The sequence below is a fragment of the Scomber scombrus genome, chromosome 11 (assembly GCF_963691925.1).
Source record: "Scomber scombrus chromosome 11, fScoSco1.1, whole genome shotgun sequence".
NCBI classification, from domain to species: domain Eukaryota; kingdom Metazoa; phylum Chordata; class Actinopteri; order Scombriformes; family Scombridae; genus Scomber; species Scomber scombrus.
Genome location: NC_084980.1, coordinates 15443451 through 15572626, shown reverse-complemented (window position 1 = coordinate 15572626; position 129176 = coordinate 15443451). Strand labels below are relative to the sequence as shown.

The 129176-nt window shown below is 40.3% G+C and overlaps 9 protein-coding genes, 1 long non-coding RNA gene and 1 other non-coding gene across 17 annotated transcripts; 2 read left to right on the top strand and 9 right to left on the bottom strand.

Moving 5' to 3' along the window:
• Positions 1-7830: 7830 nt before the first annotated feature.
• On the bottom strand, positions 7831-18197 carry LOC133990023 (solute carrier family 12 member 9-like). The gene is made up of 15 exons (XM_062428202.1): positions 18111-18197; positions 16196-16415; positions 15503-15637; positions 15153-15290; positions 14957-15063; positions 14112-14313; positions 13773-13880; positions 12633-12744; positions 12149-12306; positions 11513-11595; positions 10537-10661; positions 10223-10415; positions 9962-10136; positions 8867-9013; positions 7831-8765 (listed from the first exon to the last, which is right to left on the bottom strand). The coding sequence occupies exons 1-15, from the start codon at positions 18195-18197 to the stop codon at positions 7831-7833; spliced, it is 2925 nt and encodes a 974-aa protein (XP_062284186.1).
• On the bottom strand, positions 17341-20193 carry thpo (thrombopoietin). 3 transcript variants are annotated; one of them, XM_062428984.1, is made up of 5 exons: positions 19879-20193; positions 19662-19812; positions 19379-19465; positions 19088-19252; positions 17341-18433 (listed from the first exon to the last, which is right to left on the bottom strand). In XM_062428984.1, the coding sequence occupies exons 2-5, from the start codon at positions 19767-19769 to the stop codon at positions 18287-18289; spliced, it is 507 nt and encodes a 168-aa protein (XP_062284968.1). In that variant the 5' UTR covers positions 19770-19812; positions 19879-20193; the 3' UTR covers positions 17341-18286. The 3 variants fall into 3 exon arrangements, with proteins under 3 accessions (XP_062284968.1, XP_062284966.1, XP_062284967.1); XM_062428982.1 differs by having other exon boundaries at positions 19662-19786; XM_062428983.1 differs by having other exon boundaries at positions 17341-18430; positions 19662-19786.
• An 859-nt stretch (positions 20194-21052) lies between these two features.
• Positions 21053-63188, top strand: clcn2a (chloride channel, voltage-sensitive 2a). 2 transcript variants are annotated; one of them, XM_062429771.1, is made up of 25 exons: positions 21053-21938; positions 37893-38061; positions 42897-43028; positions 44239-44367; positions 44743-44876; positions 45209-45289; positions 46847-46870; positions 47488-47566; positions 49845-49970; positions 50276-50360; positions 50775-50876; positions 51223-51307; positions 52115-52270; positions 52351-52420; positions 52517-52627; positions 53268-53481; positions 53703-53836; positions 54621-54856; positions 55262-55373; positions 55499-55545; positions 56981-57049; positions 58091-58129; positions 58238-58342; positions 58999-59085; positions 59216-63188. In XM_062429771.1, exons 2-25 carry the CDS (start codon positions 37893-37895, stop codon positions 59729-59731), a joined length of 3042 nt encoding a protein of 1013 aa, XP_062285755.1. In that variant the 5' UTR covers positions 21053-21938; the 3' UTR covers positions 59732-63188. The 2 variants fall into 2 exon arrangements, with proteins under 2 accessions (XP_062285755.1, XP_062285754.1); XM_062429770.1 differs by lacking the exons at positions 21053-21938; positions 37893-38061; positions 42897-43028; ... (2 more) ...; positions 45209-45289; positions 46847-46870 and having other exon boundaries at positions 47382-47566; positions 51205-51307.
• Positions 35094-37381, bottom strand: LOC133991263 (zona pellucida sperm-binding protein 4-like). The gene is made up of 8 exons (XM_062429772.1): positions 37096-37381; positions 36821-37008; positions 36393-36490; positions 36157-36314; positions 35884-36076; positions 35638-35785; positions 35481-35556; positions 35094-35245 (listed from the first exon to the last, which is right to left on the bottom strand). The coding sequence occupies exons 1-8, from the start codon at positions 37379-37381 to the stop codon at positions 35094-35096; spliced, it is 1299 nt and encodes a 432-aa protein (XP_062285756.1).
• A 664-nt stretch (positions 63189-63852) lies between the features above and the next one.
• On the bottom strand, positions 63853-66636 carry fam131aa (family with sequence similarity 131 member Aa). The gene is made up of 5 exons (XM_062429547.1): positions 66574-66636; positions 66165-66276; positions 65880-66062; positions 64580-64714; positions 63853-64442 (listed from the first exon to the last, which is right to left on the bottom strand). The coding sequence occupies exons 1-5, from the start codon at positions 66634-66636 to the stop codon at positions 63853-63855; spliced, it is 1083 nt and encodes a 360-aa protein (XP_062285531.1).
• A 3514-nt stretch (positions 66637-70150) lies between these two features.
• Positions 70151-91187, bottom strand: eif4g1a (eukaryotic translation initiation factor 4 gamma, 1a). 4 transcript variants are annotated; one of them, XM_062428453.1, is made up of 31 exons: positions 90750-91187; positions 88737-88863; positions 88548-88634; positions 88295-88327; positions 87106-87285; positions 85629-85731; positions 83186-83340; positions 82848-82940; positions 81358-81430; positions 80378-81262; positions 80198-80286; positions 79891-80080; positions 79090-79223; positions 78639-78758; positions 78105-78494; positions 77716-77862; positions 77391-77627; positions 77129-77233; positions 76613-76924; positions 76373-76490; positions 76183-76285; positions 75740-76062; positions 75429-75553; positions 75129-75301; positions 74886-75011; positions 74191-74272; positions 73948-74046; positions 73689-73829; positions 73485-73566; positions 73095-73235; positions 70151-71625 (listed from the first exon to the last, which is right to left on the bottom strand). In XM_062428453.1, exons 2-31 carry the CDS (start codon positions 88809-88811, stop codon positions 71444-71446), a joined length of 5103 nt encoding a protein of 1700 aa, XP_062284437.1. In that variant the 5' UTR covers positions 88812-88863; positions 90750-91187; the 3' UTR covers positions 70151-71443. The 4 variants fall into 4 exon arrangements, with proteins under 4 accessions (XP_062284437.1, XP_062284438.1, XP_062284439.1 ...); XM_062428454.1 differs by having other exon boundaries at positions 83189-83340; XM_062428455.1 differs by lacking the exon at positions 88295-88327.
• LOC133991287 (small nucleolar RNA SNORD66) lies at positions 77981-78053 on the bottom strand. The gene has a single exon (XR_009926991.1). It is a non-coding gene; the product is annotated as a small nucleolar RNA SNORD66 (small nucleolar RNA).
• A 3431-nt stretch (positions 91188-94618) lies between the features above and the next one.
• On the bottom strand, positions 94619-102888 carry tfa (transferrin-a). The gene is made up of 17 exons (XM_062428451.1): positions 102772-102888; positions 102530-102678; positions 101608-101710; positions 101095-101286; positions 100100-100229; positions 99870-99925; positions 98980-99143; positions 98600-98753; positions 98340-98506; positions 98142-98238; positions 98030-98056; positions 97305-97463; positions 96547-96697; positions 96018-96085; positions 95728-95909; positions 95074-95266; positions 94619-94952 (listed from the first exon to the last, which is right to left on the bottom strand). Exons 1-17 carry the CDS (start codon positions 102818-102820, stop codon positions 94906-94908), a joined length of 2088 nt encoding a protein of 695 aa, XP_062284435.1. The 5' UTR covers positions 102821-102888; the 3' UTR covers positions 94619-94905.
• Positions 102889-104081: 1193 nt separating this feature from the next.
• Positions 104082-112363, top strand: LOC133990229 (uncharacterized). The gene is made up of 3 exons (XR_009926955.1): positions 104082-104326; positions 104424-104477; positions 112230-112363. It is a non-coding gene; the product is annotated as an uncharacterized LOC133990229 (long non-coding RNA).
• Positions 111120-119995, bottom strand: ubxn7 (UBX domain protein 7). The gene is made up of 11 exons (XM_062428452.1): positions 119900-119995; positions 117168-117321; positions 115796-115860; positions 115637-115702; positions 114892-115004; positions 114285-114431; positions 113702-113792; positions 113270-113400; positions 112254-112758; positions 111418-111497; positions 111120-111281 (listed from the first exon to the last, which is right to left on the bottom strand). Exons 1-11 carry the CDS (start codon positions 119967-119969, stop codon positions 111120-111122), a joined length of 1584 nt encoding a protein of 527 aa, XP_062284436.1. The 5' UTR covers positions 119970-119995.
• A 728-nt stretch (positions 119996-120723) lies between these two features.
• Positions 120724-128090, bottom strand: ppp1r7 (protein phosphatase 1, regulatory (inhibitor) subunit 7). Its single transcript, XM_062428450.1, has 10 exons — positions 128049-128090; positions 127222-127317; positions 126905-126960; positions 126380-126445; positions 126041-126171; positions 125580-125742; positions 125287-125403; positions 125078-125182; positions 124854-124940; positions 120724-123112 (listed from the first exon to the last, which is right to left on the bottom strand). Exons 1-10 carry the CDS (start codon positions 128086-128088, stop codon positions 122936-122938), a joined length of 1038 nt encoding a protein of 345 aa, XP_062284434.1. The 5' UTR covers positions 128089-128090; the 3' UTR covers positions 120724-122935.
• Positions 128091-129176: the final 1086 nt, after the last annotated feature.

Sequence of the window (129176 nt, the reverse complement as noted above, 5' to 3'; positions counted from 1 at the left end):
TAAACGGTTATACAAGTGTGTGTGTGTGGCCAATGTGGGTGAATTGTTAATGCTCAATCATTCGCGTAAGCAAAAAAGTTCCTTGACTTGTGATATAACACAAGACGTATTTTGATCTGGGCTGTTATCTGTCTTTTTTGTCATCTTAAGATACAAATCTGAGTGCGTTGTTGTGCTGTGTTGTTGCAGGCAAGTTGTGTCTTACATGGCAGTTTTGGTATGGTACGTCCCAAAGCATGCGGAGTTACGGCCCCCATGCCAGAGATGTAAGCCAATGCAATTTTATTTAAAGATATGCTATACATTATATTCACACATTGAGTTTTCTTTTACATTACTGATTTTTCTTTTTTTCTGTCAAAATTGAACAAATAAAGTATCTTTAAACATCACTTTGCATATTAATTAGCCAAGTTCAAATTTTCTATTCACAACAAATTTATTACCACAACTGAAGGATCGTTTTTTCATTTTTCTGCCCTCCTGAAGAGTCTGTCTTTTTTGTCCCCCTAGTGGCTGGAGACCGTGTGTGTGTGTGTGTGTGTGTGTGTGTGTGTGTGTGTGTGTGTGTGTGTGTGTGTGTGTGTGTGTGTGTGTGTGTGTGTGTGTGTGTGTGTGTGTGTGTTAAAAATAACTACTCCTGATGTGGCAATCTTCATAATAATGCTGTACTGTGAGACCTTATTTGAGCAATGCACTTCATCCACAGCAGTTTAAAAATATATACTAATTGTATATTGTACGCCTGAGGAAGACAACTAAACCTGTTTTCACCCAGTTTTATGTGTACAGGAGAATCTCTGATACTCAAATCTGATACTGGATGGAATATGACTTTAACAGTGATTGCTAAATCATGTACATCAATGATAACCTCTGCTGCCTGCATCTCTGTGTTATAGTGATTACTCAGCATCAGTACTGATATTGTGTCTTAAAAGAATGTGAGTGCACTAAAATTAAAGCAGCAAATAGCTTATTTCCTTTTCATTCATACCTCCATCAATCATGTTTCAATAAGGCCCAGTCATCCAGTTCAGAGTTATGACAGGGCTGAATTGGCTATTCCAGCATGCTTTAGGGGAGAGGAGGTGAACACCCTAGACAGGTCACCAGATCATAGGGCCAACAAATTCATTCTCACACCCACAGGCAATTTGGAGTCTCCAATTAAACTGTATTCCTGGACTACATGAGAAAATCGGCCCAGGGTGACACATGACCACGTACAGTAGAATGCTCCAGCCAGCTGGCAGATTCAAATCTAGGAGGTCCTAGGTCCTAATACTAAACACTTAGCCACCATGCTTCCCTCCGTCATATAGCTCCATCAAGAGTTACAATGTGTTTCACAGACACGAAAGAAGAAAAAACTGTGCATACTGCTGGAGGTATAAAGCATGACCCAAAAATAAAAATGTATCTCGCTTTCAATCAGCCATACTTGTTTCTAGCCTGACACACTGGTGTGAAATTAGCATATCACACTATACTGACCTGCCATCACACATTCAGAGTGCTTCGGTGACACTGGTTTACCATCTGCTTGAAACGGAGACGCCATGTATTAACTGAACGCCAAGACAAGGTGGTAATTAATGGAAAAGAGGCAGCTGTAAGAAATTATCACTTCACAATGATCATACAATGCAAATTTTGTTTCATTTGCATGGATCTGTAAATATAATGATTTCTGATGTTTCATGCTGCTATAACTGGAAAAAATCCAGAGCCGAATTTTCTGAAAATGTATGATTGGTATGATTAGGTCGTCCACAAATGTATGAAATTGACTTATCTGTTGGCCGCTCGAAAACCATAATCAAGCAACATACAGAAAGCAAAAACTTGTCTTCTTTCCCTTTTGTTTTGCTCAACGTTATCTGGGACCACAGATGGAGCAGAGTCTGTAGTGTGATCTATTTGCACAGAAAAGCAAGTCTCCACATAAGGAACGAGGCACCAGATGGCAAAATGAACCAAAAAGACTTGACAGGTGCCGGTTGCCTTGTGCTCTACGTCAGACTGAGCAGGTCCAAAGACAAAAATGTGAGAAACCAGGTGAGGATGCCAAGCATGTGTACGCCCAAAAACAGGTAGGATGCACATATGTTTACACTCCCATATCTTAGTCACATCCCAACGGAAGAGGATTAGGGTGTCACATGAAAAGTTTATTTGAGTTGGGACGTTAAAGTCAGAATTCTGGAGCCTTAGATCAAAATAAGGTAATGGAATATATTCAGCGCCTCATTTAGATTTTTTCATTACTTGACAAATTCAGCCAAGTGAAAGTGAGGACATGTCTTAGTCCTGCAGAGACAAAGGGCATATGTGAGGAAATGGCTTTTTTGGACCTTGCTTTTGTGTTATATTTAGTGATATTTATTAAAAGTGACAAAATAATGCTGAACTCTTCGGCAAACACAAAATCGATAACAAAACTCAGTGTTGCAAGTAGTTCCGCATTTCACTGGTGTCATGAAATCTTATAGAAATAGAAATACTTTACATACTGATGTATGAAAAAGGTTTTAATGGTAAATATAAATGAACAATGTGGTACTGTATCAAACAGCATGGAAAATTACTCATGGTATCAGTACAGATGTACTTTGAAACATGGCTTCTGGATAGAGTCAACAACTACAAAATCCTGAATTTAAAATGACCCTCAGCATTAGCAAACTCATCCATTTAACATAAAGTGGAATAAATTAGTCAAACATTTCCAGTAGCACAGGAAAGCATCAGACCCCTACAGCTAACCCACTTTTACGCAGTCAGTGACGTAGACAATGTAATATGTTGTTATATGAGGGTTAATAATATCCTGAGAGCCTTTGATGGTTGGAAAACGTGATGAGACATGGTGATGCATCATATACTGTATGCTTTCCTTGTTTGGTGTCTGAAAGTAAAAGTGTGTGAGAATGATGCATATCAGCTGAGCAGATCAATCGGCTCAGTTATTATTAAAGCCTCTTTGAAGAGAGGGGCATCCCCAGTATGAGGTGGTGGAGAGGTAGTTACCATATATGACCATTAGTATCACTAGTATCACTCAGTCCTTGACGAAACCGACATAATGTAAATGTTAAGACAAATTATATGGTTAGTGGTGAAATCTGTATCTTATCATTGGTCCACAAATAACTTGAAATATTGAGGTTGTGCATGTAGTAGGAGAAAGAAGCGTCAGTCCCACATGACAGAAAAGTCTGTATTCTTCCTCCCACTCTGACATGAAGAGGTTCTATTTCCACAACAACAGAAGTTTGAACGACGTCACACATGGCACTCCAGAGAGAATAGGCAGAGGACGTGGGATAGTTTCACTTCAGGCTACAGATATTAGCAGCTCGATGAGATAGACTGCTGCCAGCTCCCACTCTTTCTGTTTTACATTTCAATTGGACTCAACAGTGTATCAGAAACTGTATTTGTCTTAAACACAGACAGATAATGGTTAATAACCTTCTCAGCAATCTTCAGCAGATCTTCAAATACTTTTGGACATGAATCAATGACAGATAGCACATTTTGACTTCTCTCAATGTAGCAAATGTTGTTTGAGCCACATACTGTTGTTCAGACAAAAAATACAAGTCTGGCACATGACTGTATCTCACACACACACCAAGTCACACTGTAGCATCCTCCAGCAATACTAAACATTATACGATCACTTGAAGGATTTTATCCAGAACTACTCAAATGCTGTCACTCATTAATTATACAGAAGAGACAACACACATATAGTAAATCACTTCTGGCTGTAAAATGAGAACAGGAAAGTTTTGAATGTGAAAAAACTCAACAAATGAAGCCAAAAGGGAGATGAGCAAACCATCTCAAATCAAAGCACAAGAGGGCCAAAAACAGATTTTTAGAACAGAAAAACGTCAAAAGATCTCGTCATACTAGCAGCTTTCAACGTGTTTGATTCACACAAACTTTTTTGCTCTCGACGATTTTTTTCCATAAGAATCTTTTTAATGACAGGTCTCCAAACTGGCACTGTGGTTACTTAGTACTTTTAATTTTCTTTAAAGGACACAGGTCATTAGCGTTCTTGTTCTCAAATCTATAATTTGTCAGAGAATGTACAAACATGTAACTGTTGGATGGTGTCCACGTGAAAATAAAAAAAATGGCATAAAATCTCTTTCCATCTCCTCTCAGCTTATATTTTATTTGGGTTTTTAGAATCTCCAAGTGTGTAGGTGTCTGTGTTTCGTGAACAAGTGTGGCAAAGTTGAGGTATTCCTAGTTTAAAAAAAAAAAAAAAGTAAAAACAAGTCTCCATATGTTATATTTGATACTGTCAATATGATATAATTCAGTTGAGCTAATGGAGCCTTTTGGATGTTTGCCAACAGAGCTGCTCTTGAGTTTTGAATTTTCACAGACAAATTGCCTATTTTATGTGCCCACTCTCTGTCAAGTGGGCACGAATCTATCCCACATTCGACAAAAAAATCGATACTGCTTTTTGCTTCTTTACGGTTTTCATACATCAGCAATTCTTCCTCCCACAAGCAATCAGTCCGAAGTGATTCAGTTGCTTCATGTTGTGGGCATGCAGGGATCACCCTAAAACTGACACCCATGACTGTGGAGAAAATATGGGTGGATTTCTTTATGATTGGAGCAAAATTCTGTTTTGTGTAAGACTGTTGCTGTATTCTGTCCATTATATTTGAACAGGAGTCCGGGTTACTGCCTCACGATGGTATCCCTTAACAGTACTTGGAGACCAGCCTCCATCTGTGAAAACACACTCTCTCCCACATGCAGTTTGTCAGTGAAGTGTAGGCGGGTGTCAATACTCCTATATGAAAACCAATGAAATTCTGCAAAACATGATGACCTCAAAATCAGACTGCCAACGATAAAATGCATTCGCCAGGTTACTTTTCATGCACAGTAAACCAGATGACAGACGATGTACTAGACTGTAGAACATTGACTGTGGAAGAATGAAGTTTCCTGCTTGCTAACATTTTGTGAGTTGTGAAGCCATAAAGATTAGAAACCCAGATTAGTAGAATGGTTTGTATTTCAGAAAAAAAAGAAGCAGGTCACAGCAGTGCTTTAGTATTCCTTTTTGTCTTAGAGGGATGTTGCAAGGGACTAAACAGCTGTCTGCACACCTAGGATCAACATCCCTGTACACAACTCCTTTTTCTAGTGTGGGGCTGAGGCCTGAATCTTATGGAACAAGTATGATTAAAGGAAACTATCAATATAATAGATAATGTACACGCCTTTCTCATATTGCTCATACTGCTTAGAATTTAGCTTCTCAAAAGGTCACATTTAGTGCAAGATCCCAACTCAAATATGCTTGCATGATCCTGGGTGCAGACAACATGACATCCATGCCTCTTATGGCTCTTACAGTTCTTTCTGTTGATTTGAGGATGTTTCAAGATAACATGCAGATCAGATTTATTTCCATGTCTATATGCTGTAAGGATCCCACTCTAAATATGGTAAATGGAAACAAAAGATATTAGTCAGCAGGCTACAACAAGCGCCACTTCACACCTTAAACCGAACTCCGGATATTCCATTACTGATGACGATGATACATGTATGCAGTGTTTTTGTTTTTCTGTTTTCAACACAATAAAAAAAAGGAAATAAGGTCTTTATCTCCCACCTCCACAATCATTAATATGCAAGAGCCTACCTAGATTAAAAATGAATGCTCCATTTATGTATATTCAATATATTGTATTATCCCTTTGATTGTAGATTTTTCTGAAGAGCCCCGGTCTCCTCTTGTTTCCTTGCTGCATCTTCATTGCCTACTGTCCAATAAAGGCTAAAATGCAACAAAAAAAAAAAATCTTAAAAACCCCAACCAAACATACAAAAATAGTTTTTTAATATTCATTGTCATTGTGCTTTTCCTACATCAGCAACTCTCCTTCTCACAGCCTATCGCTGGTCGGAAGTGACTCAGTGTTTCTATATTTCCGTTTGTTGGCTGAGGCAGAAAATTAGGCTCACCCTCTTTCTGACACCTGAGACTGTTCTGACAATTTAAATGTACAGGTGCATTGGCACCACTGATTCTGTTTGCAACCAAATAAAAAGTTTCCTAAAAATGTGTAGGTTGTTTAAAGGATTCAGTCCATTATATATACATATTATAGCCATCTCTTTATTTCTATACTGTCAATGTGGTATTCTCTTAATAGTACTTTGAACTCAATCTGCCTCTATCTGTGAACACACTCCATCCCACATGCGTTTTGTCAGTCATATGTAGGCGGGTGTCAATACATCCCTCAACAAATTTTATCCAACCAAACGTGACATATGCCACAGATGGTGTTTGCTTTACGTCAGAAGTTAAAGTCTCGCCATTGCCCACCACACAAACTGCCACCACTGCAGTTTTCAATGCATCATAACTAATACTGTACCTCTAATAATGCAACAACCCAGATGAGAGGTTGCTTTATTTGAATTACCAGCTCATGTGGATAACAGATATATATAGATAACTTTACATCATTTATTCTCCTTGTAAAAATTAAAAAGCAGAAATGCTGAGCGGCTTACTTTATTAGTTTTAGAGATATAATTAAAGATATCCCTTTCATAATGTATTTTATGTGCTGCATATCTTCTTGTTTGGAACATGAAAGTGTACATCAAATACTGACCTAATCCCAATGTGCACTCAAAAACACAAGCACACCAAATTTTAGCCCAGCCCTGCCATCAATTTTTGGTGATAGACAATCACACAGTCATTACTGGTCCTGTGGGGAGGGAACAAGAAGCCCCTTCACACACAAATTAACAATGTAAGAAACTGAAAATTATTATTTTGCCATCTAGGACACATGCAAATATTATTCTGAGATAGAAATGTTATTTCCAGCATGACAGCAAAAAAGCAAATGGCCAACATGAAGATCAGTGATGCTTTGTGCTCAGTCAGTGATGATAAGGCTACACAGATTAGTTTATATGTACCCAAAGTACAACATATCTCATATAGACTTCAGCATTAGCACTACTACTACACTGAACCAACTTGTGAGGGCTGAGTTGAGCTTCATTCAGATTTACCTCCTACCATCACCAGTCATGTAACTAGGCATACATCGCCCTCTGCAGGCAAGATTCACGTATGGCTCAGCAAGCTCTAAATAAACAAAATTGAATAGATGGATTTAACCATTGCCTTTGCTGTAAAATCAGTGACTATTAATGAATAGTTATTTATTGGTTGTAGATCTTTCCTGCTCAATTATCATAAAATCATAAGAAAGAAACTTGAGGTAATATAACAATTTTTTAATTATTGTTCCATTAAAAGTACAAAAAGAAAATTCAATACACATGTGGAAACTATTTTAAGCAAAGGTATGAAAAGTTAAGCAAAAGCACTGGCCTAAAAACCTCCTCTTACTTTACTAAGAAGGAACTGTGAGGGACTTTCTCTCCTTTCACCCAACAACATGTGCAAATATTTCATTATAACTTATCTCCAAGTGATGATTTAACAGCCTAAAACATTCATAATTTGACCCATTTTAAACATCTAACATTAGTATACTCTGTGTCATTAAGTCAACTTACAACCCTAAGTGTCTTAACATATTGAAAGGGAAATGTGTACTGTGTATATACCAAATTTGGGTTTGTAAAACTGGATTGCTACAGTATCAGTCCCTGATCATATACTGTTAAATATCAAGTGAATTAAAAAAAGAATAAAAAAAATAGGAGCCATTGGTGGCGACAGGCACAGTCCTAACAATGCACGATTAGGTTTGTTGATTAAAATTTGATTGTAAAAGTCTAAAGGTCAGTCGTGACCACAGGAGTGACTCCATGAATAAGCAATGTTGGGCCCAGGTCCTGACTCAACAAGTCCAGCTGGTGCAGGTAGGCACGGTAACGGCTTGTGTCTGCTGGTGGGCGTGGCAAATACAGGAAACGCACAGCAGGCTGCGGGGCTCCATGTTGGCGTATCAGATTGTTGACTGCACAAATATATTCATCTGTCAGCTGAGCAACATTGTTGGGGAACTTTTGTGTATCTTCTTCCTTTTCAGCATCCTCCACATCTTGTTTCTCCCTACTCTCTTCATCCTGTGCAGACCGTTCATCCCTCTCCCTTCCTTGTCTCCGCCAGTGCAGCGCCACCACCTTGTCCCAAAGTACCATCTGCACCTGAGCTGAGATCCTCAGCTCCTTTAACATCACCCGGAGCTTCGTCTGCTCCTCTTCTTGCAGACTGCAACCAGCCTCCACACACAGGAACAGGCGTAGTCTTGCCTGGTTCCAGGCCCTGGTTTCATGAAGCACACAGGTCAGCTGCAGCAGGAACAGTGAACAGACGTCGACATAGCCATGGTTGTCTGGTTGAAGCAGATTCAGAAGCCACACATCAACAAATGGCCCAGTCCTGCTTCGATGGGCCCAAATCTTTCTTCCTGAACCTAGGGCCTCTTCCCGGTTGAACTGGTTGAAGTAACGGGCCAGTGCCACATTCTTCCCCATTTTTACAGCATCAGCAATTACTGACACATATTCCTCTGCTTGAAAGTCTCTGGCTTCCCCAACATCCCGCACACTGGGGAAAAAGGGGTACTGTTGTTCACTGGGGTCTGTGGTTGGACAGACTGCATCCAAGCCATGACCTGAAGATGACAGAATTTTGCCTTGTAGGTGGTCTTGAGGGGTGCAGTCATCATAGAAACCCAAAACTAGAGTATTTGGCCTCATTCCGCCTACATACAAACAAATGTGGCAAGTGGTTTAGTCAAGAATGTCCTTATTTACAGACTCAGTTCAATGACTGAAAGTAACAGCACGAGGGAAACTTGCCTACCAAAGCCTGTGATGAAAAGCAGATTTTGAACTCCGTGACGCACAGAGGCGGCCAGGGTAAGGTTAACAAAAGACTTTATATTTAGATGGTCCACCAAAGAAAGCCAGGAGTTATAATGGCTCTGCAAAGGATCAGATGGCAACCCATCTGCAGAATCAAACAGACACAAAAAATCAAATGTGTAATGACAGACATTAGGGCCTGAATTCATCAAGCATCTCAGATTAGGATATCACTGCTCACTGGCCTTAAATTCTCTGAGTGACGTACATTTGGTCTTACTTTAAGGTGTAGGAGGAAAAGCATTTGAACAATTTTCTCATTTTAGTAAATCACTCCTGGCACTGTGGTCCAGTCTATGATAGATAGCATTTGTAAATATTACTTTGAATTAAATTACATAAAGTTCTAATTTGCCATTGACTTATTCAATTTATATCCTAATAAATAAAAAACATAGTGCCATTTTCTGTTATTCAAATTCAAGTCTAACATTTCAAACCATGTGAAAACTAATACATCATCATAATTTCTACTGTACTGCTGTGAGTGTCGTAAAACAGCATCATCATACTTTTCTTTGGGGAGTAGTTATTCTCCTTCCTGAAATTGAGTGCTGGAAACTTCATAAATAACTCTCATCCTTTTCTGAGGCTGTGTGTCTTTAATCCTTGGTTCAATGTCAGCGCAATCCCTGGGAGTGATTCTGAATATGAGCCCAGACGTTCATTTGGAAAAGAGAACCATCTCATGCCTTCAAGGGAAGCATGTGCTTGTTTGATGTTTGTTGTTAGATACAAATGTAAGCAGCTCCCTGTAAGGAACAAACGTCAGCAGTGTATCTCTCTGTCTTCTGGTGAAAATATAACTGTTTGCAATACACTGAGCATACACAGTTGGACAGCAGAGATGTGGCTTATGCTGCAAGAAGTGTTTAAAACATTTATTCCACTGTAAAAAATAAAATCACTTTTGGAATCTATTGTAACACGAATTAAAGCGGACCATGGCAGCTGTTCAACTGCAATTAAAGCAAAGACTCTTACAGAGAGTGAGTTTAATTTAAATATTCAAATTTTGGGTAGAGTCTCTTACCTAGTAAACCAAGTTTTACATGTCCCAGTACATAAAGGCCACTCTTCTTCAGGTCATTAATGAAAGTCATTAGACCTACACAGCTGCGAGGGTTTGCCACCATCAGCAGCACCTGGGGCCTCCAGAACTTTACATGGTCCTTACGTACATCCAACATCAAGAGGTACTTCCGTACCTGAGTGAAAAGACAATTGACAATGAAGTCATTAATTCATACTTATGTCACACTGATGATTAATGTGAGAAAAACTGTGTGTGTACCTGATGGAAGATGAGAGCCTGGCTGATGTAGCCCCAGTTGCTAATGGGACCAAGGTAGTGGATTAACATCAAGAGTAGCAACATAAATGCTATGCTGGCAAAAGCATATATGGCATTGATCAGGAACATCATGACCAGACAGCCAAGAATGCCGAGGGTGCAGGTGTGCCATGTAAAACAACGAAATGAGGGTCTAAATAAGACAAAAAAGAAAACGATGACAGAATATTGAAATAAAATTACCCTGAGAACCATGATTGTGCAAATAAATTAAAAACAGTAAACATAACTCACTGCAACATGCTGTACTGTACCTGAAGTTTGGTGCTGAGGCCCATTCCAGAGCCAAGCAGGCCAGGTTTACAGCAGCATAGACCATCAAGAAGAAGATAGTTACAATACCAGCAATGGTGTTCAATTTCCCAGTAAAGAGCACCACCTAGTGGCAGAAGGAAAGAACATTAATTGGACCCTACATACAAAATTTAAAAAAACAAATTTTAAAGATCAGCTGATTAGAGTCTCAAACCCTTGGCTGCAGGATTTTTGCAAAGATCTCCTAGATCTTTATTTTTGTTGCTGTAAATATAGTTTTACTACAGAAAGAGAAACCTGTTACTTATGTTGCAAAATATTATTTGTGTAAAATGTATAATCTCATTAAGATAACTAATAACTTAGTGTAACTAAAAACAATATATTTAAAAACCTAAAGCTCCCCATATGTAGACTGGATGAATAGGTTTGGACCCATTAGTAGGTTTATCATGATTGTTCGTAATGTGGTTCGGTTACACTACCAAACTACATTACGAACAATCATGATAAACACTTAACTGTATATACTGGGAATTAAAGCTACAGTCCACGATTTCACTAAAACATTTAAGAAAAACAGAGTAATAAACCTTGATGATGCAATTTTTTCCATTTGTGAATAAGTTAAAGCAGCAAGGCTCAGACTACAGCTTGTTTCCCTTCATTTACATTACTACTGGTCCCCCTCAAATTAGATGCCAACAACAGAACAAAAAGCACACAAAAAAACCCATCAATGAGGATGCAGAGGCTCATACCTTTTATTCTTTTGTTGGTTAACATCCAGTAAAATGTTGCTCTGGGTAGATGTCAATGTGCAATGGACACGAGGCTAAAAGTCACTTCACAGAGCTAAATTTTGACCTCTCTGATGTTACATGTGAAAGAATGATATAAATGGGAAAGGCAAAAGTTTAGGGTAAAGGGAAGGTTTTGGGATGCAGCTAAAGCGTTGCTACTGTAATGTTGTACCTGCACAAACAACCAGGAGATGAGCACTGAGGCCCAGGGGTTCCCACTATGAGATGTTTTCCTCGCCAGAGCCAGGACACCACCTGTAGAGGTTTAAAACATTATCAAAGTCAGTCTCTTGTCTGTCACTGCTCATGGTCTTAAATCAGATAAACAACTGAGTCATTCTACCCTGGCAAACACATGAGGACTTTTTTCCCCCCTTCTGAGAAAATAAAGACTACGAGCCATCTGTTGTCAAATGATGCTTTCCAAATTACCATGCCATCACTAGAAAAACGAGATATGATGAAATAAAAAACAAGAGTCACTTTCTTACATTTGAGATGGAGGCCTATTTCAACAGATGGCTGATTATTAAAATGTTGACTCAGCTTTATTGAAGACCAGCTGGAGTTGGATATGCTTTCATATACTCTGGATTAACTATTTAGCAGTGATAATCACCTAAACAATCGGTAGTAAATCCTTCTCTATACAATAATGGTCAGACGCCACATCAGCTAAAACTCCACTCTGCCAATAAACATTTAGTAATTTGACTTCTACGCATGTCCTTGTATGCAATTCTAAAACTTTACAGGCAAAACAAATTGTAAACATTGGACAGCAAGACACGTTTTTCAGGAATCTCACCAAACAGGTCATCTTTGGACAGGGCATACAGGATCCTGGAGGCTCCTATCAGGTTACTCATGGCAGCAGACACGGTAGAGGAGTAAATGCCGATTGTCACCATGGGCGGCCATATATTGATATCTCGCAGGAAACCGTAGTCTCTTTGGAGAAGGTGACTGAGGATGATGTAAGTATGAAGTAAGTCATGAATGTCAACAATAACAAATGATTCTGCTTTTTTTTTTTTTTTTAAATAACTTGACATATGCACAAACCAAAATAAAAATAAAAATAAATAAATACCGAAAAGCAAAACTTCTTTAATGCAACAACTTGTTCAAAAATCAGACTGATCTGAAAAGTTAATATGCAAGCAATATGGGTATTATGGGCAGTTTGGTACAGAAGTTTAGGTACGTTTGACTGAGCCTGTGTGTATATACACACACATACATACATACATATGTATGCGTGTGTGTGTGTGTGTGTGTGTGTCTCTAACCGTTCACAGGACGACGCAACCAGCAGACTTAGCAGATTGTACGTGACAAAGGTTATAAGAACAGCTGCCAGGGTTCCTCTTGGTATGGAATAGCTGGGGTTTTTCAGGTCACCTGGAGAGCACATAACAGATGTTTCTGCTTACGTACAATCGCATACATTAACACCTTACTGAAGTTCTGTCAAAGTTCAGCCTTCCCCAGATGTTTACAAATGCAGTATTTCTTAAAATCTGGGGCTGGATCTACCAAAGTCCACATTTCTAGACTAGTCTTAATCTGTGGTCACAAGTCACTGTTAAATATAATGGCACAAGGTAGGAAAAAAAATCACAACCACAAGGTGTAAAGGTGCAACATCCAGTTTGTCCATAATGTGTTGAAGTTAAACATCTTAATGTCAACTTCAGTTTAATATTAGGACTGAAACTAACAATTACTTTCATTATCAATTAATCTATACTTTAGTTATTTCCTCTATTAATCAAATAGTTGTTTGGTCTGTAAAACATCTAAAAATATCAATTACTGTTTCTCAAAGCCCAAGAAGACATTCTAAAATGTCCTCTTTTATCCTGAGCCAGTCCATAATCCAAAGATTGTCAGTTTGCTAACACAGAAGACTAGAGAAACCAGAAAATAAATCACATTTAAGTATCTGGAATTAGAGGGTGTGGAGCGTTTTTTCTTTTTAAAAAGTGACTCAAAACAATTAAATTATTATCAAAAACAATTACTGATTAATTTAAGTTGGCAACTAATTGATGAACAAACTAATCATAGCAGTTCTAGTCATTATGAAACATGTACCAGTTTGCAGCTGGTGGGTCAGCTGTTTGAGGTCAACTTATTGGTGATAAACTTGGAAATGTTCTTACTTTGCATGAATGCACACTAGAGTTTGGACTCTATGAGGCTAAACTATCCGATTTGGCGAGAAGGTGCAGAACTAGGTAGGCCTTTGGGTCCCCTGAGGGTACGCCTTCATGAGCTTCATATTTTGTGAGTGTTGTGAGATCCAGCCCCTGAAGAGGGACAAAGCTACCGGGTATTCCCATCATCAAGTGACACATAACTAGAAATAAAGACCCTTTGTTTACCTTTCAAATGTATTTATTCAAGTTACTCTAAAACCATCTTACCTGACATGTTGGAGCCTGCCATGATTCCGGTGCAACCATTGAACATGACAGCAAAAACTGTGGCAAAACTCATCATGGCATGAGTGGTGTAGTCTACTGTGTAATTGGCTAGGAAGAATAACAGGATGCATTATTCGTACAGGTCAGGGATCTCTTATACAATCAACAGGGATATACAGCACATGGGACCAATACTTCATTTTTTTTCCTTTCTTGCTTGCACAGATCAAATTCCTGAACGAACAATTAAGAGCCAATATTACAATGTTTTTTACTGCAGGTCTAACACTGTTTAAATTGATTTTAGTTCATTAAAGCCTGTGGCACTGTAACACTTACGCAAGAGGTTGCCCTCCAGGGTATGGAGTCGGAGGCCAGTATAGCTGGCATTGGTCAGGCCAGTACTATTGAGAACAGAAGTACCTGACAGAGTCACCACCATTGGCCCCGTAATAAAGAAACTGATGAAAATGGAAGCCAGGACAGTTGTGACTATGATGATGATGATAAAAGTGGCTTTGGCATAGATACTGGCTCCTACCTGTAATTATAAATAATTTGAATAGAGAATTACTTACAGATAATACGCAAGTTTGTTTTATTCTCACATTAGCAACAGGCTACCAAGACAGTGCTTTCAGTAAGTCCATGGTGAGTGTATACATCCATCCAATGTCTTGGTCCAGAGCAAGACATAAAAACAACCTTGCGGCTATATTGGCAAAAGATGTTTTGAATATGTATGGACCTCAGAGGCTGATTAATGATGATGGACATGTCCCCTATAGCATACCTGTCAAATGCAAATTTCTCGTTTGTCAATTTGGCACAAGAAAAGACATCCTGAAAACTAGATGTCATTAAATTTGCTTGCGGATATTAATGGTTCAGAGTGGATGAATTTTAATGTTTATAGTAACCCCTTTTCCATTAGCAGCATTATCAGGCCAAACGTTACTCTTGTATACATAATAGTTGAACAGCTACATTAACTTCTTCCTCTTGTGGCACACTGAAGCAAAAAATGCAATTGTGTACTGATGATCTCTCTTAAAATTAAATTTGCTAAGGCCAATCATGCTCTGAAGAGGGTCAACTTTTAATCACCCCATGGGCCTTTCCTTAGTGAATATATTGGCTGACTGAGTGTATCATAATTTAAACAAAGTGTTGTTGAGTCTCACCAAGCAGACAGTAAAACACAGGAGGAGCAGGCCGGTGCCATAAAGCAGAGACCACCAGTATCCTGAAGGCAACACCTGATAGGGACCTGCAACCACTGCTGCACCCTCTGTAGATGGGCACACTAAGAGAGTTAGTTCATATATCGACACAAACATACGTCCTGAAACCTCACAGTATCTTGCTATTACAACCTACCTTCTGGAACACCAAAGGTAGACATGATAGCTTCAACCAGGCCCAAAACATAGAGCGCACTGCCGCACACATTGGCCAAGAAAAACATGATGCCAATGCTACCACCAAACTCTGGACCCAGGGCTCGACTGATCATATCTAAGTGTTCAAGATGAGAAATTTCTGACTCCAGATTTTTAAATATAAACTAACTGGACAGCTATCCCAGATCAACCACGGCTCAGGTTCAGAACAAGAGTGGATCTGTGCCATTGGTGAATAAATCAAATAAGGAGAGTGGTCGAGAATATGGAAACACCAATCCATGGCTTTCGGTGACAGCTTAACTCTGCTTCAAATCTGAAGGATACAGTAGGCCCCTCCAGCGTCTAAAGCACCATTGGTGGAAATGGCACACACAGAAAGGACGGTCATGGTGATGATTAAGTAGGCCACCAGGAACATGGCGATGGACTCGTAGAACCCTGCTTGACCCACAACAAATCCTGCAAGAAATAAGATAAAATCATTATGTATCCTAGTAATTACCTCAGGGATGTAATTTAAAAACGACCAAATAAAAACACTGTTCAACAACATAGACAAAAATCATGTAAAAGTAAGAGCTGAAACAATAAATTGATCAGTCCAACAGAACAAGTTTTTGAAAATCCTTTAACAATTCAGTAATTTCTCCAAAAAAATCGTCAAACAATCTAAATATAGGAGCTTCCAGCTTCTACTGTGTTTCTCTGTTTTTACACCATTGTCATATCTAGGTTTTGGACTATTGGTCAGACCAAACAAGTGATTTGAAGATGTCCTCTTAAGCTCTGGAAAACTGTGGTGGCAATTTTTCACACTTTTGCCACATTTTACTGATTGATTAATTAATTAAATCAATCAAGAAGGGACATAATTGTTGGAAGCAGGCCTTGGAGAGGGAAAAGTTCAAACCTCAGACAAATTAACTAAAATGACCGGTTCTCTCCATATTTATAGCCTTCCTTGTTTGTGTAGGCTATTTGTGTATTTTAAGCTCACCATGACTCCCTTCTACTCACCGATTCGCAGGAACACAACGACGCTAAACATGGACAGTAAAGTTGGGATAACCACTCCAAAAACCACTCCGAGCTTTCGGGTGGTTTTGCCGTCTCTGCCCCCCTTAGCTCGGCTGGGTTTGGGTACATCTTTCGGCTGTGAACCAGTGCTTGTGGAGAGTCGATAATTTAAGAGAGGAGACTTTTCTGTCATGGCGGTTCGGTTGACGGTGATTAACGACTGCTGGTACCAGCAGAAAAGCACCAATTTACCACGCACGTGCTCAACTATGACGTCAGCGTCAGTCTCTGTAACTATGGTGACGTGTGTGCTGCAGTGTTTTCAGAGGCCAGTTCACCTGCTGCTGAAAGCATGGATGGTTTGATAATGAACAGGGTTGGGAGGGCTACTTTGGAAATGTAATAGGTTACAGATGACTAGTTACCCTGTTTAAAATGTAGTAAGTAATATAACTATTTCAATTACAGTTATAGTTATATTACTTATTACATTAATATATATTACAACTTTTCAAAATGTCTAACGACTGTTTTCAACCAAGATATAAGTTCATGTGTTTTGCATGGATACCGACGGGATTTATAAGGGAGATGAGTTCTTATAAAGTAAGATGTATCTCTCATTTGAAAATGTATTCCTTAGTTCATGTAGATTTTGGAAAATGAAATAAAGATATTTTATGAAAAAAGTCAAAAGTATGGCACGGGCTTAATACTGTGAGTGTGACACCAATTAAGACCATGTGTGCTCCAAATAAGCCCACACCATGATTTATTTACAAAATATAAAAAAATATTTTTTTTCAAAGAATTAAAAACAGCAATATATGTATTCAGTAATATGTTAAAAAAAAATGTAAAAATGAGCAAAATCTTAAAGGTCTGACTTCAGATGTAACCTTCTTTGTAATCATCATCATTTTCATAAGTAACTGTAATTGAATTGGTAATTAGTATTATTAATCGGTTCGTCCAATCAGTTACAGATTCACTTTGATTAATTCACCGTCTAGTTTAAAAATTATTTGTCGACCATGCATGCAAAGTTGTTGACAAACAGCAGCAAAAAATTACATAATTAAAAAACTATATAAACCAATTAGTAAATAAATAAATACCTTTAAGAAACCAGCCAGTTTGTTGAATATTATATTGGATGATATTAATTGAATAAGTATTTTATATCATACACAGCATTCTTATTAATATAAGGCTAAAGTTTAACAACATTGATGCAAAATCTGAATATTTACATCAGAAATTCACAAAGAAATGTGAAATAAAATGTTCATATATAGACAAAAAGGCAACACAGAGGAACATGAGCATATTTACAGCAAATTAATAACCTTTAAAGTAAAAATGTAAACAGAAATTAGAAGTGCAATGAGAATAAACTCTCCTTAAATATTTAACCCATACCAAAAAGGTCTAGCAATACTTTCCGGTTTCCATTCAGTCAGCTTAAGTGTATTTTAAAAGCAGATATAAATTGTAAATTTAGCAGACTGTCTGGCTAATATTGGTAATCGGAGCAGAGCAAAAGAGCAAAAGTAAGTCCGGCATAAAAACATGATTCCAGAAAACCCAGAGGACATTTCTTGTTTTGGTCAGGTGATCAGTGCTGTGCAACAACCTCTGAGGGTATTTACAACAATTCAGGACAAAGCAGAAAGGTTTATATCCAGTCACAGAGGGTACACAAAGAAGCTGCCTGTAGGCTACAAAAAAGAAAATTACCTGCCTGACTTTTTAGTACATTGTAGGCTTGTATTTGTTCTATAGACTAAGTGCTTAATTCAAAGCATCGCTTGTTCTATGTATCTTGATATGAAACTGCATGCCTATTATCTACATTCATTTATCCATAATGTTCATCGCTGCAAACATATTGATTTCTTTCATTTCCCTCTACTTCTTCAGCTGTAGTTGCACCAGCAGAGAAGGTTGAAGACGAGAAAATCCTGATCACTCCTGCTGTTTTGCTCTTGTGGACTTTCATTTCTCCTTTTATTGACCTAGGGCTCCTGCAGCGTTGAACTTGTCCCTCCGTAAGTGAAGACCATCTGGTCCACTGAAGTTGTCCTTTTGTCACTGGGGAGTGCATCTGTCTTCCAGGTTAATCATGAACCGCTCCAGTTTGCCTGAGATCAGACGGTTGTAGTTCAACAGGACTGTGCTGAGACTCTTGGTGCTTCCAGGAACACAAGACAATTCTGAGCTCTCAACTGGCCCCTGCTGGTCCACACAGGAAATACAACATTGAAAGGGGTTTTTAAAACAAATCACAGACTGGAAATTCAACCAATTTCTGAGAAAAACAGAAAGAAATTATTCTTGCCAACAGAATCCACAAATTAACCAATTTGAGGATATTATGTAAGACACAGATCAGAGGACATCCATCTTGCACTTGTGTGACTTTCAAGAACAACTGTCTCATTTGGAAAGTATGCGCGCCTATCTTCTTCTTGTCCTGAGGAAGGAAGGCTCGGGGTCACACAACGTAACCTCATCACTCCCCGAGCACAGATATTCCCGAAAGGCACAGATTTATGAGAAACCAGGATATTTCAACAGGAAAGTGATAAAGCTTCATGCATCAACATTCTGATTAGTTTGTTGTGAAGTGTTTGATGTGTGTTTGTGTGAGTGATAGACTGAACCCAGTTAGTGCTGATTTAGTGAATTGCAGGTCAAAAGGCATCTAGATGCTTAGATTTTTTTTAAATGAAAGTTTAGGTTGCATATTAAATCAGTGACATAGTTCAGTGATATAAACTGTAATATGTAACCTCTACGTGTCTTTTGACCAACAAATCACAGCATAAGTGCTTGTTATTTGTTTGTGCGGTGGTTTGCGTGCAGTATGTCACAGTGATGGCCTCTTACACTCAGCTGAAGGTGTGTGAGAATGAGCAGGTAGTTGTTGATGTTGTGCTCCAGTCTCTGCAGCAGCAAAGCACCACATCCTGCCTGGCCGAGAGCCCTCATAACCTTCACACCTTCGATAAGAAGCCTCAAGGATGCACCTATGTCTCCTCTTCTCTCCTGGTGCTGTAGTAACACACAAAGACACGCACAAAAAGAAATCATTAAACACATAATAAATTAGTATAATCGACATAATGCAAGAAAGCTTCTGTGGTTGAGGATTTTGGATTCATACATGTACCAACATACAGATTTGTTTTCCCAAGATGCTACGTGAAGCTCGGTGCAGGGTAGCTGAACTGGTGTGGAGAGGGTCATTGAGTCATTGCAGTCTTTCTGCCAGGGTGAAGATATCGAAGATGCAGGTGAAATCAAACAGTTGGACAGCATAGAGACAGACTGATGGGTGAGGACAGGCAACAACAAACAGGTGGGGGAAGGATGAGATATATCGCCCCAGCAGGAAGAAGAGAGAAACAGAAATGTGGAGAAAATGTATTTATCCACTGCTCAGAGAAAGTCATGTCCTCACCAGTGCACTCTGCAACTCTGCCACAACATTCATAGCCCTCCTGGCGGCTCTATTACACACAAAGTCTATGGGCTTGGTCTCGGCATCCCACATCTCAGAGGCTACCATACAGAGCAGCAGCAGTCCTGGACAGACACATAAACAAGCCAACCTGTTCAGCTTATAACAAGTGCATTAAAATCACCAGGAGTTAAAAGTTTTTAGGCTCACTACTCACTGCTTAAAGCCATGCCCCGCTTGGCCGCTCCTGATGAGTCCACATTTGTTCCATTAAGAGATGTGCCAGGTGGAAAATGCCCTATGTCCACTGTGTCTCACGAAAGAAGAGCTGCGTATCCTTTTGTGTCTTCTCACCACTCGATTTCCCACCTTCTCATTCAGCAGTGGGAAGTGCAAGTGTTATCTAGCCTGAGAGCAGGATGCACCCCAACTTCCCTGCTGCGCAACATAACAAAATGCTATAGAGTGAAAATGACATTTCATTGATATTTACAGAGCTTTTTTTTTGCGTTTCGTTTTGGCCAGAGTTGGCTTTCGGAGCGTTAAAGGGACATCATGCTTGCTGACTAAAAGGTTAATGATTTATTATTGTGTAAGACTTAATTTACACAGCCTACATGTAATCCAGTCACTACTGCTGGCGGCTGTTTGCTTTTTGACAAGGTTTCTTCTGGCCAGTAGCAGCTTGGGTTCATCTAATTCTCAAAATTGGTGTCAGAGGGAGATACACAACCCACATACAGCATGTGGGTGTATGTGTGTTTAAGCTTTGTGTAGCCTGTGTGTGACTGTCTGATAATGCACATACTGTTTTTGTCCTTTTTATGATTTCAAACACCTGATGGTTCTGTGTTAAAGGTTATAAATGTACCATATAAGACAAGACAGATTACTGTCCAGTCTATGTATTTTTATTTATTTTTTATTTTGTAACTTTATGATTAGGCTAAGCTGCTTTATTTGTCAGGGCTGTGTTTTTTTTCTGGCCAGGGGAAATCACAGCCAACGTGATTATCTGTCCCAGCATTGTTTAATAGCCTTATTAGTTGTAGTATCAGTCAGGAGGAGAAGTGAACAAGCGGTCTTCAACCGGATATATGCAATCATCCATCGGGTTGTAATACCTGGGGGTGCAGCTGGAAGACGCGGTGTCTCCAATTCAATTGCCATAGGGGGTTGAGGACATAGGCTATTATATGTCAAAAGCACGGGTAAGAGAAAACATGGGGGAATGCACCATCCATCCTTATTTAAGACACATGTGCTCACCCCATCACGTCAGACTGGACATTGACTGAGCTCCTGCCCTCTTTTATTTGCGCCCGCATGCTCTTTATGCGTGCCTTGATTAGGACGCATGACGCCTAAAATTAGACCCTAAAGTGTGCGCGCGTGTGTGTTGTCACATACAAGGGTAGTGAGAGAGAGAGGGGGAGAGAGAGAGAGAAAGGTAGAGAGAGAGAGAGATAGAGAGAGAGAGAGAGAGAGAGAGAGAGAGAGAGAGAGAGAGAGAGAGAGAGAGAGAGAGAGAGAGAGAGAGAGAGAGAGAGAGAGAGAGGAATGCAGAGAAAGAAAGGGAGCAAGATCATGAAACGCATGTTGTCCTTTTCTCTCTCCAAGACTGCTCCTCTCTCTGCAGACAATCCCGACCGCCGTTAATTAAGACAAATGTGCGCCGCGGCTCCGCAGATAATGACCGGAGCGCTTGGATTTCTGCACACGAGGAAGAAACTGCGGGCCATGGCACTGTCAGTACCCGCATTGCATCACGGACACGACACCAGGTACCCCGCTGTCTCCCTCCCACCTCAACTGGAGCCGAAGAGGAGACTGTAGCATCTTATCATAGAGTTGTCTTGCCTCACAACCCCATGCAGCTGCGCTCTCAGGCGGCTGGCTGTTGTCTCTCCTGGTCTCCAAAGCCAGCCAGTAGCCGCCTGCGCCGCTGTGCGCTGCTGTGGAGGCGCAAAACCGGCAATTACGCGCCGTGTTGACAACTTTGGCGCGGAGCTGTATGGATTGCGCATCAGCAACAGGCCAGTCTATGGGATCTACGGAGATTTTCCTCCGTTGGTCTTAAGTCTGATTCTCCAGGATTCATCCGCTGCCCGACCACATCAACCATTAGGTGTGCGCTGCAACCTGTAGCTGTGCGCCCTTTTATTTAAGTCATCGTTCCGCCAAGGCGCAATGGAGGGACACAGCTGACGCTTTTGAATCATTAGCCCGAGGAGGAGACAAGAAAAAAAGAAGAGGAAAGCGGCCCCTGGGGAAAACGTAAGTATGCTGCGCACTGACACTGTCTCTTTTCTCTCTTCAAAGTGTTAAATGCATATGTGTCTGTAACTTTGTCAATCTCTGGCTCAAGGACAAATGGCAATTGAAGGTCTGATTAGGTTATGGTATTATTTCTGGTATTCTGGTTTTATTTTGTCATTATTTCCCGACAGCTTGAATATATTCTACTAGGTCTATCCAACAAGAATGTCTAACAATTGAGAAACTTGCCACAAAAAACAGAAAGAGGCACAGGTGGTTGTACAACCTGATGTTGCGCATCAAGGACTCAAGGTCCCTGTAATACTGTACATGTAATGCAGTAAAATGAATGTGTAAGAAACGCACATACTTCTGTCTAATGTGTCAATTGGCCCATGATTTAAAAAGAAGTATGAATGAAAAAAATAGTCTCAAATTACTAACCCTATGACCCTTCTAAATGTAACAAATGCACAATCTCGTTCATTTGTTTCTTCAGCAATATAACACAGTAAATCAATGTTTGAGTTACTTCTAATCAGAACCAAGATAAAAAATAATGTTTAGACTGAGGACCAATTTTATCATGCTTTCTCTACATGTGGAAGTTAAGCTCTCTTAAGATAGGGAAACTTTTTCTTCACTTTCACACACACACAGGTAGGACAGGAGACATTAGAGCTGCAAGGATTAGCCTTTTAATTGATTAGTCAAAAATAAATCTGCCACCATTTTGATACCCAAATAATCTTTTGTAATTTTTGAAATGAATGTTAAAAAATTGAATATCTTTTAGATTATGTATTGTTTATCAGACAAAACAAGACATTTGAAGGTGTCACCAATGAAAATAATCTTAAATTGCAGCCCTGGGGGACATGTTATTTTTCCTCGTATGCTGGTACTCAACTGGCCTCCGTGCAGAGGTGGTTAGTGTATTTCTAAAGAATCCTGTAGAGATGGAGATGTGGGTCAGTGTGCTGGTGCTCGGGGCTGCAGAGCACCCAGTTCCTTTGCTGTCGGGGCGACACTACGTCTGCCTGTGTGTGGCTTCCAGCTCTCTGATAAAATGAAGTCTGTGACATCCTTTTACCCTCAGTTATGAGATGACGTGTCCACAAGCTCTATGCCCAACATGCATATGAACCTGAAGTGCATGAATAATTAGATTGAAATTTACATAGTGAGTGTGTTCATGTGTTTTTGGGTGAAATCCACCCCATCACTCAGTGGTCTCAGGGGCCCTGTTTCATTCCGGTGCCTGTGGTCCAGTGCTTTGAACTGGTTGCCTTTCTTAACAGCCAATCAGCTGCAGTCCTATGCAGGACTGTTTTATCTGTCAGCCAGTCAGAGGCTGTGACTCCCAGGGGAATTTTGGTCTTTTAACCTGTAAAAGATCAGAGAGTTTGATATTCAAACCCAGGCTGGCCTGCATGTGACCAATTAAATTGTTTAATGCTGTGCCATCCGTTTAAAGCTTGAATTCATTAGTGTCCTGCAGTTGTGCATTTTTAAAACAATTCTCAGAACGAGAAAGGTAACACATTTGCTTTTGGAATGCTCCCAGTGAATTGAACATTTTACATTTCCATTCGACTGCAGAGACATTGGTAAACATGAAGGATGTTTGGCTCCTGAAAAGGTAGCAGTGAATCCTTGGAACAGTGGTTATCTTTCAGGTATGAGTCTCACTTGGCGCCACATCTCTCAGTGCAATAGATTTCACTGCCAGTAAGTAGCACCGTTCAAGAGCCTTCAGTGAAAGATGCGCTCGCAGTATTATAATACATGTGTCATCAGAGGAAAGGAAATGATCTGAAAGTGCAACAAGCCCTCATGCGAGAGCTTTTAGTATTGGATACAAACTCCCCTGAGGAGAGCTTCTGCAAGACCGCACGTACTAACATAGGCATGAACCAACAATTCAGTTTATGGCATACGAAAGGAGCTATGAACAAGTAACACACTCAAGTGATTGTTGTGGTGCCCATGAGCAAGGTACTTCACTGTGAAATGCTCCTAATGGCAGCCAAACATTAGATGACTGTGTAAAATATATTTGAATATGAGGCATTGCATAGATTCTTACTACAGTATTAATATCTATTTTACAAATGTCTGAGCACACATTTGTGCAGAAATAGTCCCTCATTTGGTGTTTTAGATGGAGAGTGCTGTCTAATAAGTTGGTCCAAACTCTATCAAATAGTGCCTGTGATCTGCTGACTGCACAGCTCATATATGACACAAATGTTCATATTCTCAGGCTCGTTTCTATTTAATTTTTTTCTAAATAAATTGACAGTAAATGTTGTTGTACTCTTCAGTGGTGGAAGATTGAAAAAGGTGAGAGACAGTAAATGGGAAACATTTGAAGTCTTCTCATATTTCTGTTGTGTTGTTGCTGTTCTTTGTGATATCCTACATCACAACAACACATCATTCAGTAATCACTTAAAATTCCCCCTCAAGGCACGAGTGCTTATTGCTTCCATGCTTCAACATGATGAAAGCCTGTCAGAATGTTACTGTTTTCTCCGTTCAGATTGCATCAACATGAGAATGTTAAAAAATGTTTTTAAAGGGGCACTGCACCGGTTTAAGACATGTAGTTCAGTTCAATATTTCACAGGGAGTCCTGAGAAAACAGTTGTAAGTCTTGTTTGGCTCTGTAAGTAACTGGAGGCATGGAGTTTGAAAGATGCAGATGTTTACCTGGCAGGTAAGAGACTTGAGCTGCATTAGGGGAAATACCGGATCCAGTTTTTGGAGCTTCAGATGTAAAGGAGCCTTATATCAAGTGTGGGTTTACTTGTATTAAAACTAAACTAGTCATGAAATAGTTAAAATGATGATATAAATATGATGATGATACATAAAGTATTTTAAAATATGGCCTGGGCAACATTTAGTATAATCTCTGTTTTCTTATATAAACATGTGAGAAGGTTGCACTAATGACAGCCAAAGATGTCATAAATTAGCACATGCATGGCCGAAGGCATTAATGATAATAATATTTTTAAAGGTTTTTTATGGCATTGATGGAGCCATACCTTAACCCATCACTAGCCTCACCCTTGTGAATTACTCATCACACTTCAGCAATCCAGTGATGACTCAAATCGGGAGCAAAGGACAGCTGCGTTTTGCAGAAGAATTTTAAAAAAAGGTGGGGGACACGACATGCGCTACAAATTATAATTTATCTATTTATTATACCCGCACCTGCTCGCACAACCCCCGCACAAAAAGCTCCGAACATCATCAAGTCCAGCAACTCCAGAGAGAGACGGCAGCACAGTGAGTGGAGGAGGGAGGCGGTGTTTTGCAGTCAAACCACAGCCAGCGCTGCTGCGAGGCGACAGCCGGCTGTACTCTCCTCTGACACACACACACACACACACACACACACACACACACACGCACACGCACACGCACACACACACACATCGGTGGCTTTGCATCGTATAGGGGGGCTCATGATAAGAAACCTGTTACACACCACACATGCGATGGCAGGCAGCCGTGCCGAGTCCTCCTCCACAGACTAATTAGCGACCTACCCTCGGATCGGGTGTCTTAATGAGGATATTGCGGCAATGGTGAAGGACAAGGCCGAAAACCGGACGCTTCAGTACCAGCAAACTTTGGTGAGTTTCGAGATTAGGTCATAGATGATGCGTTAAGTCATGTGTCGGCCATGTACAGCTCTGAAGGATGCTTGCTCGGTCAGAGGATGGAGGCACAGCTGCTGGTTGCTCGCTGTTGTCCCGCAGGATGAGACTGAGTGCAGCTTTAATAAACAGTCCTTTAAAAAATGTTCCACAAAATAGTCTTTATCAGCCGTCAGGGTCTTTTTGTCCGATTTCCTTCAGTTGTAGCTGCTGTTTGTGTAATCACTATCCATCCCTGTTCCCTCTCCATTCATTCACCTTGATCCACAGGTGCAGCATCACTCTCAGCCTCTGTCTGCGTCCACCTTCATAATTAATTCTTATCTATTTAGATTTCACCTAACCACGTCAGATGAATTTGTTCAGCTTGAAAAAATGTATGTAGTGCTATCTCTGATCACTTTATGGATGGCCTAATGGGCCATTACGAAGATGTTAATATTCCTGAAACATAAGATTAGAGGCTGACTCTGCCCACTGAGCATTAATGTATTTCGCTCACGTCCTGTGTATTCCTTATCTCCTCCATTTCTCCTGCAGATCTTGTCCCTCCTCATGCCCCTCATCTATCTTCCCCCCAGCCCCTTCCTGTTTGCTAGAGCGGCCCCTTCTTCTTATCAACTAAAATTGGAGTGTTTCTGAATATTAATTGGCTCATGCACCAGTTTTCCCCACTCATTTCATAGTAGGACTGACAGTGATACCCTGGAGCACTTCGCACAGGGATGTCTATATCTGCAGAGGGAGACAGACAGATTGACAGGCAGTCATGCAAACCGGTGGCTCAAAGTGTCCTCACAGCCTGATTTGTGTGACTGCACAGAGTTTTCTTTCCTCTTCTTTTTCCCATTTGTTTTTGCGTATGGGCACATGTGTGTTTGCATGATGAGAGTTCTGTCAGTCAGTCTGTCTTTGCATGGCTGTCGTGGTCCCAAGAGGTGCAGAGGTGCTTTTTCTGTTTGTGTGAAGATCAATACCGTGCTGTGTGTCTCAGAGTAAAGATCAATAGTAATGTAAAATGGCAGTCGTAGTCACTGTGGCTTGGAACGTGCTGTCTGCCCGCTCCTTCTCCTCTGACCACAACACTCCGATCAATGGCTTTATCATTCACTCCTTGCATCCCAGTCCATTACCCAAAAATAGATGAATGTGTGTTTCTGCACATGCAGGCAATTGTGCATCTTGTGTCCCGATCCTTTCGAAGTACAGAGTGGCAGCATTATTCATCAAACAGCCCCCCTCAGGTGAAACAAAGCGTCTGTGTTCTCCTCTTGGAAAACTGACTGACACATAGAGATAGATAACTACAAATTTTGATCAGATAAGTGCAAGCTCACAGAGTTTCTTCCAAGTGTATTTGCAGTTTAAAATTGGACTGTAATGTTGACAAAGGATCTTCTGTGTGTTATTGTCTGCCATCAGTAAGATTCAGAGGATTTTCAGTCACACGTTTGCTTGAATTTTGGCAGCACAGGAACATTCGTACTGTAGCAGGACAGAGCAGATGACATGGAGCAGATAAAGACAATAGAGATCTGTCTGATAAGTTCTCCAGGAGGAAGCAGCACAGAAATGTCACCTTCTCCTTCACAGCTATTGTGCTAAAGAATGACATTTCCCCATTTAAACATTTTTCACAAAAACTTTTTATAGAATCAGCAGCTGTTAGACTTCAGTGTTTACCAAAAACAACCCTTTAATTCATGCCCACAGTTGGTATGTTAGTTTCACTATCAGTGAGCATTGCTGTGATATTCTATTTAGATATAATGTGGGTGTCATAAACCTATCATATAAGCGAGCTTACAACTGAGGAAGTTATATTATTGTAACTGGAACTGTATGGAGATGCGGGTGAGATCTTGTGAGAGGTGGCTGACAGTTGGAAAGCAACCAGGGTTGGGGCACATGGGTCACTGGCTGCTACAACTGCTGCTGTCAGGTGCAGTGCATTCTGGGACAACAGGCAGTGGCTGTCTGCTTCCTCGCCGTCTCATGGGATAGAGGGAGGAAGCAGGTGGATCTGAGAAGAGGCAGACCAGAGACTGATAAGAAAAGAGAATGAGAGACATACAGAGTTGTGGCGACTTGGTGTCAAAGTGTTGCAGCCTTCCACCTGAAGCCTTTTTAAAAGCTTTTTTCAGAGATGTGGGAGGTCTGGATGTGTCATAGGGATTTTGTGTGTGCATGTGTTGTCTTCCAGAAGCGTAGGCAAGTTTGCAGGAGGGTATGCTCTCTACCCACGCACACGTGCCCACCTATGTGTCTAAACGAGCGTGTGGTAAGTCCCTGTCGGAGCAGATGTTATAGACAGCATGCTCGTGTCCTTCCAGCAGCAGGAGGCTCAGGATTTGGCTGCTGCAGGGAAGTCATGATCCACCTGAAGAGAAAAAGCCGCCATCCCCCCACCACACACACACACACACACACACACACACACACACACACACACACTTACCCACCCCCACTACACGGCACTGCAGCACCTGTGAAAGAATATACAGTACACATGCTGTCAATCCTTGTGAATGTATGCAAGTGTGTGCCGACTACCACGACACAGCACTGAGAAGATCCAATTTTTTCACTATTTTCCTATCTCTTTCTATATGTCTATAGGGTGGATAAATATTTAAAAACCACACTACTGCAATGTTTTCATGTAAAAATACACAGCATTAAGTGGTGCAGGATAAGACGAGTTTGAAATTCCTTCACTGAGACAAAATATTGGCATCTGGCCTGCTCAATTAAAATTCTGCTATTGATTATAGACACATCTCCAGCTGCAGGGAAGGAAAACACAAAACATTTGTGACTGAATCATTTTTACATACTGAATTTAAGTGTATATCTTTCAGCCTGTAGGATGGATAAAATTGTGCTTACTGTGCACACACATTGATATTCCCCGCTGTTACTATGTACAATGCAGCATTCGGACACAGTTTGCCCCTGAACAGCAGTGTGCAATCACTCACTCTCTGAGATGTGTTGCCTCACTGTTTCTCTTTTGTTTTGTTTGCTGTAAAGTGTCACAGACCAGTTGGGTTGGTAAATATGAGCATGCTGTTGGCAGTTTACTTCCATTGCTTTAAAGGATTAGCGGGTTTTGGAATTAAACAGTGTTGCAGTCTACTGTAGCTATCGTGAGATGTTTCCATGGGCTTTATAAAGAAAACTCACATAGTGTCATATAGATTGAATACCATATACAGTATATACAGTATATCCTCCTAGTATTGCTGCATCTTTCTCTCCCTTTGTCTCTTTTGTACACACAAACACACACACAGACGCACACACATAAAAGTGCTGTCTCTTCTGGGGGGTCCAGTTCCTCATAGTCAGCATTCTGTCCTCTCTCCAACACAGAAACTGGCTTCAGTCCATTTTAGGTCCTGTCACTTCCAAATAGTGCTGTTACCTGCACACAATAGACCAGGCCACTGCAGAGACTGCAGACAGAACAAATCTATCTCAATTCATTTGACTCTAAAAATAGAGCACAGTCCTTGTACTTTATGGTGTGTTGACAAACTTAAGTGTTTCATTATAAAATGGAATAACTGCCATCTGAAAAACATTGTGTACTTATATAACCTGACCGCCAGATGGTTTTTTACACAGAACCATCGGAGAAATCGTGCTTGGAAACTGTTTGGAAAAGGGAGGTTACTTTAAGAAAAAAAAACTTGGCAGATGATTGGATGAACCATCTGTCTATCACCGTCTTTCCTTGTGAGGCAGCTGGATTCATGACGCTGATTGGTCCGAACCACCAGTGGTGGTGTTGTGACACTGGTTTCTTGATCCCATGAATCCAGCTACCAATTACAAACAATTAAACTAGTGCAAAACTTGAAGCCTGACAAGACGGATTCTTGCGTGATCTCCGGATTTCGTGATCTCGTGAATCCAGCTGCCTCGCAGGGTAAACTCTTACTCACTCTGTTAGGAAACAGAGGCTTCAGGGCCTCACAATTTGAATCTTTTTAAAATGAGTAGCAGTGGAAATATTCAGAGTAGAGTTGCAAAACCACAATGCACAAATACTCCACTCAGTTCAAGTCCTGCATTAAAAATGTTACTACAGGCAACCCACACAGGTGTTTACACTCATGTTGCCTGATTGGACCTCCTATCAGTTACTCTGTGGGTGTCTTTAATCGACATCTCTATCACTCTCCTTTTGTCTTGTTGCATCTTTTAGGGAGGGATGTCTTGCACCTTTTTTGTTATTCATATGTTCACTTCATTATTGTTTTTATTTATGAAAAAAATAATGTTTTTTAATTTGTTTAAGTAGAAGTACAGGAGGAGCATTATCAGCAACATGTATCAAATGTAAAATTATTGCATATGTATGGCCTTTTTTATGTGTTATTGTTATTATGTCTAATTTATTAACATGTAAGCAGTACTTGAATGTTGGAGCTATTGCTTTATATTTGGTAACAGTTTGGTGGTTTAATATATGACAATGTGTCTTACTTTACTAGATGACATTTTACTTGTGTATGAAAAATATTAGATTACATATTAACTACTTCATCTATATCTGTCAGATGATTATGAAAAGTACACCATTGTCCTCTTAAATGTAGTGGAGTGGATGCGTAACATAGTGGCATAAAATGGAAATATTTGGGTTCAAGTACCTCAAATTTCTGTTCAAAGCTGTAGGTAATTAATATTGATTTCTGGCCACTTGGAGGCAGTGTAACAAGCATAGTGTAAACACATGATCGACATAGTATTACCTAATAAAGCTGACATGAAGAAGTGTTTGCAAAAAGGTGCTTATTTGCATATCCAGCAGATATATGGAGTCATGTTTCTGTCCACCTGATAAAATGTAAGTCCAGTATTCATTCTACTTTTAGCTCTGTTTCGGTCTCCACCACCTCTTGAGGTGAATATCGGTCACGTTAGCTGCTAAATGCTTCATTATGTTCACCAGCTAGTTGCTGACCTTGTCTCCTGTGTGATGCTGGGTAGGTGATGTACAGTGGATTTGTCAGAGCTTTTTCGCTGAAAACAGCTGCAACTGTAAACATCGTCAATGAGAACCAAACAGTAAAATAGTGGGACGTAAAAAATACAACAAGGAGCTGAAAGATGCTTTAAAGCTTCATAGAGCTGAGGGGAGCTGTAGGGTCAGACTATATTCTCTTAGGGGTCATCACACCTTTTATATTACACATTGTCATTTGATCCTTTCTTAATCGAAAACTATTAATTACTGCAATTTATATGTACTTAGTTACTTTCCAACAATGACAGTCAAGCTCTTTAGTCTCTGTGATTCAAATTTTGCCATTTCTTCAGATGTTGGCACATGGTTTATCTTCACAAAATTCAACATTTTAATTTGTTTTTTGGTGTATTTTCCTGCTCTGACTCCAGATAATATTAGTTTTGAACCTGTTGCAAACGTCATCTCTGTGGATGAGTGTCATGGTGTATTCAAAACAACCAGCTTCCTCCCTCGAGTCTTTTTTCTGACGAGATGTCACTGTCTCAGCTTGATCCTTCATTCTCTCTGACATCACCCGCCAACCCCTCCCCAATCCTTTGTGCTGCTTTCTACTAATATGAGAGGAGTGTGTGTTGGTGTATTTTCACTTGTCTGGGTGTCGCGCGCGTGCACACACGTCTGCTCGACAGCATCAAGGTTCTCCATGTTTACCTCAGTATGTGTGTGTGTGAGCTGTGACTCAGAGGTAACTATTCTAAAAGCAGCCTCCACTACCTATATTAATGAAAATGTAGACAGCGTGATGATACAAATTTGTCACTTCCTCCTTTAATTCAATTTTCAGTCTTGTCCCTGGTGGCCACAGGGCCCAGATTAGCCAGAGTGCTTCATTCCTCCTGTTGTTCCCCTGGTGTCATCAATACACACTCAGCATGCATATAAGTAATCACACTGCAACGGTATGTAGTGTCTCAGTAGCTATTTGCTGCCACTCTTACATGCCACAGAAAAAAGAGGAGATTAAAATTATCTCATGAATATGTATTAATAGAAAAGGTTTAGCAAGGACACAAGATTTCGTCATTATAATGTAAAATATTTGTCCTTGCTGTCTCCTCGCAATGAATACATTATCTGGCAGTGCCTTGGGAATAGCTGAATACTAAAGAACTTTTATCTCATCTGTTGTGCGAGGCTTGCACATGGTCTGACTTGAAAAGGTGGCAAAATAAAGTGATGTAGCAGGCGCGGCAGTCAAGTGGGGGGTCTTACGCAATAGAAAGTTGGCGGACATGTTAGGACTCTCTCTATTACTATTAGTTACTGGAAAGTTTTCATCTGGTGGGTGAAACTGTGCAGCAAGTAGTACTGAAGAGTAAGTTGCAGGAGGGCAGCTGGAGAGGTGCAAATAGTAGACTACATACAGATAACATCTTTCATGGTACTGTATGTAATTTTTTTGTAATAATTGGAAAAACTAATTGGAATAAACTGTGATATACTTAATTTTCTAGCAACTCAATTGAGAAAGATAAAATAACCAGAGAAATAACCAGGTGGTCTGTTTTTGGATAAGATCCATGTTGACTTTTGTCTTCTTCTCAACAATTGGGCTATTCTGACAGTGGGTCATGCTAACTTTGCACCTGCCACCTCAGACACAGAGACTTAGTGTAAGAAATTTGGGAAATGCAGATTCCAGTAAAACAACCTGTATCGGGGTTTAGCAGCACAAGCCTCCAAAAACTTAAGTTTTTCAAAAATAACTTTATCATCAGCTTACACTGAAATTTATTTCATGCCCTTTAGCGTCTCCAAGTCAGACAGAAACGAAACACTGTTGGAGAAGGGAGTTGCGCTTCAATAATGGGATTCTCAGTGAAGTGCTAAACCCAAAATCCAGTGAGCATGGTCCAGAAATATGAAAAGGTGGCACATCTCAAATTTCCTAGTCAAGGAGGACAAAGTACAAACATTTCACTTTCACATAGTTTCATATTTGAGATGTGAGCCAAATAAAAATTCATATTTCAGAAACTAAACACAGTAATCAGCCCACAGGATTCGTTTTTTATAGCTAACTGCATCCATCAGCTTGACAGCTTCAATTTAGCATGTGTACGTGCTACAGGATTTGTAGCTTGCTGAATACTTGCCTGCCAATACTTTACCAGCCCATTAAGTCCTTCAATGGGTCACAAACAATAATTTCCTCAAATGGCTGTACACTGTAGTAAGTTTGCTGTATTTATTTTCAGACTCTAATTTGTTGCCCTAGTGAGCAGGACAGTGTTTATCATGTGGGATTGACTCAAAAGAACACCACCAGACATATCCTTAAGGGAGATATTAAGACTTTGAATTGAATAATGTTCAAGAGTGTGAGTGATTAAAAGGTGTCTTAGCCTATCACAGTCAGTCATGGTGGCTGCTACTTACTCATTCCTCCTGAGCTCCACTCTGATTTTCTCTCCTTTTTTTGCCTGTTTTTGACTTTTCTGGCTCCAGGGCGGTTAAGTCAAAGATTGTCCCCAAATGAACAGACACATGAGATGAATGGATGTTAAATTATCTCTCAGTTTTCGACACCAATTTATTTGCAGTCAACACATTGTTTCACGCGGCTTGAAATGACTTCACACCAAACTGGAACACCGCTAACTGTTGGCATTACAGTCTATGAAAAACCATTCAGTAGCAACCAGTGGGAGGCAGGAGTTGAACTGGTAAAGAGGGTTGCAATGTGGGAGGTAAACTAACTAACGTAGATGCAGAAGTTGCTCATGTGGGAGGTAAACTTGTTACAGATAACAGCTCATTTAACCCACAGGGTCCCACCTGCTGCTCTCACAGGTGGCCATGCTGCAGATGGCCAATGACTGCTTTCTCACAGGCTCAAGAAAGAAACACTAACAGGCCCTGTTTATACACTTAGTGGGTGTTTGTCTGGAGCTTGTGTTGGGTTTTAGTGTGTCTGTATACTGTACGTGTGGGTGCATGAAAACTAGTTTGCCAACACACAAAATTGAATAAGAAAGTTGAGATTTGATGTTGAATATGCAGACAAACCAACAGTGTTTGTCTCTGTCCTGCAGTATTTCATTGGTCAAGATTTTTAGAAGTTGACACAAACATTAATTGTTACTGAAGATGGATTCTTTGTTTTGATGGCCATTTTGTTTTTACAATCAAAACTATATTAGTAATGACAATGACATTGCATATTTGAACACCTTGCTGAGTTTAAAATTTTAGGCTGACCATGTTAAAATGTTGTCTTTGTGTCACAAAGCCAAACAATGCACAAATGGTTCTCATCTCAGCTTTAAGACCAAACAAGATACACTTCAATAAATAACTCCAAACAAAAGCACACAGGAATGCTTGAAAGCAAAAATGGTCAGTGTAAAACCTGACAGTTAAATTTTATATCTTTGTCAAAATAAAATCTGCCATTTAGAGCACAGAGCAGGCTCATTTGGTCAAATATATCCTGATAAAACCCTAACCCAAATTCTCTTTCATTTTTCACTCTGACTTGTTTTATTCCCAACATTTAGTATTCCACACACTTACTGTCTCATCTACCAGTTTGATTTAATTGACAGTTTTTCAACCAACTGCAAAATCTGTTTGCATTTCTCCTCCACCAGTATGTTAGGTTTGTCCACAGCAGCAGATGTTAGGGTTTTTCAGCTGGAACCTATCAGCAGCTCTCTCTGGGATTTTGTTGTTCGTCTTATAGATGAGGTGTTGCTGCCATGTGAATGTGATGTATAGCTACGTCTTGCTTAAGTGCTTTCCAGCAGGTTAGAGGTTAAAGTGGAGAGAGATGAGCATCCTGACAGCATGGCCCTCTTTGCTCGTCAGTCAGACTGAACCTATACGGCTGCTCTGCTTTCCCTCTGCTCATACGAGCAGAAAGAGCAAGTCTGGAGGAATCGTGATGCTCATCTCAATGAGAGAAGGGGGGTGGAGGAGTTGAGTGGGACAAAGGGGAGGTGGTGTACAGAGTAGTGGAGGGATGTGGTAAGTTGTAGCACAGAAAACCTAAAAAAGGGACTGTTATAAGAGAACAGGAGAATATAATCTGCAGTCATGATGCTTATCTCAATGCACCTGTGGTGTGCTAGAAATCAGTGTTTGAGGTGTGAGGTAAAGTGTTGACCTCATGTCATACAATCCTTAATGCTGCTGTTAGTATAATACATGTCTGCAGTATGACATTTTGCAGTACCATAAATGGTAATATTCAGCTGAAAGAGTATGCATACTTAATGCATGTCATTAAGTCAGGTCTTCACAGTTAAGTATAGACTTGCTGCAGAGTATTCAGTTGTAATCTTGTGATTTCTCAGCACAAAGCAGAAAGATTTACATTACCATCTCACAGCCTCAGCAGAAAAGTGCTGCTAGTGACCTTCAAATTAGCTGTTCAGACAAGACCCAGTTGTAAGCAAGAGCTTTTAACAAGCGTTTATTAAAACTCATGGACACATAGCTGCCAGTGGACTGTCATCTCTTCGATTTGGTGTTAGGAACAGTCACAGAAGAGTCATTTTTCCGTTGGATGGCAGAGGAAGTCCTCTGCTTAGTCAGGATTACCTCTCCACTTGAGACCAGGGCCCTCTGGCTAGAGACTTTCCTCGCTGCAGTTACAGCTCTTCCTGCAAGAAATTTTACATTTGTGCATCCTGTTAAAATCAGATCTAAAAAAGCAAACTTAGTCCAGCTTTTCACAGAGAAATATACAAGGTGAACTGAAGCTCTTTTAGGCAAATAGCAGCCATTTGTTAGACAATTCTATTGATGGACATTGCCGTTTAACATTTATAGACTTAATTAGCTGCAACAAGTCATTAAATATAAAGAAATTAGCTGTAGCCCCATGGATTTACTCACGTTGCCGGTGGCATGGTTGTTCACAGGAGTTTGTGCTGCTTGGATAGCACACCGCTGCAGCACAGTGGATGAACACCTGTGAGAAGATGTCATACTGGTTAAGGAAACCAGATTTGTAGTTTTATAAAAAATTTGTTAAAAAGCTATGAAACTGTACCATGTCCTTCTGAGGAGTATAGGAGTTTTTATCCACAAATGTGAACATTTTAACAGCAAAACGTTTGTGGTGCGTTGGGTAATAGAGACCAAAGGAGCCGTCCACAGGCACCACAGTGGTCAGGTAGCGGTCATCATGGTAAGGACATCTGTAACCACCAAGATCTCATCCTTATCCACAATACAAATTAATGCAGAAATTTGGTATACAGTGATTTTAAAGAAATTCTTAATCCATATTTTATACCCATCAACCAGAAGGTCCCACTGTGGCAGGCTGTGAGCATTTGGGGTGGATGTGGCCCAGCAGTGTTCAAGATTCAAGATGAGGCTTGGATCTGACCTGTCCAGGATGTGTACCTCAATATAAACTGGTTCCCTCAGCTCTTTAGTGATTGGATAGTCCTCTGGGCTGTAGAAAGAGCGATATGCTGCCTCCTCTGGAATAGAAATAAGCTCATTTAGTATACACTTGAAATACTGCAGTGAGCTGGTGTTGTAAGGCTCTTGTGGCACTCACCCTCCACACATCCCTTTGTGTGACACTGTCCGTTACCCAGCCTGAGCTCCATTCTGAGGGGTCCTGCTGCAGCGACCGGCACAGGTGGAGGAACAGCATTCACCTCCATGACGAGAGCTTCCACAGCTGTACCAGAGTATCTACACTGGAAGAGCAGCCTGTAGGCAGAGAGCAAAGGACTTTACATCTCAGGAAACGTCAGTCACAAAAATAATAAGGCAGATCGTTGAACTCACTCAAAATGACTGTCCCTGGTGATTGAGCCTCTGGGGCCAACTCCCACTTCATATGAAGACGACATGTGGTTCTCATACACAACATAACCCTCTTCCTCCTGCAGAAGAAGACGTGTTGATACACAACTTAAGTTGACAGTTAACTGGAGTTTAGAAATGTGTTTTATCATTTTAAGATTGAATGCTGGAGCACCCTGGTAGCTTAATAGTTATTGTGCATGCCACATACTTCATCTTCTGTCAAACAAAGGGGGAAAAGTGTCAATTTGACACTTGGTCAGATGACATTTTTTGGCAGAAGTCACCTTGGGCTGTGGAAACACTGACATTTGTCCACTTTGACATATTTTATTGACAAATTAGTCATCAGTTGCCACCTTAAACCATTATGCATGTTTTATCCATTAAACCCAGACTTCTCCACCCACCTTGATTGTAGTACCACAATTAGTCACAGGGAACTGAAAGATGGCAAAGGCAGAGGTCGTGTCGATGGGGCTGCAGGAGGCATCATTTGTTTCTAGCAGGCTGACTGAATCCACATCTATTTGGGGCAGAGTGGCATCTCGAGACACAACCACCACAAACTGGCCATCTCTGGTACACTGCACAGTCACTGATGAGAAAATAGATTAATTTCTCTGCTGCAGTAAATTTCACTCATATGATAGAGGCAGTAGAAACTACATTAGCAAGCAGTTACCTTTTTTCCCATAGTAACACTGACGGCCATCAAAGCAGCAGTTTATGTTTTCACACTGTTCAGGGGTGACATCTCGAGGGCCACACTCTATCTTCTCACGCTCCTCCACATGACACCCATCAAAGGGAGCTGCAGGTGCAGGAAGCTTCACCTGCCGCTGAGGTGGCTTAGTAGGGACAGGACGTTGGGTTTGCTGCACAGGCAGCCTCCAGTGATGCTGTGCAGTAACATCACAGACCAAAACAACAGTCACCACAACACCAAACAGACACTTGAAAAGCTCCATTATGGTGTTACTAACTACACAAAGCTGCAACAACAGCACATATGGCTCAGAGGCAGGCTTTATACATGATTGATTATGTGCAGTTTGCTAAGAACTCCGCCTCTCATCGTTAAGTGTCAATTGTGTGCCAGCCCTGCTGAGTTAATCAGCTCAGAGCTGACAGGTGGAGCTTATTGTTTCCTCATCTGTCTGTGAAGAAGTCGTTATGTGTCGGCAGAGACAAAGATGAGTGGATATTTTTTTCTGACTGAGACTTGAGTAAAGCTGTCAACTGTTTGGAGTTATAAACTGCAGGCAGAACATTTTCTGAAACCTGATTGTGTTTACTCTGAGTTTGAACTTCAGTGTGTTAACAGAATCTGACTCTCTTTAATGTGGCCCAATATTACACTCATTTCATTTTTAAGTGAAAAACCTGCTGCTTTACATTTTATTAAACAGAATTTTCTTCCACTGCCCCAATTTGTTGTACTAGTGTAAAACACTCTCTCTCTCTCTGTCACACACACAGATGTATGGGCGGTACACCCAGGAGCTGGGTGTGTATGCCAAGGAGGAAGCGGCCCGCCTACGAGATGGAGGGGTGCGGGATGGTGGAGGACTCCGGAGGAACACCAGTGTTCGCAGTCGTGCTGCAGATCTGCTGGAGTATGAGAAAGACCCCTGTGCAAAGTGCCAATGTAAGTAATGATCACTTGACCAGCCCTGAACCATCTTCAGAGTGCTTTTAATCCTCGGACAGAGAGTACAGGTAGTGAAGCACACAAACAGGCTCTGAAGGTCAAACCAAAGCACTATAATTCTCACAAATGTGGTGTGTGTGGGCAGCCCTAAAACAGCCTTGTGGTGCAGATTGCAGTGCTCTGGCAAGCATGAAAGTTGTGTTAAAAAAAAGTGCAGCTACCTGACACAAGGGAACTGTAGATAATGTGAACACGATTAAAAGCGACTGATCTGAGCAATGACCTCTAGCCAATAGGGCTGTCTCAATGTCAGACAAAGACAGCCCCCTCTGCTGGCTGCCAATGGACCACTGCGTGCACGTGTGTGTTTGAGAGTGTGTGTGTTTTTGTTTGTGTGCCCAGAACTCTGATCTGTCAGATTATTTTATGTCTAATCATCCCCGATGACGGCAGATAATGCACCAGAAGAGAGCTCCACTTCAGACTGATGTACTCAACAATAATGGAATGGCAGAGTGTGTGCATGTGTACATCCTCCAAATGTGCTTATTTTTATTTGTACTTTTTATTTAGCCTTCATTTATGTAGGTTACTGACATCAAAGGGAGCATTTCTGCAAGTCAACAGAGCAGAAATGCATCTCAGGTCAGTACACCCAAATGTAAATTTTTCCTGTTGTTGAAACAGCCCGCATTGACGACTGTGGATCATCCACCAGAGTAACAAGGACATTGTATTTTGAATTTTTTCATTGCCATTTTTCAATGCACCAAAAATGTAATTCCCTTCACATCTATTTTATTGATGTGGTGGGAAAATAACTGAATAGTATGAATCTTAAAACCAGGATACAACAAACCCAAGTCATCTTCCTGGCTAGACAGCACCAGCTTGAGTGAGAAAATGTGTTTTTTATTTTGAGCCGAAACAAGTAGTTGATTAATTGAGTCAAGTCCATTTTTTAAAAAGTAAAAATACCAAAAATTTGACCGTCTCAAATATGAGGATTTCCTGAATATGAAATGGTTTTTTCTTGCTCAACATCTTGCAATTTTGGGCTGTTGGTTGGACAAAACAGGCAGTGTTCATGGCATTTTTTACTATTTAAATGAGGAATCAATTCAAGATATCAAAATCATCATTAGTTCCATCCCTAGATTTGGGTGAACTTACCCTTTGAATACAAATTCAGCAGATACAATCTTAACACATATTAGATCATCTCAGCAAGAGAGAGGACACAGGAGGGAAATGCAGAACGTCTGTTTTCACACGCTTGAACAAATGAGCCTGCATGGCTGTTTTCCAAGATCTGTCTCTTTGCCCTTGTGACTGGTGATCTGATTAAAGCTCGATAGATTGCGCCATAGGTGAAAGCTACACTATATCAGCCCAGCCTTACTCGCTCGCTGTAATGGAAGCCATTTAAAACAATCACTCTCAGATCACGAGCCAGCCGAAGTGATTTGTGCTCCTGCTGTCTGTGCGTGCGTGCTCGTAGATCAAGAGGTGTTTGTATTTTTAGACCAATCTTTAGAGAGACACTCAGGCTGGACCGGCTGGTTTCTGCAGTTGTCTTGTTAGGTAATGTGTAAGGAGAGAATCTTCAAATTTGGTGAAAGTGGGAGTTGTAGTGTTTTCCTCTAATGTATCTGTGTGGGAACATCATCTCTGTGGGTGATGGACTACGAGTGTGTGCATCGGTTCAAATCAGTAACTGGGGCCGCAGCTTTTGAACAAGGCAGCCTACACATGCAGCTAAAGGCTCCGCTGCCGGTCGTGATGGAGAGCTAAAAACACACACTGCCTCACTGTGTTTATTTCAACTCCCAGAGTTAATCTTTTGTTACTCAGATCTCTGTCTCAGTATACTAAAGCCCAGCATCAACGTGTTATATCACATATTATGGTTTGGCTGTGTGCTCAGTGGCTCTGCACCTTAAATATGCTGTATATATGTGAAAAATCACCTGTGTTTTTAGCATTATTCCTGATTACAGCTAGCTGGTGTCAGGTAATTCAGTGCTGTACTAGCAGAGGTGGAGAAAATGTCTGGCGTTAGGTGTGATTTTTTTTTTTTACGGGATCAGGAGAAGACATCTGTGAACTCCGCTGAGCCTACGGATATGAACACTAGCCAAGATGCACACGGAAGTATGTGGCTTTGCAGGTGCCAAATAAGATGTGTGTGTCTGTGTGTGTGTCTGTGTGAGAGAGAGGAATAAAGGGAAATAAGCTGTGGGAATGGGATTTCCACAGCTTCTTTAACATGGAAACATCCACTGAACTGTGAAATAAAAAATTATAGATCCAATCGAAGAACATGCCAGCAAGACTGCACAGATTAAATATGTCTCTGAGATATTTCCCTTTTTCATAAAGGGAAAGTACAGGATTTTTGGACCCTGGACCCTGGACCCTGTTTTGCCATTATTTTGTGTCTAAGTGATTTATGGGGACAACTTTTTTTGCAGTTGGTCCAGTATTTAGTGAGAGACCTGCAGCCAGAAACTGCAAGCTGAAATGTAATCGGACGGGGCTATTACACCCCATCAATGTACGTCCACTAAAAGTGCTTCTCAAAGAGAAGTTTTACTCTGAAATTTCGTGACAGTTGAGACAACGGTGGAAACAAAAGTGAGCATTGAAGAGAGGAGTGCTTGGAAAAGTTTGTTATGTTCGAGCACAGAAAATGTAGCTTAGTGTTATCTAAATCTCTGAAGATTTTCAATTCATGGCTGAAAGAAAGATTTCATAGTGAGATTTCTCCTTGAGTGAGACTTAGTTAAACACATTTGACAACAGTTTGACAACAACATCATCTGCATCAAGCAGAAGATAAGGGAACACACTTTATTTCTTTTTATGGTCCTTTCTGTAATGTTTTCAGACATTTATAACAACAATCTGGGTCCGTCAGCTAAAACAAGCACTTTTAGTGGATGTACATTAACAGGCTTAATTACACCCAAGGATTATATTGCCGTTTTGCAGCTCAGTCAATACTGGACTAATTTCAAAAAATGTTGCCCCCATTAGTCACACAAAATGATGTGAAAATAGGGTCCAGGTTGAAAATTCTTAAAGTTTCCCTTTTAACTCAGTGTGTGTCTCACTATGTGGTTTTTGTTCACAATTGTGTTCTGTGTGGGCAAGTTGCCATTTAGCAGGAGGCCTGACTGGCGGGCAGTTTGCCCCACTCATGCGCACAGTTGTGCCTCACCTCCCCCAGGAGACTCAGCATCCCACTGTGGCCTGAATCCTGCACCAGGGAGCCTCTCTTTTCCCATTCAGTTATAATGTACACGGTAAAATCAATTCAACGACAATATGTTGTATTTGTGAATGTGATCATGATGGGCAAGTATGACTTATACTAGTTATATATTCTATGAGCAGCGTAGTGACACTTTGACAGAAAGAATATCAAAACTAACAATGGAAAAAAATACAAAGCCAGAAATACAGAAATACAGGTACAAAATAACTGATAGATAATTGATGATAAAAATAATTGTTATTTGCAGCCCAACATGTCACAAAGTGCAGCAACGTGGCTCATTGATGTGTCTATCTCTCTTTCTTTCTGTCATCCAAACATCTGTTGCTCTCATGGCTTCTCCTAAATTTTGAGCGTTTTCTCCATGACAAACGTCACTTGAGGTATCTCGACTTTAACGTTTTTATGAAATATGGATCTGGCAAATGTGTTAGTGGCACATTTTTAGCTTCCCAAGGGACGGGCACATCTATGAATGCTCTGGATACTGAATTGAATTCCAGGCTTTGGCAGTGTCCACAGATAAGAGAGAATAAATGAGTCCAGTGATGCTTCTTTTAGCTGACCCAGCCCAGACTTATACTGTAATAGTAGAATTATAACCGTGACCTAGCTTTGTTTTGTCTCTTCATTCTCATATTTGAGGTGGATAAAGATAAAGTGATGCTCTCACTCGCATCATATTCATAACCAATAACTTCCTTTATGTTTTTATTATCCTGGTAAATAACACAATATCTCTCAGTACACTCTACTTTCTGTGTTTTAATTCCTTCGTCTTCTTAAGTTCGAAGAAACTGGATTCTTAATTTATACAAAATAGTTTTCACCCTCTCTTATATAATCCCCATAAATAATCAGAGGATTAATTTTGAGTCACCACTTATAAAACCTAGTCCACAGGTTTATTTCCAGCATGTAAGAGCAGTGTCACAGTCTTTTCTCGGTTATCACTCCAACAAAATGTCAGAAAGCCTCAACGCATTCAGAAAGCTTCTGTGAGTCTGATCAAAGGACTCTTATCAGTCCTCAGGTCTCTGCAAAGGCCTCCAGCTTGATGATTGAAAATGAACCCTCTTGCCCTCTCAGGTCATCTCATACTGGTTTTCTAACCAGTCCCAGTTCAAACTAGACATGGATTAACAGCTTTTAGATACTTCTAGAGACTTTTCAGGTTGAAAACATTTATGTTCTCCACTGCCTATGTGTGTGTGTGTGTGTGTGTGTGTGTAACCTTTCTTGTATTTATCTTTTTTACGGTTTCTATTCGTTTAATTTGTGTTTCAGTGTTTTATACTGTGCTTATTTGTTTAACCTTTTTAATGCATTACAGTATGAAAGCACTTTATAGTATTTGTGTATGAAACATGCTCTACTGGGCTGCTAACACCTGCTGTATCACATCTTTTTTCCCTTCCTCTTTTGACACTGCTGTTTTTTTTCACAGGAATAAGTATCAGTCCCATCACACCTGAAGATCTATTGCAGAGACTTCACTTCTCCGCTCCTCTGAGTCTTTTCTGCCACTTTCTGTCTATTCTTGTACCTTCAGTGTGTGCGTCCCGCTGCCAGAAGTTCCTGATCTCGCGGGTTGGGGAGGATTGGATCTTCCTCATTCTGCTGGGGCTGCTCATGGCTCTGGTCAGCTGGGTCATGGACTATGCCATCGCCTTCTGCCAAGAAGGTAGGAAAGAGGAACAGAGAAGACAGTAATTACAAGACTGAGCTCACAAAATCAGCCAAGTTATTAAAGAGCTGAAGCATCAGAAGCTTTATAATGAACAGCTAAGAGACAGAATGATCATTAAATATTAACATAAGCAATGTAATTTTTATATCAAGTTATATTGATCTTCAATATTAGCTACACAAAGTGGAGTTGAATAAATAAATATTTTTTACTGTCACATAGCATTAAATGCATCAATCTTGAGATACATTCACCATGTGATGCAATTTCTGCATTTTGAAACTAATATACTTATACAGAAAATGTTGAGTGCAAGAATTCAGTTGTAGAGTTTATCCATGTGTGAGAGACACAGAAAGAAATATGAAATAAATTATGAAATGGTAACAAGAAAGGGAAAACAAATCTGAAAATTAAACTTTATTATTCACCCCAGCATCAAATGCATCTTTTTACGTTCCAACACAAAGTTGACTAAATCCAAAAAAATGCAGGCAAACAACCAAAGTATGCATCACAGACAACATCTGATCAGGATGTCCGCTCTGTCCTATCCTGCTCTGAGATCACCTGCACTGCGTTTTAATGCAGCAGCCAAACTCTGGGTTCAGCCCATCCTCATTTACATGTTTCTGTTGTCAGACAAACTGAAGAACAGAAAATAGTGCAGCTCAAGCAGTACGTAAGAGTAAATACAACCATGCAAATGATATTCCCTGCACTGAGACACAGCTTAAATCACTATTTAATGATCATGAAGTCATCTCAGGAAGTGGGTTTCTTAATTGTACTGCAGCAACCAAAGAGCCAAACTGGAGATGAGTAGATGTATTTTCAGCTGGCATGGTGTGGCTTCATCTGTTGTTTTGTTTGGAATGCAAACTTGGTTTTAAAGGAGATAAATGATGAATGAGTTGGAGAGCCACCAGTGAATGAACGAAATGAAGCAATATAAAAGGATTGGAGTGAAGGTTAGAGAGGAAGAGGAAACATTCTGATGGATGAGGAAACTGGTTGTTAAATCATTTAAATCTGAAGGTTGTTTTTTACTGCTTTATACTGAGATGTAGCTACTTATATTTGTGTGTGTGTGTGTGTGTGTGTGTGTGTGTGTGTGTGTGTGTGTGTGTGTGTGTGTGTGTGTGTGTGTGTGTGTGTGTGTGTGTGTGTGTGTGTGTGTGTGTGTGTGTGTGTGTGTGTGTAGCACAGAAGTGGATGTATGGGGGACTGGACAGTAACATGCTTCTACAGTACATCGCCTGGGTCACCTACCCCGTAGTGCTCATCACATTCTCAGCAGGATTCACACAGATACTGGCTCCTCAGGCTGTGGGTAAGAGAGACAAACACACACACACACACACACACACTTAAACAATTTATGCAAAAACAGGTATTCATACCCTTAATTCATGGTCACTTTTCTGTGTTTGAATAATGTAAATGTCTCTATAATGCACCATAAGACCTCCAAGGAAATGCGCTGAAGTCTCTTTTAATGTTCCATGGAAATCCATAAAATATAGCGCTGATGAGATGTACATAGAGAAAACTATATGAATATCAATCAGCTTTTCCCCTCACACCTCCCACCCCCTTACTCTTCATTTATTTCTCCCATCCCTCGCTCTGTAATTACTTTCTTTCAACTCATTTTTCTCTCCACTCCATCATCCCACCTGTCGTCTTTTTCCTCTCTGCATCTCAGGTTCAGGTATTCCTGAGATGAAAACGATTCTGCGGGGGGTGGTCCTGAAGGAGTACCTGACTTTTAAGACGTTTGTGGCCAAAGTCATCGGCCTGACCTGCGCCCTGGGCAGCGGGATGCCTCTGGGAAAGGAGGTGGAGGATTTTTTTTTTAATCCTTCATGTGTTCTTGGCTGTACAAATTACACATGATGGATTGCTTGACGGCCTTTGAAGTTTCCTTTTCGGAGAATATAATAATCTTGCTTCTTATGCTCTTAGTATAGCACTCACATTTCCCCAAACGGAGGGTAATAAAGTTGTTTGAATCTGAATCTGAGGAGGGTTTAATCGTGCAATGGGTTTAGAATAATGCCCCTTAACTTGAGTGCAGTGTGCTGTACTGCTCCGTGCTAAAATGCGATTTCAGCCAAATCCTGTCTACTGACATCATAATCTCTCTCTCTCTCCGCGTCCTCCTTCTTCAGGGACCCTTCGTTCACGTTGCCAGCCTGTGCGCCGCCCTCCTGAGCAAATTCATGGCCGCTGTTTTTGGTGGGATTTACATGGTGAGAATGGTAACCACATTATATGTTTGTTATACATTTATCGCAGCAGATCACATCACATATACAAACTGTAACTTTTGAAAAGTTTACCTGCTTTCTTTCCTAATAACGCAGATTGTTCTCTTGATTAATTGATACATCTTTTGTTCTATTAAATATCAAAACAACGTGCAAAATCTTGCAATTTTCTAAACCCAAGATAATGACTGTAAAAGTCTTGTTTGTTGAGCCAAAATCCTTTTTTAAAATTAGTATATTTTTATTATCCTTCCATGTGTCTGTATGGGGGAGTGTGGTACAACAAAAAACATGTATGGAGTTACTCTGTAAACTCTGCCACTGGAAAATGCTGCTGATGATTTTAATGCATGAACTATAACCAGGTGAATCAGCCAACACTATATTACATATTGCAGCTTTAAAGGAGTAGTTCAACATTTTGGCAACTCTTTTATCTGAGAGTGAGATGAAAAGATGTCAACTTAATGTCTGTGTGTTAAAGGAAAAATCCACCCAAATATTTTACAGGATAAACCATCCAATGAGCTTCATTACACTTCTGACTGTCTATTTGGAGATAAAGTGTTTTTTATAAAGCAATTTTACTGTGCTCAATTTCCCATTTTATCTACTTGAACTTAAGTTCAATTACCCATAACGACACCAGAGAAAAATCTGTTCATGTAAGTAACACTGTGCCTGAAGGGTAAAAAAAAGGGTGGAGTTTTCCAGTTTATTGTCACCCTTCTTCTACTCAGGAAAGTTTAACAGCTGAACCCTGTTCACACTTAATATATATTTATAAATGAAAGTGGCCCAGTACAACCAGTTTGATTGGTTGGTCACTTCACTGGAGCAGGTCAGGGGTTTCGGGCTAATTCAGTGGTGATAATGAGGGAGGGGCAAGCAATGCTCTTTTACTTTTACCACTTAGATGTTGGGTTTTAAACCAGGCAGTGACCCACTAGTCAAAAATATCACCACTGTCTGATGTTATGCTCTAGACTTGATTTTCAGGTTACGCTCAGTATCCACAATCGATTTCCGTCTCTTTGTGTTTATCTCTTGTCTTTATTCTGTCAGTGCGAAGCTGCGAGTAAAACACCCTCACCCAAACAGAGTTGTCCTTCGAAGTCTTTGACATTTCTTCGACTTTCTGCCACTCTCCAGGACACACACTCACCTCCACTCATGCGAGACCAATCCCTGGACTTTGGTCCATGCACCTGCAGCAGCAGCAGCAGCAGCACGTACGGAGGAAGAGAGACTGCAGTGATGTGGAGGAAGGGAAACACACATCAGCGCAGTTGCACTCAAATAGTCCGGGGGTCGACTACGAGGCCAATAAACATAATCAGACTGGGAAAAATGTTAATTCTGTACACTGTGGAATCAAGACTGAGTTTGCTGAAGCTCATTCAGAGCTTGTTTGATTTTGTGTGGTCTGGATAATAAGTTGGACGACTTCCAACAGGGGACAAAAGGTAACCTCTACACCCGCACAGAAGGCTCTCACACATATTTCTGTCCTTTTTCCCCCCACATTTACTGCTAAAGGAAGAGGCCTTTGAGGGAAGCAAGGTATGAATGCACGAGTCAGATAGTTTCTCTATTGCCAATTCCATCAACATTAATAATCTATGCTGTCCATTTCTGAGGCCAAGATAGATTGTTGCCTTTCCATTTGTCTGCACTGTGTTTGATTTCTGCTCAGTGAACCGTCGCAGCAAGGCATCGATCTGTGTTGCCTTTCATTCTATACAAACATCTCATTCCATGATTTCAACACTCAATCCTGGTTTTTCAATTATGGTCTCTCCATATCCAGCCGCCAGTTAAATGTAATCTCATTGAATGTGAAAAGATTCAGCAGCAGCTTTACAGTGAACCTTTTGCATTTGTAAACAGTTGGTGAGTTGGTTTTTCATGACAATTTTTGTTGTGCGTTTGTGGCTTTTGCACGTACATGGGCATCTTTTGGGATTTGAGTGTGTTTGTGTATTTGCCTGAATGCACGGCTGTCTTTCTGTGTGTGTGTGTGTGTGTGTGTGTGTGTGTGTGTGTGTGTGTGTGTGTGTGTGTGTGTGTGTGTGTGTGTGTGTGTGTGTGTGTGTGTGTGTGTGTGTGTGTGTGTGTGTGTGTGTGTGTGTGTGTGTGTGTGTGTGTGTGTGTGTGTGTATCTGACTCTGTTTGGACAGAACGAGCTAAGGAACACAGAGATGCTGTCAGCTGCCTGTGCCGTGGGTGTGGGCTGCTGCTTCGCTGCCCCTATTGGAGGTGAGAAAACATGACTGCAGCCTCTTACTCAATAGTACCTCATTATGGTAGATAATTATGGGAGCTTATTGGATGAGCAGAATATTTACTCATGCGAGCAGCAGGGCCCGAGGATGTCAGTCTTGGTCAGTACTCTTTGATTTCTCAACAATTATTGACCAGAATAAATATTCGAAGCGCCAAAAAGGAGAATTTCTTAGTTATTAGGGCCCGCCGACGGGTGAGGCCCTATTGTATCTGTAAGGATTCTTATTATTATTTTTCTGTCCAAATGATGGCCTTTTTGACAGCCTAAACGTGCCCCAAAAGTCACCAAATTTTCAAAGTCAGACCCGGCGAAAAATTATTTATTTAATTGTTTGCATTAATGGGCGTGGTAAAATAGCTCTGTAGCGCCCCCTTGGCAAATGAATAAAATTGGGCCCCTTGTCCCAGATTGACATAGAGAAATGAAATTCGGTACAGATACACAACATGTCAAGACACACCAAAAAGTCTCTTTGACCCATACCCTAACACCAACAGGAAGTCGGCCATTTTGAATCAAATTGCCGATTTTGATCATATTTATGTATGACATCATATTTGAGCGAACTAGTCCTAGGGATTTTTCTGCCTGACTTCAAATTTGCTCTGAGTCATCTTGACACATTGAAGATGAAAAGTTATCAAATGCTTTTTCCTCCGTTATTTCTGGTTGCCGTGACGACGCAGCGAATTTCGATGTTTTGCCATGAAATTTCAAACCCTCATAACTTGACTCCACATGGTCTGAGATTTTCCAAATTGCATATGCTTATTCAGCATCCTGGTCTGAACACATGTACAGTCTTATCTTTACTGTCAGTCATAGCGCCCCTACTGGCAACATGAAGTAACTTGCATCATTCTTTGACTAATTACAACCAGAATCTTAAGTATTTACACCTGAAATTGACTCAACTGAGACATAAGACCTTGGTGATGATAAATTCTGCAGCTCATGATCCAACATCAAATACTGTTGCCATGACAACACATTCAACGCCATGAAATATGATTCCGTTGTTGAGGGGCAAGGGATGCCTCCATGGTCATGAAACTTGACACACACGTCTGGAGTGGGTTCGTAACTAAACAGCTGAATAGCGCCCCCTTGAATATTTCAAAATCTAAACACCGCCTTCCACATTAACATAGAAGAATGAAATTTGGTAGGTTTATGTATCATCTCTAGACGCACAAAAAACGCTATTTGGACCCATACCCTGAGTCTAAAACGAAGTCAGCCATCTTGGGAAAAACTGCTCAAGTTTGGGTTTTTTTTTGGCCATTTCCATGCCTTATATTTTAACAAACTCCTCCTTGGGATTTTATCCGACCGACCTCAAATTCACTCAGAAACATCTTGACACATTGGATATAAAAATGTTATCAAAATATTTCTAATTACTTATTCCTGGTGGGCCTGGCAGCACGGATAATTTCGATGCTTCGCCATAAAGCAGGAAGTCCTTATAATTCCTACAGACATTGTCCCATCTACACCAAATTGGTCATGCATGTGGAGGGTCCCGCCCTGAACACATCTATGCATCATACTGTGTCATATCCATAGTGCCACCTACTGGACACAGGAAGTCAGCCTCATATGACAAACGTTATCCGATTTATATGAAATTTACAGGGTGTGTTCTCCACATCATCCACTACATTATGACATATAATTGGTGGGTGATATCTAGCGCCACATAGTGGACACAGGCAGTGCTGGTTAGCCCCATCACACAATGTTCAATAAAAGCCCAGGTGCCAAGAAGTCTACGTGCCAACTGTGTCTACCCTGCCACTGCAGCATGCACCGACATGCACGTACAGCATTTTCGCTGTTTTGGGGCGGTGCGTGGGGGTGAGGGCCCGATCATCGCCGCTTGCAGCTTTAATTAGGGCCCAAGCACTGACCAGTGCGAGGCCCTATTGTATTTGTAAGGATTATTTAACCTTTATTATTACCTTTAGTCTAGTGCCACATTAGGTTAAAATGTCCTCTTGTAGATAAAAAAATCACTAAAATCTAAAGGAAACATTGACATGAAATCTACTGAGCACATTTGTGAAGATGAACTCCATGTTTGTTCACTCTGAGTGTTCCTCTTGCTCCCAAAATGGGGTCCGCCAAAATTAAGGAATTAAATCAAAAGGGTATAGAAACGTCTTTCAGTCCAATCCTTTTGCATTTTTTACTGTAATTTTGACACTTTGGGATTGTATTGTAAGTGTGTATGTTTGTGCCCTGCAGGGGTGCTGTTCAGTATTGAGGTCACTTCAACGTTTTTTGCCGTGAGGAACTACTGGAGGGGCTTCTTTGCTGCCACCTTCAGTGCCTTCATATTCAGAGTGCTGGCAGTGTGGAACCAGGAAGAAGGTAAATGACAAGTTTAACTAGTTATATGTCCTTTTTCCACCTTTTTCGATAGCAGTATCTGTGTGATTTTCCATTGCCATCATGTGTTTTTTGTTGTTCCTGTTTTCTGAATTTATTTCTAACAAACACTGACCTAATACAAGTTAATGAGTATTATTTTACATTTTGAGGATAAAAGGCATTACTACTATTTCAATTGTACATTTTAATATATAAAGCCAAAGTGAAAGTGTATTTTTCTCCAGTGTGATATACATTTCTATAGTATAGTGTCCACAGACTGAGAACTATCCTCTTCTCCTCAGAGACAATCACTGCTCTCTTTAAGACCCGCTTCCGCCTGGACTTCCCATTTGACCTTCAGGAGCTACCAGCGTTCGCCATCCTCGGGTGAGTGCGTTTCTCTATACTGATGTCATGTTAAACTGAGTCCTCCTGAGTCTCCTGAGTTGCTCATGAGATCTGAGCTCTCGTTCAGCTTCTCCCACCGGTCTCCTTCCACATTTACATTCCTGTTGTGAGTCTGAAGGTTTATTTGTATTCGATGAATGGGGCATGAAATTAACTTTTTACCCTGCTGATTACAAGTAGTGGCTGTAACTAGATCATCGAATATGCTTGATGCCAAAATATTTTCAAAGAGCCTCAGAAAAGTAAGTAAATTACTCAGGCACATTGAAACTGTCGGCTGTATCTCAGAGGTTGTGTGATTCGTTTTTAAGTGTAGCTGGTTTTATGTGTCCCAGGATGCTGGTCTGTTTCACCTTCAACAGACCAAACGAGTTAAGTGCTGTCTATTTGTAGGATTGCCTGTGGTTTTGGTGGCGCTCTCTTTGTCTACCTGAACCGGCTGATTGTAGAGTGCATGAGGAAGCAGAAGACTATTAACAAGTTCCTGCTGAGGAAGTGAGTATCTGATACTTTTACATATTTTTGCACAGACCCACTGCTCGCAGCTTACATCAAGAAAAGTCACATTTTAATCTGTTTAGGTGTAAATACACTCAAGAAGGACGACAGTCACGCTCAGGTGCCCTTCAACTTGTGTTTAAAATTGGCTCGATGTCTTGTGTCAACATGTTAATGGAGTATTAAGTGATTTACGTTAAGTCCCTCTAATAATTAGGTTAATTTCACACATCACAAGAGTTATTTATAGAGCTTCTGTCCTCAACAACCAGAAATCAAGTATGCACACACTTGGTGACAGGCACACCCATTAATGACCCCACAGTCCATCTCTTCCTGTCAGGCGTCTGGTGTATCCAGCACTTGTCACCCTGCTGATATCCACCCTCACGTTCCCTCCAGGCTTTGGGCAGTTCATGGCTGGACAGGTGAGAAAAGAGTTTCACACTCCTTCGACAGTATGAAAGCATGCCTCTGTTGTTGCTAAATGATTGATGATTATTTTACATGAAGTGAGAGTTGGTTTAAGGTTGCAGGTCATTTTCTCATTTACTGCTGTTCAATAGCTGTGTGTGTGCAGGTCTGGGAGCTGCAATTATGAAAGCAGAAATATGATTTTATATTCTATTTTGTGTTTTCAACAGAAAATAGATGCTCATTGTAATTGTGTTAGTATAATTTTATATTTAAGGGTTTTTTTCTACCCAGGCTTGTCAGTTGATAAAGGTACACTAAGAGTTGCAAAACTGCCATATATATTATTTCATATCTTTTCAGTATCTGGGCCAAAATAATTCCAAGAAAATAAGTCAGACTAAGTGGATGCAGACATACTGCACTGCCAATGGAGAAGTTGACACAATACAGTGAAAAAGTTACACTGAAATTATCTCACTTTCTTTAAGAAATCAAGAAAGTAAAACATAGTAATACCCAAATGAGCAATTAAGATGGAGCTTCTTTGCAGTGCACATATTAGAAAAAAAGATTTAATGAGTCCCTTCACTGGGATAATCCACCATTAAGGGAGTCATGGGAACATGTATTAAAAATAACAATAAAACAATTCATCCAGTCGTATCAAACGCAGCATTTTTGGCGTCAGGGATTTGCAGAAACTTTCACCAAAGCCTTTTCTACTGACTTTGTGCAGCAGTTAGGAGCATGAACAGTTCTGTCCGTCTGGTATTAAGATGTAAACATGATGATAACTTTTTGTCGTGTCGACCTCTCAGCTGACTCAGCACGAGTCTCTAGTCGCCCTGTTCGACAACCGTACGTGGTGCCGTCAGGGTGTGGCAGAGGAGTTTGACTACATCAGCCACCACCATGCCTGGAAACACCCCCAGGTCAACGTCTTCATCACGCTTATCCTCTTCATCATCATGAAGGTATGCACTTTCACTCGTATATCTGCCAAATATGATATTTCATGACAGTTAAACACACACTTCTCATTTTGTCTCTTCAGTTCTGGATGTCCGCTGTGGCCACCACCATGCCTGTTCCGTGCGGGGCCTTTATGCCAGTTTTCCTTATTGGTGAATAAAATCTCCTGTTTTCTAGTCAGTTTTACTTCAATGATTAAAAATAAATCTTTTAAATAATTATTTGCTGTGTCTGTGTGTGACTGACAGGTGCAGCATTTGGCAGGCTGGTCGGAGAGATCATGGCAACCATGTTTCCTGATGGTATACATGCTGACGGCAGTGTGTATCCCATAGTTCCTGGCGGCTATGCTGTAGTTGGTGAGCTCTAAATCTGCTCTTTTATATATATATATACATATATATATATGTGTGTGTGTGTGTGTGTGTGTATAAAATACTGAAACTTAATCCAACATTTTGTATCTAATTTGCCACCAATTTTCAGGCCACTTTTTGCTCTTCCTAGCTTCTTGCATGATTGAAATCGCTGCCACCGCAAAACTGCAGCCATTTCTATCACTCCGCATCAGCTTATACAATGTGACTGATGAAAATTGATTCCACTTAAGATGAACATTACATTTCGGACCGAAGTAAAATAGAAAATCGTTGAGTTCAAAATTGCAATGGCCGTGACTCATTGGTTAGTGCGACAGGATGCCGTTAAATGTTATGAATTAGAACGACATCCTGCAGAAGATACTGTTTGGATTTGCTGTCTTTGAGTAGACTGATTAATGACATTTAACATCACATATCAAGCTGTTTAATTTTCTTCATTTCGGTTGAAACTATGTTTGATCACGCTGTAAATCTTCCTCTGTAAACTGGATGAATGAAATGAAATGAAAACTATGTTTGATCATGCTGTAAATCTTCCTCTGTAAACTGGATGAATAGTTTCAGGGAGACTAGACATAAAAAAGATTTTTCTTTAATTCACATCCTTCCCACGCAGGTGCTGCAGCGTTGTCTGGAGCAGTCACCCACACTGTATCCACAGCGGTCATAGTGTTTGAGCTGACTGGTCAGATCTCCCACATCCTGCCTGTGATGATCGCTGTGATCCTGGCCAACGCCGTGGCTCAGGCGCTCCAACCATCGCTGTACGACTCCATCATCCGCATCAAGAAACTTCCTTATCTGCCCGAACTGGGCATGGGGCACCACGAGTGAGTCTGTCTGTCTGTTTTTGAATTAATGCTAACGATAGATTTGTCTCTTGTTTTTTTATGCTCTCTGATCCTTTTCAACTCCTTCCTCCCTCTCTTGTCTTTCCTATCATTGTCTCGCCTCCTCATCCCTCTGTATCCTCCCTTCTCTTCACTTAACCTCCATCTCTCCCCTCCTCCCTAATCCCCTCTCACTGGTGCTCCCCTCCTCCACGTTTCAGGAAGTATAATATCCGTGTGGAGGACATCATGGTCAGGGATGTGCGCTACATCACTCTTACCTCGTCCTATCGGAACCTGCGGGAGATGCTGCTGACTGCTCAGCTTAAAACACTGGCTCTGGTTGAATCCAGAGGTGAGTGCATGTGAAAGGACGTCAATGACAACAAGTGGTGGGGCAGTCATGTAATGTCTCAGGATTGGTGCTGGGGTCCTTTAAATACTTTAATCCTATTAATGACTGAGTTATGGTCCTGATACCAAAATAATACTTTCAGTACTTTTTTTGTCCAGAGAAAAAGAAGGCAGACATCTAATGTTAAATAATATCTAAACATAAGCAGTCGTAGAAGAGCTTCCAACTATAAAATCAAAGTTTAAAATTAACCATCCAATCCAAAAATCAGTCTACACCAGCTTTTGGTACTTGACAGTTTTTGATTTATTTAGATTTATTATGTTAATGATACTGAGGATTGATATTTAAATCTTTTCAGGATATACGATCCAGCAATTTCATTGTTTTGGACGCAGTAGAAATGACTTCAGCCTTTTTTTATAGGATTGTTTAAAACCTATTATAAGTACAATGATCAATTTAAGGCTTTGCTCAGATACATTGAGCTATAACTAATGTGTGCTGTGTAATAGTCCTGCAATAAATCCTACATTCATGAAGGTTGTTTCTAATATTTTGTCCAGTCCATTTATTTCAACGATTAAATATAGAAACAGCTTGATGCTAGGATTTATTCCTTTGTGACAGCTGTTGTTTTAGATGTATTAGATGTAAATGGTGTATAATCACTTCACTATTACTTAAACAGATGCTTTATCTCTTCTTTGTTCCACTTCTACATCCGTGAGCCTGTTCTGTCTTTTATGTCATTCCCTCACTCTCTCTCTTTCTGTCTCCTCAGACTCGATGATCCTCCTCGGCTCAATAGAGCGACTGCAGCTCCAGTCTCTGCTCTCGCTTCAGCTGGGCAGCCAGCGCAGACTAGAGTACCTCCGCCAGCTGGCCCAGGACAACGGCACCCACGACCAGCTGCCAAGCCTGACCACTGACAGCACCCCCAGTTCGCCCTGCACCCACACCCACGCTCACATCAACGCCGCCACCAACACCAATGCTCGCCAAGGGGTCCGCTTCCTGGTGAGCACACAACAGGTGGGGTGAAGTCTGGCTTGGGTTGGGTTGTAGCAGTAGACTAAGAACGGCTCAGAAACAGCATGTGTGAAGCATGTAGCAGTAGGTAAAGGCACAGATGGAGTTTTTAGACAGCTGTCGGGGTAAGTCTTTACAAACTGTTTAAATGTTTGTTATTTCTATTTTTACATTAACACTTATCTTCTGTGTCTCTGTCGTCTGTGCCCTTACCTGTGCTGTCTTGTTCATTTATGTGCACGTGCTTGTATTTGTCCTCTCTGTGTTTTCTGTGGGCATGTGTGCGCATATGTGCGTGTGCGTGTGCGTGTGCGTGTGCGTGTGCGTGTGCGTGTGCGTGTGCGTGTCTACATGTGTGTGTCTGGCTGTTTTGTTAATATATTTTCCATGTAGATCTCCACAGAGGAGTCTTCCTCCTTCAGCCCAGTGGTTTCCAATGTTCAGCTTCCTCTGAAATCTGCCTTGAAAACTGTGTCTGCCATCAGCGACACAGAGACGCCAAATAGTATGTACTTTCCAACACTTTCCGCACACAAACATACACAGTAGGAAGATTGATTAATGACAACAAACTATTAAAAAAAGATCTGAATCCAAGTTAAAACCTTTTTTTTCCCTCTTCTCTCTGAGGCTCTCAGACCATCTCCTGTGCTGACCAAGATCAGGAGCTGCTGGAGGTGAGAGCAAAAGCGAGGAAGAGAGAAGGATGTAATACATGTGTGGGTGCAAATGCACTGTATGAGTGTGACATGTACTGTATGCGAGGGTGTGTGAGCTCTCTCTGAGTCCACGCATATGCCGCCCGCCTCCTCCTCCTGCTGACAGGCAGGATCCACCCACAGGCAGCAGGGTTTTCCTCTGTGATCTCTTGCTGTGGTCGTAGCTTTTTGTTTTAAAACCTCTGTGAGTCATTGCCCCCTCACTACACACAACACATTCACTGCTAGTCAAACGCTTTTGAACGTCCTACATATTAGCATTTTTGGTTAAATGTCAATCAATGTTGTGGATTCAAAATATACGTTGGTGTCGTGCAGTGTGGTAGTCGAAGTTTGATCTATTTTTAACCTCAGTCCACCAGTGCCTCAGCAATGAAAAGTCAGTACAGACTCATACTGTGCAGCCAAACCTGCGTCATATGTGAGGGTGAATTGTATCTTATATTGATGGAGTGATGCAGACAGAAAAATCATAGCTTAAATATTTTACATTGTGTAGCTCAATGGTTCCCAAACCTTTTCTGTCATGCCCCTAATAATTTTCAGGCCCCTTCGCTCTGTGAATTGATTACATTTTTGTAACAATATTTAGTCATTCCCCAGAACTAACAAAAAAAGTCAAAATTAAACTTATTTAAGAAATATTATCAATCAATCAAAATCAAAACAGTTTTATTGTCTGCCTTTGTTGCACAAATATAGCAATTTGTCTTCAGTTTGCATAACAGTCAACATTAATAACACATCATTTGTTACAAAAAAAGCAAGTAAAAAAACATTTTACTATTAGATGCAACTTTGTAAAAAAGAAAGGAATAAATTGCTTTCTTTGTACATTGGACTGTGTACCGTCTCTATGAAGGCAGGAGCTGAAAGTCATGATTCAGGGGATTGCATGAATTCTACAAGATTTTGTTGTTCGTTGCTGCTGTTTTGTCACAGTGATAAGATAACGAGTGTTTTTTACAGCCTGATATTTGACTATCATGACGTGTTTGGTCTTTATCATCGAAGCTGCACTTGACTGAGCTAAATCCTAACTTCAGCAAACATGCTCATAATGAAAATGCTAACATGGTGATGTTCAGCAGGTACATTAAACAAAAATACTAAAATCGACGTTGTTCAAAAAGCCTTTTTTCTGGCAGTGTATCTACCATCCAATTTTGTTTTAACATTGGGTCTCTTGTGCAGCTTTTGTGCCCTCACCTCCATCTGTGGTATAGTAATTATACCCTTTCAGCAACATTGTGCTCACATCACAGAGGCTTCTCCCAGTAGAAGTCAGACTGGGATCCAATGTTGTGACACCATGTAAGGTGGTAAAGCTGTCCAGTTTCACTGATTCTGTGTTAATTGTGCTGTGTTGATGCCTTCTCTCCCCGACTGGAAGAGCCCGGTTGGGCCGGCTCCTCCTGAAAAAAGAAAGCCCAACCCCAAACGTGTGAGGATCTCCATGGCGGTAAGATTGTCTGCCGCCTAGAGACTGTTGCTTAGTAACCGTTGCCTTGCGACACAAACGTAGTGAGTGCTGGACCAAAATATTTGTGGTGCACCAACCAAAGCGTTAGAGTGGCTTTGCAGAGAGAGCGAGAGAAAGTGTGTGTGAGTGAGAGAGAAAGGTGGGGCATTTTTTATGAAGTGGTTAAGGTTTAATTGTCCTTTTTAAGTTCAATGTTCAATCAGTTTTCACTCTAAACACTGTTCTGTATGTGGCTCTGTGTTATGAGTATTTGTTACATGTTTTATTTTACATGGTTTATAAGTAAATAATAATATTTACTATATATAATAATGGTGTAATTGATGTTGTCTGGGTACACTGTTTGACCCATAAACCAAACTTTTATATCAACCTTGAGAGAATTAGTCCCCTTCCACTCAAAAATGTTTTTTTTTTCTTGTACCGACAGTTGAATGTTTGAGCTTCACTTTGTAGAATGATGCATGTGCAGAGTTTGACATTTGAAGGCTGTTTTCACATTTATCTGCTGAAAGTGGAAATTTTCTCTGTGATAATTGAAATCCAATTTTAAGGGATGGGCCTACGAGCATGATTTGTGACATCAAAAATAGTTTGGAAGACAATTTTGGTCCAATATTCAATTTACATAAATGTGATGTGAAAACTTGAAGCCTCCAGTTCTCAAACACTGAGATTGGACTTTTCAGGAGATATATTGTGTGTCCAGCAGTTAAACTTCTGAAATTATTAACATTTGCATATTTGGAATTTTTAATGAGGGAGAATAAGTAGATGAGATAAATAATAGTATATTATTTTAAGGATTTTAACAATATAATTCAACTTTTTGTGGAAAAAACATATTAGACACAAATTATTATCTTAAAACATGTCTCGAAGGGATCTTTAAGATAAAAAATTACTTATTTTCCTACAGTTTTCAGATTGTACCCGCAGATTGATCACTGTGTGATGTGTATGTGTTGGAACCCTGTTCACATTGTGAGGACAATGTCTAAATGAAATTGGTCTTTTCAGGACTCCACTGAAGTAGAAGACTGCATGACCCCAACGGACGTGAGACCCACACTAACAGAAAATATAAAAATATTGAGATGTTTCAGTGTCTTCAGTGTTAGCGTTCCTCTTGATTTCTAATGAGCACCGTCACACCTCTCATCCCAGATCGCAGAGTGGGAAGAGCAGCAGCTCGATGAACCGGTGGATTTCAAGAACTGCAAGATTGACCCTGCCCCCTTCCAGCTGGTGGAGCAAACATCCCTGCACAAGGTACGACATCAACAAAAAAATCCCTGAACTCATTTTGAAATGAAAGTGACTTTCTCACCATGGTAGTTCATTTCCCTTATCACAGGATATGAATTATTTAACAATAAAAGTGCAGAACATGTGCATATCTTTTGTATTTTTCTTATAACCTTTTTAAAAGGAAATGACAGAGGCATGGTACTTTGAAAATGTTCTTTCATTGTGACTTTAACTATAAAGTAACCTGAACTAGAATGACCTCTCTGGCCTCACAGATGTGCAAAAGGAAACAATAAGAAATGTTCATACACATCATGATGGGACTGAACAGTGCAGGGACATTACATGTTATGGATACATTTTTCTTTTCAACTAATGCTGATATGAGCCTGATAATGATGCGAACAGACAGATGTTGGGTGTAGTCTGTCATTGAGGACAACTAACTCAACCACTAGGACACTTCACTTCAAGATTTATTTATTTTTTGGCTGTTTCTCACCTAGTTTGACAATGTCTACAATGTGTTCTGTGTTGTTGACTCATTGAAGCACAAAAATGTGTCATCACACCTGTGGGTATGATGTCACCCGCTGCACATCCTCCACTCACTCACCCTCTTTCTACAGAAAAGTCTGTATTCATGCTGTAACCCATCTCTCTCTTCTCCTCCACAGACTCACACCATCTTCTCTCTGCTGGGTTTGGATCACGCCTATGTGACCAGCATGGGACGTCTGGTTGGAGTGGTCTCTCTCAAAGAGGTGCGTATTGTTAAAGCTCTCTATCATCTCTGAATTATGAGACTTAAAGGAGAATGCATGATGACTGATGCTCCTCTCTCCTTCTCTTTTACGCTGTTCTTCCTGCTGGCCACTGGTCGTGTATCTCCAGCTGCGTAAGGCCATCGAGGGCTCAGTGACAGTGACTGGAGTGAAAGTGCGCCCTCCTTTGGCCAGTTTCCGTGACAGTGGGAACACGACAACCGTATCTGAGGTGACAGAACTCCACAAACTGTGCATCCGCCACAGGGGGCTCTCATTGCCACGGGAACCCAACCCTCCTGACGTGGAGGACCAGCCAGATCTCCCATACAAAGAGATCCCTGTTAACTTCTCTGACCAAACAAATTTGCAGTTTGAAACTAGCCCTGGTGACATCACAGATCAGACATCGGAGTTGGTGCTTCAGGAAAGCCCCTCGTTCACAGAGGACCAATCGGAATTTACTTTTGACTGCAGCCCCTCCCACACTGAAGAATCGGAGCTGGGCTGTGACTATGACCCCCCTATACACACCCCTGAGCCGGACGAAACAGAGCAAGAGCAGGGGAGTCCACCTCTGAACAAGGACCACTCAGAACCTGAGGGCGAGGGTAGCCCAGGCCACTCTGAGGATCAATCAGAGTGATCAGAGGGGATCCATACTGTCGCCTCGTGAATGTTGACGTTTCTTACATTTGTAGAGGTCACTTTCATCTCCCAGGTCCAGCCTAGATACTTGTATTTATATAACGTTGCTCTGGTGTGAGTGAGTGAGAGTGAGCATGAGTAGATGTGACAACTTAGTATTGTGTTTCAAACTGTTTTAAATGCTTATTTAAAAGACAGGGCTGGTGTTATTCTTTATTTTTATTGCTGTCAACAAATCCCACGAGAATACCAAAATCAAGAATGCGTTAAAGGTCCCATACTGTATTTTTTGATTATAGAGTAGGTGCTATATAAATATTATCAAAATGCTGAGTCCACGGAGAAATGCACACAGCCTGTATTCAGGAACTCTGCCTTTAATCGAGCCGTTTGGACTTCCATAAGGTTGTGATGTTGCAACTATATGCTAGGGCTGTCACTTTTTATTTTATTTTTTTACTTTATTTATTTTATTCGTATTTTTATAACGTGACGTGAAAAAATCATATTCAAACTATAATTAACCCATTCAGATTTTAAAATGTCACCTGTAGCGCATTAGGCCATTTGTTTATGTTTTGTTGTTTGCCATCTCAGCCAGCAGTGGTTTGTAGTCTATAGTATGCGCCCTCTTGACCCATCTGTAAATTAAACCAATGATATGTTTTGTTTGGCGAATGGAAGACCTGAAGAGCAGCTGCAGAGTGGATAATTATGACCCCAAATCATCTGAAAAGCAGTGTCTGTGTGTGTAAAATAATGTTACTTTGTCTGAGGCACTAATTTAGCGGTTTCTGGATCTGGGCAGTAGGTTTACTTAATAAATTTGATAGGCTATTATTTACCTAATTTATATTATTTACCTAATTTATGTGCACTCGTTTCATTTCAGCTCAATCTGAGAGTCTCTACTGTGTTTTGCTGTCATTTAAGGTTGTAGTAGTCTCTCTCCTCTCCTCTGCTCTCTGTGTGTCACTGAAGGCGGGACTTAACCCTTTCTACACACACGCAGAGCAGAGGAGAGACAGACGGCGGAGGAAGCACGGCACAGTTGTTGGATGTCAGGGTGCACAGCCTGTTGCACAGCCTTCCAAAGGTTGGATAACGTTATCATCAGCAGTAGCCATCACAATTTACCAGTGAGTTTTACCCAAAGACCTGGTTTTGCCTTGCTACGGGCCAGGCTACAATCCGTTACCTGTGGTCGAACATCTGTATAATGTTTGATCCGAAATCTGATCTGAAATAAGTGAGTGAACAAAACACACAACCTGAGGAACAACCTTAGCAACAAAGAAAACAGTAGGGACGGCTGAGTGTGGGCATGTACGAATTATTTAACGTGTCAGAAGTAGACGGAGTGGTCAGAGCTGCTCAAGCTTGGACTTTTAACTTTCAGGGAGTAATTGTAGATGCGACTTCAAGTTTGACCAAGTTTCACATAGATATCAGACATCATAACAGTGTAAAAATGACAGAAAATCACAAAAAGCATGTTATGTCCCCTTTACAACACTGGGAAATGTAGTTTGTAGAGAACGTTACTCAAATAGGAGCAAGTACTACTTAGTTGGGGACTATTTTTTATCTGCGGATTAATACACATTTGGTGCTCCACGGAGTATTTAGAGCACCAGGACTGTGTGTGTTTGGTATATACTCCATATATATAATACTCATATTAATTATAGTGTCACACAGTGCAACAGTATGGCTCGTTTTTATTTTATTTTAATGGAGGTTTATGGAACAGAGGAATAAAAGATATTAGACAATATTCGTTAGAGGAACTGATTCTTCTTATTTTTTGAGTTTTTCACAGGATTCATTGATGATGATTAAAATATGGAGTATCACCAGCCCTATTCTTTAAATGTGTGTGTGTGTGTGTGTGTGTGTGTGTGTGTGTGTGTGTGTGTGTGTGTGTGTGTGTGTGTGTGTGTGTGTGTGTGTGTGTGTGTGTGTGTGTGTGTGTGTGTGTGTGTGTGTGTGTGTGTGTGTGTGTGTGTGTGTGTGTGTGTGTGTGTGCGTGTGAGAGAGTCTTTTTTGACACTTTCCCTTCTCATGCCAAACTAACATCCAGTAAACATGAATCCAGGCATCACAAGGAGATAAATCCAAGTCACATGCAAATAAGGAGAGGGTAAAAATAAAAGGAGCGAATGAAGGCAAAGAAAAGCACAGAAGAACAAAGACATGGAAAATTATTCTAATGAGCACATAACGATATGAATTCAAACAACTACCTATTCACAAGCACTGGACTAATATATCAGAGGGTTGGACTTAATGGTCTTTATAATTAAAGCTATAGCGGTGTTGGTTTATATGTCGGCTGATATGCAATACATTTACAGTAATAATGCAGTAAAGGTTATTTAATAACAACAAACTCATCATTAGTTTGTCCAGACTTCATTGTTTACAACACTGAGCAGTTTTTGTTTTCTTTTTTCTTTTACTACCAAATATCAGTGTCTATATCAGCTGGGATCTACTATTATCACTTGTGACAAAGGCAGCTTCCAAAGGTCCACAAAGCTTATTAGTACTACAGGGCTCCAGATAAACAGTGAAGCACATTGTAATTATTAGCATGAATATAATTTACTGCACATGTAGCCTTGTTTGGCTTTATTAGGGGCTGATTCAATAAGGGCAACATAGACTCTTCGGTCTCCTTGTGTTTGAGTGAATATTTCATCATTTTTGAACTGCCTCAACCTCATCTGCTATGTGAATTTACTGTGTTTTAACGTGTTTTCTAGCATGATAAAGGAACAACACTTGAGCTCAGACAGGAGGAAGATACCGGCTGTTGTACAGAGCACACAGACACACACTTAATACGCACACATGTATGCGGCCTGTAGATATTTACACCGTGATGTTACACGTTTCTTTAATCCAGCCTTGTCCCCGATGCAGTTTTGAGAAATGTAACTACTGCATGAAGCAGTGATACCCCACGAGTCCAACAACTGTTGTAGAGCAAAGTGTGTGTGAGTCCTTGTTACGACCCGAGTCAAATATCAAATGGATGTAAGTATTTTAAGCTTCATGCAAAGTTTTTGAGCCATATTTCAATCTTATGTGATATTAAGCAACATCATTTTTGTTTGTGTAAACATTTGTGCAACAATTTATTAATGTCTTAACTTTTGTTTGCATATAGAATGTGAAGTAGTGCTCGCCATATAAGATAACGTATAAGGAGTTAAATGTAGAGAGTGTATAAGCCAATTGGCAGCGTATCTAGTTAAGCAATAAGTCTGTAGTATCTCCCTTTATATGGCAATGGCCTGTATATGCTTTGTACATATGATAATACACGGATGAAATGTACGTACATGCGATGTACATAGGAGAATTATGCATTTGAAATCAACAGCCATCGTTATTTTTCAGAGGACATGAACATGTTTTTGTACATGAGTGAATGATTAAATTTAAAGAAAAAAGCCTTGAAAAGATACGTCAAGAGGTTGTGTTTCTTCCTGATGTGTTGGCATATAAAAGACAGAAAAAGTCGTTTGTCAAAAAAAATCATATTTATACATATATATTTATATATATGCAGGACATTCAGACATTCAGTATCAAACACCCCAACCCACATGACACGGCATGACCCAGGATTGAACAACACTACAAAATATCCATAGAAAACCAATGCAATAGTGACACATGACTCTTCACAAAAATGTACAAAACTCAGTTTGAACAACAGCTTTACATTCTGGTTGAACACTCCCAAGATATAAACACATATATATGTGTGTGTGTGTGTGTGTGTGTGTGTGTGTGTGTGTGTGTGTGTGTGTGTGTGTGTGTGTGTGTGTGTGTGTGTACATATATATATATATACCGTTTATCGCTGCTGTAAACAGTATATATATATATATATACTGTTTACAGCAGCGATAAACGGTGGAGCGAGACCAGTACATGAAAAGCCTGGATGAGGATGAGAGACAGAAGGCAGCAGGTGGAGGAGAAGTGATCAGAGGAGAGAAAGGAGAGGAGGAGGAGGAGAGAAGGTTTACAGTAAAAGCATAATAGATTATGTCATATCCAGAATCAGCACTGACTCAAAGAGACATAAAGATGGACAACACATCACATCAAATACTCTTTATCCTCCTTCTCCTCTATTCCATCCCTTTCCTCCTCTTCCTCATCAAATGACGCCACGCCAGAGGAAGCCCGATCAGAGAAGAAGGTTCCCGGGCTGCAGTGCCACACACCAGCCTCGTGAAACACGCTGCCTTCCTCCTCCTCATCCTCCTCATCCTCCTCTCCGGGAGATTCAGAGTGAGAGGTGGAGTAGCAAGAGTCGAACCTGCTGCTTCTCGCTCGAGGTCTCCACTCTGGTTTCTGGTGGATGCAAACCTCACTGTGTTGCTCCTGCAAAGGAGCCCGCTGCTCCTTGTGACCACCAGGCCTCTCCTCCTCTTCCTCCTCCTCCTCCTCCTCCTCCTCCTCCTCCTCCTCCTCCTCCTCCAGGAACGGACTCATGCAGTCGCTGGGTAAAGTAGGTGAATTGGTCTGGGATGAATGTGGGTCATTGTGAGAAGCGGGTCGACCACAGAGCAGGCTGCTGCTGCTGTTGCTGCTGCTGCTGGAGCTCAGGTGACAGCTGGAGGATGGAAGCTCACTGCTGTCTACTTCAGGCTGGCATGGCGCTCCAGAAACGGACGTGGCGATGTCTGAGGGAGGACGAAAGAGTCAGAACACCTAGGGATGGATGGATGGATGGATTATTGGGGGACAGATGGGAAGATGAGGCGTTTTGTGGAAAAAAACTGAGTGGAATGAGATGAAATGAACATTTGGATGTTGGTACCTGAGCTCTGGCTGGAGGTGTGAATCCGTTTGTTGGTGTGACAGTCTTCATCGTTGGAGTCTTCCTCGTCGTCATCATCCATCGATGCCCAGGCGCGCAGCTTGGCCTCAGCAATGGCAAACTGCTCAGCCACTCCTGACAGGGAAACACATCCAATTAATTAAATCTGTGGTTCACAAGCTTTTTGGCTGGTGGTCCCTTAAGACGAAGGAGCGGCTTCTTCTCTGGTCGTGTTGGTCGACCAGCTGTGACCAGATCAACTAAAAAATGATTTGTTGTCTTCTTGTGTGGATTACTTTCAGGATTAGCAAAAAACATTTTGAAAAAGATCATCCTAATCTGATGTGACAGAAATGTGTTTTTTCTGCTTTACTATCCTGTTAATCATCTCCTGACCCCTCAGAGTTGTCATGCAACCTCTTGTTGGGAACCACTGAATTAACAAGACCAGGAGTATATGACTTTTCCAATGACTTGTATTAAAAATTGGTTGGTGTAATACTACACCCTTGTTTTACACCTAATTATGATAAATCTTCAGATCATTTTCTCAATTTCAGGATTGTTTTGTCTATAAAATATCCAAAAATTGTGAAAAAATACCTCAATAAATTTAAGAAGGGGGTAGCAGCAAATATTTGTTATTTCTGTTTGAAAAATGGCTCAAATGATTAATCAATTATCCAACTAGTTGCCAATTACTTTTCTGTGAATAAACAAATGGATGGTTCTAATTATAACAACCGTTTAAAAAGCAGGAAGAAAACTTGTTATTGTTGGATGTTATTGATCAGGCTGTAAAAGGTGAAGCTGTAGCCTTTAATTGTTAGATTATGTACTCTTTGTGTACCCTTCATCCCCCCCCCCCCCCCCTCTCTCTATTCTCTCTGTTGATCAAACCACGCCGATGTCACCGGTGCCAGAGAGGATGAGTCACAGTAAAAACAACAGGAGCTGTTGTATCATTGGTGGGCAGTGAAGTGTTTTGGGAGAGTGTCTAATAGGCCACCATCTGCTGCCAAGCCATCACCCGAGAGATGGGACGAGATGGGCGGAGCGGACCAATGAAATACAGGAGTTTCAGGGGATTAGGTGCATGACAGAAGGTGGGAGACAGCCTGAAGATGATGCTGGAGTTAAACCAAGCTAAGTAAGACGACGCACATGACGACGCAAACACACAAGTGACACACAGACTCCAGGTCGTTATGCTAGACTTGAATCCTGCAGCTTAAACGGAGCATTAAACTGTAAAAACCTGTATGTGGAAAGTGACGGTAGTAATGTAAGTGACGAATACCTGCAGCGAACCGAGCCTCCTTCTCTCCTTCAGTCAGATGGCAGTAGGAGCTGAAGTGGGAGTGGGCAGCCTCTGGCGTGTCCGCAGGTTTGGGCCAACCTTTCCACTCTATAAGGTGGGCAACTCGGCCCTGAGCCAGCGAGGTGGGCTTCGTCACATGGTCCCTCACTGCCTGAGAGATACCTGGGCAAAGAGAGGTGGACGTCAGTCTGAAGTAGTGATTCAAGACATTTAATCACGTCATCAACAGCTAAACGAACAAAAAACAGAGAAAGAGGTCATTACCATTTAAGGAGGATCTGGCAAGTGCTGCAAACTCATGGATGCCGACAGTTTTTCGTGAGTCTGCTGGAGATTTTCCTGACTTTGGAATCATTTCAGTTTCCTCAAACTTCACCTGCAGAAAAGAAAAGATTTTAGTTGTTTGTGTGAATGTGTGAAAACAGCAAATCAGCTCTGTTTTCTCTGCGTGCGTGTGTGTGTAGTGCCCAGCAGTAGACTCTTTCAGTATTCCCAAAAGTGTCCAATATTTGCTGTGTCCAATATGTGTGAAAAACCTTCTAATAGCATCTAAATGAAAAGCTCAAGTTCAAATACACACCACAGGACAAACACACTGCTGTAAGCTCTCTGTTTAAATAAAAGATTTATCCCGAATGTAGATCTAGACTGTTTAAAAAGGGCTCCGTCCTACCTCTTCATCTTTCTGTCTCTCCCTTCTTTCTCTACTCCTGGATCTCAGCTTCATCGTGGACATGCAGAGACGTTGTCACAGCGCAGCAAAACAACACAACTAGAAGTCGCAGCTTGGGTATCACTGGTTTAAACCACCGGGCAGACGGGCCAACAGCCATGCCCTAAATTTACTGCACAGATGCTAAAGCCACGGTAAGCCGGTGAAACCGGTTAGAATGGTTGGGGTCGAGGGGCAGCGGTGACGGTCTCCATGCGGCAAAGATAACATATGGCGCGTGACCAGCTCTGGTAAGCAGCTCCAGCCACCACAAAGCTTTTGATCCCTATTAAAAGTGATAGCAATACTAACTAATTCGACATCCAAAACAAATACACGTGTGGCTACATGCTGTAGATGTGGAGGGTCAGTGAAATCTGTGCCAGCAACACATAGCAGATATTTCGTGTTTCATGTTTTTAAGGAAGGAAGGAAGGAAGGCCGTCTGAATTAAATTCTGAGCAGGTGCATGACTTGACAGATATCCTTAAGAAGATTGGCTCCCAAAGCAGCTAAGAGAGAGGAGACTCATGCTGATGATAAAGTCAAAATTGACAGTAAATGTGTGTCAGAGGCAGGCAGGCAGGTGAGAGACTCTGGGAGGAGGTGATATGAAGGTGCAAACAGCTCCCACAGCTCAGGAGACGCTCCTCAGAAGGAAAGCTGCAGCAACAAAACACACCTGTGAGCTCTGCGGACGTCAGTCATGCTCAACACTGATAAACACAGCACATATTCAGCATGTGGAGCTCCGCACGGCACCCTCCGGACACCTAGACACCCAGGTGTCAGCACCACAGGCATAAATCATGTAGACTAAATAAGAAACAGTTCAAAATGTGTCTTATATTAAATTGCATGCTAGTTAACAGCATTTGTCAACCACGTACACACTGCAGGCCAATGTTTCTCAACCTTTATGGTTTGTGTCTCCTAAAAATGAAGCGGTATCCCTCCCCTACATGTTTTATGTCTTTCTGTTTTGCCAAAGAGTAGTTTGACTCTTTTGGATCATTTTAGCGACCAGACAAGGTTAAACTATCCCTTATTTCCCAAGAAAAAGGCAGAACTTTTAGTAAATAAAAAATAAAAATATGAATTAACATAGAAATATGTTTTTTCTTCTTTTCTATCTAATCTCACCACCATTGATCTCAGACTGGAAACTGTTTTTAAGTGCTGAAAAAACTAGTTCATCAACCAATGAATTCATTAAGCACTCTGCAAATAATAGAACAAAACATTTATCAAGCAAATATGACAAACATTTACTGGTTCCAGCTTCTCAAATAGAGGATTTTATGTTGTTCAGTGTTTCGGATCTTTGTAAAGTGACTATTTTGGGGATTCTGGAGCAATATGAAGATGTCACCTTGAGCTCAGGGACATTTGTGACCCTTTTAGACTAATTAACAAAAACTGAAGCCCCATAGTCTGTTTGACATGAATATGTTCCCCATTATATTTTCTTTCCCCCTCATCATTGCACATCTGTGACGTATCTGGAGCTGTTATTTGTGAGATGTTGCTTTTAAAAAATAACTCACATTTCAGTGTGCTGATTAGCAGTCCTCATGTATGCAGGACCTGCAGCTGCATTTGTAAATGTGATGAAGTTTCTCTAAGTCATTTTTCTTCAGATGTTCAGATTATTTTGTACCCTCCCTGTAGACTGGGGTGCGCCTTTTTGACATTAACAGCATGTCTAACAGGAGTAATGCCTCATATAACATACCATGGGGCACTGATGAGACTTATAGGACCAACAAGTGGGATGGAGGTTAAGTCAGTGTTTGGCTGCTGTGAAGACCTGCTGCTCTGAGTCTGAGTGGAGGGAGCTGCAGTGCTGATGAGTTGTTTTTTTTCTCTGGAAATGGTGCATTCAAGCAACACAAGCGACACGCTGACGGTTGAATAACACATCACCCCGCCATTGATGGGCGCAGGCCTGTAGCTTTGCAATTATGGGGATGGATGGGGGGGTAACGCACGAGAGGCGCGGATGCAGCACGCAGCGGGTCTCCTGGCAACCTCTGAAGTCTCCATCTGCATACCAATAGCTCCATACCTGCATCGGATAAACACCGCGCCCCCGTTGCCCTTTATATGCAGCTTCACGGCTCTAACGAAGCTTGTTTGGCTCTAATTATCCCCCTCACAGCGACACTCCGGTACCTACCTGGAAGTCGGGCCGCGGCGGCTCATGATGATAATGCGCTTAATTGTCTCCAATCCGATCGACAGATGATACAGCGCGGTTCGTCCTCCTGCTGCGGGTCTCTCAGTGCAGCTTTAAAGCCACGCAGTCGCCAGCAACATCTTTCCAAACTCCAGCATTAGGTCTCCAGCACAGGCGCACCATTTGTTGCTCTGTATATGGGTTACATAGGCTATCCAAATGTCTCCCGATGGCAAGCGTCATCAACGCAAGGCGGTGTCACATCCCATCTCCTCCTCCCTGCGCAGCCAAGATCAAGATACAGTAACAGTTTCAGTCCTGGAAAGCACTGCAGCTGGTTTCATTATCTTTTATTTTAAGGCCACCCATTCACAGTGCTGTGTGAACACATGAAGGGTGGTTCAGGATGGACACTGCAGACTGATATAAAGAAACTCCCAAAAATGATGTGGTGAGGGGAAAAAGAAGTGCAGTGTTAATTTGACCTGATTTGTTGAGTCCTGCATTCAATATGACAGGTTTTTGTGATATTAAAATATACAACCCCAGATCCTGTGTGTGTGTGTGTTGCAAAGTTTTGGGAATACGTACCAAGAAAACAAAATGGTGCCTTTGACCTAAAATTGAGGCCCTGAATGTGTCACGTGTTTCAGACTTTTTAATTCATTTGATATTGTGTTTACATGCATTTGGGTTTAATGAACTTACCACAAACTAATAACACAGAAAAACTGAGGACCAGATTGTATTCCAGTATATGAAGACTAACTGAATCTGACACATTCTAAGGATGCACAGATGTTTTTCCTCTCATACCAGTGCTCTTTTCCCCAACTTTAACATCTGTGCGCCACACTACGTGGAGTTATTTTGATGTAAGAAACAGAAGTTCATATGAATGTTAGTCACATTGTGTGCGATACATCTTCAGCTCATTAAAGTCAGCAGACATGCAACCAACAATGAGTTTTGTTATGTATTTAATCTGCTGATTTTCTCTGTTCCTTTAATATTCCTCTGGTGTTTAAAATGTCACTGTGAAGAAGATGACATCTTCAAATTGGGCTTTAGACTGCCAGACACCATAAAATATTTGATTTTAAATCATCTATAACAGGAAAAAAAGGTGCAAAATAATCTGAATTGACAGGCTGTAACTAATACATGTTTGGCATTTTTGTTGGAATATTTCTAATTTGCTATATTAATTGACACATCAAAATTTCCCTCAGTTGAGCGACTGTTCCAGCTTTAAACTAAAGGTCAGTCTTAGCGCGTTAAGTCCCGATTAAGTCCGTAACGACACACAACTCTAAATACCCGAAGACGGCTCAGACACTCGATGCAAAACTCCGCACAGCAACTTAATAAGTCCTTTATTTGCAATGTTTCGATACCTCATCTTTCCAGTTTCCGATGCAAAAGAAGCAATAATTTCTTAAATAAAGAAAAGCAAAAAAAATATTTACAAAATTCCAATAAAACTAATAATCAATGGATTATCTAAAGCACCTCCCTGCATCTGGACAACTGCGATGTCTGTTGGAAAAGGAAACACTGCATTACATCAGCAATTCATCGTTTCTGGAAAAAAAACTGAAAAAAACAACTTTTTTTTAATTATCATTATTATATATTTACAGAATGCTCCTGAAATGAGTTTCCACTTTAAGTAGAAAAGGCTTTCGGATCATTTCTGTGTTTTTATTTTTTTATTTTTTATTTTTTTTTAACTTTATACGTTTCATCAAGTCAATTTCTGTAGATTTCAAGTTTTAACGGTGATTGGGTCATTAAGTGTCCTCTACAGGGATAGTTCCCCCCGACAGCTCAGGTTTAAGTACAGAAGAGGTAAAGATGAAGAGTCAGTGTGGTTTCACTACTGGGGGATGGAAGAGGATGGCTTAGAGGAAGCATTAAGATCACCCCCCCTAGTAGTCAAAGGTCAACATCAGCCCTCCGTGTTTCTGTCCTCTGTGAGTCCCATCTTTTGAAACAGGGAAGAGAAAATAGATAACCTTTGCTTTAAAAACTCCACCCATGATTATTTAACATTAGTTAGCAATGTACATTTTGTCCATCGACGTTTCGCCCACGAGATCAGTAATAGAAACACACTTCAGTCATGCTGCACACTCCAGTAAGGGACAAAGACATAAAGAGCTGTGTTTGGATTTAAACACAATATGGCATGATGATACCCACCGATAAGAGAACCCACTACACTGCACGCCTCGCTGTTTATTCTTGCAGATCAGATAAGATTGTTAGGCAATAATTATCTAGAACCATTAAAAAAAAAAGCAGCCTGTCGGTTTGTGTTATTGTGAAAAAAAGTTTCGTAGTGATGTGGGATACTTCACACCTCGTTAACAAGCAATCCTGCTGAATCAGTTTTCAAGTTTATTTGATGAGGACACTTGCTGTGACAAGCAGGTGGGGAAATAATGAGGAAGCAAGAGAGGGAAGGTAGAGAGAAATGATTGTTTTCTGAGTCCATCCCTCAAAGAAAGACAAATAATAAAGATTTATCCTCATTGAGGATTGATTTTGAGTCTGCCTCTCTGGCAATATTGTCCATTACTCTCCAAAAGCTTCCTACACAGCCCCGGCCTCGCCAAAGGGGGGCGGCAGCTTTTTAAGTCCAGTCTTTTATTCTTTGTCAGACTCCTCCTCGGCCTCGCGGAGCCAGGTGAAGAAGGCTGTGACTGATTTCAAGGCCACGCCTTTGCCTGTTTGCTCTGCAGGGTCTTTACTGGATTCCCATTTGTAAAAGGCCTCCTCTTTAATAACGTCCTCATCGTACAAGGCGTCGAAGAACATCCGCAGCAGGTCTGCAGAGACAGAACAAAAAAGGTCAATATTAATCCGGATTAGTGGTTCAGAAATGGATGGTTTTGTTGTAGTCAATTAGACCTCAACCACAGTTTGCTGTTAGGGAGGAGAAAATAAACCCAAAAACACATTAAAATACAGACTGAGGCTCACGCTGCTCAGAGTCAGATGTTTGTTCAACTGTTACGATTGTGAGGCCGCAGATTCATGAGTAGAGTTATTTTATTCTGATACACGTCTCTTCTGTCTTTGAGCCAAACTGATAAATTGGACAGTTAATCACTAAGTCAGTTAGTATTCGCTCACTTCTTGGTTGGTATATTTTAAGTAACAAGAACTTCCAGCTAACACATGCTACAGATGTGATTGAGGTAAATTAGGAATGGTGTTGTAATAACTCAAGCTTCTCTATTGTATCAGCCTCAAATATCCTCGATCAATCAGTCTCTATATGACAAAATACTTTTCCTTTTGTCAGATCACATTATCTTGCAGAGTTGACACATTATGCACAAACAACTCGAGAAGAGTTGACAGTTTATTGAACGAACCACACAGTCTGGTTCAAAATGAGTCCAGCTGACTTTGCTGCACTCAGCACAGCAACAGAAATGAGCCGCATTATCTACTCCGAGATAACAGTAAGATTAGACTTTAATGTTTACAGCCGGTCATGTTGTTGTCCTGTGCTGCAAACCGATGCTTAAAAACAGACAATATTGAACCGTCTTGTAGTTTTTGCAACGCCAGCACTGAGATAAACTGGTTGCTTTATCTTTCAGTAACTCCTTTCCTTATCACTCAAATACGACAGTGAAGTTGCATCTTTGGAGCCGTGATGGTTAGCTTAGCATGTCCATAGGTAGTAGCTGACCGACAGGGAGTTTAGTTTATTAAGATTCCCGTTAGCTACTATAAAGAGTAACAACTATTCTTCCTGGGGTCCACACAGTGAGAGAGTTTGAGCAATGCTTTGTTGGAGTAACAGCGCAAAGCGCAACATAAGATCTCTTATGTTATTATGAGAAGTTTATTTTCAGTTCATTACTTCAAATTAGACCGCAACCCCCTGACCCCCCCCCTTGTCTAAATCATGAGTCACCTGTCAAACACATGAAAGTGTTACTCACACAGATGCACATTTTAATGTCTGGATGTCTAACATTTCAAACTATATTTACTTTACGGTCTTTTTAATTTATAATGATGCAGTTTTTGTTTTTCTGTGTTCAAAAAAAATCTGAGAAACATGAAGAAGTTTGTTTTAATTAACTTTGATTGTTGCTTATTTTGTATTATATACTTAATATTAAAGAGAAATACTTAAAATTAGAAAAACTCTGAAAACTGTGGTCTCAAAATTACCCTATTTACATATGAAAACCAACACCAACAGTCAAACACAGCCTCTAAGTAATTTGCTGTATTTGATATTCTGCAGGAGGAGGATCAGGAGGACAACACTCACTTGCTGGCTGCTCCATGTGCACCATCAGAGCCTGGAGGGCGTAAAGCGCCTGCAGCTCTTTCTGCTCATCACACAGGTATCTCTGCAGCAGATTGGCTCTCTGGTTGATCTGCTTTGCATCCACCCTGTATGGGGTGTCGCCTGAAACGAAGGGTAACAAAGACATAAATTGGGATAAAACATTTTGTGGAATGAAAAGTATTTACTTCCAGGGCTTCAAAAATCAAATCAGCCTTTAAAAAAAAAAAATCTTTCCCTTGTAGGATTCCTGCTGTCGCTGTCAGAAGACCGACAGTAATGACTAATAACTGAACAGCTAAATGACGGAGATAATTTTAGCAAAAATCAGACAGCTCTTCATTCTTCATGCTGTGATTGGTCATGACTTACATATGATGGCAGACTGACACACGGATGTCATCAATGCTCGTACAAACAGGTTGGAGGCAGCCTGCTGTTCATCCAAGTTAGCCTAAAAAAAAGAAAAGAAAAAGTTGGTGAAGGAAAATCTTAACTTTTCACAACCTTTATATTTAAAAACAGAAAGTCACATGAAATATTCAAGTGTGAAGTTAAACTAGCAGCGACACACACCTCGACCCAGTCTCTGATACGCTGGTTGTTGGCCTTGTCCTCAAAGAACCTGTCCAGCTGTTTGGTGAGCTCCTCTCCACTGAAGGCCTTCTTCCCGGGTTCCTTTGACTCCGTCTCCTCTCCTGTCGTGAACTCCACCTTCTGAAATACGTTACAAACAAAAAAAGCTTGAAGAGACTCTTTATATACTTTGTTACTCAAGTCCCATCCATTCCACCTCGAAGCTGTAACCCCGCCAACTTCACAGTCTTTTACAGACCTGATCAGTGACAAACTTGTTGATGTCTTCATCCTTGGCCAAGAACTCGCTCCAGTTCAGCCCAGCTTCAGTCCACATGGCCCCAACCTTCTTAGGAGTCTAGTGGGGGTGGGGGCAAAAAAAAGCACATTCAATCCAATGAATTTAAAATGCTAAACTACACAACAATTTAGGGAATATTATTTTTTTTAAAAAGGGATGTGATGAGATATCAGTTTAAGCTCCACTTCTGATAAAACGTACCATTCCTTTGCAGAGCAACTTGAGGATCTGTACCAGCAGCACACCGGCCATCTCCAGAGGTACCAGAGGCTTCGAGATCTCCCTGAAGACACATTACACAGAATTAAGCTTTCCACTTGCTTCAAACCACATTATCAGTTACTATTTGATGTTCAGTCTAATTCAACTTTTATGTGTATAGCAGCAGTTCACACAAAAGCAGTTCAAAGTACTTCATATTATAATAAAATAATTTGTAATGTTGAGATTAAAACCATGTTTGGCCCTTTTTAAGCTTCCTACTGGGAATAAGTGATCTAGTTTTACATTTCACTGGAGAACTGAGTGTTTTATTCCAGTTACTGTTGGGAGAAACGTGTGATTCTGTAACATTTGTGCAGAGAAGAGTGGATTGGCCATTGAGGGTACGCCTGAATACATTGAATGTGTTCAGAAATTATTCCATGGACAGTGAGTTAAGCAGAGAGGAGAGAAAGAGGGATAGCTACAATCCTACTACTGAATTTAACCTTTTTGGGCCGCCTGTGTAAAATTGATCTGCTGCACAGACTGGAAATGTCTCACTGACATAAAAGATGATTCAGCACCATTTAAGCAAAGAAAAGTAATTTACAGACCAAGAGCCATATTGGCCAATTTCTGACAAATTGGTGTTTTATTTAACTTGACTATTTTTGTCGACTTCCAGCACTCACCTGAAGAGCTGTCCCATAGGGATGCCTCCCTCGTGCAGCATGGGGGTAATGAGTTCAGCCAGGTAGAGCCAGATGTGAGGTATATCTATGGCCATGTCTTCTGCTACCTCCAGGATCTCTTGTAGCCTGTGGCCACAAAACACACAGCGCTCAATCTCTATCTACAAGACTCGTCGAGAGCTCAAAAGGATGCGTTAGAAGTTACAAATGAAGAAAAACTGGTGTGAAGGTGCGATTCCTCACCCTTTGTAGTACTGCTCTGTGGGCAATGTCCCTGCCTTTATGAGCTGGTGCATCAACAAGCCCATGTGCTCTCTAGCAATGGTGCTGCGCTCAAGTGTCGACTCCATGCCGTTCCGCACAAACACATAGAGCAGCGAGGCACTGTTGAGCTCTGCCACACACTGCAACGCCTCCTATAATGCCAAAAGAAGGGGAAAAAAGGGAGGTGTTGGCCGTTAGGGTGATTTTATAAACAGAGCATTTTCCATCTCCTAATATTAATGTGTACTGAATTCACATCGTGGCATGCCGTGTTTGTACCTTCATGTCATTGATGTGGAGATATTCCTCAATGATTGCACTGGACTTCTTCTCCAACTCCTCTTCAGTCAAGGTAGATTTAGGAAGAGAAGGAGGAGGAGTGGGGGCGCTCTCACGTTTGACTGCTAAAAAAGAAAAGAAAAGAAAAGAAAAAGAGACAACACAAGATGAACCTCAGTCCTTAAACATCCTCATTTAATGAGAATACATAATTCAGAAAAAATCTAACACCATCAGTTTATCCACCAGGATGTTTTTCTCCAACTATCATCAGTTTTAAACGTTCACTTTTGCTCCATCAGTTTTTCTACCTGTGAGATCTTTGCTTGGAACTCTGTCTCTGCTTCCCCTGTCCTTACTTCCTCGGTCTCTGCTTCCCCGATCCCGGCTTCCTCTGTCTCTGCTTCCTCTGTCCCGGTCATCGGTCATGCTGGCCACGCGGCGCACCGGCTCATTCGTGGCCCTACTGTCTCCGCCCCTCCCGCCGCGCTCCTGGGACTCTCTGCTGAAGCTTCTCTTAGTGATTTGGTTCTGGGTGCTCCTGTCGTCGCGACCTTCTCGTCCCTCGCTGCGATCGAATCGGTCAAACCGGTCCCTGTCTCTGTCACCGCCACGCTCGCGGCTGGAGCTTGACCTGCGGGTGGTAAGTGAGACAAAGGTCCAGATTTATTAGGAAAATGTAGTTTTTGGGTTACTTATAAGAGTGCGAGGACAGTTGTGGAGTAAAGAAGAAATATTTGCAGCTGGCGAATACCTCTGAGGAACTCTGCGATCAGAGTCGGATGAAGACAACAATGAACCAGACTGCTGCAGGGCTGAGAAGCGGTTGAGGGTGCTGGTGGCTGGACGACCAGAATCTAAAGAGGAGGAAAAGAACAGATTAACACCCCAAACACCAAAAATAACTTAAACCACAGACTTTCTTTTTGGAGGAGGTGTTTTACCTTGGTCTCCACTTGCTGGTTTAGCTCCTGTTCCTCCACTGCTGCCTTTACCCCAGCTGCCCCACATGCCTTTGCCCCCTGGAGCCAACAGTTGATTGTTGAAGTCCAGAGAACCGGGCTATAAGGAAACATGACAAGTTACAAAGGTAAACACATTCATCCAGGTCTCAAATCATCAAATTAAAATAGAAAGAATTCTGGACAAACAGATTTAAAACCTCTGTCGGACTTGGACGTTACCTTTGTGATCTTGCTGAGCCGGGTGGTGTCGATGGGTCTGTTCTTGGAGATGGGCACCGTGTTCCATCCTTCATCCTGGGGCTGGCTGTTCCGGCCGCCTCCAGGTGTGTGAGGGCCTCGGCCTCCCATGTTCCCTCCCATCCTGCCGCCGCCGCCACCGCCACCGCCTCCTCCTCCTCCTCCTCCGTCCTTCTTGGACAGGAGCTGCTGCTGGACCTTGATCTGTTCCCTGTGCTCCTCCAATTCTGCCTCCTTGTGGATCTGGTCAATTGTTTTAGGACCCTGGTCTCCTCTACGAGGCACCCAGCCACTCTACGGAGCAGATGGAAGACGGTCATTAAACAAACTTCCAACATTAGTTATTTTATAGCTACATCCTAGACTTCTGAGTAACTCATAACCACCATTTATTACTTACAATCAGTATCAACGGTGGTTCACTTAGCATGAGTCACTACCTTAAATGTTTCTAATCAGCTCTTTGACATTGACTGATATGAATGATTAAATATTTACCCTTCTAAGGTCCAGCACATCTTGCAACATGAAGCGGATTCTGGATGAGGTCTTTCTCTCTTTGATGATCTTGTCCATCTGGTTGAAATACTGATCCATACGGGGCTAACAGGGTCACAGAAAAAAAGCATTTTTTAAATATCAAACTGAATGTGTTTGAATAAGTCTGACACTTTGTGTAAATTGTCTCCTGAGCTCCTAATAATCCTATTCCCTTTATGATTCACCCGACCCATCTCTCTGTGTGTTCATGCTTTACTACCTTGGCCTTCTCAAAGTCCAGGTCCTTGCCAATTGTGGAGAGCAGCCTGCAGAGACACTCCAGAGACTCTTCATCGTGATTCTTCAGTAGTTTCACTACACAGTCGTGCATGATGGCCTCCGTCAGCATCTTCAACTTGAAGAGTTCACCAATGAACTTAATGTTACCAAGCGAGCGGCGGCGGGCCTGGTCTTTGGAGTCTTCCAGTTCCACCCTCAAGCGCTCACGCTCCTCATCCTGAGGGAAGACAAGTGTTTGTGGTCAAATGGTCAGTATAAATATTTGTGTGGTTGGGGCAGTGACAGTAAAAGATCATATGTCTTACATCTTTAGAAGCCTCTAACTCTTTTTGCTTTTTCTCAAAGATCTCATCATCATCTTGGTCCTTCTCAAACTCTTTCTGGCAGCGGTTGAGCAGCAGTTTGCGGAAGTTCACAAAAACTCCTGGCTTGTCTGAGGTGGGGACTTTCAACTGAAAAGAGGAGAACATTGAGTGTAATTATTATTTTTTAGTAAATATAAAATGTCCATCTTCATATGGCACAATAACTGTGACAATGTCAAACAGAAAATGAAGAGTGATAAATGTGCTCCTTCAGTTCCTCAATACCATCATGAACATTCAGTGGCCCAGACACTTGGCACAAAATATGAGACATGGAGCGAATGCCAAGAATGAAATGACAAAGATTCAGACACAATGGCGTAACTTACCCCCATAAGGCAGCGGCACATGTTGGCGTAGGCCACAGAGAAGTTGGGCTCTGAGATGGCCTTCTCAAAGATGAGGTCGATGGTTCCCTTCAGCCTCTCCTCTGTATCGATCGGCAGATCTGTCACCTGTTTCATCAGCTCCTGAAACTTCTGGGGTGTCAGCTTGTTGAGGATACTACGCAGACGCTTGAACAAGTCTTGAGTCCTGGCCTCGTCCGTGTTGGCTACTTCCTCCTCCACTTCCTCCTGGCGGCGAGTGGGCTTCTTCACAGAGGGCTTCCAGGCTTTCTCAGCCTTGTTGAGCTGCACGTCGTCGTGGAGGGACATGCTGGTGATGATTTTCCTGGGCTCTTTACGCTGACCCTGCTGGGAGCGACGTGGTCCAGGTGGCTAAAGGAAAGAATCAAAGCAAACATGATCACAATATTCAACAAGACACGATTTGATAGAACACACACACACACAAACACACACACACACACACACTTTGAAAAAAGGGACAGAAATATCCAGAAGTGAGATGTACAAACTTACCGGTCCTCGTGGTCCGCCCACTGATCGGCTCCCGAGATTCCCCAAGTATGAGGGAGTAAAATCAGGACCAGCATTCATCATTCGAGCTGGGTCAGCAGGTCGCAGGGGATTCTTGTTCACCTGAAGATACAGTAAGAGGCAAAATTATACCTGTGCCCATCCTTATATTCTGCTGTCGTCAGTGTAATAAATTCAAAAAGTAGCTATAAGGTCATAAATGCAACCAAATCAAGTATTACACATCCATGTAGCTTCTACTTAAATGTCTACATATTTGTCTTGATGTCACACATGAATTATATTAAAGTATTAAGTCGTTGTCAGGAAAATTCTGTGAGTTCATAAATCAAATATTATTATGTATTTTATCATAAGTTTCTGTGGCTGCCACTTTGGCTGGAGAAGTTTAATTTCTGGGGAAACACCAGAATAAAGCAAAAATATCCCTTACCTTGTCCAAAACCACGTCACTGATGAGCGGCAGACCCTCAGGTTTGTTCATGCTAGCGCCGATAAACTGGAAGCCGAGGAGGAACTCCCTGTCGTACCGCTTTTTCTCTTCTGGGTCTATCGGCTTCCATTGTTCTGAGAGATGTGTGAGGGCAGATTGAATGTGATGAAAACTGATGCATGAAGGGCAAAAGGTTACATGTCCACTACTTTATAAGAAGGTTATAGCTACAGCAGAGTACAGAGTTCAATCTTACACTGATTTGTAACGATTGCGTTGTTAACAAAAGTGAGACACTGTGTATAAATTTAACACCTTTATAGTACTGTATTGACTTCTTTGAAACGTGACCGCCTAAATCCCAAAGCAATTTATAAGTGACCTCATATTCAATACTCCACTCATGCATCATGACAAAATTCATTCAGAGCAGCGTGAGGTAAACGATGTGTGGAAACATCTACAATAAGATCTGAGCAGCATAAGTAAAAATGCTGGCTAAATATTTGATAGCTAGTGTCTGATCAAATAAAAGGTGTGATTTTGCACATCTTGTTTATTATTTTAATATTTAAAAAGTTCTTATTGCTCAACTGTGACAATACAATCTTACTATTAAAATAAGTGGGTTATACACAATTTTCATTTGTAAAGTATGCAGAAAATCATCTTTTATGTGATGTTTGATAAATTTAAGCTTCTGTGACCTTATAGGCATCGTCATTTTATATCTATTAATTTTGTATGGCAGCAAAAAGACGACAACTGCAGCCACTTAACTGCATTAAAAAATGTACCTACCTTCTTTGTACTCGTATTTCTGCTCTTTTGCCTCAGGTGAGGATTTAGTCTTATCAGTTTCTGTGTTCTGCTTGTCCTCTTTCTCCTCCCAGGTCTCATCTGCGACCTCAGCGGGAGGTTCAGCTGGAGCAACAAGGACAGGGTCGGCCTGAGTGGACGAGGGTTCAGAAGCTGGCTTGGCGTTCTGCTCCTGGAGCAAACAAAACAGGAACAGATGAATAAGTACTATAATAACGCAGATTTTCTAAACACTATTGATGCAGCTGAAACTTCAGAGACACTTAAACACTGTGCTGTAAATACAAACCTCTGTGAAGGCATCCAGGAGGTCTCCAATAGCCTCCCTCTTGTTGAGTTCCTTCATGTTCCTTCTCTTCTTTGGCACAGATGTAGCAGCTTAAAAAAAAAGATAAAGTGTTAACATAGTAATCCTTTACAAACACGGCATCTCGATCAGAAATACACGTAAGACAGTACTCCACCCCACCTTGCATAGTAGATTCCTCTGTAGGGCAGCTAGCAGGGGCAGGGGGGGCATCCTCAATTTTCTCCTTCCCCTCCTCTTTCTTCTTCTTCTTCTCCTCCTCCTCCTCCTCCTCTTGGGCTGACGTTGCCATTTTAACCACAGGTGTGGATTCCTGAGATTGAGAAGTGTCGGGCTTGTCAAGGGGTGTAGTGTCTGAAATTGCCACATCCTCAGTCAGTTCCTCAGTGTCTTGAGGAAGGCCGTTGGAGAGGAGCGGCTCTGCTGTTTCAGCTGGTGTAGGTTCAGGTTCGGGGGCAGAGCTGGGGGCAGCAGTCTGAGTCTGTGGAGCAGCAGGCTCCTGTGCAGAGGGTGGAGGCTGAGATACTTCTGTTGCCGTCTTTGTAGGTGCTTCTTCTTTTGTCACAATAACAGGTTTAACAATTGCTGTAGCCTCAGCTGCAGGCTCCACCTTAGCGCTGGTCAACTGCTCTTCTTTCTCCACTTTCTCAGTTTTCTTTTCCTCCTTTTCTGGTGCCTTCTCAGCTGAAGCAGGGGCAGCCTGTGGTTCTTCCGTTTTGACAGGGACCTCTTGCGCAGCCAGTGATGCTGAAGGACCTACAGGAGCGTCTACTGTGTCACCAACTTTAGTATCGACTTTATTTATTGCCTCAGCAGGAGGAGGAGTAGATGTTACTGCTGGAAGGAGGGGAGCGGGAGACTGCTGGTCCTTTATCGATGGGGTTGGTACCTCAGAAGCCAGTGTAGGGGCTACAGATTGTGCGGCTAATTCAGTAGGCGGTGCCATCTGGCTGTCCATTTCCTGTTTCGCCTCGACCACAGGCTCTGGGTTTACTGTGGGAGGAGGTGGTGGACTTTCAGCGCTAGCAGAAGGCTCTGCGTTTTCATCTGGGAAATGAAACATTAAATTACTCCATAAGAGAAATATAAAATATGGCCATCTTGCTTAATTTTGTAAACCCAAGCTGAGAAAATGTACCCACCTCTTGTCACTGTAGTGACAGGCTGTGTAACTTCTCCATTGGTCTGTGCAGGACTTACATCTGTTATGGAGGCCTACGATTGCAAAAAGAGTCATCTTTAAACTGCTGATTAGAATAACAGAAACAGCGTTTTTTTGCCAGTTTATTTTCCCTTTGTTTGTTTTACTGTGTCAGAAGGTTGTTGAGTCGTATTTTACTAGACTTAAAGTACGACCACGGCTCATGATGTCAGGGCATATTTGTGTATATTTGTTTTAGCTTTTTGCTGTTTTTTTAATCTGAGTAATGCTACTTTTAAAAGGTTTGCACAGAGATTTGAACTGAAATAAAGTGCTGAGCGTATAAATGATTCCAAGTTGTGTTTTTTCCACTAACAATGTGATCTTTTCTCACACAAACCAACTCAAATGTCTCTTCTTAAAATGGGAAGGAGCAATTATCTTTTCAAGTTGTCTGTTATTTTGTTGTTTTTTTATATTTTCTTACATGATTAAAATCTTAATACCACAAATTGTACATTTGTTTTGTTTTTATTGAATTTTCTACATTCTCAGATAAGCCACCTACCAAAGCAGACACAACTAGAAACACAGTCTCATGGTTGGATGCCTCCACCAGCCAGTCAAGTTGGAGTTTACATTCATGACTGTCCAGACTCATATTGTATAAAATTTGATAAAGGTATTAAGTGTCTTCTTTGACAAAAATATCGACTTCACTGGAGTCACTATAATGATATGTATTAATTTCAGTGATAGACAAGCTGCCTTCACTTAGAGACCTTTTTTTTTTTTTTTTACAGAGGAGTACAGAGGACTGATAGAGAGATTCATCACATGGTGCAATGATAATCACCTGAAGCTCAACATCAGCAAAACCAATTAGCCTGTGGTGAACTACCAGAGGACCCGGATGACCCCTGTCCTGGTGGTTAACCAGGGAGAGGAAGTGAAGAGGTTGGACTTATAAAAGTACCTTCGGGGCCAAATCAATATGTCATCAATTCATCATTTTATCCTATTAAACATTTATGAGAAAACTTTGTCACAATTAGCATATGAATTATTGAGTTATGGCCACAGTGACCTTGACTTTTGACTGCCGAAATCTAAATCTGTTCATCCTTGAGACCAAGTGGACGTTTGTGCCATATTAGAAAAAATTCCCTCAAGGTGTTCCTGAGATTTTGCGTTAACGAGAATAGGATGAACAGACAACCACAAAACATGATTAAAGTTAGAATGGAAAACTGAAATTATTCTTATATAACTGGAGTTTCAATCTTCCCGTTTATGCTTCACACACACATTTTAAGTCAGGGCCAAAAGCAATTTAAAATTATAAAAAGGAGGAAACTACACCTTTAACTCAAAGTCGCACAAACTGGCATTCATTAATACAATTACCAACATTTCTGTCTTTAACTGTAGGCTCTTACAAAAATGGGCTTGATTCAGATCAGAGTTGAATCTTTCCAAAGTGATTCTTACCTGTGGGGGAGTCGGTGTGGTCGCGGATCTTCCACCTGACATGATCTCCTCTGTGATATCGCGCCCGCCCTGGTTGGGGTCTCGTATTCTGATCTATATGCAGACAGGGAAAGTATCCGTTAAGTCTCCACAAAACATGTATCCAACATTAAAATGCAACAGTATGTAACTATCCTGCCACTACTGATGTACAGCGGCAACCCATCATGATAAATGCTATTGTTATCTTGAGGTAAAAGAGAAAGTTCCACATTGAACAGACAATACACATTTCTCTCCATTCAAATTTTTTTTTGACCTCAGACAAGAGGTTTGCAGCCCTTTTGTTTGCTACACACTACCGGTTTGCGTTCCCTCTTTGCTGGGCCTTGTGGCTGTGCCGGTGGTTGCTGAGGAGGCGGAGCTTGTTGCTGTTGCTGGGCGGGGTTGATCATGACCGGTGCAGGCTGGACAGATGTAGAGTACTGCGCCTGTGCTGGATAGTATGCTCCTGCTGTCAAGGTTAGAGTAAAACACAGAAAACGTGTTAAAAACAATACTTCACATTAATACAACCAGCCATCTGAGATTCACAAGATAAAGTATCTTGTAGTTATGCCAAAAGTCTTTTTTTGAAAACCTTGCAATAAAGTTTGTGTGAATTTGGTGAAACTGATGTAAAAGGGACATTAAGGCGCAACTATAGACATTTGCCCATTGACAGCGGCTGTCCTCGCTTAAATCCATGTTCCCAGTGTGCATATTTTGCCCACCGGCCAAATGGCTACTGAATGTTCAAATTGTACCAGACACTCAATAGATCACCTTTTTTTTTTTTTGGGGGGGGGGGGGGGGGGGGGGGGGCTGGCTAGCTTGCTGGCAGGTAGTCATTTTGAACCCTGCATGGTCCGGATGGATATTTGAATTTCAAAAAGGAAAATAAAAGTAAAGAAGGAGAACAAAACCTGGATTCCACACAAAGTTTATTCGAGGTGTGTTTATCAAATTAGTCATGAGCAGGCTTTGGGAAAAGTAATGCTTTTGTTTGACCTTCACAATCTACATGTGAAAGTCTTCTGTAGTAGTAATTGTCTAATTTGCAGTCCATGACCAGTCCATTGCATTGTAATCAGATTATACAAATCTGAAACACATCAAAATTGTGAAAATGGCCAGGAAACATATGAAGGTAAAATATCCAAGCACAACGTAGGCAGACTTTTCAGCTCGTCGTCAGCTGTGTTGTGGTGGGCCGCTCGTCTTTAGCAGTAAATTCAAGTGAAACTGATTTCATGAATCAGGACTTTGTTGATTTTGATTCAAGTTTCTTTTTCGTAAGTTGTGAGAGGAGCTGATAACACAGCGCAGGGAGTGTGGTCAATTATAAGTAAAGACATCTAAGCTATGGATTCAAACCAGAAAACATTTTGTTTAAGGTTTTTTTTTCCCCAATTATGAAATTTATTTCAATGGGATACTGAACACTATGTTCTGTATTTTCAACATTTAACAGACATCCTGGACAGTATCATGGAAAAAGTCAAAGGGGGTTAAAAAGTAAAATCCTTTACACACGTTTCACTATTATGGCTTGAATTTACAAGTGATATGCCACTGCTGAAATAGTGGCTTGTTTACTTGTGCTGACTTTGACTTTTAGACCATTCGCATGTAACAGTTAAACGTGTGTTACCCAAAAGAAAAAAAAGGGGGGGGGGGGGAACACATTTACAACACTATCAGAGACAGGAAGTGCCACAGAGATTGTTGCCACTGAAGCCTGCTGACCAGCACACAAGCACACACACTACTCACCGGGGTAGCGCTGGGAGGTGAGAGGAGCACCGTGGAGAGAGAGACGGCCGTTCTCTCGCCCGCCCCCTCTCCCCCCACCACCCCGCCTCTCCCTCGCAGCAAGAGAGGGCTCTGAACCAACGCAGCAAAGGAGAGGAAGGGAGTGAGGGACGGGAGAGGGAGGAAAGAAGGAGAGAGGGCAGGAAGAGAGATGCAGAATGAGTTAATGAGAGGATCCAGAGGAAGCAGGGTGTTAAAAAGGTCCCATGAAATGAACAAAGCCTTTGCTGTATTCTTACTTTGTGTTCATGGCTGCATCCTATTCTTAAACGCCAACAATATGTGGCCTTCTTTGCATATTTGTTAGTCAAAATAATCCTTTTCTTCTTAGGGAGAGTTTTAGTTTGACCCTACTCTACCTCTCACTTATGAAAAGGAAATCTGCAAAAGCAAATGAGCACTTGGAGCCATAAAACAGAACAGGATGTCTTTGAGAGGCTTTTCTAATTCCCAAAGTGCCACAACTAAAAACGTTTTACTTCCGTTTAGAGTCTTTATCTAGCTCAGTTTTAAAGTTGTACCTCATTACTATTCAAATAAGGTCCCTGCTCACATTAAATCCCACCCCACCATCTTGTTTCATGTGCCAACACACCAAACAAGAACAAAACTCTGGTCTCAAAGCCATTTCATGGAACCTGTAAAGGCAGCGTCAGGTGAGACTGCAGATAGAAAGAACAAAGGCCAAAGCAGAATTAAGCCAGACCACATGCAACTGGCAGATCACCACATACAGCAGAGTTTTGACCCAGAAAGACATTTAAAAACACACCAACCAGCCAAGCAAAACCAAGGCACACCCAACATTACCTTACGGGCAAAGAGGTGTGCAAATAGATACAGACTAAAAATATGTGCTTTGACTTAAAAATCAAAAGTTAAGTTTGGATTTCCTGATGTTTGTGAGAGATTTCTCCACTTTAAAACTGAGGTTAATAACCCTCTTACCATAGGCAGAGTATTCAGCAGGGCTAGTTCCCGGGTAGAAGCCTGCCGTACCGCTGGTCACAGGATACTGCTGAGTAGGTGGCATATATGGGGCCCGGTATGGCTGAAACAAAATAAATAGTCAGAAAACAACAATAGAGGGACAATTAAGTTGTGGGAGCTTCAGGTCAATCATACCATCAGCACAGTAATATTACATACTATTTTGGACCTAATATAAAGAAACATAAAAGACAACTCTCCAATTCCAACACCTATTTTTGACAAAAAGTGAAGATAATGCCCATATTTGTATAGCTTGTCCAAATGTTTAAGTCCAGCCTTATTATTCTTATAACATCCTTTCTTGTGGGGACTTCTGATTAAAGGAAAAAAAATCAATGCTGTGAATACGATGATTTCCTATAAGCAGGTCACCTATATAGTAGAACTGTGTCATTATATTGGAAATTTGTGCTCCACAAGTAGAGAGAACTGAGGAAAAAGGCTGTAGATTCCTCACACTGCTCTTAAAGAGAAATCCTACAACAATGCACTTTGAGTGTCTCGTCCACGTCTTCTCGCTGCAGCTGTAATGTCGCTCTGGTCGTCGCTTTCTCTTCCAGACTCTGCTGTGCTTGATTCAACAGCGTGATATTCGGCCTTGTATCACGAAACTAGTTTTCTCAAAAATTGTATTAAAAAGTATTTGGTAATCTGATGTTTCAGTGTCTGCTTTTCCCTTTCGCTAGTGTAACAAAGTTTTTGTGAGAGACCCGCAGTTTACGGTCCTTGAAGGCGACACTACAGAAAATGATCAAATGTAGTTTCTAGTCTAAGACAGATATCCAAAGTCCACCACATGCCGTGTTTTGCATCACATGCCGCACTTTTGCTGTCAAATGAGTGAGGGAAGTCTGGCTGCACGCAACATGGAGGTAAAGTTAAACATCGTTCATTTGCATATACTAACCACACTGTAATGACACAATGATGGCTGAAAATTGGTTTCCCTTTTAAGGATTTTCTCCAATTTAATGTTATTTGGGGACTTTTTGGGGTTCACACCTGGGCATTCTTGGCTACCTAGCAGGATTATTTGTTCTTTGGTTCATTTCCTTTGGAGAAGCTTTTCAAACATTTTCACTCATCAAGAATTTAATTCCTTCGTGGCATCAAAACTTAAATGGGCCACCAGAAACTTCCATAGGTGAAACTGGGCATCCAAAACAATTTTAGGGCTGACTAGCTCTAAATTAAACTCTATAAATCGACAAAGAACATTGCTAGCTTAGCAGCTTTAAAGCTACTAACGACCAATTAAGCAACAATCTTAAATCAGCTAGTACGCAAAGATCATCAACGTCTTTGAAAATAATATAAACCCCACTTTCAGAAGGAAAAATACGGTTATATTTTGGCCAACAAGCTAATATGATGAGCACATACACAGTATTATATGATTATAATATATTTGTGACTGCTTATGTCAACCAACCTGTCCAGGGGGGATGAAGTAACCCTGAGGGGAGCCAGCAAAAGAGAGCTGCTGCTGTGAAATCATCATCATCTGGGAGCTGGGAGGGTAGACATGAGTGGGTCCAACAGCTCGAGGCCCGCTACTTGTCTGGACTCTTGGAGCGCTGGCAGCCATAGCCGGCCGGTTCTGATAGTAACCCTGGAGGACAGATAAGGGAGAACCGAGGGAAAGAAGGATGAAGAGTGCATCGCAGTGCAAGCAAACCTGTTGCTTTGTGTCTGCATTTGATGTTTTAAGCATGGTGGTGTTAGAATGTTGCAGCAGTTTTTGCTTGTCTGTGCATCCGGTTGCACACCGCGCTAACCCCCGCTGGATGCAACGCACTCACGGCAACTTCAAATGTCTAAAGCACAATCAGTTCTACGGTTACACTGAGTCTAATGTGTACTGAAATACATGTCTCTTTGCCACACTGATGTTAGCCAAAGTTAAGAGAGGGAGGAGGGGACGAAGAGAAAAGCCGTTACCTGTAATGCTCTGTATCCACCCTTCAGCGGCGCAACACATGAGCAGAGAGCAAGAGAGGGAGTGAGATTAAGGTGAAAATGAGGACAAGAGACAATGTGAAAAGGTTGAGATTACAAGGTGCAAGAAAGAAGAGTATGACAGGCAGCAGTGTATCACAAAGCCATGAACAGTAAGCTCAAACAATGACAGCTGCACATGCAACTCTGCACAAGTCTAGATAAAAGTGAGATCCCCAAAAACCCCTGTGGGTTCAAGTTTTAAATGGTAAAACAGTCATTTTAAGGGCAGCAGGCGCATGCGGGCAGTGATGTTAGAATGCTGCAGGTACCAAAAATAAATTCATTTTTAATATTTAAGTCATTATCAAGGAGAGTTTGGGGCGATGTCTTGCAAATGCAGACAAATGTGGAGGGGACATTTAAAAAAAGAAAGAAAGGAATGGGCTTGTGCAGGATGAATAAAAAAATAAATAATGCCTGGGTAAATATCTGCCTTTAAACACTGACTTATTAACAGCTAATAAAGGGCATAACTTCTTCAAGAAAAATGTGCATTTCTATGAGGAGATGCAATACTCAATGCTAGCAGACCTTAGGAAATTGTATAATTGAATAATTGAAAGCATGCATTACACTAAGGAGACAGAGGGGATGTAAGGAAGAGTGCGGGGTGTTAGTACCTGTTGGTGTAAAGTACGGGGCCCTGCAGCAAACTGGGAGGACAGCAGAAGAGAGGAAAGAAGTCAAGATGGCAAATAGGCAATTACACACACGCACATACACTCATTTAGCCAAAGCTTACAGCAGAAAAAGCCGTGTCAGAAATCTATGTGAAAGGAAGGAGAACGCTCTCATACAAGGCAAAACACATCATGTACTTGTACCCTGAATGCAAAAACCATAAAAGCCAAAAGAAAAAGAAAAAAACAGTACCTGTCTGGGCTGTGGTGCGGAGTTCATTTGTGGAGGTGGAGGTGTGGCAAAAACAAGAGATGTGGGTTGTCCAGGTCCGTAGGTGGCCTTGTGAGGAGAAAATGGAAGAAAAAAACCCCATAAATGTTACAAAAAGTTTTGGTTAACCTACCAAAACTCCTTTGATCCCACCAGGTCAAAGGCACTCACCTGTGTCAATCCTGGGGAAGGGGCAGGGTTTGGGACAGAGGTGGGTCCCGTTATAGGCTGTGGTGGTTTGTTCATTTCACGTTCTTTTATGGTTCTGCATTAGGGTGGCCTTGTGCTGCCAGCCTTTCTGTGAAAGAAATACAAAAAAAAAAAAAGAACAATCGAACATGAGTCAAATATTTACCAAAAGTATAAAAACTGCTATCAGGTGTAAATTCAGTTTTTGAATTTTCTCTAGCAGACAGTTAAACAGTACTCTATTACACATGATAATTGGAGCCTTAGAGGTCAGACATCAGACAACAGTGTGAGACATGAAATGTTTAAGTGTGGCAAAATCTAACTAAACAGTGAGGGTGTGGTCTGTGGTTTCGCCTATGATAACACCACCACCTCCCACAATCTTGCTCACTTGCATATTGCACGGCCCATGCATGCTGTCTTATGAGCAGTTAGAGTTAATGTCCTTTGCGGATTCCTCGCTCGTAATCAAATTGCAATGGACTCGTGTTCTGACATCCACCCAAAACAATCTATTGTTTGAGTAGGAAAGGGGCCGTGATAGCTACTAAATCACATAAAAAAGGCGTTTTAATTTGATTCTTTAGAGACAATTGTGTGATACCAGCTGTGAACTAATCTACCAGACAGATAATGATTGTAAAACCACAAACAAAATAAACACACACACAGAGCTAAATGTATGTGACTTGACGAAGCAGAAAAGGGCAAATAGGTTACAAATACTAAAGGGGGTTACTTAACACGTTTTAATGGTTTAGAGTTCTACTTTAAAGTGCATAAGTGACTGCCACCACATCACTTGTCTGACCCGTTATGAGTGAATTTAAGAAAATGGATACCTCAGGTCAAAGTTCATTTACTGTGTTACCAGCAGCTTCAATGCCCTCTTGCTTGTGCTAGCTACATGTGCAAATAATCCATCCAAATAACCACGTCTATTAAAAAAAAACCGGACTAATACATTATTTCTGAATAGATGTTAGAAAAAATGCCAGATTTACAAAACACCGGATCAATATTTGTAGCAGACGTGTCACACACAGCATCCACCTGCTGACACAGTTACTGTGGTTAGCTGCTAGCCGGGGCCATGCTGCTCTCAGACGGGACATCAGCGCTCAAAGCTGCTGTAAGGCTCCCGCTGCCTGTGATGGCTGCCTGTATCATGAGCGGTCATTAAATATAAGACTCTCAGAGGAGGCTCCAGGTGTGTTTTTAGCTGAATAATTGCTAAAATGAGAAGGCATGTCAGTGCAGGCCGAGGCGGGTTAAATCGTTAGCCAGCAGCCGGCTAACATTACGTGTCCCGCTGTCACTCTGCTTAGTTACGCTACGTGGCTGAACGTCCACACTTCACCTTAAAGAGGACTTAACTTACAGCCCAGCCGGATAGTTTTCACTGAGCTCATGATGGACGACATGTTTACTAAAAGGGGAACAAATAAACCGGCCCTCACACAACAATGTTGCAACACTTGGATCAGATGAGATTACATTACTGTAGGTTAGCGGGTTAGCTTGTCCTGTGAGCTGAGTTTAATTACAGGCCCGGCCAGCAGCTTCACTCTCTGTCTCCAAATAACAGGGTGAATTAACTCTGATTTAAAGTCAGGTTTTAAAACCGACATGTTGGCTCTGAAAGACTAAAACACAAACCCCGTTAAACCGTAGATCTGACCGTTAATACTCGCAGTTGTAACGGTCACCGTGAGCTGCCGTTAACGTTAATTCCTCCGTTATAAACAACACATCCGTGCTCACTAGTCCTCACACCGGCCTTATAACTCTCACATTATCACTTTAATTTAGTATTTTTTAGCGGTCTTCATGTTGTGGGATTAGCACGCCGTGTGTCCTGCTGACAGCCGGTAGCAGGCCCTGTCCGACCAGCTAACGGCAGCTAGCCGGTGTGCCTTTGACAAAATGAAGCCCCGGTGCAGCTAGCCACGCTAGCATCACCTCCCACCGTAAGATGGTTTTTATTCTTACCAGGAATCAACTGTGAATGTGTAGTTAAGATGGGAACTCTGTGGGGAATCAGCCTCTGGTCAGTCGTCTGTGTATGAAAGCGGTAGGTTTTGTATTTTCCGTGTCCTGTACTCCAAAGAGAAAAGTGATGCCCTTCTTGGCTATTGACTTAGCGAGCTAGTTAGCAGTTAGCTAACCGGCAGATGGGGCGAGTGCTGTTGCTGTCACCTCGGTTTAAATCCCCGCAGAGCACAAGTGACAGCGCTCAAAATCAACTAATATAGTACTTTGGGAGTACTATTGACAACTCCGATGGCCCCGAAAAAAGCCTCTGGACCGGGGGTCCATTATCAAGGCGTCGATGGTGACGGATTGCCGGTCAGGTATGTACACAAGTGTCGCGTCAGGCGGCTCAGAGAGAGGCCATAGTGCGATGTTTCTGGTTTATGGAGCCGGTGCACCTCCAAGTCGCATGGGTAACTTCCGGGGAAATTAAAATGTGAAGCCGTTTCCTTGATCACATGATACAGGCAAATCCATCAGCCGTGACTACACTATATAATGTTTCTGCTTAATCTCCATCCACGATTCAACATCGATTAACATCAATACTTTATTGATCCACAGAGAGGTGGAAATACTAAAGTCATCACCTGCAAACACAGACAATCAAAGCCAGAATAAAACAGTCAAAACAGATAAGGAGAAGTAATGTGACTAAATCACAAGGCAATAAAAACACCTCAAAGTCATGGCCTTCGTTACCATCATTACCATACAGGCAATCTTGGTTTTACTCTACAGAAATGTGACACAAGACTTAACCCGTTCAGGTGTATTATAATTAAACACTAATATTTTTAAACTAAAAAAAACAACTACTATTGTTTTATTGCTTGTGTACTTACTTATTATTTATTACTTATCTATTTTTGCTATCCACTTTGCTACTGCAATAATGTAAATGTTCCCACTGTGGGACTAATAAAGGCAAATCTTATCTTATCTTATCTTATTCTCTTTATGTTTTTTTTATGGTCACTGTCAGAAACCCAGAATATCCAAAACAAAATATTGAGTTACAAGGTTTCCACCCGACAGTGGCATTATCCAATCAGAATAAAATAAAAGTTGTTTGGGGGACATGAGTTCAGTGTCCAGGGGCCCCTCACGGTACTAATGCAGCCTTGTTTAAAGTGCTAACACAGGGCGAATAAAGTATGCAAACTGACCTAACAGCCAGCAGTAAATTACTTAGAAAAACATTTGGCAAGAATTTCCACTTAGAAATTCATAGTTAATTTAACAGAGAATATTGTCAGTGAAGTCTACATAAAAATGAGCCTGTTTAAACGAGACCAAAACATCACACTTCAAGAACAATTACTCCCCATCTGCAGGCGTCCTCATCAACAAGGCCCGGGACCCCTGCTGACATAGATTCTATCCCACCCTTGGACATTACATTACACATTATATTAACATAAAATCCCATAATCTTACATTTATACATCTGTGATTATTCATCTAACATAGCTCGTTACTTCAACACAACTTTTAATATTATTATTATTGTTAACTGCACACTGCATATATTGTTTACTCCTCGTCAATATTTTGTACATTTAATTCTCTTCAATTTAAAAGTTTAAATCTGTAGCACCTATTCTCACTTAAATTATATTTTACATATTTTTAATTGCAAATTTTGTGTATATTTTGTATACAGTATGCTACATGGTAAAATATTCTACATTTCTTTTGTTTCTGTGATTACTCTGGCTATAAGGTCAGCAGTAGTAGCCCATTATTGAAATACTTGATATCAAAATCTGTTTTATTAGCCAAGTACGTTAAGTGAAAAATGAACACACAGAAGATAAAAAAAGCTGGAAAATTACACGCAGACGTAGACATACTATTATATTATTTATAAGCAAGTAGGTGGAAAAAGAAGAGAAAAAATAAATACATATACAGTATGAGGGGAAAGTTTAGACACACTTTCTCGGGAATAGGAAGGAGTGTCCAAACCTTTAACTGGTACTGTGTATAAATAAATAAATAAAAAGTATAAACACACAAAGATGAAGAACAACATAAAGATAATATTTATATACAGGTCCAACTGTCACTGTTAACTACAGTGGGTTATATACAGTATGAACATGTGGATATATACACACTTTTTGTTCGGTATGTAGAGTCATATACAACAGTTTTTATATGTTTGTTGCACACTTTGAATATAAACCAAATGTGATTCACATATATGATTAGTCCATGTGGTTATTATTGCACACGGGTTGTTTACTGTCATATGTGGACCTTGTATTGAATTGAATAAATAGATAGCATTTACATCATTATTGCTGTTGTTTATATTTGGTAAAGGTTTTATATCAGCAACTACAAGACTATATATTTGTTTTCTAGTCAACTGATAAAATCTATTATGGGCTGAAGTCTGTTATCTTTTGTATCAAGTATGAGCCGCTGAAATCGCCTCCTGTTACTGGCATTCAAAAGAGAGGACGTATTTTCCTTCGTGCAGAACTGATAGAAAGATCTTAGTTTGTTTTGGACGTGCTCAGAGGACTAGCCTCTTCACGCCTTTTGAACTTTTAAACCCCTTCAATCTCATCAAGACCTTCAAGTTTCACAATTTAGACTGAACAGAGATCGCACACTTGCTGTCATGAAAGCCTCTTCTTTATTATTAGATGTCCCCACCACCTGAAACCTCAAAGACCTGCTTCAAAGGCCATTTTTTATTCTTTATGAGCACCTGAATAATTTCTTGTCCCAAGTGTGTATTCTATCTGCGCTCCTTGCACTGCTGGTTTTTGGAAACTATTCAGCAAATTGATCAACTTCTTGTTGTTGGAATATGGATAGTACGGTGGAATGCAGGAGCGATGCACCAAACAACCCCAGCCCATGAGATGAATTTCCTACCAAATTATCCAGATTCATGTGCTGTGAAAAGTCTTTCAGTAACATAGCAACTGTGAACAGCCACATATCTACCACAGAAGTTTGAGCAGAGTTTTTTTGGAGGCTTTTCACATCACCTTTCACAGTGTTTCATGTATTAATTTTTACCCAAACAAATTTGCCCCCACCTAGAATATTTTTTCTATTTATTATTTCCTCCTTCCTAAAGTCTGTGAAAATGAGAGAGCGGTCCTTGAATGTGCGGCCGTCTAGATTTGAAAAAACGACTTCCCTATAATACAGTTTGTGAAATAAATCAATGTGTAGTTACATTGTGTACTTTGGTTAATTTTAACCGGTTAATTTACAAATGCTTTATAAGCCATAATCATAATTTTTGTCAAATTATTTTGTGTGAAAAATCCCTCCTTTCTATACCACCATAACATTTACTTTATCTAATTCTTTAGGAGGACACCTCTGAAGTACTGTTTAATTACTTACCTGGCTACAGGGCATCCCGATGAAAACCCATTTATTAACATTTACAACAGTTATTTTCATTAATGACTTATTAATATTACTGATGACTTAGATAATAGTATAGAAAAGAGGGATTTTTCACAACCTGGCATCACAAAAACTATACTTATCAATGGCTTATAAAGCATTTATAAACCATTAGTAAATGATTCATTAACAACTATTTAATACTCACTGTTTTAGACTATTTTTAGCACAAGAAGAAAATATGATAAAATTGTATGCATACAATTAAAGTTAATATTATCTCACTCAATGTCAACTGAAGCTGAAATGGGCTCCAAATTCCCCTTTACCCTCCAAAGGATAAGCAGTAAAGAAAATGAATGAATGAATAAAGGAATGATGTTTCACATGAACACTTGAGACATTACACTTCTACAAAAACAAACCATGATGTCACCACAATAGAGCATTAAAAAGACTTTATTTGAGAAAAGTGAGTGTTAAACAAAACATACAGTAGTTGACGCAAAAGGTGAAACACTCATGAGCACATGATTGGTCTAATAAATGGTTGATTTGTAGGCTGTGGTAGTGCAATAGATCGGTTTGTTGGTTGTACTCCTAGAACAAGTCTATAAAATGATTAGGAAGAAAACACACAATGCAATTTGTGTATCGAGTGTGGGAAGAGTGGGTAAGGTGCTTGACCCACTGAGGGCCAACTTAGGCTCCACGTGCTCCACGGGCCCCACTAGTCTGTTTTCTGACAGGAATGGAAACTGCAAGATTTCTCCAGAGCTGTTGGAAAGAGAGAAATACAAGAATTGAGCAAAAAAAAAAAAAAAAGATTATGGGAATTAAATTTTAAACTTAACTATGAAATCCTGTTAATCTTGATTTAACCCACAATAATACCAACCTGAAGCGGTATCACTGCACTCCCTCAGCCCGCTAATGGCTTGAATGTACGTCCCTCCCAAGAACTGTTCAGTCGTTGTTCCAACTTGAACTTCCTGGAGACACTTGGTGGAGTCCTTGAAGAGGAGGTTTTTTCCTGCATCGGACTGGAACATCCTGAATGTGGAGTCGGAGCCTTCTTTGCCAAACTTGGTCTATAAATAAGGAACAACATTTTGATTTAAAACAGAGTTTTGTGCTCTTGAAAGTTAAGGAAATGTCTGGTGTGTCTGCCAAAAATGTCCTTTTTGCATTTTACTTCATATTTTATAATAAAATATTCAGCTAAAGGTGTTTGAAGGTATCTTACAAAATTAATGTTTCACATTTATTCTGGGTGAAAACAAAACTGAATACAGAACCTGAATCAGTAGAAATTGTAAGTAATTTAGTATAGCATCAACAAAAATAAAGTATCTACTACAGTAGAACAGTGAAAAGATGAGCTGATGGATGGTGGTGTAGTTGAGGAACAGATTTATCTCGATCACTCTGGCAGTACAAATCCAGTGCTTAATAGATTATTACATGATACATAATAATTTGATGAAGCATGCAAAAATGTCCCTCTGAAAACATTTAATTTCTATTCCTAATCCATACAACCATTCCTGACCTGCTGCTCCTGAAGAATGCGGACAACATCAGTGTGCTTTTCTGGACGTGTCACCACAGCGTGTGCCGGCACGAGAGCCAGGTGGCAAGTGGCGTAATCAGTGATTGGAACTGGACCCTTCCCAGGGCAGATCAGCTCATAGTCAGCAGAGCTCACACTTTGAGCCCATGCTGGACCTTGACCTGAGAAGAAGAGGTGGGATAGAAGAGAAGAACAGAGTGAATGATGAATGTTGTTGTAAATGAAGCCGCGCTGTCGTAGATAAGATGGAAACAGTGTCAGTTTCTTACCATCGCTGTTTTCTGGAACAATTGTGTGTTTGATGAAGGCGACATCTCCGGCACCTTCAACAAGACATCTAAAGTAATATGCAAAACGTTATTCATACCACTCTCATGTCTGTGCGTTAGTTATGTGTCTTGGATGGAGAGGTGATTAGTGTAGTTTAGCATAAGGAAAGCTAGCCTAGTTAAAATATGCTTACCAGCAACTCTAAAGCTGTTAAAGTGGCACACAAGCAGAAGTGTAAAAATGAATGTTTGACATGCTTTAACTTTGTGGAAAACAGATGCCAGCCTGCAAACTTTGGAAAAGCTGCGAAAATGAATAATAAAACTTTGTTGAAAAATTACTAGTCCTCAATAAAAATTGTGGCATGATAGTATCAATTTAATCATTAAAAAGATTTAGAGGTGCAGGTAGATGTATATGTAACTTGGGGAGAGCAAAGCCAACTATTTTCACGTAGGATCAAAATGATGATCCTACGTCCTTAAACATATATTTCTATTAGAGAATAATAGCTCTGTTGCTTCTTACCTAAAGGCTCCAGCATAGCCGTAGTACTGCTCGTCAGCACTGGCTTTGCACTTGGACTCATCTCCCACAGCTCTGCCACTGCCGGCACACTGTTTACAGAATGAAGAGGCAGGATCGGCTCCCGGGGCGCAACCGCTAGTGAAATACTTAGCTGAAAAGACGAGAGACAATGTCAGTACAATGTCAGTCCAAAACAATTAACGTCATAAAACAGTTCAATGGTTTTGCTGCAGACATTTTGGAGGAAAGATAGTTGCTGCCTTGACAGTGTTCGCTGGCAAAGGAGTTCTTTTTCCAGTTCAGAAAATGTTATGATATACAGTACAGAAGGTGTAAGAGGATGGTCAAGGTGGATGGAACAGCATTTACACACTGCAGACCAGGATTTTGTCCTTTTTTCAAGTGTGGTTAGGTTTAGGCTACTTAAACGCATTGCTTTTAAAGTTAGAAAAAGAAAAAGGTATTGGATGGATATTTTGAAAAGTATATTATATTTAGTCAAAATACTTTGAGTTGCCAAAACATTACCAGGAAAGATTAATCATGCATAGTTGACATAGGTGGATTTTGTAGGAAAACAAATGATGAACAGATTAATTCAGAATAGTATTAAACAATTTAGTAGATTTGATAATAACGCTTAAATTGATAGAAAACATAAACTGAGCAGCAATACGTTTGTGGTTTTAAATTAGTAGGATATGAACTTTTTCTTTAAGCAAAAGCAGGATCTTAATGGTCTGGGTGTGGTTACTCACAGAAGTCACAGTCTTTAGTCTTTTCGTAGATGAGACCCATGGGGATGTTCCAGCCAGCTGTTCTGCCGATGCCTGTGTGGCAAGACCTCTTGCCCTGCAGGGTGTCCCAGGTCAAGCCAGAGCCCTTCTTTACCACAGCAACGGCGTAGTAAGAGGAGGCTGATAATAAAAAGGGTGTAAGTACAGAAGGAGATAGATCAGAAAACTGTGTAGCGAATAATTATTAGTTACACAGTTTGAATCAAATTTAATTTAAAAGTTATTAATATTGCAAATGTAGTGTTTCATCACAGAAGGGAGAGCTGGGCCAATCTAAATGTGTAACTCTAGTTTACAGGGCAATAGTTTCCAAGAATTTTCCTGTTCACTTCCAATTAATGTTTTTCAATTAACTGCTAGAGTAACCCTGAGAGTATGTCGGTCAGTGCACAGCAGGCCAACTGAACATGTAGAGAAAAATAATGTTTCCAATAATACATTAATAATGAATGGACATTTACTTCGATTAAATGATGATTTTCTGTCAAGGGGATTCCTGTTTTCCGTATAATTACTACCAGATTACAAAAATCTAGGAATTTACGAGGAAGTAACAAATACTTCAACCTGCTTGGGCATCATGTTTATATCACTGATACTTTTTTGTGTAGAAGACTTTTCTATTTTTCACTCAGCTCTAGTGTATCTGTGGCAACTAAAAACAGCAGAAACAAAAGCAGGTTTACCTGCACCGGAGCTTGAGGTGCATTGAGCTGTGGAGAAAGAAAGGGATACAAATGTTACTCATGTAGAAAAGGTAAAAATCAAATCCAATTCTGTGCTGTTTAAGTATAATACCTTCATCATACTGCTCCACCATAGTAGGAACCAGACCGCACTTTCCAGCTGTATACACCTGTCCTCCATCCACTGCCATTGCATCAGCCTCTGTGCGCTACAGGAGGACGATAATGAAGACAGCAGATGATCAGAGACTCAAAATGGAGCACAAAACCCAAGCTTGTGACAGATCCCCATCTTTCCGTCATGTTTTACCATAATCTTGCTCATACAGTCCTCAACTGAGGCGCCATTCTGGCATTCAATGGCAGCGCTCCCATCATCCCCCACGCTGTTGATGCTCCATGTGTCACACTTTGCTGTTTCAGCGTGACCCACAGCGCACCATCTAACGGCAGATGATGCAGCACCTACGGCCTGCTCTGGAAAGTGAAGTAAAACAGAAACATAAATGTCCATGTTTGTCTTATGGTTTTATCTGTATGCTTTGTTGAGTTTCTTTGACTTCAGCATACCTTTCTTAAGGGAACGGACGATGCTCATGTAAGTGGCACCCAAATACAGGAAGGAGTCTGTGCCTGGGGGCAGCTGCACCAGCCTCACAGTTGAGTCCTTGAACATCAGGTTCTTGGCAGGTGCATAGGCATCAGATGAGAAGAGGCTAAAGCCCTGAAAGGCACAAAATGAGCAAATTAATTATGGAAGCACTGAAACATATTGTGAAAATGTGAGGTAGCTAAAACCCAAAGTGACATTCTTACATGAATCATTTTTTATTATGAATCATGCTTTACTCTCTTTTGCTTGTCTGGCTAATCTGGCAGCTCTACCACTTGTTCTTGGTGTTGTATAAATCATTAGTCATACACTTTTGTGTGGACAATCTGTATTTTACCTGTACTGAGCTGAGGCTTGTCCAGATCAACTCGGCCAGCTGTTGATCCTTGCGGGTGACAACAGCATGAGCTGGTACTTTGGCCAGGTGGCAGGTGCGATAGCTGTCGATGGGCGCTCTTGTGCCATCCTTGCACAGCAGCTCGTAGCTTGCCTTGTCAGAATCTGAGGGTGTGTCAAAGCAGGGATTTTGTTTTCATCTTTCAGTTTTACACTTTCAAACACACCCCTTAACAGTTCTCTCACTACCATGTTGGTTAAAAAGTCAGATTTCATGTTTGTGGACACATAAACAAGTAAAAGTAAAACAGCGCCTCAGGAAAATGTCAGGGAAGGACATATCAGAAATTATTCATTGCTGCTGCAAAAAGGCATTTGCTTATAAATAGTCAGAGACTGACATACCTACAGCAGATAATTAGCTTAAAATCATTAAAGACTAACTTTATCAACAAGACTGAAAAATGATTTATACATTTGCAAGTTGGGCAAAATGGATAATATCTCCATCAGCTTACAGCTACTTTGTCCCTCTACTTTCTCTAAACTTCTTCCTTTCCTCTCCTACTCACAGGTAATCATATTTAAACTATGCAGAGCTATGTAACAACTTACTGTTAAGAATATTCAGATTGAGATGATGTTGCTTGACAACCGTGCTAGTGTTTGTTTTGTCTTTATTGACAATATTTAAAAAATCGAATAAAATTGTATCCAAAAAAAAAAGAAGAAGATTAAGAAAAGTACATTTTTGTACAATTTACATAAGACGGTTTGTATCTTATCGTCTCCTAATGCAGATTTTGAACAAGTGATCGGCAGACCACCTTCCTTGGCTGCAACCACTACGAGCCAATAATTAATAAAATATGGAAATCTTGTGATACTGACCAGGTACAGTGAGGTGCTTCACAAAAGCCACGTCTCCAACACCATCAGCCAGACACCTATAAAGTAAACCAATCCAAAGTTGCATCAACAGTGGCAGGTTTTTTGTTAATTTTAATATAATCTTAAATACATGAATGCCACCGGATTACAGACTGAGGAAGAGAAATGTGTGGAGGACAGATTAAGTCAGAGTAGAGCTCAGTATGATCAAAGAAAGACATGATACTGACTGGAAGGCACCGCCGTAGCCATAGTAAGGCTCCTGGTGGGACCTGGAGCAGTCTCCCTTGCACAGTTCACACAGTTTGGAGCCTCTTGCTGCCCCCGGGGCGCAGCTGGCCGAGAAGAAGGTGCTCACCGCTGCAAAAGCAGAAACATGGCCAGGATATTAGAAATGTTGAGCCCCTTAGACCCCACATCCTCAGAAAGTCTGTTTGGATGTGCTGTTTCCAACCAAGGTGTCTTAAACTTAATTTTTAAGCCAACAGGATGAGAAGTTTTAAAGTGCATTCTGTTTTTAGCTCCAGAACAGTTTTGAATCAACTTTTGAAACTGTGTTGCTATTTATATATTTGTACGTTTTATTTACTCAGCTATGTCCATTAGAAATTTTAATCTTTCATTTGCACTCTATGTCCTTTTAATGATTTTAAAGCAAATCATTATTTCATGCTGCAATCTTATTTTTAATGCTCTATTATAGTATTTTATTTCTCTCTCTTTCTATGTTTCTGTACTTTGTTTTTATTATTAGTGTGTGTGTGTGTGTGTGTGGGGGGGGGGGGGCGGGGGGGGGGGGTATGTATCTGTTGGATGATTGGGTTTTATTTTTATTTCTCAAATTCCATGTTTTTTTTCAATTTTTTCTGTTAAATGTTTCTTTTATGTAAAGCACATTGAGTTGCCACTGTGTATGAAATGCGCTATATAAATAAAACTGCCTTGCCTTGCCTTGCCTTAGTACATTTTCCCCAACAAAAAAAGATCTAAATATGTTTCGATTAAACATCAATCATGTGCAGGTTTTTGAACTGAAGGTTGTAAACTCCATGTTGCTAAAACCTCCAAATTCTTAGAAGAAAAAACATTTGAAGACATGACCGTTGTGCCCTTGACAATGGCAAAACTACAACAAAATTGTCAAATATTATGTTTGATTGTTTACACATTAAAACAAACTACACAGGAAGATAAATACTTCTTAATTCAAGGAACGTGCACTCACCCTCCTCCACTGGTTTGTCCTCAATGCCCTGCCATTGCAGTAAACCCATGGACACCAGAGTGCCAATGGGAATGTTCCAACCTGCGGACTTGCCCAAACCAGTGTGGCAGGATTTCTTCCCCTGGAGCTCTTTGATGCCAAATCCAGTGCCCTTCTTCACCACGGCAACAGCATAGTAACAGGTTTCCGAAGCTGGTTAAATTCAGAAAGAAGTTCAAACATTCAGTCGATATAAAATGCTAACATACCTAATGTTCCCTTTTATAACATTTAATATGATGATATATATATATATATATATATATATATATATATTATACGTTTGCATCTTATTCAACTATTGTCTTATTATTATTATGAGATTTCTTTTTTTGACAATCTGCTTTCTGACAAAAAAAGATTCAGTATATCAAAAATCTAAACAAAAATTTCCTTCCAGGCATTTAGGAGTTAAATGTATGTTTAAAAGTCACTGAAAAGCAAAGAGAAAAGCCAGCTGATGAGTAAACGTACTGGTGCCGTAGTCCTCAGCAATAATGGGCTGCAGGTCGTAGTTTTTGAGTCCAGCTGTGTAGACGTCTCCACCGTCCAAAGTGATGGCGTCTGCTTCACCAGCCTGTCAGAGGACGCAGCAGCAGTAGCTCAATAAAATGCAGACTGTGTTGGTTTAAGATGTATTTTGTTGGTAGTAAAACTATGAGGTACTTGAACACTTTAATATTTTGCTACTTTCTACTTCTACTTTAACTCCACTACATTTCTTTTATATTTTTACTCCTTTACATTTATCTGACAGCTGTAGTTATTCTTCACATACAACACATATGATAACTAATCTGTCCAACAGAATATAAAGCACTTAAAAACCTTCACCTCAACAGCTACAACATTTAGATGCTGATTCCATGTCACTGATTATAACATTAACAGTAAAAAAGGAGCCATAGATGAGTATTTTATATAACAGAGCTGCTAAATTTAGAGCTGCAACAATCAGTCAATTAATTGATTAGTTGCCAACTATTTAATTAATCTCGAACAATTTCGATAACCAATTAATCACTTTCAGCTATTTTTAAAGAAAATAAATATCCACATTTTCTAATTGCAGTTCCTCAAATGTTGAATCTCTTCTGGTTTCTTTAGTCTTGTATGATAAAAATATATATAAACTGGTGATCTACATTTTACAACATTTTAAGAACCAAAAGACCGACTGATTAATCGATAAATGGACAGATTCATTGATAAAATGGAAAATAAAATAATCGCTCGTTGCACAAGCCTAGTAGAGTTGCTATTAATTTACTTCAGTCATTATATCTTTTAAATGGTCTGAGTGTCTTCCACTGCTCATTAAATGGCCATTAAATGTTTTTGGCCAGCTGTGAAGAGGTGTTTATTTATTTTTTTGTATTAATATTACATTTCTCACCTTGATTGCAATGATGCAGTCGATGGTGCTATCTTTCTTCACGCAGGTGAACGCGGGGGCTGCGGTGGCAAGATGCAGACATTTCTGTAACTCTTGGTCGGACGTGACGCACCACTTCACCTTCTCAGCGGGGGCCGCCAACGCCGAGGCTGCCAAAGTAAATGGATAAATACAAAATGCATTAAAACAATGAATGAGCGTCAAATAAATGAGGGTTGAAGGAAAATGTAACTTTTCTTTACCGAGGCACCCGAGCAGCGCCAGCAGGAGCAGAGGCTTCATGTTAGACATGTGGAGGGGGGGTCTGCAGGTCAGCAGAGTTTGGGGAGGCAGCTCAGGCTTTTATAGCAAAGCTGCGAGTGCACAGAGGGGAAAAAAAGGAAAAGGAGGAAAAATGCGACAGTTTGCTCAAGTTTCCTAATGTGTGCGCGCATGGGCGTGTGCGTGCATGTGCGTGTGTACTTTTGTGTGCCGGTACACACACACAGTACACATCCATCATGTGGAAATTCACAGACACCGTAAACTATTGAACCATTGTTTGCACTGATCATTTGAAATCAGAGAGCAGAAACACAGTAACATGCCACCTTTCACACATGAAACAATAAACAACAAAAGGAAACATGAGCACAAACAGGCTCTCCAATCAGGACCCAAATGATATGATTCATAAATGAAGCATTTGTTTTAGCTTGTGATATGTTTGTGGTTTATATGTTATGCTTTTATGTTTGTGTGCTTTATATTTTATGCTTTTTTGTTTGTGTTCTTTATTGTTTAGGTAATTGCCAAACAATTGACAATTATCAAAAATGCAATGGATTGATTGATTGACTGAAGTGTTCATTAGTTAATGTCAAGAACCCCTAAACAAAACACAAATTAGACCACAGACCCCAAACCGATTTCTGCTTTTAGGTGTTTTATTACAGAACGTGTATAAACCCATGACCAAAATAGTCATACAATCTGTCATTGTGTTACTTACATATGGAATTATAATGAAAAGTAATGATTTCCCTTTTTGCTGGGGGTCCTCACACCCCACTTTGAGAAGCACTGCATTACTGTATCTTTTTGGTCTTAGAGAACAATATAATGGGCAACAAGTTTGACCTGCACAAGAAAGTGTTTTAAAGTGTATTCTCTGTCTTAAAAGCATTGCAATTGTATTAATCCTGTAATCTGACGCTCCCACCAGCATTAAATTCTGTTTTTTGCAAAATGCTGCTTGATATTCTGCAAAAAGTTACATAATTTGACAGCGAGACAGTGTAACATTGAGTTTTGGGGGGACTGCTGCTTTGAAGTGTAGTAATTACACTAGTTGTAATTACACAGTAGTAATTATTTAACCACCTCCATCAGAAAGGTGAACGACCCTGTGACAGATTATATGTGTCACATTTGCTCTCTGAGGTAATTTCACTCCAGTATAAAGGGCACAAGTTTATGAAAATCTGTATTTATCAAAGTGCAGTGTGACCCACATCGTCGTGTTTACAGAGTCAATATTACCCAACACAAGAGCGAAGGTTCATGTTGATTTGTAAATTGAACCAATAACTCTTCATTCTTTGTTCTCATTTGCCTAATATTGAAATATCACCCAATGCATTTCACAATAGACCCCGTGTTTCTTGAAACGGCCCCAGTGGTGCAACTTTGGAAAATCCAAAATGTGATACGAATGGGTGGATTTCATTTTTCATAGTGAGGACACTGGCACTTCCTATTAACCATCATGTCCTGATTCATTACTGTACATTTATAGAAAAGGAATTTTTTGAGAAGGTAATTTGATATTCCTGTAAATAAGAGCCAAGGTTTCCATTACAATTCAAGTTGAAGTGTATTAAATTAACTGATAATATCTTTTTATTCCACACAGCAGCGTCTGGAAATCAGAGGACAGCATCATCCTGTTTCCAAAGCCAAAGTGTCTGTAAGTAGTAAATGATAGCGAGGCCAGACAGTAAGACAGTACAGATTAATGTGTATCACCTCATTTCCTCCCTTTGCCCATCTCTCTTACAATATTCTCTTATAATATACACTGTTTTCAATTACTGTTATTTCTTTATTTATGTGTTTTTTATTGTATGCACCCTCTTGTGCAGACAATAAAATAGACTTTTTCTTTAAATCATTGGGATTTAAGGTTAAAAATAAATAAAATTAAACAGAAAATGAGATTCAGGTGCAGCAGGAGATGCACATAGATGCATTACTATTGAATCCGGTTGGATTTGCTCTCTTTACAAAGTCAATAGTTGCACTAAAGGACTTTCCCATCAATGAACCACAAAACTAGAAAAATGAGCCAAGTGACCTCAAAGCTTTAAAAACTTCCCAAATCTTTTGCATTTAGAGTTAGTTGACTTTTTATTTTTTTTATCTGTAAGGAAAGGGATAGTCAGTTCAGCACTAACCTCCAGATTTAAAATGTTCTTGTTTCTAAATGTGATGAAAGTTGCAGAAGCGAGTACTTCACTGGTTATTCTGATGTTGAGGTAAAGTGTTTTGAGGGAAAAATAGGGAGTAGCAGGAGTATCAAATGACCTACAGCATTAATATAGAAATAAAATGCTTTATAGACACTTTAAAGAACAGTTGTGGAATGTAACAAAGTGCAAATACTGTACTTAAGTGCACATTGGAAGTACTTGTACGTCTGTTTTATGCAACGTTATACCTCTGATCTACTACATATGTACTTTTTATTACATTACATTATTTGACACTTAAAATTGATTCTCAGATTAAGATTTCACATAAAATAATGTATTTTAATATTCTAACTGTTGGTTTAATTGTCTGCTCTTTTCTTTTTAAAAATGTGTTTTGAACTTTAAGCTGCATTAGTGGGTGCAACAGTGTATTATTATTATTGTAATAAAAAAAAGAAGAAGATGCACTTATAATATGATGCAGTACTAGTATGATTAATCTACCCAACGTATCTAAAATTGTCTCCACAATGATAAACTATAGCATTAAAATGATCTAACATGTAAAAAACAAACTATATAATACACTATAATAATAGAACACTAAAAGAAACCAGTCTGCATAATGAGTGCTTTTACTTTTGATACTTTAGGTACAACTGGCTGGTAATACTTCTGTACTTTTACTTAACATTTTGAGAGTTTAATATTGCAGTAATTCTACTTTTACTTAAGATCAGAATCTTAATATTTCTTCCACCACTGGACATTGAACAGTATGTAGTACTCAATATGTGTTTTTGTTGGGGTGTATTCATGCAATGTGAGCTGAGATCTGATTCCCCCCCCCCCCCCCCCCCCCACCACCACCTTCTAGAGGATAAACTATTAGGAAAATAGATGGATGGATTCATGCATATATTGAAGATGTTAAATTCTGACTTTATTGTTTTGCCTTTCACAGCTTCCTTCCTTTTTTCTGAGTAATAAAATATTTATTAAAATGTTTAAATTTCTTATAAATTAACACACGTTTCATAATAGATGGCACTTTTTAAAAGGGAAACCCTGTGTGAACAAAGTATAGGTGTTGTATTCTGGTTTGTATTTAATACAGTAAATATGATTTATGAAAAAAAGCAGTGTAGTTGGAGTAAATCTACACAGGGAAATATCTAATAAGACAGTGAATATTAACAGTGTATCACAGCAGCCTTGATCAGCAACACCAAAATGTGAAGTTAAAGAGGAATCGACACATTATGCAACATGTTTGGATAGTTGAATGTTGATCAGTCCACAAACCGTAGTCCATTAACCCATTACTCTGTGTGTAAATTAACTTTTGTATCACTTTAGGAGTTTTAGTGACACATTACTGGATAAAATATCATGATTAGAGATCTTAAAAAGAGTGACTGTGGTGCAAAAGAACAGTTTTACCTCCAGTAGATGCTGAATTATATTTTGTGACTATAATCTGTAATATGCTGTTTATATTCTGACAGAATAAGATGTAAAAAGATGAAGTTCACTGCCATTGTTTCATCTAATTAATCTGCTTTAGACTGAATTTCTCGTGTTCATTTTAGTTTTTATAGTGCCTGTCATTCCTCACCTGTCCACCAGTGGTCTTCATTGTGTTTCCCACTATAACCCATCATCTGCTGTCACCTTAAATTTCCAGCCCAGATTTTGACCACCTGTGTTTTGCCTGTTTTTATTTGTATTTTATCTGATTATCTGACTGCCCTCTTGTAACGACTATATTATTGATCTTTGACCAAATAGACTGTTTTTGACGCTCATCCTCTGTTGAGTCTGAATCTTTATCCTTGTGCCAGTTTCTTGAACCCTCACAGATTACTTTACCTTTGTCAATCCTGTCCTGATAACACAGCCAGCAAGCCAATAACACTATTTTCCTGTGCTAGTTGCACAAGTTGACATTTATCAGATACATTATTTATTTTCTTAATCGCTCCACATCTGAGTTGTTGTTTTTATGGGTGTTTTTCATTCTTACAGTACCTGGGTGAATTTATATATAATTTTCCTGTTTTTACATCTTAAAAAAAGGAAGGTAACATTACCTGGCTATATGTTCATGTTCGGGATTGTGAATATTAAATGACACTAATCAATATTAGCAAATATTCTTTAACTGGATTATGACTGTAATCCAGTTTCCTAAAATACTTGAGACTCTTGTGACGGACTGCATGTCTGACAGTGATTATAGTCAACAAGGCCTCCTGACTGTGCTGAATCAGAGCAGATAAGCTTATCATCAATGATTATTCTCCTGAAACATGTAACTAGGCATAGCAGGGTCAGACGTTACACACAAACTCCCGCCCAGATTAGGAGGTAAAAGAAAAATATAACAGTGAAGCGTATCGTCACGGTGATAGCACTCCTGATCGGGCCTTTTGAAAACAGACAGGCACACCTGGCTCCTTGATCGGGAAACACAGACACTGTTGTTCTGAGTTGCTGGAAATGTGGCGTTATCATATTACTGACAGTGAAAGCAATGTTGAGTTATTGCCACACCTATTCAGGTTAAAGCCTGAAATGGAGGGGTGTGGGGGGGTTCTCAGTTGAGACTGAGGAACATATCAGTTGTATCCCCTCAATAAACTCATCCAACATGGGTCAGAAATGAGGATATAATGCTTGGTCTCTTGGATTTGAGTACAGTCTAGTGAATCAAATCATCTATCCACAAACCTGCTTCTCTAAACTGACTTCTGTCATATTAACAGGTACTCCAGTGATGATTTTAAAAATTGAGGCAGCAGAGGAAAAATAACCTGCCTTATAGTTCCTGTTGCTAGTTCCTACATTTCCCATAATGCAACTCTTTCATTTGAAATTTCCTGCCCACTTCTTTCAAACCCTATAACCCTACACACACATGTAACACAGGCTTTCTGTTTTTAGGCCTGAATCCCAAAATAAATTTATATATTCTTTTCAAACTTTTGAAAAGAAAGAAAAATCGATGAAGTGCCTCTTTAACTCAGCCACCATGGCTCATTGATCACACATTAACATCCATTGACTTCATTCTGAGAACTAGCTGAAAGCTCCAGTGATGAAAGGGGTCAACATCCTTGTTACACAACAGTCAACCCCTCAAACAAGCCCAGTCTGGAGGGCCGCTGTTCCAGTTACCTCATTAACCTTTCAACACGAAAAAATAAATTTAGGCTTTAGTGAGAAACGACTGCAGGTTATTTCTGTTAGGAGAAAAAACATTTTGTCTCCATAAGCTCAGCTTTTTAAAAAAAGGGCTGTTACCATTTTGCCAGCAGGATTTTTAATGTGTTTGATGCACCTAAAAGGTATAAAAATCAACAAAACTTGTTTCACTTGTAAACTAACCTTAAGAAAGCAGAGTTTGTTGATGGTGAGATGACATTTTGGCCAGTGATCGTAAACAACAGCACGGTGCTCTCATGCAAATGCTTGCAGTACATCTCCGACTATCTTTTCCAAAACTATCTGTTTCTGTATCTGAGGTACGTGATCGAAGCTATGAAGGGGAATGGTTTCAGTACTTAAGCACCTTTCCCCTCGTTTAATTTGTATCCATTACACAATAACATGTGGTGAAGGAATGCCTCCTCACGTACTGTAGTATCCATACAGCTGGGGGGAGTGAAACAGAGTCAGTGTCCTCATCTGTTTGTGCAGCTGCAAGTCCCTTTTCTTTCAACTCTGACCGTTGCCCCGTAAAGGCACTGTAACTATTATCAGTTGGGGCCTCAATCTGAAGGAGAGCATAAAAAAAATCAATTCAAATTTTATGAACACGCTGACTAATTATGTGCAGACTTGTGACTAAATCTGATCTACAGAAATGTCTCAGTGATATAATGTGACAAAAGAGACTGAAAAGTGACTTTCTATAACAGCACCAATCACTTCTTCATTTTGTGCTCATTGTATATTTAAGAGAAATATTCTGAAGAGTAGACTACTACTGAGAGAGAAATGAGATCAAATTGTCCACAATTACCCATAAGAACTGGTCACAGGTGACTCAAGATTCAAGACACTATTTATATTCAGTGCCACTGTGATTCCCTTACTCACAATGAACACATTTTGACTTTAGGACAAAATTAAAAACATAAAAATGCGACATATGCAAATCCCAACATTTGAATAAATCCTTTAAATTACCTGTGAATTCTGTAATCTACAAACTATTTGAACAGCATGTGATCCAAGCTGACATTTGAGCTCATAGCTTATTCTAATATTAGTAAAGTGATGTGGCAGCACAGCTCTTCCAGGTCTGAAGGGTTCCTGGAGAGGAAACTTTTAAATACAGAAAAATCTCATGGGAAGGGAAAAGCAGCCTCTCAGCAGGACCAGCTGCACCAACTTAAAGGTGCACTGTGAGGTTATCTTGATGAATAAATACTGGATATTTTTCACAAAAACACATAAATCCAGAGTCTATGAAACAAAATGAAGGCAACTCCAACCTCTTAAAAACATTTGCAAATCTAATTTAAGTATTTTGAAACCTGCATTAATTATATTACTAAGCTCTACTCATTTATTGGTGTTTTTAGTCTTTAAGGTACATTACCGCCACCAACTGTCCATATGAAGAACTGCACGAAATGTGGCGAAATATAGTAAACAGTTGCTTACTGATGAAGACCATCTTTATGTCAAAGTGGGATTTGCTGCAGCCTATTAAAAAGCTTTAACTATAACTTTGTATTTTAGACGTCATGGCTCCATGGCTTACTTCGTCTGTTACTGCAACTGTTATCTGAAAACATTAAAATCATAAACTATAACTCAGTTGTATTAGCATAAAAAGGTCAATATTTTCAGATAATGTGTCAAAAAATAAACTCAGCAACAGTAGTATAGCAAGATGCTTACCAAAACAAACCTTCATTAAAATGTAGATTCATATTTTCTTTAAAAACTTTGTTGTCACTAACAACACACAAAACATTTGCATTATAAGTTGTTGCAGTTGATTCTGCAGAGTTGCTGCATTTCTCTTTCTATGAGATTTTTTATATATATTTTGTTGTAGGTTTGGGTTTTGACCTATGACCTTTGTCTGATCACATCATGGCTGTGATCTACAACCAGTTCATATGCACATGTAACAAAAGACCAGCAAAAAATCCCTTGGTTTTGGTGGTTATATTTCAACATCAGCATATTTTCTTGGCAGCATATAAAAAAAGAAAGGAAACAATGACTACAGCTAAATATCAGTCTCTCTAAGACATCTCTGTACAGTGTAGGTCCGACTGATGAGATGTACCACCCTTCATTCATTCCCTTCTGTATCAAAAGTTGAAATCCAAAAACAAATCTACTAGTCTCTAGTTAACCAATAGAAACTTGAGTAAAAATGTGCAGATCGACCCAATTCTTTTAGATACGTGTCACACATATCTGACTCATTTACTTGACTTGTAATGTGTGAACCTTTCCTCTTAGTACCCCTGCCTTCCAAATAATTACAATTGTTCAAACAGTGACCATGTCAGACCAAATTTGGGTCAAAATAAACAAGAATGAACCTCCTTTTACCTGTTCCCAGGTACAGAAGATAACAAGAAGATCTAGAAAATAAACTCTGACATTTAATTTTACCTTTCTGGGAGGTAAAAGTCTGTTTTTACAAGTTCCTGGTGCCTCGTCATCAAATAGTGATCTGTAATTTGTTTTTTTGGGTTTTTTTTTATTTGAATATGAGCTATGTTATATGTATTCTATCCTGATGTGCCTCAATGACCAGACCATGAGACCCGCATCAGAACACAATATATCACATAAAAAAAATCAAGAGTGCTGTCGTCCGTAACACCTTACTGGCCAAATGTAGAGCACTACAAAAGGATTAGGCTGTCAGTAGAGACGTCAGTATTCAGAATAGTGAAATGGCGGGGAAAATAGTCCATCCACTAACAGTTGTCTTGGCAAAAAAACTATAAAAAAACAAAACAAAACAAAACAGGGGCCCTAATTCCAGGAGAACAGAGGGTTATGTGATAAAGGCCGGTAACATCTTCGCAGATCATTGGTGAAAGGATGAGGTCTACCAGAGAGATACAGACAAGCAAAAGTGAGTGTGTCTGGGAAGGCTAGTTCCTCTCCTGCACAAATACAGTCTCCTGTGGACAAAGCCCCGCCTCCTGCAGCGTGATGTCATAGTCCAAGTGGGCGAGCTTCCTTCTGGGAAAGTTGGTGACGAGTTCGAAGCGTTCGTTAGGGTAACCCTTGGACTGGACGTGTCTTACCAGCGCCTTGAAGGGAGAGATAAATATTAGTGACACATTTTATGGGGCAGTCGGCTTTTATACTACAATATTCAGTCTGGGCAATAAGAGAAAGTCTGTACTTCAAACTGAGTTAAAACGCAGGAAAAATGGTTGTTCTTACCAAAAGTTTTGCTTTAGATGACAAAGAAATTTGTTCTCTCTGTCCATCTGGGTAACGAAGCATCAATCTGGCTTTGGGACCTGTGTAAAAAAACAACAGCAGCAAAATCACCTTTAAATTTATGCAGTTGTCCAGTGTTACATTTTGATAAAGCTCGGAGTCGTGTGCAACACATGAATAAATGACTGAATTGGAGATGGAGGCTGTGCTTCAACAATGGGATTCTCAGTGGAGAGATAAACTTGAGATCCAGCAAGCATGTTCCAAAAATATGAAGCTGCAGCGCTAACCAAGCACTGCTGACTTCAAAGCAAAAGAGGCTAACTGATGGACGGACACCTTCAGGAAAGGAACTAGTTCGCTCGACATGTTGTCCGACAACATCAGAAGGCCACACTTGAAGGTGGTATGACAAGTCCGCTGTCATAGAAAGGGGGAAGACGTGATAATTGTTTAAATATGGGATTAATGGTGCAAATTTTCAGTGTTTCTCCTGGAAGGCATTTATAGTTTTGCACTTGGTTGTATGCATAGAAAGTGTCAGAATTTTCTCAATAGAAAAACCTGCTAACTTTCTGACCTAACTGTGTAAAATACTGGATTGTCAGTTTCCTGAAAGTTACAGAAAATGACAGACACAGCGCCCCCCCCCCCCCCCCCCCCCCCCCCCCATTCCAATATTGGGAGGGGCTTGAAGTGTACTGAAACCCTAAGACTCATAAAGGGTGGTTAAACATTTTGAAACATGCCTGTCTGCAGGATGAAGGCAATCACACTCAAACACAGTAATACCCTCATTATAATTATGTCAGGTTTTGGATTACACGTTGCCGTACCATTGTCATCAGGGCAGTCTACGTCACGAGTTTTGGAGGTGCTGATTTTCGAAGGCCCCGCGTTTTCAGCTGCTGTTGTACAGGAGTTCCCTGCAGATTCTGTGTCAGGCGGAGGATGGCGAGGACCGCCAGCCGAAGGCTCCAGGTGATTCTTTTTGCTCTCCTCTTTCTTGTGACAGTGGTTGTTTTCTTTGTACGGAGACTTTCTGTGGCAAGAAGATGAATTATCCGGGTGAAGACGCTGCTGAGCCGATGTGGCAGGTGGGGCTGGGGTGTGTTTGCTGGTTGAACTTTTCTCTTCCTGTGTTTCTGGCATTTCGCTGTCCGAGCCATCCACAGAGATGGGACCCTCGCTGTCGGAGAAAGGCTCTGCATCGGAGTCGTCATCTGATCGCGGGGAATCTGGGGCTTCAGGGACATTTGAAGACTCGTAGTGTGTTTCCTGTAGGGAGGCTCGGATTGCTGCCTCCAGCTGACTGTCTTCACTGGCATCAATCAAACTCTCCTAGAATAGAAAACAGAGAATGTAACTGTTGAAAACAAATCAAAGAGATGGGAAAAAAACCAAGGAGGGGAACATAATAGACTGGTCGAAACTGACTGATACTGACAAATTCCAACTTGCCATCAAGTCAATCAATACTATTGATAATGTGATAATCTTTTGGGGATGAAAATGGTGCCATGGATAAAACATCCGATCATAAGTAGTGGGCTTGATGCCTAATCAGGTAGAATAACTCCCTGATTATTTCTCCCCATCTAGTACAGTCTAATAAAGTAAAAGAAATGTTATCTTTCACATGTAATGCAGCTTATAGGACCAGGACAAGACCACGAAGTGGTTACGACCATAACAGAGCTGATCATATCTAGTTTTACATCATGAGAAGATATCCATACACTGCGCAGATCTACAACTGTTAAATAGTTGTGACAGAGGAAATTCCAACAGAATCTCTGAGAAAGAGCAGAAAAAAGGGGGATAAAAGCTGACACATAGATGAGAGACCCACAGAGCGAGCTCGTTTAGCGGGGGGTGCGTGACAGGACGGTCCGTCAAGCTGCCCGTGCTCTGCCAGGAAGCCGGTCGCCTGCTCCAAGAACGATGCCACATCCAGCTGGTTCCACTCCACCATTTTCTGACCTAGAGTGAACGTGTCATGAACAGCACTGGTCAAGGACAAAATCAATTTTATGGACGTTTTTAAGACACCAAAAGCAGGAAATAGTCACTATAAATAACATGACATGAATGTATTGTATTGTATTGTATTGTATTGATATCATCACTTTTAATAATACAAGGATCTGTTGCTCTCTCACACTCTGTTATTCAAGGATGTGTTATTGCTTTTGAATTACTTCTCAGCCCCATTCTCTTCTAAATGTTATGCAGGAGCGTCATGTTGTCTTCTAATACTACCTCAGTTCACATGATCACTCACCTGTACGAGGATCGAGGATGGAAATATAGGGAAACTTGTTCAGTTTATAGAACTGGATGTATCTTTGACCCTCTTCACTGTCATGATATACCTGTAATGAAATAAATGGCACAATAAAATGCAGATGTAGAGAAACACATTGAGAGAGTGATGTGCGTTTGAATGTTAGCTTTGAAAAATCAGGCCAAAAGGGGGATTTCAGAGTGCAGTAGAAATGGCACTGAAAAAATAATTTATTAGGGAAAAAAATAATGTTTGCATCTTCTCTTCGTTATTGAGCCGAGTTTTCCACTTCAGCTAGTAGACTGGGTTGGACGGGAGGTTCTTTCGGATACACAATCTTCTGTATGATGCACTAATTTGTACAGTTTTGTGTATTGTTTCTATTGCTTTACAGTCCAAGTGTTTCTATCTTGCACAAACAAAGTGTCTGACATGAATGGTTAAACTTGGACTTCTCAAATCAGTTTAATCCCAAAAACATTTGAGGAACTGGACCCTTGAAAAGAACTCAATTCAAGGTTTTACAGACACTTGAAACCATCAGAGATCACATACGACCCCGCGCTCTGAGGCTGCATACCTGCCAGAATATGAAGTGTTCTCTGATGATGGTTTTCACTGCGTCGTTACTCCACACGTCTCTGTTCAGGCACTGGCAGGCAAAGTCCTGAACGTTTTGAATGTTGATCATTAACCACTTGTTCTCCAGTTGGCCACAGTCTTTTGCCTTTAAGCACAAAAGAGGAAATGTAAAATCAATAAAGACAGGATGTCAAGCTGGATTTAGCCAATTAGTGCATCATTAAATTGGCAAGTCTACATTTAAGACCCAAAGCACAACAACAGATGGATGGGAGACAAATTCACTGAATAAAAGGTGTCCCCTTACGGAGAACACTTATAACTATCTACATCAGTGTCACATAATCACGTGATGGTGGACAAACAGTCTGCAGGTTTTCACCATCTGATTTCAACAGTAGTGTCAATGCACATTCAATCCACTAGGGGAAATGTTTCATTTTGGCAAAAATGACAACTTGGATACTGCTGCCCTTCCATTCATGGCACACCCAGCTGCCCATCTGTGATCTACAGTCATCATCTGAAATTTCACTGAAAGTTCAGTACCCACACAAACTGAATAAAGATGCGTGGTGTAAAGCGTCCACTGAGTGACTCCTCACCGTCTCAAAGCTGCCTTTGTGCATGAGCTCAATGGGAGGACGGAAAAGGTCTGCCAGGGTGCTCAGTTTCTTGTCCACCGTGCCACCGTTACGCAGCTCCTGTTCTTGGCGGACTATAAAAAGAGAAAAAACAAATCCTTGGTCATTGTAGGAAGTAAAGACACAGTAACATAAAGCTTGTTAGAGATCATGCATTTACATACGCTTGAGTAAGTGGGTTAGTCGGCTTTTTCCAGCAAGTCATTTAAACTAGGATCTGATTCCTGTAATTGGGGTGAGGGATTGGAGAAACCTGGTTCCCCAGGAAACTGAAATTTCTCTGCCCTGTGTGTCTGTCTTCTTATATGCACAGCACAAGAGTGCAGATGGGCAAAGTAACAGCAGAGTGCATGGATGAATGGTGAGATGATTACACAGAATGATGCGTTCATGAATTTAAAATAATTCTGAAGTACGGCAAAAACAGAAACGCTAAATAGCCTCCAGAAGTCTGAATAAATTCATTTTAAACAGCTGAACATTTGACAACTGAAGGTAAAATAAGAAAGCCATTCTTCAGGAAAAAGGTCAGAGCTAAGGCAGAAATCTGATTACGGCAGTGCATGCAAGGTTGATCTCTGATATGAGTAAACTGTTTACTTACAGTAAATGAATGTAAATTTACTTAGAGACAGCTGGTGCACTTGTCGGTTGTACTTATGCTGCATTAAGCTGTAACTACAGACTTTAACATAAACCTACTTACTTGTTTCTGTTTGGAAGTCCCTGAATCCATCAAATATAGATCGAGCAGGTCTTCTTCGCTTTGGCACTGAATGTGTAACAGACAAAAATCACAGAAGATGAAAAAACCTCCAGTAATGACAGCAGCTTAGTTAGAGTAAGAAAAGAAGCAATGTAATACCTCCAAAAAGTGGTTCTGGTTCAACCAGTATGTCCTGCTTCTGGGGAATAGGTGCTCGTACTTCACTGAGACATAAAAAAAACATATAAAATGTTATTCTAGGAGACAAAATGATCTACAGTAAACCCAGGAACAGGCCTGTCACGATAATTACTTTTGATCTTGTCATTTTATTCCCACAAGTGCAGTTAACATGGTAACACCTGTTCAAATACCAAACTGAGCTATATGGGAGGTGGCAGGACCCCCAGCTTCACCCTATTCACTTACACCATACCTGCAGCCTACATGCATAGACCCACACCTCCAGCATATATGATCACAGGTGGGAGAGAAGAGTTTTGGGTGAATTTGGGGTTTCTAGAAATGTCAGGAACCATTTTTATTTGTCAGGACGAGTGAGATGCTCTCAAAAAAAAGGATTTTATGAGTGAAATACTTAGCTTAACTTACACATATCATATTAACACAAAAACTAATTTATTAGTAATATCAGTTGTACTTTGTATGTTGCCCTGTTATGCTCTTCTGGGTCAGAAGATGGTAGTATTTAGTGGTGATTCCTATGGGGATCAGGGATTGAGGGTTTGGATCCCAACTCATTAAGCAAACTGTTGTTGAAAAGGATCAACACATGACATTCGCTCACTACGGTTTACAACTTTTTACAGGTTCGAGTGGATGCAGAGTCTCTCAGAAACAGCATGAAACAACTTAGTGATGTCCCCTCAGAGTATAATGACGTTTTGTTATCACAGTTTGCTAAATAATATTAAAAACAAGCAGTAAATCTCCTGTTACATGTAACCTAAGGTGCATCCATGTACTGGGTTTTTCCTTAGCGGTGGTTAGTGAAAACTGGATTCATCAAAGTTTGAAACCTTCTGGAAACAACTTACTGAAACAGGCAGACAGATTATTTGCCTCGAGTAGATAAACCACACATAAGTAATGCTTTCATTCTGGTGTCATGTTGGTGACATTATTATGTAAAGAAAACACACCTGTAAGCTAAAAGGGCGCTATGAGATGAGCAAAAGTCCTCGAGGTCATGTCCATATATGTTCGATAGGTCGATAATGTAGTTATCGTGACAGGCCTATTAACGACTATTGATGACAGAGAATTAAACTACACTCCCTTATTTTATTATAGCACCTATTAGCGACCCAAATCATAACAGCACACTGAATCCCAAAGTTTCCGTCTGGCTCACTGTTAGAAAACAAGAACAAGTTTGGAGGAAAACTTGAAAGAAATTTAGGAGCACTGTGGACTTCACCTTTAAGATGAGACAACATGTTGAAAAAAGTTCAAAGACTTTGTTCTAGTTGAGTGAGTTATGAGTTTGTGTAGAGAAATAACAGCTTACTCTGTGGGGGGAGCTCTGCTGCTCGAAGCTGTCGAACTGGAGCTGGTGCTGGGCTCCTCTGCGATCGCGCCTCCGTCCAGAAACATGGTGACTGCCATCTCCAGGTTGTTGCTGCATGCTTCCAACATATGTTTTCCAACACTTTCTGTGGCCCCTAGCAGAGAGTTGGACAAACACATCTTAAGAAACATTTCCAGATAAAGCCTTAATGCACAGCTAAATGTATGCATGACAATTGGTGTTTATTGTCATGCATACATATAGCTTCAGATTAAATTTATCACACTATATGACTGATTTTATGGACAATATGGATGAAATCTTTGGGGATCTCCTGTGGCTCAGAGTCATCCAATAATAAGGAGATCAACGTTCAATTTCTAGCTAATCCAGTCCACATGTAAAAGTTTCCTGAACACCAAATTGCTCCCGAAACGCTGTGCCATCAGTGTGTGAATATGTGCGTGACGGTGGTTCGTAGTGTTAAAGCATTTTGAGTGGTCAGGTGACTAAAAGGAGCTACACAAATGCAGTCCATTAACTGTTACTATCTTCTACTGTGATATGTGTCATTTCATACTGAAATATCAATATATTGTGTGTGAAAGTCGACTTTCTAGAAGAGTGATCGTGATTAATCCCACTGATGCAAAATCATATGAAAATAAAATATTGTAAGATCTCTATATATATATTCATATGGGTGATGATATTAGGTATCTGTAACAACCGATCATACAAAATATACTGATGTTGTAACCTGCTTACTACAAACCATTTATACATTACTATCAGACATATCTTCAAAGAATACGTTAAGGGACAGGTTCACAATTTTTCTTTCGTCAGGTTGAACATAGAAATATGTTTCTATTGCTTTAATTAATACTCCTGTTCATACTGACCATTAGAAGATCCCTTCATAGTGTACGTACAATGTAAGTGATGGGGGACAAAATACACAGTCCTCCTTCTGCGCAAAAATGTTGAATGAAAAGTTTATCTGTACTCTGTAGCTAATATGAAGCTTCGGCCGTCAAAACGTTAATGTGTTTTTAGTGGCAAAGTCCCTCTTTTTGTAACTTTACTGCCACCGCAGCTCAACGGTGAAAAATAAAGAGGGAATTAGATGCTAAAAAGACAATGTAAATGTGGCAGATATCCACTTGATAAGACTAACTCGGACTGCTGAAGCCTCATAAAAGCTTCAGATAAACTTTCAAATGCATTTTTGCACAAAATGACTGCATAGACACAAGGGAATTTTGGCCTCCATCACTTACACCGAAAGCACATTTGAAGGGGATCTTTTAACAACCAGTATTAACAGGAGGAATGATTACAGAGAGGAAAACCTCTTTCGGTGTTGATATTATAAGGCAGATTTTAAGAATTGTGCACCTATACTTCAAATGTTTTGTTTGATTCTTTGCCTCATGCATTTCCATTCATTTTTATCATGTTGTCACAATTATCCTGCACACAATTAAAACATACTTATATAGCATTATGATTAAAATCTCGTCATTACTGTGTGTCAATGCAGAGTTAAACTTTCCAATTATGTAAAGTAACTTTATCAATCATTAGAAGTGCTGGTCACTATGATGGATGACCCTGATAATGGGCACAAGACGAAACGTGTTGGTTTGTTAATAAAGTTCTCCTATACTAGGAGTACTGCTGGAGCTTTGACTTTCTTCACACGTTTTTCCTTTTCCATGCTCCTTGGAAATAAGTGAAGTTGTGCCAGAAACCTCTACCATGGATCACCACATCCCCAGCAAGTCTTTGCATATTGGCTCCATCCCTGCACTAACACGAATGAGAGCAAGCAGTTTAAAAGGCTGTGGTATCCTTTGAGAAACAGTGGGCACTCATGCAAAGTATAGGTTGCATGATTTGTTGTGTATATAGACTAAAACATGCAAAAACACCCAAATATTCCTTGAGTATACTGATGTTATGAATCGTTACATCGTTTCATCAAAACGCCCGATCTTATGATGAACTTCGAGTCTTTTTTAAAAAAGTGTACAGCACCGTTTGACTACAATGATATTTCCGTATGTACTGTGCATGTCCGTTTCACTTTCCCAGTGTGGCAGCAGCCCCCCTCAATGTCTTCCTTCTTCTCCGGGAGCTAAAATAACTTCAAACTTACACTTTTTAAAAATCGTGTCGAAGCTTAAAAAAACACGCACTATATTGAGAACATGTTTAAAGTGTGCTCGGCGACATAACAGTGTGCTCACCAAAACGGTGCTTTAACGCCACGGTGAGGCTGGAGATGACAGTGAACACACAGTGAGCACTTACCCCGGCTGATGGTGAAGAAGGGAAGCGTTGGACAGCCGACGTCCATAACACATTATCGAACAACAGGCACCAAGAAAAACCCTTAAAAAGCAGCTCTACGCTACCGAGACAGCGCATGTAAAGAGCACCAGAGAGCTAATCTGATCAGACTTAAAGTTGCTGTGCCAAATAATGTTTAAAACTGGTGGTTTCTGCGCGCCCTTTTGTGAGTCTTTCTGTTGAGTTTAGCAAATAACTGGCTGTGCTTTTCCTCCTCTGCTCGGCTCTGACAGCGCAGGGGCCACAGCTACACTTAACGTCCGTTTGCTCGTCTGCGCACTGATTTCGTGGTTGGCTAGGCAACGGAACTGTTCCTGTGTGATAATCCCAAACTACTCAGGAGATCAAACGCTAAATAAAATGTCATTTTTTACCTGTTATTGCTGTGAATTGTTGTATTAACCCGTTCACCCCCGGAGCTGAGGTGTCTCCGAGCGCCGCCATCTTACCGCCACAAACAACAACATAAATGTGGCGCATGCGCAACGCCGTCCCTTTTCCCCCCTGCCTGTCGCGGCGCGAGCCCCTTGCGTCACCAGGCGTTTCTGAGGATTGTGGGTTATGTAGTTCACTTCACAAAGCAGTTAGTAAAGAAACATACACTCTGTGAGCACATTAATAGTAACACCAGTGCAATCTTTTAATAGCATTGAGGGAACACGAACATATCTATCTATCTATCTATCTATCTATCTATCTATCTATCTATCTATCTATCTATCTATCTATCTATCTATCTATCTATCTATCTATCTATTTATCTATCTATCTATCTGTCTGTCTGTCTGTCTGTCTGTCTGTCTAAGAATTGTTTACAATATTGATGAAAAATACCTGTCCAATGAAAATAGTCTAATTCTTTTGTATCCATAACTCAAATAAAACCGAGCATACACCACCACACCACAGAGACATTACACTACATTAACAAAAAGATAGTCACTGAGACATCTGCAATGCCCTGAAAACTTCAGCTTTAGTTTCTATATTTATGTATCATCATTTTATGTTTTTATTGTGAATTCTTCATGGTTTTGTATGACTTGATAAGAACCGAATAAAGTTGTTGAAATAATTTTTTTTTAAAGAAAAAAAGTCTATGCTTCATTCTTATAGGAAATCAACATCAAGACATGTTGAATATTTGGTTTTCAAATGATCTTATTGTATAATATAAATTGCACACATAAACTTAGCAGTAGTGTAATTTTATTGTTATTTGCATAATACATTCAGTTTCAAAACAGCTTCAACCAAGTCCAAAACCTGAACAAACCTTACAACAATTAGCTAGCAATTAGAATAATTGTTGAAGGTCAATTTATCTTAAATAGGTTATCTCACACATATGTGTAGTGCTGCCTGGCATAAACAAAACAAGAAAAAAATGATTGATTTCACTTTACATAGGGATGGTGATGATGGCACGGACTTTCTACATCATCAAACTATATTTAAAAATACACAAAGTGACACGTCCAATCCAACTGGCCAATTTAAAGGTAACTTAAGTTACAGCAGAGTATAAAATAACATCACAATCATGTCAATAATTCAGAAAGTCCTTCGGTTTTGCTAATATTCTAATATGGGCTGCATTTGAGTTACTGCCAAGACCAGTAACCGTCAACAATTTGATTTAAAACCAGTTTTATACTCCTATGAAAAAAAGCAAATTGTCAGCTAAAGAAACTTGTACTAAAATACAAAACATTTTTGTTATGCTGTTTTTTTTCTTGTCTACAAAGGTAGATTAAATATGAATAGGCCAATTTAACAAATTTGAAGGTTCAATATAAATCCAGATGACAGGTATTGGATGATAATGGTCAGTATATATTGCACAGAAAGCACTTAGTTAAGCAACTTCTACACCCAGCAATGCACTGAAATAGCATGCTTGTAGTTTATACACAAGTGACCTTTGAACCCTGAGGTGGGAGATTGGTTTCATATAAATGATTGTAACAGGGAGTAAATTGAGTGCACTCAAGCATTATATACAGAAGTCCACAAGAATAGGTCACTCCGTTTGTGTTCAAAGGTGTCATCTTAGTGGTAGATATAAGAAATTGGATGGCAAACACAGTCTATAAATACACATCAATACTTATTTTTAGGCCAAATAAGAAAAATGAACGTGTCATAATGTGTCACTGCTGTCTATACACGACATTTTTAAATCTCAAAATGTGCTTAAAATTGACTGTGCAAACAGCACAAGCATAAGCTATCTATCTTACATTACTTAACAACACCTATGTAAGACCAGTCCTATTATTGAGTTAATTCACACAAAAAAAAGCCTACAACTTTTTTTCTGTTTAAATAAAATGATGAACAAATTAAGTAAAAAGAAAACCAAGGCTGGAATTAGTGATGTATTCAAGGTAAAAAAAAAAAAAAAAAAAAAAAAAGGGGGGGGGGGGGGGGGGGGGGGTGTTATGTACCACAGATTACAAAACCATCTTTATGGACACATTGACTGATTTTACATTCTGATGAGCTTTATTTTACTGCAGAGGTCACTCTTGTTAACTTGTAAATGAAACTATGAGCTGTAAAATGTCTGGAAGAGGAGGAGGAGGAATAGACGAGGCTGCTGGACATCAAAATGTGCCCTTAATCAGTAATACCAGTTTATTAAAAGCATTCATCAGTTTTTGCTGTAAAGGATATGTCTTCCTTAAAAAGTGCCACTGAATTGATTTAAACCTGCATGGTGTCAAAGGTTGTGTCTTCATTCAGGATGTTTCAGCAAATGTAAAGTTTGGTAACTGGTTCGGGACAGTTTTAAAGCATATTAAACCAAATTAGAGGATAGTATTCTGAGGATTTGAGTTCGTTAATGAGATATTATTAAATACTTTCCCTTTAAAGTTGAGTTTTAATTGTTCTTAATTTTATTCACATGCATACTGCCCATTGTGTACCTTGTGAGATTAGTCCCTAACCAAAGGAATAAACTCATCACAGCTCACCCTTTCCTCTCATATGATGACTGTTCATCGTCAAAAAAAAAAAGTTTCTTATTTTCCTGATGGGCACTGTATGACAGATAGATGTCTCCACACTGTACCCAACATGCAAAACGATAAAGGAAAAAAGTTCAGAGGAAAAATGTGAGTAGTTACTGATATCATTTTCACAGTCCATATCCAGCTTAATAAATAAATAAGCTTCCACACAATAGCATAGATCAAGGTGAGTGAGTGCATACATGCATACATGTATGTTGAGTGAGTCGAGGGTGGGTTTAATGTTGGAATGTATATTTGTGAATATGGAGTGATTATATGATTCGGTGAGGTCAATATGTTCCGAAATGAAGTCTGTATTTGTAGGTTGGACAGGCAGGGTGGCGGGGGGGCACTGTGAAGTTGGCAGGTGAACTGTATCTATACTGCAGTTTAGAAGCGGATGAAGGTGGCGTCGATTTGGCGTACAGTGGGCAGTGCCAGCATGATCTTTCGCCGATACTGTGGATCCTTCTGTAGTGGGTTTCTTTCAAGGTAGACAGTCTCCAGAGACTTGGCATTCTTCAATTCATCAAGATCTGACCAGTTATCTATCTGATTATCGTTCATCTGGGGGATAGAGTGAGAGATCACACAACAAGTAAGACAACGTAGGTAGTTTAAGTTCACAAACTTTAAGAACTCTTGCAATATATGGAGGACATGGGAAAACATTTACGGGTAGGGTTAGGGTTAGATAGGGTTGACATTTCGTCAGTCAATAAAAAGAAGGATTAAAATGACTTTGCAAATTAATAAATTAATAAATATTTAACATTAAAATGGCATCATTAATGAGTGGTTAAAGTTGCAGTAAACAACATTCAGCCCCACTGGATGTCAGCAATCAACTATTTGCTATTTAAGTGTATTTAAAGATATTACTTAACTAAGATATAGTGAAGTAATGGCGACCTGAGCAGAGAATAAAGTCACACTTCATCTGTATGTGTTGTAATCCAAGCCTATGTTGTTTGTCTTAATAGCTAGTCAGACTGCGGGTGCATGTTAGTGCATGAGAGTTCCTCTGTGTCCGTTTCCAACATGGCTGCCCCCCCCCCCCAAACTTTATTGAGTAAACAATGTGTACAGTTGTTCTGGTGGACCGATTATACTGGAGCACCAACTAGCGTAGTTCAGACAACAACAAACCACAGTGAACATGAAAGTAGCTGATGAGACCGCTTTGGTTGGCCCCGTGGATGGGAAATTGTGTTACAAAAAACGAACGGATGGAAGTGTCGATAAGAGCATGGTTGTGTGCAAGCTATGCAACAAGGAATTCGCATATCACCGCAGCACATCGAGCCTCAAGTATCACCTCAATGCAAAACATATAGCAGCTAGCGTGGACGCTAGTGTGGTAACTAGCTAATTTCTGAAATGTACTATATTTCTAAATATGCTATTGCTACACTTAATAGCAAAAATTGCACTGGTCTGTTGGACTTGAACAAAAATAAACAATATTTGTGTTGCTTAAGCTTATGTATTCAGTCATTATTCAATGGTATACTAAAAATCCATGTGAAAAAAATTACTTTTCACTGTTCTCAGGTCAAATATTTATATGCGGTTAAAATGCGATTAATTTTGATTAATTAATTATAAAGCCTCTAATTAATTAGATTTTTTTTTTTTTTTTTTTTTTTTAAATCGAGTCCCGGCCCTAATTGCAACCAAAGATTTTAACATAGCATTAACATACCACCAATTCATACCATAAATAAGTTGTGGTAGAATGTTTTAAATCAACTTAACAATGCAAAGAAATTACACAGAAGTAACTAATTTCAATTTACATTTGATCTGTTTTTGGTTTCCCATTTTCTTTTCTATCTGTCAACGATGATCTGTCTCTCTAGGTTGTTGTACCAAAACTATGCTGATGTGCTATCAGCTGTCACCTGAAATTATTTATGAAAACCTGTACAAATAAACTAAGAAAATAAACTAGTCATTTAGTTTTAGTCAGGTTGTTTCAGTCTGTTTCAAATAAGATATACCGTATACATTTCTTTTAAAGTATTAGTTGCATTTCACGTCATGGCAGGATGAGCAGCACAAGTGCAATTAATTTCCATTTTTTCAGGCCATTGCTATTGTGCCTGCTGGCTCATTGGCTTGGTGTACTGACACATTGTTAAAGATATTACTTACACCTGTGCTTTTTTTGCTGTGTCAAAAATTCTGCTGTGAAAAATGTTTGTATCTATTAGTAAAGCTCTATGTGCTCTGTAACAACATTACATAATAGAAAACATAATACAAAAGTGCAACATTCTTGTTAAACTTAAACAGTTGTCCATACCCAGAACTCCTGCAACTCTGTCAGATGGCTGATGTTTTCAATTTTCTTTACTCGGTTGGCTGCGATGTCCAGGGTGGTCAGCTTTTTCTGAAGGGAAAAACAACAGCTTTTGAATGTACAGAACAAACATTATTGTAACATGTTCTCACAGTTAACAAAATACATGAGGGACAGTTGGGCATTCAGTGCTTTCAGAAATGAGCTGCTGAATTTCTATAACTCACATTGTTTTCTAAGCCCTCAATGACCTCAATGCCGTTGTGACTCAGATAGAGCTCTCTCAGGTTCACAACGTTCTGCAGACCCTCAATTTTTGTGATCCGGTTACTCTGAAAGTAAATGCATAGAAAATTATTTAGAAATGTCTAAACACAGACGGCTCTTTTTCATTGATTACCAATCCAACCAGTGTTGAAAAAGTGTGTGAGATTACCTGAATGCTTAAAACAGTCAGATTATGTAAACCCTCCAGGTTCTGAAGCATAGTTATTTTATTGGTGCCGAGGAATAAACTCTGCAAAGATGCGAGTGTATCCAGGTTCTCAATGACCTATGAACACAACAAAATGAAAGAGACACAAATAAACATCAAAAAGATTTCATAAATATTCCACTAATGCCCTATAATGTCTTACTTTACATCATTATTTTGTCTTTTATGTGTAATGTAGATTAGTTAAGTTTTAACAACATTTCCCACTGCCCAAGAGACCCTTTGTGTCATACCCGGATGCGATTGGAGCCCAGCTCCAGCATCTCCAAGACTGTGAGTTGTTCCAGGTTGGCAATGTTGCTAATTTTGTTGTGAAGCAAGAACAGTTTCTTCAGCTGAGTCAGTTGATCTAAACCCTCCACTTTCCTTAAAAGGTTGAAGGACACATCGAGCTGCCTGTGGTTCAGTCAAACAAATTAGCTCATTAGGGTTAATTGTATTTAAAAAAAAACATTTCTTAAAAATCTCTATAATGCCATATGAGAAATACAAGTGATGCTGGTGTCTAGAACTGTATGTAATTATAAACCACTTGACTGAAATAAGGAATCCCGTCTGTATGGAATATGTGGAGTGAATATAGTCTTTTAGACATTCAGACAAATTATTCCCTCTGTTAATAGAAACTCAATGAACAATGCCATACAAAATAATTATGTTCAAACAAAACATATACAGTTTTCTTCTGACTTACTCCAACTCTTTGAGGTGCTGCAGGTTCTCCAGTTTGCGGATCTGATTGTCATAGAGATCTAGTTCCCGCAGTGCGCCCAAGCTGTCAAGGTTTTCTATCTTTTTGATGAGATTCTGTCGTAAGGAGAGTGTCTGTATAAAAAGAGGGATGAAAAGAAAGCAATTAATTGATATTAACTGATATACCACTTGCTGTATGTTACCGAAGGACTAGATTCTTCTTAGAAGAAAGAGGTTCTCCGCACATCTTCCAGCAATATGCAGTTACATCTGGTGCTTCTAATGTCAGGGACAGTAAATTGACTGGCATGGTAATTCCTGAGGTTAACCGGTTACTTACTTTAGCCTTCTGTAGCACCTCCAGTCCTTCAATCTTTCCGATTCGACAATGAACAAGATCAACATCCTAGAAAGACAACAGACAGTTTAGGGTGACATGCTGTCTATAACTTACGGTGGTCAGTGTTGGCTGGACCGCAACAGTGGGGCCAGCCTATAAATGCCTGTAAAGTCAGTCCCTGACTGATGAAGTTTCATCATTGTTTGAAGGTAGCACTCGGTCGCCTTGGCCATTAGGCATTTCATACACAGTCCAGCCTGTCACAATTTCCCAGAAGAAGATGTCCTTAAATTGCTTGTTTTGTCTAATCAAAAGTCCAAAACTTGAAGATATTCAGTTTACAATTATTCAGAGAAGAGCAGCAAATCTTGTCATTTTTTAGATGATCTCTAGAGAATGTTTGCAAATTTTGCTTGAAAAATGGCTTAAATTATTATGTCAATTTAAAAAACTGTTGCACATTGTTCTTTAGATCAATTAATTAGTAAATTGTTTCAGTTCTTCTACAAAATAATAAAATTTCACCTCTTCCTCTGGGTCCAAGGTTATGGTGTCCATGTCAACAGGAGACTCTTCTTTATCTTGAATGAACACAAGAACAAATCATACAAACAAATACAGCAGTTGACACCAAAGTAAAATATCCACAAACATGATATAAACACAAAAAGGCTTGTTGTAAAGCATTTACCACTGACAGTTATATAATGTGGTCCTTTAGACAGACTAACTGCTGCGTTTCATACTTATGATCGCTCATGTTCAAGAGACATCACAGTTAAAGCATCACGAACAACATGTAAGCTCTTGTGTGTGTCTCGGCTGCGGATGTGCTGATGTACCTGTGGTGGCAGGCTGACTGGAATCCACGTCGCCATTGATACTCTTCCTCCTGGTCTCATCATCACCAGACTCCTCAGACTCACCCCTCCGGTCCACTACAGTCAGCAGACACAGAGGAGTTTAATTTTAACATTTAGATGCAGGGCTGTGATCTGAATGTCAGTGAGTTACACATTTTGCTGATGCACATGTAATATGATGCAAAGACCAGGCCCATCTCCACCTCCTCGCTCACTAAGGACTCGTGAAGAATCCAGCCTCTCGCTGTCACCGGGGTACAAACCAATGCTATTAGTGATCTCAGAGGTGTCCCGGTTCGGCATTACTCCTACCTCTGAACTAAATCTGTCAGTTGTATTGCTATGAACTAAAGACAGTTTGCGTGTGACTTGCATTCACAAACACAGGCTAACTTGCACACTGTGACACTGCTAACCATGTTCCCTAGCTGCGGTAGCTGACTGGACCACAGTAGACAGGTTTACCAGCTAAAATTGGAAACATGTTATGTAAGCGGACAAGCCTCGTGAAACCAAAACAAAAATAAAATCAGACAATTAACGCTAGACTACACATCACAAGTAGACAAACTGAAGTCAGGTGCCGATAAGCAAGGCACCGTGAGCTGAACATCGTCTGCTAACGTGGGGGGGGCTTGTTGTTAGCCTGTTAGCTACAAAGCCTAGCATGAACGTCTGCTTAGTAACAAGGAGAACGAGTCGCTGGCTGTGCTCATATAAAAATAGACACGTTTTGTCTGGATGAATGCGGCTTCACCCGGCTAATACAACCTTTACCAAGGCTAAACCTTTACAAATGTACTCACCTTCCATCTCTTGAAGATCTCCAACAGACTGGGCCGCCATGTTTCCTGTAAACACTCCTGACAACCGCTCAGCCAATCAGAGGGAGACACGAGCCGCAGCCGAACGCCAGAGGGCGCTGACGTCACAGCAACTGGAAACAAACAAGCTTCATTTACATTACAATGTGCATTTATATATATTTTATTTATAAGTGAAATAAGAAAGTACATGTACTCAAGCACTGTACTTAAATACATCTCAAGACTCACTTTTATTCTCTGGATTTTAATTGTGTTAATCTGTTTAATTTGTTATCTGATTTCTTTGGCTTTTTAAGTTTGTGCTTAGATTAATTTTAATGTTGATCCTTTTTATAGTTGTATGTGCATACCCTGCCCTTGTGAAACATTTTGGTGCAAAGTATGTTTGCTGTTTAAAGAGCTATATAAATAAAATAAACTTGAAAACTTGAAACTTAAATACAGTATTCGGTTTGAGTAACACCTTTGAATACTGTACACTAACAACTTCCATCATTAAGGACCCTCACCAGGGCCTGTTTTCCCTCCTGCGACTGGAAAATAAAAAATCTGAACCACATGTTATTCATTGCTGTATATTTTAGCAGGGCACATGCGGTCCATAACTACCCACTATATGTGTATAAAGTAACTTGTCACTTTTTAAAAACATTCACTGTTGCATTATTTGTATCCGATTTACAGAAATGGTTTCATATAGACATTATAAGTTGTTGTCCACTTGCTATTTCTATATTACATATATAAAACACACATTATAGTGATATGTTTATGTTGAATTATCTTTACTTGGCTTGGTGTCCTTGTGTATCTTTCTGACAATTGTGGTATGTAAGCCTGTATTCACAGTTTCAAACATCAACCATCTAAATGGCTTTTTAAAAAGTTTTTTGCAGTGTCATTTTAGACTATGATGATAAGAACTGTATAGTACATATGCATCCAAGACACCTGATCAAACAAACATAAGAAACACATCATTCAAAGTGAGCAGAATGACAAGCACATGAAAGAGTATACTATGAAATTGCAGTTTGAATAATTTTACTATATATCACATCAAGTTGGGCGCATTAGATCATATGAAACTTAAAACAGCCTTACTCC

Bases quoted from the DNA above. Each gene is read 5' to 3' on its own strand.
- ppp1r7 (XM_062428450.1), bottom strand. From the start codon at position 128,088: ATGGCGGCCCAGTCTGTTGGAGATCTTCAAGAGATGGAAG. The intron at 125,743-126,040 runs GTAAGTCAGAAG...ACTGAACCACAG, and splicing joins CAGCACCTCAAAGAGTTGGA to GCAGCTCGATGTGTCCTTCA. The intron at 125,183-125,286 runs GTAATCTCACAC...ATTTACTTTCAG, and splicing joins TGACTGTTTTAAGCATTCAG to AGTAACCGGATCACAAAAAT.
- tfa (XM_062428451.1), bottom strand. From the start codon at position 102,820: ATGTCTAACATGAAGCCTCTGCTCCTGCTGGCGCTGCTCGGGTGCCTC. The intron at 101,711-102,529 runs GTGAGAAATGTA...GTCCTCTGACAG, and splicing joins ACTGCATCATTGCAATCAAG to GCTGGTGAAGCAGACGCCAT. The intron at 98,239-98,339 runs GTAAAACATGAC...GTCCTCCTGTAG, and splicing joins ACTGTATGAGCAAGATTATG to CGCACAGAGGCTGATGCAAT.
- clcn2a (XM_062429771.1), top strand. From the start codon at position 37,893: ATGTATGGGCGGTACACCCAGGAGCTGGGTGTGTATGCCAAGGAGGAA. The intron at 52,628-53,267 runs GTGAGCTCTAAA...CTTCCCACGCAG, and splicing joins TGGCGGCTATGCTGTAGTTG to GTGCTGCAGCGTTGTCTGGA. The intron at 53,482-53,702 runs GTGAGTCTGTCT...TCCACGTTTCAG, and splicing joins CTGGGCATGGGGCACCACGA to GAAGTATAATATCCGTGTGG.
- LOC133991263 (XM_062429772.1), bottom strand. From the start codon at position 37,381: ATGGAGCTTTTCAAGTGTCTGTTTGGTGTTGTGGTGACTGTTGTTTTG. The intron at 37,009-37,095 runs GTAACTGCTTGC...TTTTCTCATCAG, and splicing joins GTGTTACTATGGGAAAAAAG to TGACTGTGCAGTGTACCAGA. The intron at 35,786-35,883 runs GTATAAAATATG...TGGTGGTTACAG, and splicing joins TGGGACCTTCTGGTTGATGG to ATGTCCTTACCATGATGACC.
- thpo (XM_062428982.1), bottom strand. The intron at 19,253-19,378 runs GTATGTTGGTAC...GTGTTACTACAG, and splicing joins CATCTTGGGAAAACAAATCT to CACCAGGAGAGAAGAGGAGA. The intron at 18,434-19,087 runs GTAAGAGGCCAT...TGTGTGGACCAG, and splicing joins TCACACACCTTCAGCTGAGT to CAGGGGCCAGTTGAGAGCTC.
- ubxn7 (XM_062428452.1), bottom strand. From the start codon at position 119,969: ATGGCGGCGCTCGGAGACACCTCAGCTCCGGGGGTGAACGGGTTAATA. The intron at 115,005-115,636 runs GTAAGTAGGTTT...CTCTTTTTATAG, and splicing joins GGACTTCCAAACAGAAACAA to TCCGCCAAGAACAGGAGCTG. The intron at 111,282-111,417 runs GTAAGAACAACC...TCTCCCTTCAAG, and splicing joins CATCTAAAGCAAAACTTTTG to GCGCTGGTAAGACACGTCCA.
- LOC133990023 (XM_062428202.1), bottom strand. From the start codon at position 18,197: ATGAAAGTCCACAAGAGCAAAACAGCAGGAGTGATCAGGATTTTCTCG. The intron at 15,064-15,152 runs GTAGGTTGTAAT...GCCCATCTACAG, and splicing joins TACCTTTGGTGTTCCAGAAG to AGGGTGCAGCAGTGGTTGCA. The intron at 8,766-8,866 runs GTAGGCAAGTTT...GTTTGTATGTAG, and splicing joins GCTTTTCATCACAGGCTTTG to GCGGAATGAGGCCAAATACT.
- eif4g1a (XM_062428453.1), bottom strand. From the start codon at position 88,811: ATGAACAAACCACCACAGCCTATAACGGGACCCACCTCTGTCCCAAAC. The intron at 77,863-78,104 runs GTAAGTTACGCC...TCCTCTTTTCAG, and splicing joins TGTGCCGCTGCCTTATGGGG to TTGAAAGTCCCCACCTCAGA. The intron at 73,830-73,947 runs GTCTGTAAAAGA...AACGTATTTCAG, and splicing joins ACAAGTTTGTCACTGATCAG to AAGGTGGAGTTCACGACAGG.
- fam131aa (XM_062429547.1), bottom strand. From the start codon at position 66,636: ATGTCCACGATGAAGCTGAGATCCAGGAGTAGAGAAAGAAGGGAGAGA. The intron at 66,277-66,573 runs GTAGGACGGAGC...TCTTTTCTGCAG, and splicing joins AGAGACAGAAAGATGAAGAG to GTGAAGTTTGAGGAAACTGA. The intron at 66,063-66,164 runs GTAATGACCTCT...CTCTTTGCCCAG, and splicing joins TGCCAGATCCTCCTTAAATG to GTATCTCTCAGGCAGTGAGG.